The 109,423-nt window shown below is 35.7% G+C and overlaps 1 protein-coding gene across 1 annotated transcript; it reads left to right on the forward strand.

Moving 5' to 3' along the window:
• Window positions 1–40,627: 40,627 nt before the first annotated feature.
• LOC149770170 (uncharacterized) lies at window positions 40,628–99,495 on the forward strand. The gene is made up of 10 exons (XM_089949292.1): window positions 40,628–40,963; window positions 44,036–44,197; window positions 52,427–52,545; window positions 55,186–55,319; window positions 59,549–59,620; window positions 65,911–66,014; window positions 72,379–74,636; window positions 76,792–76,990; window positions 82,196–82,300; window positions 87,633–99,495. The coding sequence occupies exons 2-10, from the start codon at window positions 44,052–44,054 to the stop codon at window positions 88,099–88,101; spliced, it is 3,606 nt and encodes a 1,201-aa protein (XP_089805418.1). The 5' UTR covers window positions 40,628–40,963; window positions 44,036–44,051; the 3' UTR covers window positions 88,102–99,495.
• Window positions 99,496–109,423: the final 9,928 nt, after the last annotated feature.

A 109,423-nucleotide genomic window follows, 5' to 3' on the forward strand; every position in this document is an offset into this window, starting at 1 on the left:
TATCATGCACCAAGTCATTCATTTTAAAAAAAGCAATCACATTACAGTAAAATGGGTACTGGTCATTCATCTTTTTTCTACCAAATGAATCCACACTATCAATGAAAGAAGAAAAACGTGCACTGCTTGCTACAAGGCCAGTCCATCCAGCCATATGTCCAGTGTATGGAACTGACGTAACTATAAGAACCCCAGTTCATTACAACTACTGGTAGATAAGTCGAATTTAGCTGGATGGTCAGAGAAACAAAATCCCTCTATTCTAGACCAACTGAAAGAGTTGTTCCAAGACAGATAATTTCACATTATGACTATAATTTTCAAGAGTGTTCTAATTTTTAATTTTCAAGAGTGTTCTAATTTTTACAGCAAAAACAGACTTAAGACTTACCATGTTTCCTTACCCTGATGCTTTTGTTTATAATTTCATGGTGTTTGTTTCTGCCATTTGTTTATATGCATGTCAATACATATTAACAAATACTGTAAAGTGCTAAGAGCCTGTACAGCTTCATCTCTGTATTAAGTCCTCATTATTATTATTATTATTATTGTAATCATACACAATGACAATTTACAAGTAAACAAGCTTGTACAACAATAGATGAATCTTCTTAACATATTATGTATCAAAAGTCATTATGGTGATATACATCATATCTGAAGTGAGCTGCCAATACCCAGCCCTATTTATAATTTATAACAATGTAACTAAACGCTTTGTGATCTGGCTTGCATGACCAATCTTCAGATATGATGAATACCCCTTAACCAATGAACCACAAGTTTCCATCATCAAAAAAAACGGAAAGATAGCTATGTTTTTTCTGTGAAAACAAGGCAAATGTAACCTATTTTTCCCACTGTGATAGGTATTGGTCATTCAGATTAATACACCCAATACATTTCAGGAATCTATATTCAACAATAAAAGAAAAATGAAACTAAATGCATTAATTAACCTAATTACAGAACAAAAATAATGTGAATGACACATTAGCTGCTTGCCCTATGTTTAACAGTTCTCTGTATATGGCTAGTAGGGTATCGATGACTCCAGGGGTTAGTGACCACCGAGTCTCAATGACCATGATCTTTAAGATGTGCATTCCTAAAGTACATGTAGATTTTAAAGGGCAAAAAACATTAATTTCTTTTCAGACTTACTATGACTATGATCCCTGACTTTTAGAAACTATTGTTTTCATATCAGACTAACCATGACCATGATCGCTGACATTGGCCAAAAAAATTGTACATCTCCTACTACAATGGTTTTAAAATTAAGGTAGGTAGGTAGGCAGGTAGTTATCTTTTAATATTATATATATTATAATGATTAATATATATACTGTACTAAGATATTTAAGCACTGGCCAAAACCAGTTCAATTAGATGCACAAATCAATTTCAAATTTTTTTTCTCTTTCTGGGGCTGATGTTGGGGGTGCTAGGGTCGACAACAAAAAACAAGGATGGTTGTCCAACTAGAAACACAAACATATTGGGGGGGGTAGGGCTTTACATACACAAATCTATAGGTTTCATTATTATCTGTGTATCATGTAATTCTGCACAATGATACGTCATTTCTATAAACATTGGATCACGTTGTTTTCTGGTCAAAAATCTAATTTGTATCAAGAAAGAATGATCATCATTTAATTAGGGTAAGTGATATTCATAAAGTGTACATAATATCCCACATTTCTACTCTAAATGCATGTGAGAATGTGATTTGTTAGTGTCAATATCAAGACCCACTCTATGACCTTCTTGACGTTGTAACCCAGAAAACCAATTTAATACATATCTTTTAGAATAATAAAAAACAAATAATTATTTAAAAGATATACAAAATTTTACCTTAGAACAATAATGCATATTAATCCATGTTTCTAATTTTGCAAGTTGTCCCATACCCACTTTATCATCTGCTATCCATTCTTTCAACTTGCCATTCAAACAGATTCTCAAGAAATTGCCCTGCATATAGTCTGTTTCTAAATTCTTTAGTAATTTTGTCACACAAACGAGATGTTGTAAACATATTCATTGTTGTTTCTCTTCAACATAATAGTTTATTTTTTTAATAAAATGTTGAACATGTACTAAAATTTTTGTTAAAATCATTGGTTTAGTTTGCTTAATATCTGTTGCCATTTGTTGGCATTGTTACCTTGAATTTTGTCAAACCACAAAAGTCTGACGTTTTATAAATAAAATACAGCAAAATCTCTGACAACATGAAATCAACTGATCGGTAATATAAATGAACACAAGGAGTGCACCAGTAATCACAACCCTCCGCCAGATTCGACTTTTCTCATGCGTCTTTTATCACTTCAGAATCGCAAGGAGACATAAAAACTACATATACACATTCAAAAGACAGTGACGTACCAACGCATTGCTCTCGGACGACCATGTCATGAACCCATTCCGGCGAATTAACCTATATTTTCACCAACGTCAGACTCCTGTGGTCAAACCATCTATAAACCTGATCTATTTCCTCAGCTGAAATGCTGACAAAACGAGCCCAAAGTTATGCATTTCATTTCCATAGCCCGATGCATAAACATGACGTCCTTTAAAAGCTTTGCGCAGAATAGGCCGACATATCGCGCGTCATGAAAACACACGAGTGCTATCCCGTGTCCAAAATTAATAATAATTCGACAGAATATTCTGGTGACAATTGCCGCTTTTCAAATGATAAGCATTGCAGTACTTTATTTTCGTCAATCGGTCGAATTCAATACGCGTTTTGCGTCAACACCTGTGACAGAAACCTTACGACAGCGGTGTATAACTATCGACAGGCCGTGTGAATATACACGTTTTTATCTGTTAAAATTTAAATTATTTTACTGATGAAAGTCAGTAGAAAAAAAAGATGTTTAAATGAGGTAATATTTCGTATTGTGAAAAATGTAAACAGGCTCTAAATAAAAGTTGCCCATGTCTGCATGCGTGACTAAGAAATACTGGTACTTATTGTATAGGTCTGATCACGGAGCAAGGTTTTTACTATCGGTCGTAAACAAACTATACTCTGCCAAGTTGTTACGTTATGTTCATTAAATTTTCGAGTCTTAAGCATAAACAAGCTGCATATTAATGTAATTAAACAAAATAAATAATTTGCATTTGTCGCTTTGAGCCTTACCTAGAAAGAAGCTTCTGCGAAGATAACAAGTGGGTTTTTTTCTGCACAAATCGATTTTCGTGTATTTCCGTTACAATTGGAATCTCTTTGGACTTTTCTGTTAAAATATGTATATAAAAAAAACGCTGGGACATGCTCGATTGGTGAGTAGCGGTACGTCCAGGATCTATTCCGTGTTCCGACTTTTCCTTGCAATGGAATTTATAGGGATTCTACGCTAAGGTCTCACTGGACAGTTTATCTGGTGAATTTTCATCCGACGATGACCAATTACAGAAAAATGAGAATAATTTTACACTCAAGATACAAATAAAAACAAACTAATGATTTTTGTAGAAAGCATACATGTGAGATTTTGACTGCAGTAATCAGGTTAATTCCTGATGCAACTGGTGGTTTTTATACTGAACCAATACTGCCACCAACCCCTAAATTTTACATTTATTTTTGACAAGAAATAGCTATTTTGAATATTTTTCTGTGACAAGGCAGTTAAAAGAATCAGTATGTGCCTTATGCATGAATAAAGTTCACTAGTACTATAACAAATTAGCATACTTTTCATCACCCCTCAACCATCTAGATTTTTAGATATTTACCTCTGTAGCAGACACACATAAATACGTAAGCCAAGTCGACAGCTCATTTGCAGCCCAAGTTATGCATTTGATCTCCAATGCAAATCTAACTGTGACAGGCAGTCACCAACAAGCCAACCTATTTCCAAGCCTAACTCAAAGTAAATCTGAACCACATTATAGATTTAGCTTATGTGTGAATTTATAAATGCTAGGCTTGTGATAATTAGGTTCATGCCTTCTTCCTTAAAAATTAGGGGGGTGTCAAAATACGAAACTATCCAGTGAGACCTAACGTGAGATATTGGCCCATAATGGAGTCTGATACTCCTTCTTGAGAAGTAAGTACAGTCTGTTCGGCAATGGCAAGTACAAAGCAAACCAGGAGATAGCAGCTAGTTGGAGATTGGAATTCAACTGTATGGAAGCACCTCTTACCTGGATTATGGACGTTTCGTCCCATGGACGTTTCGGCCCAGGACATTTCACCACACTTCAATGGACATTTCGCCCCATTTCAATGGACATTTTGCCCCACATGGTATATGGACGTTTCAGCCCAGGACATTTCGCCCCACATCAATGGAAATGTCGGACATTTATAGAAATTCACAAGCATTACACCATTGTCTTCATTTTACTTTAGGGGCCTACCGTTAAGATTTAATTTCATGCCCCAAAATCCCATCACTCTATTGATTTACGTGATTTTAAAACAACTAGTACAAAGAAAAGGAAAGACTGCACTTTATCGAGCCACTGATAAATTTCCATGCAAACACGTGCACGAGCTTCTATACCAAACGATCTGTCGGACAATGCACTTGAAGAATCATAATTTTTATCCTAAAACTCAGATTTTGATATACTAAGATCAAACGTTGTTTCTTTATATGTCATTGTTTTTGTTATTAGTGAACGCCATAACATCTGTGCTAAATTGTAATTTCCTTTTCATAAAAGCTTACACGACTTACTCAAAACCCTGGCTGCAGCTTAATTACCTTGATACCACATTTAGTAGATTATTTAAATATGAAGATCAAAGAAGTTACCTGGCTGTAATTAAGTCCTATTAACACTTGCTGGGAGCAATAGTGAACGCCAGAACATTTTTTTTCTTTATGGCACCAGACAGATGCACCCCTACTTATAAAAAAATAAAGTTGTTTTATATGTGTATGTTTTCCCCACAGGTATGTCGTTTGTTTACTTTAAAAAAGATTTTAGAACAAAAAATTTCAAAATTTTGTCGGGCTATTTATGTATTTCCCTAGTGTAATCTATAGGGTTGTTCATCCTAGTCCGGTTTTTGTCACCTTACTCGAAATCCCTCCCCATAATTTCAAGTTGACCTTGGCTAGAGGAAGAGACAGCCACTAAATCAAATTATCCATGTTTTATTACTATATTTTCTTATTGGATACAATCCATCCAATGATAATTTGTCATTGTTTTATTATTTTAAATTTAATTAGGGATTTTTATTTTAAATTTAAATTTGGAATTTGGGCGAATAAACGGTGTATTATATGTAAACGACAAATAAACCATATTGTTTTGTATAATTGATGATGTGTGTCGTTTCTCGCATTACCATTATACTGAGACAGGCTGTACTCGAGTGAGGGTCCATACTTTATTTAATTGTACTTCTCCCGACTGGAGCAGGCCGTCTCTTTAACTATTTAGAATAATGCCAAAGAATTCAGATCACAAGGGACACTTAATTATATTTTTGATCATTTTAAAGTAAAATGAAGAACGTGGTGTAATGCTGATGAATTTCTATAAATGTCCGATATTTCCATTAATGTGGGGCGAAATGTCCTGGGCCGAAACGTCCATGGGGCGAAACGTCCATGTACCAGGTGGGGCGAAATGTCCATTGAAGTGGGGCGAAATGTCTTGGGCCGAAACGTCCATGGGGCGAAACGTCCAGGTACCCCTCTTACCTACACTTTTTTTTTCCTTTTTTCCTTTTGATTTCCTTTTTTTGCAATTTTTCCTTGTTTATAATTTACCTTACGCCAGAAGGCAGATCGCTCCGCCCACCGAACAAGTGACCTGACAACCTCTTAACCTCCGACAAACGTTCTGTGAAAATGGCGAGCGTGATAACATTAAAAGATATACCACACGATATTGGTGAGCAATATTTGCCATATGAAACAACATTGAGACAGAGACAGAAAGCGAGAGCATTTATCCATCGCTTGCACATCTCTAAGTTACGTCGGTATGCGGAGAACTCGCCCCATGGAGAACTAGCCCCCACGTATCTGGAGAAGTCGCCCCAGAGTGGTTGGAGAAGTCGCCCCAATTAGTTGGAGAAGTCACCCCAAAACTTGTCACCCAAATAACCTTTTTATAACAGAATTAAGTAATCTTTCACGTGATTCATATATATATATATATATATATATATATATATATATATATATATATATATATATATATATATACGCGATCACAAAAGAGATATTAACTAAATTAAAGAAATATCATATTAATATTTATAAGGACGAAATTATTTCTGTATATAATCTAATGAATGACGACAGTATAGTGATTTAAAAGGATGATAAGTCAAACACTATTATTATTGTGAATCAAGATGATTATGTTAAAGAAGTTGAACGTCAATTAGAAGTGAAACAAAAAATTTCAACATGCATTAATGAGATCGCTAAAAATAATAATTCCGTATGTGAGGAATTTGATACTTTCCCTCTTAACATACGTACACCTCAATTCTACATATTACCCAAAACTCATACTAATCTTAACCATAATTTACCTTTAAATTTTCCAGGACGACCCATTATATCAGCTTGTAATTCATATTCTGAAAACCTATCCAAATTTATTGATAGTGTTTTACAACCTTTAATGAAATCACTTCCTTCATACATTAAAGATACAACTACTTTCATTAAAAAGTCGAAGTCTACTCCACATCTATCTGATATTTTCAATCCTGGTATCATTAGATGTAACATCACTGTATATCAACATTTCGCATGCAGATGGTATTGAAGCGTGCAAATATTTTCTTAATAACAATCCTAATAATAGCACACTATCTAGCGAAGATATTTGTAAAATAATAAAAACTTATCTTGGAAAATAATTATTTTCAATTTAATAATACGAATTGCATACAGATAATGGGTATTAATATGGCTCCTACATATTCTTCCCTTTCATGGGTGAATTAGGAAAGGATTTTATTCAAAACGAAAAGTTTAATCCATCTCTTTGGTTCAGATTTTTAGATGACATATTTATGATCTGGAAGCATTCAACTGAAGAACTGAAAAAAATGTATTGATATACAATAGCCGATACATTACATTAGTTCTTAGTATTACCTGTACATGTATAGGGGAGTAACCGTCTTCTAAAGTAAACAGATTGCTTTCAAGGCTGAGGGAATCAAAATAGTGGTGTGCGACCTGCGGAGTGAAGAAAACTCGGCCTAAGAGATTTTCATGGAACAAGAACTAGAGATAACTCACAGCTAGCCCATGGGAATAAAATTAAGTACCTACTTTAGAACGCAAGTTATCGACGAGATTAGAAAGACAACTACAGATAAGACACAAAATCTGCTATACTTGGACGGGAATTTTGACAAAAAGACTTCACAGTGACGGATTACATAGCGGACACAATGTGGACAAATAATAAAAATTGGGAAAGACTAACGGACGCTCCCCTGCCAGAACACTCTTTCCATTAAAAAAAAAATAATAATAATTTTCCTATTCTAATTTTAAATACTTACTATTCTTCTACCTTGCTTTGCTTCCTTCCATTCTTTCATCACAAATGTCTCGGAAAATTTTGGCTAATAAATAAATACAAGATAGCCTGCTCGAGATGAGAGAAATACGCCAAATAAATAAAGTATGGACCCCATCTCGAGCACAGTTACTTATCTCTGACATACGAGAGCGGTATTATATAACACACACCCAAACCACTAAGGTTTTAAACTTATAGAGTAACACACCACATTCTCGACAAAATTCAAAAACAAAACAAAAATCCCATCAAGGGAGAAATAGAACAACTGGGTTATAAAGCTGATTTAGAGCTAAGTCCCAACGAGTAAACAAATATAGCAAACAAAACAAATAGCACCAACATATAGCACTCATGGGACATAGGGGACCTGTAGCAAGGTCACTTAAAAAGAATTAAGGGAGGAAATCCGGAAAAGGTGACAGAAACATTATTCGGACGTACAACCTTATAGATACACTAGGGCCAATTTTAGAAATACCCCGATCAAAATTTCTAAATTCAAACTTAGATTTGAAATTTTAAATTCCTTTAAAAACAATAACAGATACAACACATCTATGGGGGAAAACACAAACACATAAACAATTTCCTCTTTGGTTAAGGGGGGGGGGGCATCTGTCTGGCCCCCCCCCAAAAAAAAAGCAAGTTATCGACAAGCAGTTGATGGCATATTACCCCAAAGGATGCCAGATACTAGATTTTGGTGCAGCGCCAAACGTCCCCAGGCAGGGTGAAATGCTGTCGATCTTGAACGCTAGTGGGATAGACATAGGGAAGATTGAGGGTTTACAGAATGCGGGGTACAATAAGTTTTGCTTATACTCTCGACAGCATGACACACCTCTACTAACAATGGATAATATTGAATTCAAAGAAGTGAAGGACCAAATTAGGGAGCCCCCCCCCCCTCCCTTTCACCAGGTCAATAGAGGATAAATTACTTGAGGTACATATCATGGCACTCCCTTTAGAGATAGAGACAAAAGAAATTATCAGAAAAGTGGAACCGGAGTTAAAAGCAAAAATAAATACGCATAAAATGGTCACGGTTCGGGCTTTTGTCCCTTTAAAGTCAGGTGTACGTATTTTATTAATGACAAGAGAAGAGGCAAAAAAGATACCCATCTTCTTCTATGTCATGGGATTCCGACTGAAAAGTTGGTACAAGGGGAGCGAACAGGACAGAAAATGCCCGACATGCAATCAGATAGGGCACGCCCCCAAAGATTGCACAAATCAGCCTATACAACAACAACAACAAATAATTAAAGATACAGAAACATATGCTAGCATGGCTACACCCACAAATTCTGTACCATCCCAAGCTGATATTGAAAACTTACTTGCGCAAGTAAGAGTGAAACAAACACAGACAATACCAGCAATAACAACACAACAGGATCATAATGAGACTCCTGTAGAAGAACAACAAACAGCTCAGAGGAGAGGTAAATTCTTAAGCCGTAACAGAACAGGGAAAATGAAGACACCAGGCAAAGAGGTGGTGACAATAAACAATAAATAAGCCCCCCCCCCCTTCAAGAAAAAGGAGAATCCTTACAAGAAGAGGAGGGGGAAAAGACAGATATTTCTGGTCTAGCCCCACTTATGTGCTCCACACCCCTCCCACACAAACAACTGAAAAAAAAAGGAAAGCGGTATCTGGATCCCCCTCTTCGTGTGAGGGTACCCTCAATGAAACCAATGAGGACACTCCATATACAGAACATGAGAAAAATGTAGGTGACAGTAGGGAACTTAAAATGAAAAAAAAAAAAGGATGGATCAGAAAGAAGAAACTGACAGTTTAAGTTTAGACGGAAACGAAACGGATGGAAGTGACGTTAACAGTGACAATGACAACGAAAGATTCGAAACAGGGACAGAATACGATAGCGCGACTGATGACACGAAAAGGACAATGGGAAAAGGACTAGAATCGGAGATTGAAACAGATATGGAAACTGAGCACTCAAACGACCCAACAGACAAAACAGACGAAGATAGCTTAAGAACACAAACTGAAAGTCTAGTAGGGGGAGACCCAGATTCCCCACCCTCAAATAACTCTAACTAAAATATGATTACTTTAATACATTAGATCTCTCAAATTAAATAAGAATTTATACAACCAAAAAGCGACAACCTGGAGAAATGGCAAAAAATGGAAGGAATAAACTTCCGTCTTCTGTCAATAAATGTTAACGGATTTAATAAGGAGAAAATTTTATCCTTAAGTAATATAACTAAATATGATATAATTTTTATACAAGAGACAGATAATGGTTTTACAAAGGAATTACTAGCTCTATGCAAATAAAAAAAAATAATGGGATTGTTCTTTTAAATAACTATGTAGGGAAAGATACAAGGGGGGGGGGGGGTAGCGATAGTGATAAACAATAAAAAAGGGTGTAAATGGGAAAGCAGAGAGGAGGGAGAATTTTTTAAAGGAAGACTAATGCATATAATTATTGAAGGTATACATTTTACAAACGTTTATGTACCAGCCAATAAATATAAAATACAACAATTCCTAGAAAAACTATCTAAATATCTAGCAAAATACACTATGGAGGATCTTGTTTTAGGGGGTGATTTCAACAGGGTGGGAGATTATATTGATAGGACAGGGCCTTTAACAACAAATTATATGAGATTCAAACCGGAGATGGAATTTTTTTTTTAAATAATCATAAACTTACTGATATATATATATATATATATATATATATATATATATATATATATATATATATATATATATATATATATGAATCTAAACTTACTCAGAAGAGAATTTGCTTACGAATATAAAATAGGGAGTGGAAGCAGGTTGGATAAATTTTATGGTACAAATTTTGGTAAAAATATACATAAAGAGGCAGGTATTCCTAATGCTAAAATATCAGCTCATAAATTTATTTATTTAGAATTAGAGACCCAAAGTAGGAACAAATGGGGTAGTGGGGTGTGGAAATGTAACAGTAAAATATTAGATATAGTCTGAATTTGTTAAGGAAATTAAAGAGGAAATAAAAGATTTCATACTTAAGGGAAACCAGGATATAATTGATGAATGGGATAATTTAAAAAAGACATTTAAAATGAAAGCGATAATTTACTCCAAAATGAGGATAGATAGAATCAAAATGGAAAAAGAAGCTACTGAACATTCTTTAAATTTGAATCACACGCCAGAAAGAGAAAAGATTTTAAAAGGTAAACTAAATAAGATACTGGAGGATGAAAGGAAAGGGAAAGAAATAAATACGGGGAAATTTACTCAAATCTATAATAAAAGAAGGGGGATGGATTGTATAAAAGAGAAGAATTGAGGAGGGGAGGGGAAAAAACTCTAGACAGTTTAAAATTAGAAAACAATGAGAAAACTTATGACAAAAAGAAACTCTTAAGCCATATTAAGGATTATACACTAAATTATATAAATCCCAAGAAAGAAATAATAAAACAGCAGATAAATACTTAGAAGGAATTAAATGCGAGATGATATCATCAGAACATAAAAATTATGTGTTGATTTCATCTCGACACAGGAAATTATAAGTGCAATTAGAAAACTATCTAAAGAGAAATCTCCAGGGAGAGATAGACTTACTGCGGAATTCTATATTAAATTCTGTGGCGCGTTGTTGCCCGTACTAGAATGATTGTACAATAATATACTACTACGAAATGATAAAATGACAAACAGTATGAGGGAGGGGATAATTACTTTGATATATAAAGGGAAAGGAGATAGGGAAGATTTAAAAAACTGGAGGCCTATCTCCCTCCTAAATACAGATTATAAGATATTAAGCAAGATACTAGCAGAACGCCTTAAACTAGGTATGGAAAACATAATTAACATAAATCAGACATGCGGTGCAAAATGAAGAGACATCCAAAATAATATATTAAGTATTCGAACAATAATTGATTACATAAATATTTCTGGGCAGAAGGGTGCCATGGTACTCTTCGATCAGGAAAAAGCCGATGACAGATTAGAGCACAACTATATCAGAAGGTTTTGTAAAAAATTGGCTTCGGAAAAAATTTCCAAAAATGGATTAAAATCCTGTACAGCGGGATAACTTCAAAAGTACAGGTCAATGGGACCCACACAGGAAAATTTGATATTAAAAGATCGGTGAGGCAAGGGTGCCCCCTATCAATGCTATTATATGTAATAGCAATAGAAATTTTAAGTATAAAAATAAGACTTAACAACAAAATTGAGGGCATTAAAGTTCCTAATATAAAAGATGTGAAAATGCTACAGCATGCTGAAGATTGCACAAACTTTATCAAGGATCCTAATTCCTTCAAATATCTCGTGAAGGAATTCGAAGAATTTGGTAAGGCATCAGGATCCCAAATTAATCATGACAAAACGGAAATCCAAAAAATAGGAAACTGGCAAGGGAACCACTATGGGCTACCACCACAACAGATTCAGGAGAAGGTTAAAGCTTTAGGGATATATTTTGGGGAAAATGATGAAAAAGAAAATTGTAACCAAATGAGAATCAAAATAAATGAAAATGTGAATATCTGGGCACTAACGCCGCTATGCCTCATATAACGAGTCCAAGTGGCTAAAACATATATGTACGCCAATATTAATTATATAATAAAATCTATAGATATTAAAAATTAAATATTAAATAAAATTGACAGTTGCATCGTTGACTATATTTGGGAATTTTAAAACTCACTATGTGAATAAAGAAACAATATATAGAGCAAGGGAAAGAGGGGGTTTGGCTATACCTAGCCCATTAATGAGCAAATGCACCAATATTATTAACAGGTTTAAAAGATTACAAGATGAGCCAAACACACCGGGGGAGGGACTATACATCTACTTGTCTGGGTTCTCAATGAATCATACAAAAGAGATATATCATAATAGTCACTTAACAAAACAATTAGAAACACCCAGAAAATTTCGAAATATTAAAGACTTATTAGTTAAGTATAGGAATAAGAAAGAGTTATTGGAACTTGACTTGAAAAATATTTGTAAGCGGATAAGAGAGATCACTAGTAAAATAAAAACTAAAGTAGAGAAAGACAATGTACATATTACTGGAAAAGAGCGTGGGGGAACTGGGTTAAACTAGGTTCCCTCAAAGTACAAAGCCTCTGCTTCAAATACATGCATGATGCATAGTTGACAGGATAAGTAGCAGTGCGGCGGCATATTGTCAGAGTACCGCCTCTATGCCCACTGTGCAAAAAAAAAAAAAAAAAAAAAACACCTTTACTAAGGTCCATACTATAATTCATTGTGTTCATAAAAAAAAAACGACGACTACAAAACTACAAATAATCACTGAAATAAAAAAAGAAAGAGACATACAAACACCAAACTATTTTATATCTAGATGTAACTATCAAGAAAAAAAAACCCCTATATCAAATCACTAATTATATAGTGGACACGATGAAAGCACGCGGACAAATAATCACTATTAGACGGGACTGACGGTAAAAAAAAAAGTTTTTTCTCTTCTGAATAATTATAATGTTTCATAAATCCATGCTATCCTTTCTCTACGCCTTAACTAACACAGGGGCTTCAAGAGGGAAAGAGAGGGAATCTATATGGAGAAGTACAGGTCGATGACGTCATGGGGCTATGTCACAAGGCGCTACGCGAAGTGAACAGGCCCATTGAAGAGAATGGAAAACACACCATATACAACACTTTACACACACACACACACACACACACACACACATAAAAATAAAGTCTTAAATACTTAATATCTTCTACCCCCTTCACTCTCTTCTAATATACAGCTCCCGAACTGTATATTCATATTTATCTAATTTTTGTATAATTTGGCTGTTAAATAAATAAGAGAAGACCTGCTCGAGATGGGAGAAGTACGTGCAAATAAATAAAGTATGAACCCCACCTCGAGCACAGTTTATCTCATTAAAACATGCGAGGAAGCGACACAGATTAAGCACACACACAAACCACTAGTATCAACTAGTACACCGCTTCATTCGCCAATTCAAAATTATAAATAAATAATAAAATATACATCATTGGGAATTGTACCCAAAAATAATGATAGGCCAACTGGGTTGAATATTTGATATCTAAACGCTGTCCCTACGTGGAAACAATATATAACATACATACATATAACATACACACATAGCACACATGGGACGTAGGCGACCTCTAGCAAAGGTCACTATGAAAACTAGGGATGGAATTCCGGGTAGGTGAGAGAAACCTAGCGCGGATGAACACTAGGGAACTTTAGAAATACCCCAACTAAAATATTTCTTAAATAAAATTTTCATTCAAAATCCTTATATAAAATTAAAACAAACAACGCACCTTTGGGGGGGGGGGTACAAAACCACATAAACATCTTTATTTTCTTTGGTCAGGTGGGTGGGGGGCAACTGTCTGGTGCCCCCCCCCAAAAAAAAAAAATATAAAGGAGTCGGTCCAAAACGAAGTCAGCCCAGAACAAAGTCGGCCCATACAAATTTAATTAAGAAATTTCCCCATAACACACTCGGACCGTTACGAAGTCGGCCCTTGATCTTGTAAGGCTTTGTAAAACAATGTCGTTTTCGGACTCAGTTTTGTTTTGTTTGTGATCTTATATGGCTTCCTCAAACAATGTTAGTTTCGGACCCAGTTATGTATTGTTTGTGATCTTGTATGGCTTCATAACACTTGTTGCTGTTAAACAAGAAATATAGACCAGTCACATCTTTGCAAATGGTCAACACAGAGTTTGTAATACACGTATGCTACACTCACTTTTTGGTGCCTCTATTTCGTTCACAATGACGGTTACAATATATTTTGGTCAATTATTTTTTGTATATCGTAACTGAAAATGAAAACTATTTCAAAGATTACTTGAAATTCAGTCTTTGGTCAAATCGAATTGAAACCTTTTGACTTTTATCAATTGAATAATAACTAGTATCAATTGGTCGGGGAAATATGTACGTCTAAACACTGCACATCAGTATACCTTATATGATCTATTCATTAAAAAGTTTTGTTGATTATATTCAATATCAACATTTTTCGACTTTTTATCGGTTTTGATACGGTTATCACCTGGTGAAAGATTAATAAAGCGGAACATTTCAATACAGTAATAAATGCAATCCTCCTTGTTACAAATCAATACATTAATAAATTCAACTTTTCCTTCATAATGTTAAAAATATAACGTCTTTTCCAAAAAAATTTATCCTGGCTATTCAATCAATTGTATCATGTTAAGAAGAATTATGTAACTAAAGACTTTTTATTTCATCATAATGCTCTGCGTCCTTTACTGTTTATTCTGTCTTACTGCGCTAAGGGATCCTAGGGTTTATAGACTTCATTTTTATTTACTTATGTGGGTTTCTCAAACCGAGTAGTCATATATTGAAACAAGGCACTGCTATCTCTTTTGTCTGCAGCAAGTGCAGAGGAATTGAAGAAGAATGTAATATGTATGTTCAGTCTATTCTTCACTGGACACACTGTTCATTGTATCCTCTGTATGGAATCGTCCAGGTTGGGACGGACCTGATCCATGCAAAAATAATGTGTAACAAACCCTTGTCAACATAAGTCATCGCGTATATTCGAGATACAAATGTGATTGACGGGTCCATAAGGATAATTTCTTCATCGAAACGATATAGATTGTACTTGAAATTAAGTGCCCCTATAGTACGAAAGACAAAATAAACCTCGAAGTTTCCTGCCTTATATCGAATAGTAAGAACAGAGACGATGAACCGCAATCATACGTATTGCTATCAAATAGAAATTCATTCATTTTTGACAAACATACAATATTGTGATTTTAAAAACAAATCTTTTTGTATTATGTTCCCAAGATTGTCATCATGAAAGAGTATTTCCAGACAATGATCTTCAGGATACAATAACAGTTACGGAATTAAAATTCCATGTCATGTGTATTATGCCAGAATTTTTAAGTGCAAATACTTTTCGTGAAAATAAGAAATTGTGCCAAAAACAGCTGAAAAACTAATTTTAATTAGTACAGTCGTTCACAGACGTTTCATCTTCAGTGAAGTAAAATGAAACATGTGCCTAACGGAACATGACATCGTGTCGATTGTCAAAAACCTAGCATTCTTTAAATGCTGTTAGAAATATAAAATTATTATATAAACGATTGTTTTGTTTTTTGTGTGATTTTTTTTAAAACTTGAACGATGATTAAACTATTAATTTCAGCCCATGAAAATTGAAAAATCATTATATGTTTCTAATTGTTTGTGTATCCATATGTTTTATGCATCTGTTTATTGATGGATATATTTGTTTATGAAAGAATAAAAAAGATGGTTGAATTGCAATGTTTTATTTGAAGATGAAAAATGGGAAAAGTCATGCATTCGGTCTCCTGCGGCTGACATGCACAACATAATGTGATGTATTAGGATACCTTTACGCACAAAATGAGACATGCCTTAATAATTACTTGGGAAGAACAAAGTTATTAGGTGTCGGTATTAATTGACTAGGGAATCAAAACAGCAGGTATGGAAGTGCACACGTTTTATGACGTCACGTGAAAACAACGAATTAAGAGAAGGAATAAGACGGGGCAAAGACGGGCAAAGATACTAAATTTTATACTAGAAAAATAAATACATAATATTTGTAAACGTTTGCTTTGTTTGTGTGCTTATCTTTTTATTAAAAATAATATATATTTAAGTTCATTAACATTACGACCTTACAAGGACAAAGAGTTTTAAACTTAGAATAATGGAAAATATTTACTGATGGTTAAAATAAAATCGGTATATGAATGGGAAGTGCGACTGTTATCAGATTCAGACGTGTCAACAATGTTGACAATTACAAACAGTAGAACAGACAAATGATATCGTAAAACTCATTTAAAAATTAAAAGCGACAGGACAATGACGGTTTCAAGATGTTGATTATGCAGTATATAATTTAATTAATCTGGTATAATGATTTTTTCTACTATATTTTTATTGCGGATTAAATGACCGTTGAAAAAAAGGTACAAAGAATAATAATAAAAATGGCCTTTGAACAAATAACATTACAGTCACATTACTATCCTATAAATCTTGGTCCGAAAGGTTGAGCGAACATATAATGATCCGAGTATGTAATGGATCGAGTTCGTTATGTGGACCGAGAACGTTACGGACCGATTTGGGTAGGACGAGTTCGTTATGGGCCGACTCTGCCATCGGTCGAGTAGTCCCGTAATTGATTCTACATATTCCGATTAAACATAATATAATTGCAGTTGCAGCAGTTGATAAATGAAGGGAAGATTTCCATTGGTCAGAACATAATCATGTGATCAGACCCAAATGTGTTTATTTCTGTATAAATTGTATGGAGGACTACTTTATACTACCTTCTATAAATAGAGTCACGTGCAAAGTAGCTAACGTAAAATTTTACTGTATTGATAATTTTACATGTATAATAGATAAAAATTTTCCATGTATATTCGATAATTTTACATGTATACCTGCATGAGACTGAAACTACATTAGACACATTAAACAACATATATCGGCCTATCTCACCTATACAGTGTCCAAGTTTTTGACTTGTTCTTCTTTCACTCACTTGAATAAAATCTGCTTCTAAATAAAACATTCTTGACTTGCTTTACTAAGCAAACCAATGCTGATGCGGAGAAATTTTGAGCTATGCCTGTACTCTATTTGAATCGAATTTTCCTCATGTCAACCGGTCCAAACTAGTCATATTCCGCTAAGGGTCTTATATAAGTCAAGTACACTTTTTTAAAGAGTTGTTTTGGAAAGTTGTATCTTTAACGCTCTCAGGAATGCTATTTTTTATCTCCTTTTTTGCCGATGTCTTCAATATGTTAGTTCTAACTAAAATGTTTTGTTTAAATCTCCAAAACCAAGTTGTCTGTAAAATTTAATAAATTATATACTTTTGCTAATGGTTAAATGCTTGTATGCTTCATTTTTCCGAGGACAACATTTCCGTTTAAACAGTATTGTATTTTATGTAATAACTCAGAAAACGTTGTCAGTCTGGGACAATTCACGTTAGTAGTGAAAGGGGTGAGATTAGCTTCAATGGGAATTAGCATTAAAAACACCCCCTGGGCGAGATTAGCGTCAATGGAAATTTAACATTAACCACCCTGGGCGAGATTAGCGTCAATGGAAATTTAACATGGGCAAAAAACCCTGGGTAAGATTAGCGTCAATGGAATTTAACACTGGAGAAAGGAAAAAAAAAAAAGGAAATATTGAGATTAGCGTCAAAGGCATTCGAACAATGGAAAAAAAAAATATCGATTCTAGGGACAAAGGCAATTGAACACGGGGAATAGAGTTTGGGTCTGTCTAGGGACAAGGGGAATTGAACATGGGAATAGAGTTGGGGTTTGTCTAGGGACAAAGGGGAATTGAACATGTTAGAAAAAAAAAACTACTTTAGGGACAAGGGGAATTGAACATGGGATTTTTTTTTTTTTTAAATTTTTTTTTATAAAGGGGTAGGCAATCGAAAGGCTATCTCTTTTCGAGAAATGTGGGTGGCCCTGAAAAGGGCCTTTGGGTTTCTTCTTCTTCTTCTAACACTTCCACTTCTTCAACCATCTTCTCACTTTTGTTACTATTCCTGTCTTCTTTTTCTCCTTTTCTGGCATCCAGTCAGGATGACCTAGAGCTCTAAACTTTTCCTGAACTTTTATCCAATTCTGATTCAACCTCTCAAACTCTGCCTGTTTCTTTTTGTTTTCCACATCTTTTCTTTCTTCCCTCCATTTCTCTTTAATCTTCTCTATTTCTTCCTCCATTACTTTTCTCATCAGATCTTCCCCTTTCTTCACCTTTTCCAATCCCCATTTTACAATCCTCCACTCTGTCCAGTACAATATTTTTTCTAGGAAGCACCGGACTTTGATGACATTATCCAGTGCTTCCTTCAAACTTCCCACTCTGAAGTAAGGTGGGTTAATGAAGCCTCTTGACTTATTGACTTCTTCTTCAATCATCCCTGCTATGATATCTCTTGCTGTCTTTAGGCCTTGAACTTGACTCGTTACAAAGTCTTTCATATCTCCATGCCTCCATTCCTCTTCTATTCTTCCTACAACATATTCTACATCCATTATCCAGAAATAGTTGTCTCTCAATAGATTAAATAGAACTGATACTTGAGTCATTTTGTCTCAGTTATTCCTTAGAATGGTTCCAACATCAAACTTTGTGGATTCTTATAGTGAAAGCGCGGACGTGATGGAAAACATCCCCCTAAAAACATAAAATTGATCTTACCTAGATCATGACCTAACATCGCGCGGACGTGAAAGAAAACATCCCCTACTTTTCTCATTTCATGTAATATACTATCCACATAAGTGAAGCAACAATAAACTAACCCCAAATCTACTATTTACACACGCAAATCATTAAAACAAACCCAAATCTACTATCCACACAATCGTACGTGAGCTGTTATAAAACCCAAACTATACTCTCCACATACGCTAAGAAACAATAAACAAAATCCACACAATCGTACGTGAGCGGTTACAAAACCCAAACTATACTCTCCACATACGCTAAGAAAAAATAAACATAATCCATAATCTACTATCCACACAATCGTACGTGAGCGGTTACAAAACCCAAACTATACTCTCCACATACGCTAAGAAACAATAAAGAAACCCATAACCTACCATTCACACAAACTTACGTGAGCAGTTACAAACACAAACACACAAACACATACACTCGCACTATGAAAAAAGAGTTAGTGTTTATATTCACACTACTCTACCTACACACACACCTACACACACACACACACACACACACACACACACACACACACATTGGCAAAGTGATGGTTATTTCTTTTCTAGAGTATTGGGTAGCCCTGAAAAGGGCTGTTTTTTTTGAACTTCATGGACACCTGGTTAATGGTGGCACCTTCCAGGCCTGGCGCCACATACACATCTTGTTCCCCAGTTGCTTTTTACTTTTTTGGGGGAGAGAGCAGAGGAAGGATATGTGGCTTCAGAATCCCAATTTTCGGTTTCTGGGATTCTGAAATTTCTTCTTCTTTTCTCCTTTTCCTCCTCCTCTTCTTTGTATCTTCTCTCCTCCTCTTCTTTGTATCTTCTCTCCTCTTCTTTGTATCTTCTCTCCTCCTCTTCTTTATTTCTTCTTTCCTCCTCCTCTCTCATCCTTCCTTCTTCCACAATGGCCTCCGCGGCCAGTTCGTTCAACAGGCGCCTGGCATATTCCAGATGCACATGAAGTTCCAACAGTTTCGCCAGTCTCGTGTTCATTCTGGTGTTGATCAATCAACAAGGGTAGCTGGACTGCCGAACGAGTTTCAATTTATACTAAAACTGCGGACGTGAAGGAAAACATCCCCCTAAAAAACATAAAATTGATCTTACCTAGATCATGACCAAAAAACAACGCGCGGACCTAAAAGAAACACTCACTCACTTTTTTATACTACCCATTCCTATTCTAAAAAATTTTTTCATTAATCACTCCAATATACTATTCACATATGCAAAGCAATTCAATCAAACCCCCCAAATCTACTCTCCCCACACCTCAAACAGCCAAAAAAAAAAACATGATCTTAATCTACTATCCACACCAACGTACGTGAGATGTTACAAACACAAACACACAAACACATACCCTCACACTATAAAAAAGAGTTAGTGTTTATATTCACACTACTCTACCTACACACATTGGCAAATTGATTGTTATTTCTTTTCTAGAGTATTGGGGTAGCCCTGAAAAGGGCTTGTTTTTTTTTGTTTGCTATGGCAATCTTTTAGTTTCTAAGAATGCGATGTCCTCTGAGGATAGACTTTCTGGCGATAGGTCTGCTTCTTCGGAAAGAGAAGAAGAACTCTTTGGTGTCGATACGACAATCGACAAAGCCTCTCTCAGGTTCAGGTTCCTGCCGCTGTTGCTGCTGCTGTTGTTGTTGTTGCTGCTGTCTCTGAAGTCTGTACTTCTCTGTCCATTCTTCTTTCTCCCTGTTCACTTCTTCTCTGAAGAGTTCTTCTATCAAGTCTTCAGTGACTTTTAGCATTCTCACATTCTCTATCTCTTCTGGCTTCGGTATCAGACTGTGTCTGACCCTATGCAAATTCACGTAGGCTTCGTTTAGCTTAGCTAGTTTGGAGCACATCTTCGTAGGAGGATGAGTCGACAATGGATGGTTAGACTGGAAACAACCCGGTTCTTAAAGTCAAAGCGCGGACGTGAAGGAAAACATCCCTCCACGGTTTTCGAGCCGCAATGTTCAATGAGTGTCATGAGAGGGATAGTAAGAAGTCAAAGAGCATGAATCAAACATTCTTATAGCCAAACAAATCACAAAGGCATTTTTTTCAAAACACATCATTTTTTATTCAAAAATCACTTAACACTAACCAACAACTCTAACATTTTTTAACAATAATCCAACAATATAACATCAAACATTTTTTTCAGTTTACACTCTACTTTAAACAGGGTTGGCAAAGTTGTGAATGAAATTGTGATTTCCACTGTTGCAAGTCATTGAGTCATGGATGGACACTACGTTTCCTAGCTTAAGACAACAAAATAAGCATACTAGTAAAAAATCAACGATTTACTTTCTCATCGTTTCTAGAAAAATCACGATCAAAATAAGTCACTAAATGTTCTTTTGCTGATAATAAGTGATCTATTTCGATCTCGACTTTCTCTTTGAATTTGTCAAAGAGGGTTTTGATGTAATGGATGTCTCGAGTCGTTAATGGAGGACAGAAATGTTCACGCAAGTCTTTATACCACCAACGTAACAAGTCTTTTTTAAACAGACTCCAAGCTTCGTCCAGACATTCGTTGAATTTTTCTTCTTGACTGATGTTTTGACATCCATAGTAATCATGCTTCATCCATGTCGTAATTGTGTCTGCCAGGTATGTAGCACAGTAGGAGACCAATTGCTGTTTTTGTTCTGGCCATCTCGACTTGATCACGATGTCCTTTTCGTCTTTGTGTTGGGATTCTCCTTCCACGGTCTCCTCACATTCCATCTTCAAAGCTTCTCCACTAGGTAAAGAGGGATAACAGTCTTCCAATGGCTCCTAGTAATCTAGAATGACTTCTCTCAAACTGTTGATTTCTATGGTATTATCGAATTCTGCATACAGGATGACGTTCAACGTTACATCATCATCACCGATTCTGTTTCCGAACTGAATTTCCACACGAATCTGGCCGGATTTTATAGGGTGGAAATGTCCCTCGTCGCTGCCTTGGTCTGGAGTGAAATCAAAAGCCCACAAAGCATAGCCTCCGTCATAATCGTTGTACGTAATGCCGTGACTGGTGTTGGTTCCTAACTGTCCCGTGGCTTCGTACAAGGACAAGTACGATCTCAAGTAATTCTTCTTCTCAAAGTCAGGTTCGAAAGGTCGGGTACACAAGGTCTTGCCATCGCGACTGACTTCAATCTTGGACACGTTGAAGTGATGAAAGTTGAAAGGATTTTTAGTGATAGCTCCGTTGAAGGCTTCATTCGAGACCATACCAAGGATCAAACGTTTGGGTAGCTGTCCTTGGAACAGATGATCTTCGATCATGGATCGCTGTCCCCTAGGAATGGTGAAAGTTTTCACTTCTACGCGTCGGATCGGATACTTGGCAGTCGTTCTGCTCAACGTCTGACTGATGTCGTTACCTACTTTAGGTAACACTTCCACACGACGTACGTAGAGTCTGGCTTCTTGGATTTTGGTTTTGTACTCGCCAGCATCAGCCAATAAATGGAAAGCGGTACTGCTCCGATTCAGTCTCAGGCGGACATCCACCCCGTTCAGCAAATATTTTTCTTGCAACCACATGTCCAAATGCAAACGATCCATCAGTTCTAAACTTTGGTTGGGTCCTATGATTCTCTTTCTTCGTTCTACAAATCCCTCATTGGTGGTTGTTTTTGATTTGGGGTCAGCTTCAAGACCTGTTTTATCAAATTCGCCCGCTTCGTCAGGTTCCCATAGCACGCAGGCATTGAGATGAGTGTTCTTGGCGTCTATTCCGTACGTCAAGAGATTTTCCAGGTAGGCACGGTAAGGGTAAGTATCCATGCTGCTGCTAACCAGTTTGTTGTTCAAGTACAAGTCCACTGAGCTGAACAAGGAATGCATGAAATTGTTGACGGGAGCTACTGGCTCAGTGTCTATAGCATTTCCATCCTTATCTAGAACTTTGACTTTCAGGTACAAGTAACTGCTATTCAGATCGATGTAATCTTCGGGCTGTCCCTTGATTTCAAACTCGATGGGAGCGGAATCGGTCAATGAGGAGACGGGATGAAATTCCACTCATTGGGATTCTTACATGGTCATCATGGTGGGGGGCATGGCAAACAGATCCAGTTCCGTCTTGGAACAGGCGCAAGACTCTCGGTGCATCATTTTTTTGTTGCAGTGTCTCAATAATCGAAAACGTCTAAGTCTCGAACGGTTCTTCTTTTCTTGGCCTTTCTAGCTTGAAGTCTGGTGAAAGGGTGTTTTCTTCGTCGTCTCTTTCTGCCTTGTCCTTGCTGAATGCTTGACTCGGTAGCGTGCAGGGCATTTATAGGTGTGTCTTGTCGGCCCAAAAGGTCTTTACCCGTTTGCAGCAAGACATTTTTTCCTGCCCTCATGAAGGCTTCTTTAGGGCTTTGTTTGTCGATGATGACATTTTGGAGAAATTCTTTGCCTTGTGTCAGTGCCGCATCTTTCAAGGCGTGCAAGCCGCGTGTCACCATCGGTTTCAACACCGGGGCCACCGAACGAAAGGCCGATTTTAACATATCTCCTAAACCGTGTCCTCGCTGTCGTGCAACCCCTCGATACACTGGATACATGACGTACGAGTCGTGCGAGAACCGTTTTCGAAAATGGAGTTTCACCGTGACTTTTCCTTTGGTGAATGGAATATTTTGTCCCAAATCTCCTTTTATAGCAATGTTGACCGTGTCCAAATACGACTTGCCGACAGGCAAATAATGAGGATGCACAAATTCCCGGTGGACGTGATAGGTGTTTCCACCTTCCTGGTCACTGGTCGTGGTACTATCCACTTTGAAAGGAATGACACGCAGTAACGGTACAGAGGTGTGTCCCACCACGGTTTACTCCACCACATCGGAGTACACGAACATCAAATTCAGTCCTTGGTTCAGTTCTACAGGGAATCGAAAAAACTTGTAAAATTCCGTATTGCTGTTGATCTTCGGTTTAAAATTTGGAGCCATTTTTGTGTCTCCACCTAAAATATCAAACAAGTCACGATTAAAACTGATGGACAACGTTTGGGTATCCTGAAATTTCATCAGTAAGCGACGAGCCACTTTATGGTACTCCAGGGTGACACTTTTTTTGACTCTGTTCAGGGCTTTGCCAAAGGCGAACTCGAACCTGGAAGTAATGGTGTCCACCAAATGTTGGCCACTAAAATAAAACCCTGCCGGAATTTTCAAGGTGTAGATATTGAAGGGTGAATTGTTGGATGGTCTTGTGTCCCCTGAAAACCCGATGTCATTCATGGCTTCTTGTAATTGTTGGTTCAGGATTTCGACCTCAAAAGTGTTTTGCTTTTCGGTGATGTTTTGGATTTGTGTAGGGTGAATCATTTCTACTAAAGCCACTTCCCAATGGGCTTCGTGATCTAACTGGATGGCTTGAGGTAATTTAGCCGTGTAACAGCACAACGTGTTGTGCGGAAACACCTCCATGGAACTGTCACTGGGTAAGGTTAAGTAAAATTGGTTTTCGTGACTCATAATTCCAGAGTTCTGTGGCTGTCCGAGGGGTTAGTGGATGTCAGAGGCGTGTCTCCGCCCAAAGTGGGGTTCTGGTTGTGGTTGTTGTTGGAGTGGTGACTGGCACTGGCACTGGACACAAGGTTCCCGTGGTTCCCGTTCGAGAAGAATTTCAGGGAGGGATTGGGAAGAAGGTAACCGATGCAACTGCTCAATAAAATGGTCCACAATTGTTTGTCTCCTTGTTGCAAACTCAAATTGGCAATGGCTGCCCCGATAACACAATGCACCACGAAGATTTGGCAGAAAAAGACGATTTGCGTTTTAGGCACACGTTCTCCACACCACACCCACAAGGGTTGTTTTTGTAAATCTTGCACAGAAGAACTAGGTGAAGGAGGAGTGGTCGACGTAGCTGCGTCTGTGTGAAAAGGCATGATGGTCACTTCTTTTTATAGTCGATGACTTGCGAAGCGTCGATCCAAGAATCAAAACTGGGTGGATATCCTTTCCAACGTACTTTGACTTCTTTGACACGTCGTTTGCCCACTTTACGGGTTCTGCGTTCGAGAATGCTTTCGTTGTCGTACACGTCGTCTTCTTTTTTGGTCACACGTTGTAACTCGGGCAAATAAAACGTTCCTTTGAGCACTTCTCCGTTCATGTCTTCCAATTTATAGACGGCAGGATGACGGCCATGCACTCGTCCAGTGACACGAAACAATTCGGTCGTCCAGTTAGGTAAGTAACCTTTGTCGAAAGTGCGTTTGGTTTTGCCAATGCGCACCCAATCTCCTACGGCCAACTCTCCACTTTTCTTGGGGACAGCCCTCGTCGGGGACGTACCGAACAGGCGCTCAAACACCAAGACTTCGTTGTCGAGAGTCACGTCTTGCGGGGCACGTCCGATGCTTCGATGGTAAGATTGGTTGTACGCTTGCACCAGGTGAGGTAAGATGTCGATGTACTTCAGAGTGTGGTGATGCGTAAAATATTTCCACATGCGTTCTTTCAAAGTGCGTTGAAAACGTTCCACGATGCTGGCTTTGGTTTCGGGATTCTCGGTGTTAAAAAAATGAATGTCACGTTTCTTTAATTCTTTTTGGAAACCTTGGTTCAGAAATTCGGTGCCTTTGTCCGTTTGCCATCGAAGAGGGTGACGACCGCTTTGTTTCAACACCCGTTGCAGGGCTCGCACTAACTCGCTGCTCGATTTGGAAGTCAAGGGCACTACCCAGGCAAATTTGGAAAAGACGTCGATGACACAAAACAAATATTTGTAGCCACGATTGTAGCTGGCCAAATGAGAGACATCGGCTAAATCGGCTTGCCATTGATGATCGATGCCTTCCACTCGGGTGCGACTTCTGGCAAACTTACGTCGAATGGGTTTGTGTAAAGTGTAGGTAGCTTGTTCTTGTAACACTTGAGGTAAACGGAGACTTTTCAGTCGCGTTTTGGCAGCACGATACAATTTTTGAACTCCTGCGTAACCTGCAGGATGAGAGGGATCGTAGTAAATGCTGGCTAAGACTTTTTCCATTTTTTTTGTGTGTTTGTGTGTTAATAAGACACCCACTCTTGGAGGATGCTACTCTTTTTCTCTTGGGGTACTTTCTTGGATTGCAATGCTTTGCGTGTGCGACCGGCAAGAGGTGTTGAAGAGGAGGATATCTGAGCGGGGGATATCGGATCTTGTTTCACTTCTGTCTTCACTTCTGTCTTCACTTTCTTTTTCTCTTGTGATGAAGAAGGGGTGGCCATCATCTTTTTAATCCATCCAATTCTGGAGGTAGGTGGTGTTGTTAACTTGCGTATTTTTTCTGGTGGAGTTTGAAACCCTTCTTCTTCTTCTCCTTTTTCTGTCTTGGTCACTGGTAGTGGTGAGACTGGTACTGGTACTGGTGATGGTGCTGAACTTTTCATCAAGGTCTTAAAATCTTTCAGAGTGGGTAGAGCTGTTTCGTCTAAAGCTTTCTGGTGAAAGAGTTGAGTCGTTGCAAGAGTTGACCGTAATTTTGCGATTTTTCTGTTTCGGACAAATCTTGGCGATCCATTAAGGACTGCAATTCGTGTTTTAACTGGGACATCTCGCTCAAATTGGGATTGGGAGGTAAATGCGGGGTGCGTTGTTCTTGCCACCGATGGTATTCCATCCATCATTTGTAAGGCACTAAAGCTAGTTTTCGTCCTTCCATAGGGTTGTCAGGGGTCGATTCTGAGATCTTGGGACTTCCGAGGGCCTTTTTATCTTGCTCCCACCAGTCCTTCCAACATGGTTCCCAAGACTCCTTTCAGTATGGGGCCTAACAAGAGAGGCAAAATGCCTCCACGTTGGACTAACATCTTCTTCTTTTGACGAATGGGAATTTTCTTTTGAACCATTTGGCGAAGAACGTGACGATGTTTGCTTAAGCATTGTTTCTGGTGTTTGGACAAAGGGATCGTGCCTTTCAAGACGTTCAAACAACATTCGCACACGGTATCGATGACCTCTTTGGAGGCCGATTGAATGAGTTTTTTTCGTAGAGGTGGAGAAGCTTTGGACAGGACAGATAACATGTCCCCATGTTTGACTAAACGTGGTGGTAGTCCTTTTCTTTTCTTTCCTTGGGGTTTTCTGGAGGGTGACATCTTTGAGTCTTCAGGAGCACCAAAAAAACACTGATACCCCCGACTTGGTCACAGGTCTTTTTTATACTGGAACGCGTTGCCACTGATTGTCTTTACGGCGTATCAGTTTGAGGACAGGCATGACACGTCGTGGAGGGGTACACAACGGACTAAATCGAGCCAGTTCTTGCTTGGACAAATCCAGTAAACTTTGTAACATACCCGATCTTTCATGGACTTTAATTTTGGGAGAAGGTACTTTGTGAGCAGCAGCCACTGCCACTAAATTGGAGGGTCCTGCCACTGGGGAAGTTCTTTTTGGGGTCATCAACGGAGAAGTTCTTGGTGTGATCAACGTCTCCAAGTACTCTTCAGTTCTTTGTGTCATCAACGGAGAAGTGGATGAACGTGAGGCTGCCGGAGATGCGGTCACCGCCGTGGCAGGTCGTGGTTTGCGAGTGTAAGGTTGCGTCCTGGCCGAAGTGCCTCTCTTGCGACTAGTTTTCTTCTGTGGACTTTTCTTTTTCTGGGGGCTTCTTTTCTTTTCCCGGGGTGGTGTCTGGTAAGAGGAGGGTCCCGCCACTGGAGAAGTTCTTCTTGGGGACCTGGTCTTTTTCTTTTTCTTCTTGGGGCTTCGTTGGACTTTTTTCTTGGGGATAACTTTGGGGGCATTAGGATCCCATCTTAAGAGTGAGCGAATGATGACCCCTCCTAGAGTACCACTCCCTCCAGGTTTCAAAATGATTTGTTTTTTGGTTTGAGTGTCGATGCGGGGATCGGCCAGTTGGACCAAAGCGACTTTGTTTCGGTCGAAAAAGCGTTTGGTTTGATGAGGAATCTGAATGATTCCTTGGAGTATTTGACGTGCCGTCACCGTGAACCATCGTAAGACTTCTTTGAGACTAGCTTCTAAGACACGAGCTCGTATTTGTGGATTTTTTTCTCGACTGATGCCATACAAGGCACGAATCAATTTGACGGGAAGATGCGACTGAAGGGACGTCATGTTCACACTGTGAGTGAGACAGACGAAAAAGGGTCTGAGGTTTTTATAGATTTTTTTATGTGGAGTGAAATGAAGTCGAGGATGGAGACGTGTACAGGACAGGCCCTCCGTCTTGGCACCAGTGGTGAAACAAGTGGGTACGAAATCGCAAATCCTCGGGGGTCGTAGGTTTCAAATCGACGAGTAAATAGGCGTGTGGAATTTGAGTGGCATCGTCGTACGCCTGAGTCAGCCAAGGCGTTCCTAACTGTTTGGCTAAGACTTGCACTTGCGATTTATCTCGAGGGCTTTTAAACAAGACCACGTAATGCGCATTGAGACTGATGGTGCGATGGGCTTTACTTTGTTGAAACAAATTTTGGGTGATGTAAACGACACTGGCATTACGGTGATGCCCTTTGCGCGTAAACCACAGTTTAATTTCTTCTTCGTCTTCTCCTAACATGTCGTCGAAAATGACCAAATGGGTTTGACGGGAGTCAGAGACGATACCGTCGTCTTCTTTAGGAATGCCGTCCACAAACACGATGCAATTGCCTTGACTTTCTCGCAAGAGGCTGTACGCCGATTGCCACTCTTTGTAACACCACACGATCCGTTGAGGTGGTCGATCGATCAAATGATGCTTATGTTCGATCAAACGTTTGACGAATTCGGTTTTGCCTGAACCGCTAGGTCCAGCAATGAGCATGTTAAAGGGATGGCGAAGATACAAAGCCTCCCAAGTGGCACGATCTAAGTGTTCGTCGATGACTTTGACAGTGGAGGAAGAGGGAGCAGAGACAGCAGAGGTAGCCATAGTGTGAGAAGTGTCACTTGTGACACGAAAACAAACAAGACAAGAGTTTATATACTTTTTTCAGAACACGTTTATTGAATGTTTCAAACATGAATACGAAAGACAAAAATACATAAAAGCCAAAGGCTTAAGTATAAGGATAAAAGGCACATGATAACCATTAACGTGGAATAAACACAAGTGTCTGTACAACATGTTTTGGGTAATGTTCTAACCAGTTCTATAGTAGGGGGTAAGGTCACACAAGTGTCCTCCCGAAAGGGTTTTTCAGGCCTGTCCACGACAGTCCCGTCCTGGGTGACGGGTTCTTCTGGCACCGTCACTAACACAGGTTGAAAAGTCGCAAGGCTCACAATCGCATTCCACTTCAGAAGCCCCACACTTGAGTTGTGCCTGTCTAAACTTGTTTTGTGTTTCTCTGAAAGTATTCATCTTGTTCGCTCGGTCTTGGTAGTCACAATGAACTATCGATCTTGCCTAGGGTTCCTTTTTATATACAGACCAATACCGACGTGTCCATACGGTAAGGTGAAATGATTGGGAAGTCGCACTCGCTTCTGGTACACGATTTGATAGACTTTTTCCAAGGGTCGACTGACGATGTGGTGAGTGGGTAAACGTACAATTTTGTTCGGTTGATAGGTGGTCACTTTAAAGTTTGCATCCTCTCCCGATTGCAAGGCTTCTTTCAATACTCCAAAGTTCACCACACGACTGGTACGATAATTCAGAGTGAATCCTTTCACTTTACACGTCGTGTGCAATTCTCCTTGTGGGTCCCGGTATTCGTAGCCGTAATTTTTGGGACCACCACTGACGAAACTTAGAATCTTGTCGTCGGGATGTTCGTCTGTCCAGGCTCCTAAACGGTCTCCTTCGATGTCAGGGTGCTGTTGACTCGGGTGATGGATGTAAATGCAACTGTCCCTGTCAAAGTACAGGACGCGTTCCCCTAACAGTTCTAAAGCTTCGTACAATTTTAAGCGAGCATGAGATGTCACTTAAGCCGCAATGATGACATTTCCAAAGGGGTCGTCTTGTACAAAGTCCAGATCTTCTTCGTAATTGACCAAGATCAAATCCTCGCAAACGACATCCACGTGTTTCATGTATTTGGTTTTGTCGTGAATCATCTGAAAGTAGCGGGAAGGTTCTGTCAAATATTCCGTCTTGGGTAAACACGGTCGTTGTGCCATTTTACCCCACAAGCAATTTAACATCACTTTGGCAAACGACCGCCTGCCTTCGTTTTTCTCGATGTGGTCTAAAGAGATGCCTTCTTGTTCATAGTATTTCTCTTTGAGTGTCTTTTCGTCTTCGGAAGTGTGACACCAGGAAGGATAGCCGCTGGCTTCTTGCTTCAGTTTCAAAAAGGCATCCACGTAGTCGGCGAAAATGCCTTTCTGACTGGGGTCACCCTTGTGGTATTGTTGTGTCTTGGGAAAGTGGCAAATTTCGTACACTTCTAACAGTTGGTATCCCATGTCCAGAGCTTTGAACAATTCTACGCTGACCCAGGTTCCCGTCAAGGCCCGTTCTTCCTGGGATGCTGACAAGGTTGGTCTTGGTTGCACGTTTCGGCACAAGTACGGCACAATGGAAACATCAGTTTGCCTTGACAATGGTGAGGTAAGACGGGATGGTATAGGTTCGTGAGAGGCAAAACTTTACACTTGCTCAAGCCTTCGTATTGTCGAATGTTTTTCAGGTCGATGTGTTCCGTGAACAATTGTGGGTGCCCTGCAGGAAAGGGACAATATTTGCACACGTAAGGATACAACGAACACACGTCCAAGTATTTGATTTCTTCTCCTTTCACTTCGTCGGCTTGGTACAGCAAACAGGTGGCATTGGTCCTTCCTCCGTACAAACTATCCCTCGGGTTTAGGGGGTCCATCAGCTTGTAACTTTCCACGGCACGTTTAAACTCGGGATCGGTTTTCATACGGTGATCGTACTCGTGTTCCCACATTTCCACCACTTGGTATCCTTGCTGTTCTAACTTTAGGCGTCGCTGACAAGTGTCCTGGTACAAGTCTTCCATGGTTCGTTGTAAAAACTGATTTTTAGTGCTACGATCAGGGTAACAGACGGGACATCCGTGAAATAAGCAACCGTTAAACTCGTACACGATCTTGGGGTTTTCTAAGTCCCAGCCATCGACCGAATACGTTCCGATGGTCTTTTCACCTCCTCCGTTGCGGGCATGCTGAATCCATTTGTCTTCCTTGTCGCACAAGTAATGTAACCAACGTAGGGCTTTGACCGAGTATTGACGTTTGACATAGTGGGTCGTTTGAGGACTGATGACAGCCACGGTGTTTTCAGGCATGAATCGTTATCGATACACTAAGGAACACGCTTTGGCAATGGTGCAAGCTTCTTTCAAAGGATCGACCCCTCCGTGTTCCATGAACAGTTCTCGAAATTTTCCACAGCAACGTCGTAAAATGTCCACGTCAGAACGACAATACTTTAGCATTTCTTCCTGAAAGTCGAAAGGGTCGGAGGCGTGAGTCTGGTACCAAGCGTAGAAAGCTTCTCGTTGTTCGGTACGCATGTTGTCGGGGTCGTAATAGTGAGCCTCAGGCAAATGGGGTAGAACGGCGTGTTGATTGGCTTCCGTATTGAAAAAGTGTGGAAAGTACCCTTTAGCCATTTCTGTCATTCCAAACGTTTTAGGCATTCGACTCAAAGGCATGGCCAAATAGCTCATCGAATCTTTAAACTGCACTTGTCCCACTTGCATGAAAATGATTTTGGCTCCGTTCAAAGTGACTTTAGGACGTTCGGTGCCTTGTTCCGTATAGTATCTGAGAAGAAACTGTCCATCGTATCCGGAGAAATTGTAAGCCATCACTGTGGCATGACGATGACAATCTCCATAACGTTCGATGTCCTCTTGGCTCCACGTCTTGTGGATGGGATCTAAGACCCATTGGGCAAAATCGGCTAACGTGTTCGGTCCTCGAAAGATTTTTTCACGCCCTCCGGGAATCTTGCTGCAGTGAGGGCAATGACTGAAGATAGGTTCTTAAATGCACTTCTCGCACGCTCGATGAGCCACGCAGAAATTAGGAATGTGAATGCCAGTCTCTTGCATGCATTCGAAATCGAAAAAGATGAAATTGCCTTTCTTCTTGTGACCGTCCTCTTTCTCTGGTGGGGGTTGGTATTTTTGCACGTAGCATTCGTGTTTCAAGTCCACGATGTGGTGACAAATGTGACATTTTTTCTTTCCTGAACATACGTGTGCCTTGGCATTATTGGTACGTAGGCCTTGTTGACACGTAGGGCACAGTCTCAGCAGTTGACAAGCACATTTCTGCTGTGAACCTTGCGTCTTCAGATGTTGTTGGTAACAGGCAGGGCTGACAAACGTGCGCAGACAAGCAGGACAATGTACTCTTTCTTGTCCTTCGCTCAGACAGGGTTGAGAGGCCAAACATCCTGGGCATTACCATCCGCAATGTTTGTGTTGCTCTCGATTGTTATAGCCATAGTCACATTTCTCACAGTAATAACTGTATCCCAGGAATCCAGTGATAGTGGTAATGGTATCGAAATGGTCATCGTGATGATAGACATGAATGTATTTTCCGTCCTTAAAGTCTTTCCCTCGAAACAACAGAGGCCCACGCACTTCTTGAGGGTGCACTTTCAAGGTGTAGCGTGGAGCTAGGACATCTTGCAATTTTTGCATTTCAGGAATGCCACAGGGTGTGTCTTTGGACAGGCCAGCTTGTTTCAACAGGAGTTCTGCTTCGTTTCGTTGTTTGGCTCGGTCCGATTGTTGAATAGTTTTCCAGGTTCTTTTCCATTCTGCCGTGTCGTTCTTGTTGGCATAGGTTCGTCCCACCACGATGGCTCGGGCTAAGCACATCTGGTCTTGAGGGTTGTTAATTTGGACGAGACTCTTTTTGGTGCTGCGAAGGTCGTTCACCAATAACACCTTATTGCGTTGTCCGGTCCCTTGAGGAGGAGAGACGTGGGCCATTTTCAGTGTGGCTTTACCATCGGTGATGTCAAACTGGTCATTAGATTGTTGTACGTGTTGAATCTTGTCCATGACTTTGGAAGGGGTTAGTTCTGCGGGTCTGCTAAACTCGATCCAAACAGGGGATTTCAAGCTGTCGTGATCTATGGATAGTGTCAAGCGATCGTCTTCTTTGGGTTGACATTGTCGCTTGAGTGCGGTGAGCAAAGAATCCCACATCTCGGTGATAAACGCTTCTGCTTTCTCCAATGGTACGTCGGACTTGAAATCTTTAAACTTCACTGTGTAGGTGTAAGCCGTGGTTCTAAATTTTCTAGAGGAGCGCTTTTCCGTCTCTCGAATGGAATAGTACTTTTCAGGGTTGACTAAGGGTGGTGAACTTTGTTTAGAGGGTTCGGATTCTGGTTCACTCATGTCCTCTTCAAAATCACTGGCATGAATTTGTGCCAAGACTTCAGCTCTGGTACGAGGCGATAGATCACGTTTCTGCCTCTTACTTTCTTCTTCTTCTTTCTTCTCGAATGAATAGGATCGTTTCATCTTGAGTGCAAAACGTCAAGTGACTCAAGTTTAAACACCATAGACTAATTTATAGTCATGACAAACCAGCGTATATAAAAAGGGTGTGTGTCTTGTCCTTTCACTATTCATTTCACTCTCAAACCGAACACAACGATGGAAGAGACTACCCAGATGGAACGTTTCATCAGAGCTTTGCGAGGGGTCATTAGAAAATTCTCTTCGGACCAGCCGACGGACTACTCTCCTTCCTTTCGAGATAAAAGTCAAGATACTTGCTATATCTGTCAGAAGAAAGGGCATTGGTCTTCAGAGTGTCCAGACCGTCAAAAAAGACCAAAAACCGGCGCTAGAAAAGACAAAAGTCAAGATACCTGTTATTATTGTCAAGAAAAAGGACATTGGTCTCCAGATTGCCCAAAAAAGAAACAAGAGGAGTCGGAAGAAAAGAGGGATTCTTCAGAAGAAGAGAGAGATTCTTCAGAGGAAGAAAACAGCCAGGTGAAGAAAAAGAAACAGGAGAAGAAAAGAAGAAGGGAAGAAAGTGAGGAGGAAGAGGAGGAAAAGACTGTGACGGTGAAGAAATTGATAAAAAAGAGAGAGTAAAAAAAAGAAACAGAAGAAGTGAATGTAATTTATAAAGTGTTCTGTTGTGAATTGTGAATTGGATTGTAACTATGGAGAAAAGAATACATTAATTATATAAGGTAAGTGTCTTTGAGTTTTGATTTTAAAATAAGAAGCTACACTCACGCACTCATACACAGACATGTACTATAAGGGTAAAATGTTTTTTTTTTTTGTTGATTTTTGAGTTATTGGCAAATTGAAAAGCTATCTCTTTTCGAGAGAAGTGGGTGGCCCTGAAAAGGGCCTTTTTTGGTGTAGGGGTGAGTTTAAGCAATCAACTTTAACTGCCTTAAGCCTTTGCCACGGCCGAGGCCTACTTCTGATGATTGGGTTGAAATCACTAAGGGTGGTACGATAGGCTTAGTCACAGGGTTGGCGTGTTTAGCTCGGGAAAGTCGTATTCTCTTCGGTCGTGATAAAGAAGTCTGATACATTTGTTTCAGACTTCTTAACTCCGCTAAAATGTCCAACAGTACCGTAGCCGTTTGATTTTCACCCTCTTGTTTCTTTGCTGTTACTTCTTCTTGTTGTTGTTTTTTTCTTACCTCTTCTTGTTGCTGTTGCTGTTGCTGTAGGAGAAAAGCTTGTTCCGCTTCCTTTTGTTGTTGCATAAATTTCTCCAATTCTTCTTTCTGTCTCTGTCTAAAATTCTCCACTTGCGGTAATGAAGAATGAGACGAAGGTTCCGGAACAAATTCTTGCGAGGTAAGAAAATCCACAAAATCCCAATGTACCTCTTCTGAAAGTAAGTCCGGGTTCCCTTGGGTGGTCTCCACTGCTGGTGCACCCCAATGGATCGTTTTCTGAGTTTCCGTCATGTCGAATCACTGTCGCATAGATTGACAGCACACAGGCGCTAGCGAATCTATATAGACCACATGACGTCACAGACTGCTCTCTTCGGATTGGATGCGGACTGACTGAATTTTGTTACGCGTGTTCGGATTGGTGAATGAACTCAATCCGTTTCAATCCTTCCCCTACCTATAAATAAGCGCAGTTCACTGCATTGATTCACCTGTTCTCGTCGCCTCACGATGTGGACCACAGTTGAATCATCCACCCTTGTGTCTTCCATGATGTTTAGGACGGACATGCTCATGTATGTTCGGTCCAAGTGGACTGTTGTTGATAGGACAGATACTAGTCTATGGATGAGAAGAGTTTACATAGAAAGACAAGGATGCCTCAAGAGGGTACTTGTGTATGGACCTGCAGTTAGAAGGAGTTTAAGAAGAAGAAGATGTGACAGATGCCGTCTATGTTAATATTAATATTAACATAAACCCAAAGGCCCTTTTCAGGGCCACCCACATTTCTCGAAAAGAGATAGCCTTTCAATTGCCTACCCCTTTATAAAAATTTTAAAAAAAAAAAATCCCATGTTCAATTCCCCTTGTCCCTAAAGTAGTTTTTTTTTCTAACATGTTCAATTGCCCTTTGTCCCTAGACAGACCCAAACTCTATTCCCCATGTTCAATTGCCTTTGTCCCTAGAATCGATATTTTTTTCCATTGTTCGAATGCCTTTGACGCTAATCTCAATATTTCCTTTTTTTTCCTTTCTCCAATGTTAAATTCCATTGACGCTAATCTTACCCAGGGTTTTTTGCCCATGTTAAATTTCCATTGACGCTAATCTCGCCCAGGGTGGTTAATGTTAAATTTCCATTGACGCTAATCTCGCCCAGGGGGTGTTTTTAATGCTAATTCCCATTGACGCTAATCTCATCCCTTTCATTACTCACGTTTGCATTATGAATCATTTTCTTTTTGTACTTATTCGCTTACAAGTCGAGTCCAACTGAAAACACCATTAACCCTGATCTGCCGTCGCATAATACACACAGATCAGGGTTTATGTTATTTATTTGATTGATTTACTCCTTAAAAGCTGCAAAGATCCAGATCTGCCGGTAAAATATGTGAAGGCAGATCAGGGTCTATGTTGCTTGCAATTTGATCTGATTTATAAACAAGCATATAAGTTCCTTCTATACTAGAAAAAAATTGTAAAAGGTAAATCAGGAAACACAACACAATAAAAATCAGAACCGTAACGAAGGATGTGTTGCAAAAATGTTGCAGAACAGTTTGCAGTGTATATTTAGCCTCGAAGACGCTAGTGTTGCATGACTCCTGTTATGTATATTTAATTTAATTGTTTGTTTGTTAGTTAAATTTTTCTATTACAGTACATGTTATTGTAATGTAACATTGTATGCTCGACTTGACCTTGTCCAAAACTGAGTTAATTTCTACTTGAACGGATTTTCCTTTTTGTTCTTTTTTATTTTATTTTATGTATTTCATTTATGTAAACAACTAATAATAGCTTCATTATTCTCTATTTGTATGAGCTTATTATCAGGATTATTATTCATGTAAACAAATAAGGAGTGAATATGTTCATCAGGGTCAGGGTTTTGGAGATTCCTAAGTGAATTTTGTAGGCTAATGAGTTGTAAATAAACAAAGCTTATTAGATAATTCTAGAAGGTTATTTTCCATTTGGTAATGGTTGTTTTTAGAAAATGCTAATTGTGACCTGAGGTCAAAGAGAGAACTATATTATCTTGTGAATGAGGATTTTACCAGTCGTACTTTAACATCTAGCATTTAAAGTTGTATTATGTAATGACCAGTTTGGGATGATTTTTATTTTCTTCAAATTATTGAATTCAAGTGATTGTTTTCTCTGGAAATACAGAAGTGATCTGAAAAAATTCTTGGATAAAGATATTAATTGGAATTTAAAGTTGTATTATGTAATGACCAGTTTGGGATGATTCTTATTTTCTTCAAATTATTGAATTCAAGTGATTGTTTTCTCTGGAAATACAGAAGTGCTCTGATAAAATTCTTGGATAAAGACATTAATTGGAATTTATACTGAATTCAAACCTGGAATAATATTTCTGTGATTCGAAAGACACTGTTGACACATCAGTAATGTGTAGGGCATAACAGACACGTCATCGCTTTCAAATTTGGATCTCTTCGGGATTTGAACTGAGTTTTATTCAGGACATTTTATTACTAGGACTTGTGTCTTTAATTTTTGGAATATTTTTGGATTTAGTTTGCAATACCGTAAGTTCTTATTTATCTCACATTTTTCACTTTGTAATCTAGGGACATAAATTATTTGTCAAATTTTACAAAGCTTGTTGTCTTCAGTCTTTTCTGTTGCTTATTTTAAGTGCATATACTCATAACAATAAAATTTTGAGATGTGTTTACACAGTGCTCGATGAGATTACTCCATTTAAAGAAGCTAGCTCAGAGCAAAGAACAGAACTCTGAATAACTTCTGAAATTTTGTGAAAATATTAAATTTTGTGATTTTAAACTAAGTAGCAGAAAAAAGCAAAACCAACAAGTTTTCCAAAACTTAAATAATTTGATTTTCTGAGTTAATTCCAGGTCCTCAAATGTATTGATGTGCCAACAGCATCGATGTATCACAGTGCCATTGTCCAGAACTCCTTTGAATAAATTCACAATAAGCCTAGAAAAATATTTTAGTCCAAACAGTAATATGAGCACTTTGAAAATACAATGAACAATACAAACAAAAATTTGCTCTTAAATTATATCGAAAAACAACATTAAACACATCTGCAGACTGATATTAAAACAAAAACATAGGAAATAAACATTAATTGATCAACCGTCATCCTCACCCTCATATACACATATATATATATCTACATCACAATATTTCCCTACTCGATCCAAGTCGTAATACTGCTTAAGTGACATTTTTCACAACATTTGAGTCAATCATCCAATGGGAATTCACCCCAAACATGTACACATGTTCACTATTACGATTAATTTCAAACTTGAAGATCATGTGCAATCTACAGAGACGTGCCAAGAGGGATACAATATATACATAACATAATACTTCAAACATCCTCTAGACTACAATCATCGTTAACGGAGGGGTTCTTAAACGCACAAATAACACAAATCAGTTTATCTAATTAACTCATAACTACAACATTGCGCAACACTAACTGCATACTCGTATGTTTTTCTATCGCTTCACATTCGTATGACACATCATCATGCCTTTGACGTACCACGACCCAAGCTAGAAACCAGATTCTCTTGAATTTTTGTAATGCTTATCTTTTCCACCTCTTTGAATGGGGTGTTTCATAACTGTGATCGCTTGTGTATAACGTGCCTTTTCTAGAACACAATTGCCGAACGATCTTCTTTACGGATTTATACTATACAATAAAAAAAGATAGTCTTTATTGTTGCTGCGGTAAAATCTACGCGATTACCGCCTTTCTTAAATGAATCTCCGTCAGTTTTGGTTGCGACTCTCTGTCCATTTATCACCCATAATTCTTTTCCATTTGAAAAATTAATAAAGGCAGTTGTACTTTTTTCAATTACCGGTGTATTTATGTGGATTTGTTCAAAATAGAAATATAAAAATATAAATGTAAAATTACGTAATATATGACAAACAACAGTTGCATTTTAAGTATACTTTACAATTTTGCAAGAAATAGCATAGTCTCTGTTTTACAAGTTGTGATCTACGTCTAATTTTCGAGAACTGTTGTGTAGTATGCAAGTTTAAATCACGATAACCTCATTTTCTTTAACGCTGCAGCACAAATGAAATCTGGTAAGAAAATTCACCCCAATGAGACTGAACTGCAGTCCTTTCGGTCTGTATTCCCGCGAGATATAACGAGATAACAGCTATTCACTCTGTAAAGACTAAATTGTATAACATTATCCTGTCCAGCAGACGATACTTGGTGTTCACTGTGCCCTTATCTTAAGTCAACGAATTATAGCCCTTTTGTCATTGTTAATGATATGTTAAATGTTTTATAATATCACTTTGATTTCACCAATTGTCTTCAGAGTCTGACTGATCTCGTAAAGTCTGTTTTTGTGAACTATGAATGGTCCACTACATTTTTGAAGCAATCAATGGATCAAAAGAACTGGGACGGAATTTATGGAGATTTCTGGATGCATTTATTTATTTATGTATACATTGGCAGTATATGCCTCCCACCCGACAACCGCACAAAAACCCAACAAAATCCCCACCCCATCTCCACACCACTCCAATAACAAAGATATGTACTAGTTTAATTTTGAATATTACCCATTTTTGTCACTGTATCAACTATTGATATAACACATAATCGTTTATCTTTTTTGCTGCATATATTATGATGTTATCAAATTTATATGAGTAAACTTGGGATGGTTGGTTCTGTTAAATCAAAAGTCTCAGTGGGGATGACACCAATTTGTTGAAAAAACAACGCTGACAATTCCTTTTTCCTCTTACGATGACTTATCAGTGACTTATAATATTTATAATACACCCCCCACCAAGTATTCTAAATGTATACAGCATATTAGTCGCAAGAACATATACATCTCTCTCTCTCTCTCTCTCTCTCTCTCTATATATATATATATATATATATATATATATATATATATATATATATATATATATATATATATATATATATAATAAATGCTACATACTCAGCATTAGGAACAAATCTTCGAAATGTTACCAAATAAACAACACCGTTCTACTACAGGTACTGACTAGTTCATACCTAAGGGTTTTCGCCTTAGACGATCTCCGATTGGGCATACATATCAACAACATCTGCCGTGAAGCAAACTCTACATAAAGATTCTTAAAACATAGTTTAAAGAATTGCCCTCAAGAGAGCGGAAGATGCACGATTTTTTTCTCGAAGGAATTGTAGATCTCATGATGAAGATTGATGCTACAAGTTCTGGAACTCCATAGCTTTCAACAACAGCGTGAGTTCAATAGGCTCACTTACCTATTAAAAAGAGTGAAGGGCATGGTACCGGCACTTGGCACCCCTAATTGATTAGTCACACTTAAACCAAAAAGACGCATAAAATGTAAATCACATAAAGACTTTGAAACCAAACCTTTCTAGACAATCAGGTCACTAATAACTCTACACGTGTTCTTGTTATAAGTTCGAATATGAACAATATAGTAACTCTTTATTTATAAAAAACCGTTGTGCTGTGGAACCAGGTGGACGAGATTATTGTGAGCGCCAGTTCAAGGGAAGCTTTCAAGTCAATATTCTTCAAAAACTACTAAGTTGTTTCCCCACCCCCGTTAGTTAAATACCACATTTGGTTTTTCCTACGTACATGTACAGATATAGATTAATTTGATTGGTCCATTTTTTGACTCATTCAAAACGATCATTTTGAGTGACAAAGTGAAATTTTATTAATAGTTTCGTTATTGTCGAACTGAAACGTATACCTCGGAAATTTACAGTTTTATGTAACCTAAAATATCGGAGAAACATGTATTTTTTTCTGTCACATGACTGTATCCGCTACGAAGATTTTCGCATAAGATTGTAATATTATTGATGACTATAACCAGCCATAAATACGCATTTACTGTTCATCGTGGAATATCCATGATAATGTATATATAATATATCTCGTGCTATGAACCTAATGCATAAACAATTTTAAGCATATCATGAAGTAGAGTTGCAGATTATATTCGAGACTTTTACTTTTAAGAACTTAATTGTTATTACGAAACCAAACCAAGCTAGATTACCACGCATGCTAGCTTCGTGTGTTCTTCAGCCGCCAGAATCTAAATTGGGTCGATTATCACATTCAAATGCTGTAAATAATGTTAAGAGGTCTTTCGTGTTTAAATAACAGGTGTCATTATTTATAACTGTACTTAATCGACACATTAATTGGAGCCATTCACGAGATTCGTTTCTTGCTAAATGAGAACGAATAAGGTTATACGATGTTTTAACTGCAAACTCGTGCGACCCGTCTTTGTGTCTCATCACAAAGTTTGTGAACAGAACGTTTGCTGACGAGAGGTGCGGGGAAATGAATGACATCTAGTTCAGAGTAATTCTTTCATTTTGTGGCATTGCTTCAAAAGGACGAAAGTTTGCTTGTTTAGGTAAAAGTTCCTTACCTCTGTTCCTTCTTTTTTGCTCAAACAACAGTTGTCTCCCCTGTGAATCCAATGAACTGCGTATTTGCTCCTTCAAACTCAAAACGAGTGTCCGCGTCGAAATGGTGTGATAATGTTATCACATTTTCGTATTATAAGATCAGTAGTAATACTTAAATTCTTTTCTCACGAAACTAACAGTTCTTATCGAAAATGGTGAATATGCAAGAGTTGACCATTGAAGCTCGTAATGTTGTAGTCCTACAATGTAAGACAGAACATGTTTTTGTTTTAGTGCTATGTCTTACTATCCAAATAACGGCCTTGTATAGCGTGTTCCGATGTCGGTTGACTTCGGAATGAGTAGTCAAAGTTTCAGGAACATCTCACACTTGGTAGCTTATATCAACACTCTTGCACTAATTTATGTGTAATTAATATACTTACTGTGCTGTATATATCCTGGCGGAATGAAAATATGATACAAGCAAATGGATGCATTTTTCATCTTCCGTTGACATACATTTGAATTTGGTGCAGTGCAACTGGTCGAGGTATGCCAGAGTATAAGTAGGTTCATGTGGGGGATATTTTTTTTGAACAAAATGAAACATTGCTTACAGTTCCAATAGGCATAATATATATTTATTTGTTTCATTAAAGAATAATATTTCAACTGAACCCAATTTCTGCATTCCCAGCTTTCATCGCTTTCCAGCCAACTGAAATGTAGGCCATCGAAACCTGAAAACAGGTCCATTTCTTTTGTGAGAATTTGAATTTATTAGAGAAAAGACGTCGGGGTAAATAAAGTCTGACTAAAGCATTATAATTTTACTTTGTAGAAAAGCGTCGTTATTGGTTGCCTGTTGTGTGTGATATTCCTAAAAATTTGACTTTCGTAACAGTTAGTTGACATAAAAAAAATACTACACAGTGCCGTTAATTAGGCAGTAAGACCCATCACCCCCCCCCCCCCGAAAAAAAATATTGGGTGATCATCATTTAAAAGTTTATTTTTGTATCAGACGGATGTCATATAAATAGTAAGTGAGGTATACATATACTATAAATATGTTCAATAGCTTGTGTTCCTATAGTCAGTATTTCATAATGTAGTTTTCTGCAGAAATTATTTGGCCGAATGGTCGCTCTCGAGTAATTACTAAATGTATTTTGACTGACCTTTGCAGATGGTAGCATTAAATCATTCAGAACACGAACATTTTTAGTATTAACCCCTATGATATCAGAGCACTTGTTTATCCATCACCTGTTAACCTTTTTAAATTGCTGGCACGTTAGAAGGCAGCACCAAGCTTATAAAAATTTGCAACTTATTTTGCATTTAATAATTTAGAAAAGTAATGCTAATGTACCGACACCTTTAGAAGTAAGTTATTTAACAGTTCCAGTTGTGATTAAAATTTCTTGTTCTTTTTTCCCAGAAAATGAATTAAGTTTGATTTTTACATTAATAAAAACAACTCAAAAGAGTACCATTGCCTCCATTTTTTTGGTGCAAGTCAGGAATCCCATTCGTCAATCCTTCTCATGGTCAATATTGCTAGTATAAATTGTTACCACTTATTTGTCATACATATCACAGCAGATGTGTTTGATCAGTTTTCATTCTTATCATTAAGAAATTGCTAACTCTGATACCCACTTGCTAATAAAGTCCTTATATTTATTTTGTATGTGCACCTGATTCCAGTTCTTTATGTGAACTGTACAAATCATTCTAATGTTTTGTACATGCCACGTGATGTTAATATGTGATTCATGTGCATGTGGTCGTTCATAATACAGCTATGCTTATTTTTTCTTTACTGATGCTGTTTAAACATACCGACATATTGAATGTAGCTGAGAATATTTTCTGAGGAAAATTTTATTTCTATAATTGTGGACTTGGAAGTAAATTTCTGATAGATCTGAATGTAATACCATAAATGTAATGCGTATAGACATTTTTGTTTTAGTTGTATAATTTTTATATTTAGACAAATGCATACATTAGCTGATAAAAGTTTTGGTCAAGAATATATATATTATTTTAAACCTGGAAAAGAACGGACTAAGATAAGTGATTATTTTTCCCGTAGTTTTGTGTAATAACTCAAATTGAAAGCACTAGGGATATACCTGTTTAAGACAGTTAGACTCGGACAGGTGGATGCCCTTAATTGACACCAATTATGTAATGCAACTTTTCCGATATATTTTAATTTCACAGCAGTTTTGCTATAGAAACTTCTGTGCATCACTTTACCTCTTACTGCTAAGCACCTGTTTACAGCTCAGAATACATGTCTTTTGCTATCAGCAGAAGAACATCCAAGTTGACAATATCCCAGTGCTGCTGGCGGGAAAAGTCTGGGCATTGATATAGGCATCTTTACATTTTTCCAGTTTATTATTTAGTGTGTTTTGTTTCATTCTAAAGTATAAATTGATAAACGGCAGTAATCTTTCTTTTCACTCAAGTGTTGGGCTTTACAATCAGCAATAACTTATTACGATACCTGCAGAAGTTATTCTTATGTTTAATCTTCAAAAATCAATACAGTTTGGATTGGCAATTCTACCTGCAAGGATTGAGGCAACCATTTGTATTTCTTTTGGTGGGGGTGGGGTGGAATTTCTGATGCAGCCTGTTGGTGAATGGCCATTTAGGATATATCTAATACAGTAGCACATATTGTGATGTAATGTAAACTTCCAAAATGCCTATTTTATTATTGAGGAATTTCCCAAAAGGTGACACTTTAAACTGACCATGTAAATGGCAATTTGTTTACTTAAGACATTTAGACAAGCCTGCATGGAGATATGTCAAGGGTGTCCAAATGCACTTACATTGAAATGTGGTAGTTATTTTAAAAAATGTACTTGCATTGAAATGGAGGAGGAGCATCCAAATGTGCTTGTATGTTGGAAAGGGTTAATTTCATATGTCACATATTGTGCTGTTATGTGACAATTGTTTTTCATGGAGTTTAATGGCAGATATATACATGAAAGATTATATCCTGTTGAGGCTATATGAGTAACGGGTTCTGTATTTCTTTCCAGATTTTAAAATTTCATAATGGTGATAGCAGAAGCTGATAGTGATGCAGTCAAGAAAAGACCACGATTGTCACTAAAGGCATATCGACAGCCAGAAAAGTCTCCTGCTGTTGGTACAAGTAAAACATCTGTGGCACATGCTGTCAAAAGTCCTGTTAAGCAAAGGTAATTGGATTGTCTGAATTTCCTGTTGATTGTTATTTTTCACCATTGTGAGAGGTGAGTACTTCTTGCCAGATGTGCCACCTTTTTTATCACCAGCATTTATGCTAATACTGTTACTTCTGATTCCAGTACTTATAGTTTTGCAACAGCTGTTACTATTACCTCTACTACTGCCACTGCATCTGTACCACCATTGTCACCATTACTACTAGTACACTTCATACTTCACAGTGACATATCAAGATCCAAAGTTACAGACCGTGTCAAAAGTGAGTTACTTAGTGACCTATGAAGATTAAGAAAGGATGGAAATCAACAATGAGAAGGAATATGGGGGTTAGGTTGTTGAATACTCATTAATAATTGTATTGTCAAGAAATAATTGTTTTTCTAATGAAGTTCTTTGCAGGGAAAACTTTTCTATATAAGTTAGGGATGCCAGGTAGCCCCTTCTTCTGTTGGTGGCTCCGGAATTTCTAATTTTTAAATATTTCAATTAAACATCAGTAAATCTACATATTTTTTAGTGGAATATAGTTTAAATAGTGAAGAATATTTTTGTTTGTTCACTTGGTATGCTTTATAAATATGTTGCAAATATTCCTGTTCTTTAAAACTCAGAAAGCCACGTAGCTTCTATTTCCTTGGTATGGTATAGCTAGTAATGTGTTAAATATGCTGTTAAAACAAATAGAAACTAAAAACAACACAGTAGTTTAATTTGATGCGTGGAAACAAACTGATGGTGCCATCTGATCATAGGGCACCTTTATTCCAGTAGCACCTATAAGTATCAAATATAATTTTAATAATGTAGCACAAATTTTTATCATGTTACATGCTAAATTTGCTTTATATTAACATACTAGTCCTACATGTAAGACATAGCACATGTTGATTTTGTTTAGGTGCTAAGGCTTACTATCCAAATAATGGCCTTGTATAGTGTGTTCCGGTGTCATTGACATCGGAACGAGTAGTCAAAGTTTCAGGAATATCTCACACATCTGGCAGCATATATCGACACTCTTCCACTAATTTATGTAAATTAATATACTTACTGTGCTGTCTTTATCCTGGTGGAATGAAAATATGATCCTAGCAAATAGACGCCTTTTCACGTTCTGTTGACATATATTTGAGTTTGTTGCAATGTGATGGTAGTCGAGGTATGCCGAAGTATGTTTAAGTAGGTTCATGTGGCGGATATGTTTCTTGAATGAAACGAAACGTTGCTTTACAGTTCCAGTGGGAATATTATAGTTTTATTCGTTTCGTTAAAGAATAATATTTCCACTTAACACGATTTCTGCATTCCTGGCTTTCATTGCTTTCCATTCAACTGATGTTGTTATAGGGTTTAACGCCATTTTTCAGCACAAGATAGGCTATACATGGCGGCCAGTATTAATGGTGGAGGAAGAACCCGGGAAAATCCCGGAAAGAACCACCGACCCACGAGAAGCTACCGGCAAGCTTTCTCACATATCCACATTGGCCGAGCCCGAGACTCGAACCCACGCAGATAGAGGTGAGATGGCAGTGATCCGTGACGGAGAGCGCTTTAGACCACTCGGCCACTCGGGGCACCTCCATTCAACTGAAATGTAGGCCATTGAAACTTGAAAACAGGTCCATTTCTTTTGTGAGAATTTTTTTTATTTATTAGAGAAAAGACATCAGGGTAAGTAAAGTCTGACTAAAAACATTATTACATTACTTTGTAGAAAAGCGCCGTTATTTTAGTTGCCTGTTGTGTGAGATATTCCTGAAAATTTGACTTTCGTTACGATTTTACTCGACATAAAAACACACTACACAGCGCTGTTAGTTAGGCAGTAAGACCCTGACGCCCACAGCATAAATATCAGGATTAGGTCTTACATGTAGAACTAATTAACATACATGACAACCATTATGCTTTTTTTCACTAAATTATACCTTACGCATAACTGTATTTGAATTACATGTTTTTGGTATATCCCCCTCCCCCAAAAATTAATAATTTGTTTTCTCATTTCATTAATAACTCATTAATCCCACAGACTGTATTCTAGAACAGGCGGCTTCTATGTAACTACAACATTAGAGTACGCTTGTCCGAAGACTTGCATGCACTTTCCTAACAGTATTATGTTCTATTTATAGCAGTTGCCCTATTTCCAAGAAACATGCTGTTTTCTACTTTCAACTTTTGACCTCGTTTTCTATTTATAGCAGCTGTATGGCTTAGTTAGGAGAAAATAAACTGGTTTTCTAACTTGTTTTTGCACGCAGATTCTTTGTTCTAATTCATATCTGGTACAGAACCAGTCTTGGTATTTGGTGCTAAGAGTCAAGTCAGATTTATTCTAGTCGATGCATGTGTTAGAGCAAAAATATTTTTAAAATAATTTCACAGATGGATGAATACATGAGTTACTCAATACATTGTTCCATTCTAGGGCAGCTTCACGCCCCTTGCAGGCTATGTGGAAAGGATTTTAATATTGGTCATGGTGGTAAAACAAAGAAACCTTGAATTAGGTAGTTTTACTAACTCCAGTACTAATGAAGTTTCTTTTTTACAGCAGAACTAAACTGTGGACACAAATTTTTATTAATGCATAGGCATTATCTACAGAGTTCTTAATAGAACATGGACTACCCCTAGTGGTAGAAGACTACATTGGTCCTTTGTTCATATGGATGTTTCCTGATTCCAAAATTGCAGAAAATATGCATGTGCAAGAACAAAATCATCTAATAATGTTAGGTTTTTTAGGAGAAGATACTTTACTTAAAATTGCAGAAGCCATGAAAATTGGGCCTTTTATTATTGCAACAGACAGGAGTAGTGATTATGACAAAACGTTGTACCTAGTCTGTGTAAGAGACTTTGACAACAAAAAGGGCAAAGTCAGAGTGCTATTTTTTCATTACCAGAATTAACAGTAGAGAAAATGGTTTTTTTTTTTTTGCTTGATAATGCTCAAAATAAATATAAGTTGGCAGTACTATATGGGGGTTTTCAGCTGATACTGCATCAGTGATGACTGGAATTCATAATGGAGTTGCGTTCTATATTTTGAAAAATGTCTTCATCATTGTACATATCAGGTTGTGTCTGTCATATGATGCACCATGCTGCAGGAAAGGCGGCTGATAAATTAGAAGAACTCCTGAAGTATCAAGTTTGCACTTTACCTGACAATGTTCTTCATGCAGACAGTTGATTTTTTTCCATCTCATTTGCCAGCTAAAAGACCCAATAACTGTAAGATATCAATTTCCTCTTCTTTGTCAGGTTAGGAAAAGAATAATGTTCTATACCATTTAAATGTTGACTGAGAGATTGTTCAGTATTGTTAGCAAAACTAAAACTGATTTCAGATCCAGGCTCTGTAACCCAGCACTTAGTGCTCTGTTGGTGTGAAAAACATTCATAGTCGCAGCTGGTACAAAGTTTTTTGAAATGCATTATGAGAGTCTGTTACTTTTTAAATTCAAAGTGTTATAAACGAAAACTTGAAGCACTAATTGATGTTAAAAGTCCTGAGGGATAAATAAATAATTTTGTACATATGCTCATTGAATTTTTATCATGTCATATGTGGATTACTCTTTTCTGCTTGGATTACTCTTTTGTCCACTTGGATTACGCTATTTCCTTGTCAAGGGTTGGCACTTATGTATTAAGGACTTGTGATAAAAAGACTATTTTATTACAAAGATTAAAACAACAAGAACACAACAACAGCAGCAGTTATGGTGCTACTTATATTTAAAAATGCAGCTTCTCAAAAACTGAGAAAAAAAATTGTAATTAATTTTGGTTTATATTAATTTTTAATCTGCTATGAAGGGACATGAAAATAAATTGCAGCAAAAGTTTTGAGAGATAATATTTAGGAGGTAGAGGAAGCATACACATAAAAAAATTCCCCAGAATGCCTAATTTTTTTTGGGGCAATGATAATCTTCCAATTCTAGAGATGGGGGCTCTAAAATTGTATTGTTGGAATCATCCCTGCCAGTTGATTTCAACACAGATCAAGTGTACCAGTGAAAAACGTTGTGAATGTGTCCCTGCTTTTTGCATGTGACTGGATACATTCCAGTGTTCCAATACATTCAGAATGAAAGAATATTCTTTATTTTTTTTTAAAAAGACATTTATTTGGAGAAACAACAGGGTAAAAACTACTTTATTTAAAGAAAATTGTTATATTAGTAAAATAATGATGCTGATTTCATCGCATGTTTTAGAAAATTTTCTGCTCATCCTTGAAATAACGTCAAGTTCACATAAACTTTGGAACTAACTACTCCATAATGAAATCTGTACATGAAACAGGTTTTCATATACCTAGTATGCCTTTCAGTTGGCTCTTTTGCGTTTCTTGATTACTTTTTTAAATGAGAATGATAAACTACTAGTTAATATTGGACACTTTAGTTATGTTGCATGTACCAATAGTGTTTGAATAGCTGATTGAAATGCATTGACTTAACTCGTATCCATGATCAATTAACTCATACTCGGGTAGGATTTGCATCTTTTTCTGTTCTCTTTACTTGATTTGATACAAAATCTAATTAAGGTGATAATACATACATATCAACTTTAAATTCATTGTAATAATGCAGAAAATGCTTGCGCAAGTAGGATATCAAAACACTGCTTTATTGGGTTTTCACGGAAATGCTTTTGCAGCCATCACTGGCAAATGATTAACATTTTTCACTTTTTAATACAAGAGGACATATTGCAATCGACTTATAGCCAATTGTCATTGATGATGTTCGATTCACCAATCAGTAAGTGTACATTGGACACACCTCCATGTATTGTTGATGTCCACCATATTCCCCTGACAAGGTGACTGTCATGATAATTGGTAATTGCAAATATGTAAATATTTTACATTGGTTCATCAATTTTTGATTGATAATGGTGAAAAGGACTCATTAAGGGGTTTGAAATTCTAACAGTCGATATTCAGATTGAATGGATGCGTTATATTGTTCCTTGACTGAAACCAAACGAAACTTGAATGGATACAGACTTAAGGTTGCCTGCATGAACAAGGACACTGTTGAAGAAGTTACCATGGTTTTTTGTTTGCAAGGAAAGTATGTAGAAAAGCAGGTCTTTAATATGAAGAAGATAAAAAGAAAATAGAAAGTTTAAAAGAAATTTAAAAATGCACGTCTAGAACATGGGTCTAGAAACCCAAACTTAAGGGTTTTTTTTTTTTTTCTTTAAGAAGCACTTGATTTCAGATTGCATTTTATTTCATTGTTTGAAAGTGTACTCTTTTACTGTTGGTTTGTGCTATAATAATACTTTGTCTTGATCCTTTTAACATTTGAGCCATTTTACTGAAGGGGGTGGGTTGAAATGTGAATAATGAAAACCACGCATGACAGTTATTGCTCTTAAAATAAGTAACAGAAAAGAATGAAGACAACAAACTTTGTACAATTTAACAAAGAATTTATTTCCCTAGAAGACAAAGTAAAAAATGAGAAAACAGAATTGTGAATTAAATCCAAATTATAATCCAAGAATTAAAACACAAGTGCTATCAATAAAGATTTCTACGTGAATCAGTTCAAATCCTGATGAAATTCAGGATGGAAGGCAATGATATCTGTAATAAATTATGAAGGGCAGATGTGTCAACAGTCTCTTGTTGTATCACAGAAAATATTATTCCAGTTTTGAATTCATTATAAATTCCAATGAATGTCTTTGTCCAAGAATTATCAGAGCACTTTTGTATTTCCAGGGAAAATAATCACTTGAATTCAGTAATATGAAGAAAAATAAAATTCAGCCCAAACTGATTACAACATAATACAACTTAACGTGTCAAGTGTTTTAAGCCCAACTGAAATCTTTTATTGAAATATCAGTTATACGACTAAGACGCAAAACAGATTCCTGTATGAGGGGCAAAAGTTCATATATCTGAAGAAGAAGAAAAGAAATTTGTTACCAGTTGGCACATGATAAAATATCACGTAGTCCAGGTATGAACCTGGCTCAGCTTAATGATTCTTACTCTGAGAAAGTTAAAAATAATTTAAAAATAAGTTGTTGATCAAAACTGTTTAATGAAATACAATATATAATGCAGTTATAGTTGCAAAAATTCATGATGTTGATTCAGATTTGTCTGGACACTAATTGCCATGTTCATTTATACAATAAGTGATATATCAAGGATTCATTTACCAGTACTGCAATATTTCATTAGACAAAACTAATTTAAGTTGTTGTGATTTCTTAAAGTGTTGCCACCAGTAATGTTTTAACTCATTGAAATTTTGCTATATTTTTATTTATGGTGTACAGTGATGTTTTTATAAAGAAAATTTAAGTTTTTATTGAAATCCCTTTAAAATTATGAAAATTGATAATGTTGATTTATATTTTCCCAAAATTTTAATTGTGATTTTATTCATGTTCAACAAAAAGGCTTCATTTTTATTGCATTTTCTGCGAGAAAAAAGGGAATCGTTGCTTGTCTCTACTTTGTAATAGTCTGTGAGTTATCTTGGTGTGCAGTGTTAAGGGAGCAGTGTACCTTGGTTGCTACAACCACCGGTCACAACAACAACTATTTCTTTTACTTGAACGTCATTGAATGGAGTCAAGTTTTTCTTCATGTATCTCCATTTGTATAGTTCAGACTTGTAAACCAAGGGTAGTGGGTTTGATATCCACTCAGGTCATCCTGGGTCAGTTGCCTTGGTGTGTAATTGGGAAAGGCACTTCACTCCATTCCTTCTGCATATTATGGCCAATAATTTGCTGAAAGTACTGTTAAAACCAACCTATCAATTTAGATAACACGTTTTTGCTCTACCTTTCTTAAACCAGAGATAATTTAGTGTCTATACTTTTATTAGCACAAGTTACTGCTATTTCTTGAAGGATTGCCATGAAATTGTACACACACTCATTCCAGGGTCTATTTTCTAAAGGAAAATGCGGTTGCTTGGAAATCTAACATGGCTGCGACAGTGGCAATCTTGAATGTTATGTTACCACTGTTCCTCTTGAATGGTTTGACATATTGACATAGGGTTTTTTCTAGAAGACTTTATATGTTATATAGTTTGTCCTTAGTGAAAAGCATGCTGATCTGAAGTCCAGTATGCTGTATGGTCACTATGGCAGCCATCTTGAAATCCTATTACTACTTCTGATGAATGGAAAATCACATTAACATGGGATTTTCACTAAACAGTTTCTTGTGTAGCCTAGTTGGTTCTGAATGAAAACAGTGCCAAGTTGATGTCAGATTTGACAGTCAGTTGATGTCAGCAGTCTTGACAATATTTTTGCTATTCCTGCTGAATGGAAAGTTGTATCAGCAGTGGGTTGTCACAAGGAGACTTCTGATTACTAGGTCCTTAATTGGAAAGGAGCTTCTTGGATATCAAATATGGCCACCATGGAAACTATTTTGAAAATCTTGTTATTGCTATTTCTCAGAAGAAAGTCATATAGACATATTGTTTATTTTACTCGTTATGACATTTAATTGGTTCTGACATCCAGTATGGCTGCCATGATCATTATCTTGAAAAACTTGTAATTGTTACTTCTCTTGAATGGATGGTCATATTTACATGGGGTTTCACCAGAAAGATTTTCAATCAGGTCTAATTCATCATAAATGAAAATGGTGCCAATCTTTTGTGGAATATGGCTGTCATAGCAGCTGATTTGAAAATATTGTTATTGCTAAGAAATATCAGACATGGTTTGAACACTGTGGTTGAAAGGAGGAAAGGGTCTTATCTTGAATTCCTGGAAATTGTTTTTGACCAATAGAGCATCAGTCCAGTTGAGGGACTCTCATTTATTTGCATATTTGGGCAACTCCATTTGTAGTTTGTAAAACTTGCTGGCCTAATGTGCCATTATGTTTCTGAAATAGTAAACATGTTGTAAAAAAAGCACCCCAGAAGAATGTTTATAACAGTCACACATCACAGGCTTTGTCCTGCTTCTTAGTTATATAGTCACATATATTCTTGTTTAGAGTCACGATCAGATTGTCTTGATTTAGATTTCATATCATTGGTGTGACTTAGAAATTCTTGTTGGCTGCAAACTTGTTATAGAATGCTATTTTGCACATGAGATTGAATTATTGAAAACTGAGACTTGGAGATTTGTAAAATGCATTTATAGTAACAATTTCCTGTTGCCTTTTTTAATTGAATTAGGGTGGATCAGAAAGAAGACCAGGTTGTCCCCAGCAGTAAGACAAAGGAGGATAATGAGGAGGGAAGGAAAAAGGAGGAAAGAGCTAAGGTGCCACCTGTTTCTTCCCTGGAAAACTTGGGTAAATCATTGATGTTTCTGTTGTGTTGAAATAAGCTGTCAAGGGCCAAATGAGGTTATGGTCTGGCATCTCTCAGCAATTGCAATTTTGTACTTTTTCCAAAATCATAGGAGAAATTGTGACCAGATTTAGCATCCTGCAATGAAGGACTTTCAGATTTTCACAGATGATGCCATTCTTTCATCAAAGATGATAACCATTATTAAAAATACACATTTTAATGACTTCCCAAAAACTTAATTTGATGAAATTTGGTATGGAGGGCATTCAATGTTGTCAGACACATGCCTGGGGCAAGTGACTTTTAAAAAAAGCACAAACCCTGACTCAGATTCACTAGCTTTGAGTCCAATACATTGTGTCCAATAGGGCACAATGGTTTTACTGTTACTTTGAAATAAGGCCAAAAAAATGTTTCCAGTTGTCTGACTGTTCCTATTTTTCTTTGCCAACCCCAGCACTTACCCCATCCCCATAAAATCCCCCCCCCCCCCCATTTCTGAAATTGCTTTAAATTGTTTTGTGCATATGAGCTAGTTTAGCCCAGTACTTGAAGTGCATAGTATATGTACCAATCATTATAATACAAACATCACAATAGGAAACAAATTTTTTTTGGCTTATGTTGAAATTGTTGTACTTTAGAAATGACAATAAATAAACAGAAATCATGATAAATTGACTCACAAAATATTTCACATGAATCATTGTTTTCCTGCAGGTCCTTATGTCAACCACTGTTCAAGTGCTGTGGTGCTTATCCCAGTTTTTAGACACATGCCAAGGGCAAGTCCCATTAAATGAGAAAAAAAATGTTATTTGTCCTGACATAAAATCTGCTTGCCAAGAAGACCATAATTTTACTATTATTTCTTCCAGGTAAATTAGATAACACTTTCATTGGACATGCCTGATGGCAACTCATTTATAATATGAAAGAGGTCCCATCCTGATTTTGAGGGGCAAAGTCATATGTAATGGTTGCATATTATAATAGCCCAGTGAGATCAATTTTGCTGCTTCATTGAATAACCCAGGGTGTTGCAGAAATGCCTGCCCTGTTGGAAATGACTGTTTGAGTTTGATAATCAGATTGATGCAGACATTAGGGTGGCATACATTATTGAGCTTGGTTATAACTTCTATACTCAGGTGAACAAAATCTTGAGATGGGTACTGGTCAAATTTTTCCCCAATTCATGAGAAAACCGAGATGATTGAAAAGGGACAGTAGAGAATAGAACTTGTATATGTTTTGGAGATCGCATTGGTAGATAATTTGGGAAAGACTTAGGTGTTTATATTTAGACTGAATATGGAACTTGAAATGGGTAAACTTGTTGGATTAAACAAACCAAACTTTTCTGAAGCTGGGTGAATAGGGACATGAAAGTAGGCATCTGTGAGATTGATCCTGTTGGCGTATTTGTCTTTATCTTGAACCTCATCAGAAAAATGAATTCATTGAGGTGATTGAGTTCTGATTGACACACTCATTATCAAAATGGTGAGCTGCTGTTAATAACCTGAGCAATTTAGGCTGTTGACTCCAAGGCATGTTTGTTGACCGAGTCCCCCCCCCCCCCCCCCCCACAATGACTTCCCTCTGGTACATAGCCATACTTTTGATGTCAAACTTACTAAGTATCCCTTTTAGGTCAATTGCTTCCACTGTTTTCAGCTGATGTACAATGCACAATGGTTAGTTGGTGTAACATACTAAGGGAGGCAACACATGAAATCCAATAGATGTTGCTAGGACAAAGAACCAGTATAGCTGTTCAATCTGCCAAGGTGTAGATAGGGTTATTGGAACCTTGGTTAAAAGAAAACAGGATAAAACTTATATATTCGTTTCTTTTCAAAACACCATTATTTAACAAATTTGGATAGTGCCCACTCTACCTCTGTTCTATATACTGTGCTAAAGTAGAAGTCACTTCCCCCTAATTGTAAAATTGACCGTGACCTGTGTTGGACAAATTTTTAGTACTTATTGTTCCTATACTTTATTGGAGGTGATATTGTGATGCCTTCCATGTGTCTGTCTGACTATAACCACATTTAACTGCAGGGTGGAAATTTACCAGAACTTGGTAAATACATTGTCCACGTGGTGGCCATCTACAAAAGTGTGGTTTTTAAGTCCCTGCTCTGGGTTCCTAGGAGGTGATCTGTGGTCCAGTATACAAAAATTGCCATTATAGAGACATTATGAATAAAAAAAAATTACCAGACTTGTTATGGTCGAGGAGGGTGAAATATTTGTAACAGATTTTGGGATTACTACTCTGTGTCTTATTCCATATTGTGTGTGTGTTTGTGTAGTAGCAGTAGTTGCTTTTGGAACGGAGCCCAATACAAAGCATGGGTAGTCATGACAGTTGTTCTTTTTGCTATATAGTGTGAAATACTTTCCTCAGATATTTGTAAGAAATGGTCAATGAGAGGCAGGAAACCAACACACCATGAGGATCCCCCCCCATGTAATAGCAGTTCCTTATCCTTGCATGAGCAAGAATAGAGGATTGGATCCAGAACCTTAAGTGCAAAACTACTGAGACCAGGTACCAATCTTCAGAAACAAAAGGCTCAAAAACCAAATCCAGCTCAACTAATATGTATATATTTTCTTCCCAGGTAATACCTGCTTCCTGAATAGCATTCTGCAAGTGTTGCGATACACACCAGGCTTTGTCAGTTCTCTCAGTAGATTGTACCACTACATCCTCCTGGTAGAGAAAAGGAAGAAAGTTGAGAATGCTGAAAGAGAAGTTAGTATTGATTTGAAATGTATTTGCCTGTTAGCTCTCTTGGCATAAAATTAATAGATGTAAATTTGTCAGCTGTGAGCAGCATTGATACTAAAAATATATGATTCTATGGTTTGTTATAGACAAGATTAATTCTGTTCATGGATGATTCATTTGTTGGATTGTTATGTCTACCGTAAAGTAGAGCATACTATGCTGTGACATTCAGCATGTGATCATCTGTCTCTCCAATTTTTGCACAATAACAATATTTCAAGACCACATATGACAAAGTTGGGAAGGCAAAAAATCTGTTTATGGCCATAAAAGTCAGGGTCATAGTCATTGACTTGGAGAATTATTGGGAAAAAGTCTGAAGAAATGATAATTTTTTCCCGACCGTAAAAAGTCCTTGAATTTTGCCAATATTTGTGAAAGTCAGGTAAAAGCTAGGAATTTGCCACCTGAAACAATCACGTAATTGAGTCATAACTAAACTGATTGTGAGTTACATTTATCTAGTTCTGACTAGAATTTTCGGAGGGTGCTGTATGGATCATTTAGTTGCTTGCAATAAACATATATGCTGAGTCAACAAGGTATGAAAACCACTCTAGCATCACAAGAGGCCAGCATGGTGGTGGCAAAGCATAGCCACTTACTGGATGGTCTTGCGAAATCGATATGAAAATTACTTATTTTCTCAGAAATTGTTTGTATAAAAATCGTTATGTCTTTAATCTGCTGAAAGACAAGATAAAATTATATTGTCGATGAAATGTGACCTGGTACTTGTGATTTGCATTGCTAGTCACATGAGTACACAAATCTAACAACCCACAATTTCAGATGTTGTAGAGAAAAACATTTTATACGGGTTGTAACAAAAATGAAAGGACACAAAATTCTCCATATTTATATATTCTGAGAACAACTTATGGAGTTCTTTTGTTGACGTGCTCTCTGCTTGATAAATCAGGCTGGCCATATTGCTGGTTTTTACAAAAGGTATCTGACTTTCATTTAATATAATTGAATTTCTGTACAACAACATTATAAAGGAATTTGTTGTTGATATCACGTGACTATGGGACTTTCATTGTCATTTGAGATTTGTCAAGTCATGTGACTAGTAATCCAAATGGCAAGTACTGGGTCAGGTTTCATCAATGCTGTAGCTTCGTCTTGTCTTGCAGCAGATTAACAACATAACAGTTATAACACTTGCCTTTTCTGAGAAAATAAATCATTTTCCTGTTGATTTCACGCAGGTATTAGTTGATATAACATAAGTTTAAATTTCTAGGCCCACTGGTAAGCAACTACCATACGTTGCGGCCACACGGTGGTGGCAAATTCCAAATTTTCGATATGCAGTTGCAATGACCCCAAACCCCAACCTAAATGTCCAAATATGAAATCTGGGGTGGGAATATGCGGAGGAAACTCGGTTAGAAAACGGACTGTTATTCATTTTAAGCCAGATTTGTAGTCAAACTTGTTGAATCTCAGAGCTGAAATGAAAATTGTTGTCCATTGTATTATACAGTGCTGTCTGGCATTTCTGGGCACCTAATGTTTCTGTCTCCAATATTGAAGCAAAACACTGACCAACTTTGACCGATTGACAAAAATAAAAATACTGCAATGAAAGAGGCAGTTGTCACCAGTATATTCTGTTCAAAATAATATTAATTTTTGGACACACGGGATACCACCTCTGTGTTTTCATGATTCTTGATATGTTGGCCAATTCTGCGCACAGCTTTGAAAAGATGTAATGTTTATCCATCGGGCTATAGAAATGAAATATGTTACTTTGGACTGTTTCTGTCAGCAGTTCAGATGATTAATTAGGTCAGGTTTATAGCTAGTTTTACAAAATTCAATGTAACAATGCCAATAAATGGAAAGTGATATTAAGCCAACTAAACCGATCTTGTGAAAAATTGAGTAAAGTTCAACGTTTTATAAAAAAAATAAGCTTATATGTGGAAGAGAAACAACAATGAATAGGGTGTATTGTGTTTAAAACGTCTTGTTTATGGGGAAAAATTACTAAAGAATATAAAAACAGACTATACACTGGAAAATTTCATGAGAATCCCATTCTAGTGGCAAGCTGACGTGTTGGGTAGCAGACGTTTTTGTATGTGTGGGACAGCTTCTTGCAAAATTGGAAACTTGGATTTAGATGGAGAATTTTTTTAAAGTATACATTTCCATCTTTTATATAATGTATTTGTATGATTCTAACAGTAGTAGATAGGATTTTCTGGGTTACAGGTTCAAGATGGTCATGGAGTGGGTCTTCATGTTGACATTTAGAAATCACTTTTTCATATGCATTTCAATTCAAAATGTGGGTTATTTTTGTACACTTTTTATGAATATCACTTTTCGTAATTAAAGTACGATTGTTCTTTCTTGATACAAAATGGATTTTTGACCAAAAAATAACACGTGATCCAATGTTCACAGAAATGTATTGTTTCGCAGAATTACCTGATACACAGAATTGGACAACATGGTGGTATATTAAAAAACTTTACAATCCCCTGTATCAGTACAGGTTTGGGGACTTGTTTAACGAATTACATGAAGACCAGTTGATTTTACAGAAAGCTCAGTCCTTGTTTATACAACAGTATATAATTTTGAAGGTCATTGTCAAAATTTAGATCAACCATTTTGAAAATGTTTTCTAAATGTGGATTTTTAACCATATCGTCTAAAGGAGATTAGGTTGTTTGAAAAATCTTGTTGGGGATTTTAATGGCACAGGTAAATTCAGTGTTAAACTCTTTTTGTTACAAGACAAGATTATAATTATTTGCATTTAATGTTTTTTTTTAATATACTATAATGGGAAATGTTACTTTCTATGAGATGCATATATATATATATATATATATATATATATATATATATATATATAGATAGATAATTCTTTAGAATTAAAGGTTTGAAAGGAAACAAAAACATAAATTATTATGCTGTTCCCACTTAAAAACAATGCAGCAAAATGAAGTTAGAATTTTTATTCTGTACAATGAAATGACTTTACATGCCAATGTATAGGAATATAATCAAACTTTTTTTGTGTGATACATTTTGTGGTTTTGTACATGATTATCTTTTCTGACTTCGATGTTTTTGGAGGGTCTTGAAAAATAAACAACTTTAGATTTAGAAAATGCATGTTTTATAATCTAAAATGTTCTTAATTCCATTCAGTAATGGTCATATGTGAATCTTGAAAAAAGTAATTTCATCCTGGAAATGACCTGGAAATTTATCTTTAGAAAGCATGGGAACCATGTTCTAGAGGGCTGCCTTGATTCAGAAAAATTGAAGCTTTGATATGTGAAAAGCATTCTGTTGTGTTGACATATCTGTAACTTAGATGCGATTAAAGGATAAAGATCCATGGCAGAGAAGGGGGCATAACTCTATAATATTTCGCTTAAAAATCATTAAAAAGCAAACTTTTATTTGAACTAGGTTTTCTTAATGTAAAGTCTCCTATACAGTTTCCTTTTAATTTATGAATTCCTTCAGATGTTATTGAGGAAGGTACCACTTGAATACATGAAACAAAGTAAATACAACACCAATGGACCTGTCTAAAATGTGACCTGGACAAAAGTAGGTTTGGTAATAAAGACAAAATAAAAAGCCAAGATTTGCTCATAGAATAATATCCACTGTAAACTATCAACCAATTTATTTGGTCCCTTGTTGAGCAGTAAGTTGCACATTGATTGTAAAGTTGCTATTTTGTTTTAGTTTATGTTGGAGAACTCGGAAAATGTACATATTCAAAATAATATAAATATGTCCATAATAGTTTATAAATTTTTTTACTTTGTAATTAAACAGGAGGTGGTTACTCCTGTGTAACATTTTGATGATCTTACCAATTGTGCCTTGAGCAAGTTTTCTGTCTGCAAGTGTGAGATCATCAAAAAGGTTATATTTTATACATGCATGCCTTGGAACATGAAAAATAATAATTATTTGTTCCTGTCTTAATATTTAGAGTCATGTATATACACTTGTCCATCACAAGGAGTTTATAAGCATGATTGGAAGCAAATGTTTTCTAGCCTATTTTAATCCATATGGAGATGACAGGAATAGATTTTCAAGCCATTGCAGGAAGAAGAAAAAATTCTTCTTTATTCGGGTATATGTGTTTTACAAGCATAGATTTAGTAACTTTATGTTTTTGTGGCATTTCATTTTAGGAATCTGAGGACGTCTCAGTAAAAGAAACTTCAGGTTCAGAAGTCTGGGAAGTGGTCAAAAACCTTTTCAGGGTATGTCTTGCACAAGATCGTTCGTTTACATTATTGAACTAAAAATGGGTCAGTTATGCAACATGTTCCTTTGAGCATATGATTATTTCATCCATTTCCCATGTGTGGGAAAATCCCAAATCGAGGAATGAATAGTTGGATCACAAGGGCTCAGTAATCTTGAGTTTCTTTATGAACAGTCTGAAAACCTATAGAATGTGCTTGCCCATAAAAGAGTCATTAGTAGTGATTTCTCAAAAATTTCGACATTGGGGGATTGCCCTTTTTGTAATTCTCATGTGTGATTTTGTTTTTTAGGTGGTGGGGCAGAAAGGCAGTTTTTAAATGAAACAATATTAATGAATAGACCCATTATATTAAGTTTCAACTAACATTTTATATGATAATTAAGAATTTAATATTGTTTTTTCCGAGTTTATCGTGGCATAAACTGTCAGTTGTTGACTTGCACAGCAAATGACGCCCAATTCTTTAAATCAATTTTCATGTTCATTAACAGTTTATGCTACATTCAGGGGCTACTTACAGATGAAATTAAGACTACTGGTAAATGCTATAGGGATGAGGGTCCAACAATCTGACAGTGCAAGACATCAACCATGACAGTTACAATGACGGAGTAGCGGGATTTTTACCTCCCCTCACCACATCATAACTGTCAAGTTGGGCATATTACATTGTAAGACTGTGAATCCAATTGTTATAATATTAGTCTTTGAACCTCTCCACCCAATCCTCTTATCCATTTGCCTATAGTTTTCAATTCATTTATAAAGAGCTGTATAGCATGGCCTCAAAGTTCTTGGCAGATTTAGAGTTTACCTGCTTTTTTTCAAATCTAATCAAAGAAAGAATTTTTTATCTTCAGAAAATTACAAGGATTTATTATTTGATTCTGTCAAATCAATTTATTACATTTTCTAAATCGAATATAAACTGACTGTTTTTATTTCATTTTAAGCACTTGTATGATCGGATTGAATCTTGGTAATATTAATGAATGTTACAGGTTTCATTATGCCCAAGGTGGATTGACTGTGCATAATTTCTGTGTGCTGTCACTTTTGGAAGTGGGTGGGGGTGGGGTTATTAAATTAGCAGGTTTGCATAATTAACATGGTTAAAATGCAAAATTCTTCAATTTGTGGGCTTTCATTGCAAACTTCTTGGATTTCAAAAGAGTGAGTTTTATCAATTTTACTATCTCCATAAGGTTATATGAGGTAATACAAGAGCATTAAAACTGAATAAAGTATATCACTTTTTGAATTAAGAATTTGTAATGTGTATGAATTGTATCCAATAAAAAGAATAAAATTGCATAAAATTTAATTAAATGACTACAGCTTGGTAACAACAAAATATAAAAGCAATTTGTATCATGGTATGATGTAGGGGTGAAACATTGCATCAATACTTTTGCTGAAACGATACACATATTGATACAAGAGATGGAGAATTGATACAAAATGATAGTTCCTGTATGCATTTTTTTTATAGTCTTAAGCTGTCATGAATACTTATTGTTAGTTGCCTTGTTATTCTTTATAGTTATAATCCATCTGAAACATCATTTGCAGTCACAGGCACTCATGTTTATTATTAAAAACAAAAAAGGATTACTTAAGAAATATCACTCGCTGTGTTAACACAAAGTGACATGGTACATAATCTCCCCCCCCCCACTTCCATGTTAATTATTTTAACCCAGAAGTATGTTCAGCATATACTAAACATTCCAAACGTGTTTAATGAAATACTTTACTCATCATTCAATAACCACTTTCATGTGAAGTTTTTACTTTGAATTGTCTCTTGACTCCTTTCGTTGATTCGAAACATATGCTTCTGGTGTGTTGCACAATGAAATATGTTACATTGAATTCTCATTTGTGATTATTGCTCTTTTCACTCCGGGTTAAACAATAACCACCAATCAGAAATCAATGTAGCTTATTCTCTGTGTGACAAACAGGAAGTATTGGCAAAGAAACAAAGAGACATCGCGGGAAAGTCATTAGATATCTCAGGTATGCTGTCAGGGAGTGCCATTGTGTGAATCTTGCAAAATTTGTACTAATTCTTGTGCTGGTAGGACAGTGAAACTAAATTTGATTAGAACAACATGCCCAGGAATAAAAATTATGGTGTAGTTTGCACCATTCATGAAGAAAGACTTAACAAATGTGTGTTTAAAATACAGGCTACCAAGAAAACCCAAAACGTCTGATTCCTGGTGTGGTTCATTATGATTTTGTTCGGCAAATACTTGCTGATGATAGTGATGATGACAATACTTTTGAAAGTTATGAAGCATGTCAGATTATTGTAGTTGGGGAAAGTGTTAATGGAGACACCAGTGAGTGATTTTGAGCCCGAAATGGTGTTAAACACGAGTCAGATGTACATGCTGGATGGACAAAAAAATAGATGGCATGACCCTTTCGGTGGTATTTAGAAATTAAATGTACAAGCAGCAGAATACTGAGCCTAATTAAAATACAGACAATTTAAAAGTCTAATGCAGTTTTCATTCTTTTAAGTAATCATATTTGTACAGCAGATCATATGCTACAAAAGCATATGTATCCGTATAAGGATTCAGATAAATTGAATAAAATCAGGGTTAAAAAATGCAATTAAGAAGTAAAGATATTTAATAAAATACCTCTGTTTGCACAATCATTGATGAACTAAATACCCTTATACAGGATGATGGAACAGATAAGAAATTTGGCATAGTTGTCAGTAAGCTACTGATTTAACAAAGGAAGTTAATGTTAGTGAAAAATCCTATTTTGGAGCAGATATCCAAAAGATAATATCTGTGATCTATGGAAAATTGTACATAAGTCAGAAAGATCAGATTCCCAACATATTCAAGCTGACAAAGCTTGCTATGTATATGCCCCTTCAGAAAGAAGCACAGAACAATATTGATACAAAGAAAAGGAGCAAAGTATGCTCAGAATTAATTAACAGATTAATGCTTATACAGCTAAAAGTGACACCTGTCAAAGATGTTGATTTCAGTAGAGCTATAAGAAAGAGAGGCAGATATTGAAATTTAGATAAGTATTGACCTATGGCCATTTCTTCCTACCTTTTTTTTTTTTGATAAAGGTCGAGGTCTCACTTAATATAAAATCATGGCAGGATTTCTCCTGAAATTGTACAGGGGAAACAAATTTGGAATTTCTCTTTGTATGCAGAGATATTTAATCTGTGAATGAAGGTGCTGATGGAATAAACGAAATTAGCTTAGAATGCGGGATGGGGCAGATTTCAAACTGCTCAAGTTTATAATCTTGTGTAAGTTAAAAGAAAATTGTACAATAGGACTGGGTGTAGTCAGTAGTTTTCCTGCTTCACTAACAAATACAAGTACCTGTGGCTGCAGCCGTCTTTTGCAACAGCAGGAAATAAAATGTAATAGATTTTATTGGTATTCAACCTTATTCCCATGCCCATATTTGTTCATAATGAGATTTTCTTTGCAAGAGGAAATTGCATTATTTCTTCTGCTTTGAAGATAACATCATAATGTCTTCCAACTGTAACTGAGACACGAAATTGGTAGTAATATATTTTCAAATCATTCATGTTGTACAAAATGAGTTTAATGGAGATACCATTAAACGGTCTAAACCGTTGGATAAAACTCACTGCAACCAACAGGTAGTCTGTTTGGAAGTATTGTTATCTTCTCATCAATGAGAATTGCATATAAATATATGATAACTATATGTCTCTAAGACATGAAAGGGCACCACCTACCTTCCAAAGATGGAATGACCATCAGGTTCAAATGTGTATTGATATGTATCATATCAAAGGCTGCGTATCGTGAATCATATTGATACACAGCACAGGTATATCGTTTCACCCCTACTATACTGCAGTTTAATGTTTTAGTAATTTCTGTCTGTGTGTAACTGGAAAAAATATCTTGCTCTGATTTATAGCAAAATAAAACCATATTCTATCCATTAAAGAAAATGAAAGAGCTCAAAGGGAAATAGTAAAATCACAGCTGGCCTTCCCCCCACCCAAACCTGAAAATTAAATGGTCAATACCCTATAGTACATCAGTTTGTGTATAAGTTGTAATATAAAAGCTGTAGCTAAAGTGAGATGAGTAAGCAGAAATTGAAGCAGACACCCTGTGAAAGACATGCTGACATTATAGAGGTAGTTGATAAAAATGGAAAATGTTGATACTGAAGCCTACATCTACACTATTGCTACAGCAGGCAGGGAAACTTCGATTGGGATGCCAATATGCAGGTACTTGAACATACTGGGCTGAACTGAGGAGGGAAATCTTGCTTATTCTTACCACTCCATTAACGAATGGATGGACTTTTAACTTTGGCCTTTTTTTTCTGGATTTGTGAAAAAAAAACCTCACTTTTCCTTAAGGCTTCATCCATTTATAGATCTGTTCTAATCATAACCCGTATTTGACATGTGATTGGAAGCTACTTCTCATACCTTGGGAGACCAGAGCTAAGACACAATTTTGGGGCATGGGGAGTTTATCCACTTCGTAATTATGCAAGTAATGTATTATGAGCATGTAATATATTTGAAGAAGATACCAAAGTTTTGGAGCCAAGCATATTTCTTTGATAACATTAACCTGATCGTTTATATATATATATATATATATATATTTTTATAGATTATATATATATATATATATATATATATATATATATATATATATATATATATATATATATATATATAAATAAAATCTATAATCCCTCCCAAATCCACTCATCAATCCTGTATAAGATGATAAATGATTGCATTTGGTGGCCATCTTTCAACTGACAAATGATGGAATTTAGTGACCTTCTTTGATTCCAAGGAGACTATTCACCTCTGACTTCCTTCTGGGTGAGCAGATAACATTTTAAAACTTCTAATGCTAAAACACAGCAAAAATCATGGTTATTGTCATTTTTAACTTGTTTGGACTGGATTTGAGATGGTGGATGCATTAGATGTTAGTATTATCAGAGAAATATTTTATTCTAGAAATGTGATAGTTGAAGTACAATGAAATCTCAAGTGAAAGGCCTCTAGACCAAATTAAAATTTCGGATTGTGATGATTTTGCAGTCACCGAGTTAAACTTATTTCAGGAATGGAATTTTGACTTGAAAAACTCTTTATTAGTTTGAAGTAGCTTCAGTTTTACTAAGTTTCTATCTTGAGTAGATATATTTCAAAAGCTTCAATACATTCTGCAACATTATTGTTTTACTTTCACAGAGTTTAAAAGACTACTTAAAATGTAGACAAGTCTATTAGTTTGAATTTTACTATTTTATTAAAATCAATATATCTTTAGCTTGCATTTTTGTCTAGCTTGGAATAGGACAAACATGAAATAGGATCACTCCATTTGTATTGCCAATGCAGCCAGGTTATAGTTCGTATTAACTTAGATTAAATTTTCTTACAAGCTCTTTAATGCTTTGATTTTCTTATGCCACCCTCACCCCCAAACCAAATCAATTGATGTCTGCTTGTCCATAAACATTTTAAGATTATGACACTCACACCTACCAAGCTATTTCAGTCAGACTTTGTACACATATCATGGAAGCTGCATTGAGGTATCTTTTGGTAACTCAAATTTCTGCTTTCAAATTTTCTGTGATGCCATTGAGTCAGATTGACACCATTTTAAAGTGTTGGTACAAAGAATGGCACAAATAGTGACACAATTCAGAGTTCTCGATCGAAGTGTGACATAGTGGACTGCTCCGGTGGCCTAATGGTTAGAGCATCTGCCTCGGATGTGTGAGGTTGCAGGTTCGAACCACGGCCGAGTCATACCAAAGACTTACAAAAATGCTACTAACAGCTGCTTCGCTTGGCACTCAGTATTAAGAGGTTAGTGACAGGACTGGTCTCCCTGGTGTCAGGATAATGTGACTGGGTGGGACATCATGCTACATGTCTGCGGCATGATGCCCCAGTGCTAGACATGACTTTAAACTGTCACACTGCAGACATCGTAGCGATATGACTGATTTTTGTTTAAAGCTATGTTAAAAATCTAAATCACACACACATAAATAGTGACACAATTTAGTGTTCTGGAACACAGTGTGGCATAAAAAGGACTAAATTGGTTCAATACCATAGTATGCTAGCATTAGTGGTTAGCTGGCAGATATGTCATGTGTATAACATTTATCTTAAAAACAGGTTAATTTCAAATATTTTTTTACCTACGGTAGGAAATAAATATTGTCAACTTTTTCTTTCAGTTGTACAGAAACATGAACCGGAAAGAGTTGAGTTATGAAGAGATTGCATCTGATGATGTTATGTCCATGGCTTTGAGGCCAAATAAAGTCCTTCGGTCCATCAGGTACTATCCATTAGAATTTCATCAGTGTGAAACTTCGAATGCATTGTTAGGTCATTATTATCTGATCCATTACATTGTTGCATTGGGCACCATTTGTAAAATACTAAAATTGTCAATAAAAATTGGCCATACAAGATTTATTTTTTGCATTATACAGACATGATTTTTAAAGCGGAGTCTGCTCAGATTTTTCTTGATAGAGTCCGTTTTTTATATTATCTCCAACCCGGTTTTTTAAAGACTGTCTGTCTGGTCCCATTCTGCAACGACCCTTGTAAATTATTTGTTCCATATGTTAGCACATGACTCTCGTAAAGAGTATTCTGATTGGTCAAAGGTTTAAATTCGTGTAATGGAAATTGATGGCAATGGAAAGAAGAAGCATTCTTGCAAAACAATGCATCCCATGTTGCTGAGAGAGACCATGACATGAAAAGTTAAGTTAAAGATTTAAAAAATATATGGAAATGGGAATGGCTGGAGTGAAAAGTTGATGGAAATTTAGGTGGTCAGTTTATAAGAAAACTGAATGCTAGAGGACTGGCATTTTGTGACCTTTGCAAGAAAGATCTGAATTACAGTAATCGCATTTGGAAGAGTTTGGAACAGCACCTACAAAAGAAGCTGCATACAGAAAAATTGAAGCTCAGAAGCATCTGGAAAAAGTGCAGTTAATTACTGTAAGAAGAAAGATTTCTTGTATGAGAGAACAAATGTAGCCCTCTGTCAGAATATGCATACTGCATGTTGCCAATACAAGCACCTGCTGGAAAGGAAAAAGCCTTTCATTGAGAAGGAAGAGAAACTATTGCACATTGAGTCAAAAAGTCAGTGGTGACAAAAAGGAAGGCTAAGAAATCTTTGCCAGATCTGCAAAAAGAGCTCAACTGTCATATCAGCAGGTTGTGTCCATTGGAAAAAAATACAAGTGAATGTATGGGATTATTTGTATATAGTTGATGTAACTTCAGCATCAATAGTATTGGAGAACAAATTCATGTTACAATAAATATTGTGAAATTATTTAAGTCAAGTTGAATATTTTTGGTAAGTTTGTTAGTTTTTCAAATGATTATTTTCGCTTATTTTATGATCATAAGTTGCACCAGGAGCAGTTTTTTATGTGTAATATGTGTTTTTGGCCGGGGGTCTGAACCCTTGAATTGAGGGCACCCTGTTGGGTGAGGATCCCCAAACCCCCCATTTCAGCTTTTTTTTTAATGGAAGACCATAATCGTGTCTAATTAAAGGGCTTGCCATGTCAGTTTGTTGCAAGTAATTAGAGGAGAAACTCTGCACATTATGTACCAAAGCATTGATCTTGTTTTCATTTAGCAGCCAACTTAATAACCTTCTTTTGCCTCTCCCCCAATTTCACAAAACAGTAAGGAGACATTCTATTTGTTTTTCTGTTTGTCTTCTGTCCATTTTTCCATCCATCCATCCCACTTTCCTTTCTGCTTTTTAACTTTTAACCCATGTGTGATATATAGATGAAGTTTTATATACTTGTACCCCAGTGTTAGAAGGTACTTCACACACTACACTGGGCTACAATATTGTCTGGGTAACTGTCATATTTTAAGTTTTCCACTACAGTTTTTTTGATCAGCTCTATAACTTTAAATATATTTTAAATTAGGGGATGAATTTTTGGATGCATGTGCATCATCATTATAAAGGTGTTTTGCTTATCATGTATGGGGTCTGATCTCAAAGGTGAAGGTTACTGGCCCATATTGTTTCACACTTCCTAATTTCTGGTTGGTTTTAAGTGAAATGTTGATCTGGCCTCTAGGGTTTTAAATGAAATGATGTTGATCTGGCCTCTAGTATAGACCCAAGTTGAGAATCTTGTTATCACTACTGCTATGATAGGAAGGAAGTATTGACTATAAGGCTCCTTATGATGTCTGCTTGATCTTAAAATTATTTGATCTCTGCTTGGTCTTATATTAAAATTGTGCCAATTGAACATCCAATATTGATACCATGGCAGCCATCTTGAAAATCTGACTGATACTCCTCCATGTTGGATGGTGATGTCAGTGTCATGTTTTCACCAAAAGACTTTTTATCATATCTGCTTAGTCCTAAATGAAAATAATGATATGGCACCCATTATGACCATCATTGGAACCATCTTGAAAATCTTGTTGCTACTCCCTCAGTAGGAAGTCATATTGATGTGTGCTTTTTCACAAGAAGTTTGTCTACAATGTTTGGTTTTGGTCCTAAATGAAGTTGGTATCAGTCTGATCTTTAATACGACCATAATGGAAATCTTGTTAAAGCTATTCTTAACAATAAGATGAACTGATGACCACATCAATGAGATTTTCACCATAAATATATCATATAATATCTAGTTGGACCTAAATAAAAATGGTGCCAATCGTACATATACTACTGCTGTCACAATTGCCATCTTGAGATTTTTATCACAGTTCTTCCTGAATGGATAGTCACATTGACATAAGGTTTTCACTCAAAAATTTCTGATGATGTCTAGTTGGTCCTGAATGGAAATGGTGATCTTAGATCTTGTATGGATGGCAGAATGGCCAATTTCAAAGTCTTGTTATCACTGATGAATATCAGAGATGGTTTCAACAGTTTGGCAGTTCAAAATAGAAAATGGTTCTTTCTTTGGTTCCTGTAAATTCTTTTCTTTTTTTTGTTTTGGCCAGGAGAGTGTCAGCCTTGTTTGATATAGCTCAGTTTCTCTGACCTACTTTATATACAGTTATACAGTTACGAAACTTGTAGGATTTTTACGGGTAATACCATGGGCAAAAATTATATCAGTGACTTAATTTTCGGCTTTTTTCTTTGAGGGTATTATGTTTACAGTTATTAAACCAAATGAGTATTGTGAACAATTCAGGTTTATTTTTTCAGTCATTAATTAGATAGAGGCAATCATTTTTAGGACAAAAACGTGCACTTCTAAAACAGGTCACTGGGCTATTGTTCTTGCTCTAGTGGCTTTGCTAGGTATTTGGAATATGTTCTTGTTGAGCAGGCAAGACTAAGCTTTCTGTGAATTTCTTTACTGTAAGTTTTACTGTTTGATCAGGGCTATGAAGTTCCATAAAATCTTATGAGCCTGGCATTCGTCAGATCAGTATTTAGTGTTGGCACTGTTAGATATAGACCTCAGACTAAAAGTTGTGTTTAAGGTTTTGATTGCATGAAGGTAAGCTCCTTTTAAATTTCATAACAAGATAGTACTGACCTTATTTAATACTTGTTATATAACTTTCACTGTTTAGGAAAAAAGTTGGGGTATTAATAGAATCCTTCATATTCATCCCTGTAGGGTAGGAAAATTCCACCAGAGGGTCAGAAGTTTGCATCAAGTTTGAGGTTCTGCTTAGCGTCTAATACAAAATTTTGTTCCCATGGTGTGAATGTTTTATCGTATGCTGAAGCATAAAAAAGGATTCTTTTTCTCGCATATCTAAATGAAATTGGAGGGTCAAAGTCAGAAAGGCATATTGTGAATGCTGATGTGACCTTCCAACATCAAAACAATCATTGAAAAAGATAGAGCACATATAAAGTTGGGTTTTCACTGATACTTTTCATTATGTTTTAACACAATTTAGCTTTCAAACATTAGTGGTTTTTACTTGCAATGGTAATGACAATGCACAGCATCAGAATTTTGTACTACAGATACTGTAGTAGCACGTACTTTCATGGGGGACGAATTTTTGTGGTTTTTATCGTTACCCCAAATTACGAATTTAAAGACCCCCCCAATTTTTTTTCTGCACATATGATGTTAACCCACCCACCAGCCAATTTAATTTTCTTAAGTGTTTTGTTCTTAAACATACTAAAGGCTGTTCCATTAAAACCTACTTGGGACCCAGGGAAGGCACTTTCAATCTGGAATAGTCACCCATAGATGCAGTTTAGGATTCTGTATTTCATATAAATCAATACTCTGATCTGGTAATAAAATATTTGCTCTCACGTGCGTTTATTTAATTATAACTTTTTGAGAAAGAAAAGAATTATAAAGCATTTTTGTTATGTATATTTGATTTAATTATATTGGATTTAATATACATTTATTTCAGTTTAATTGTCAGTTTTTAAAAAGAAAATATTTTTCATTACATGATTTTGTAATGTAAATTTATTCACTAGAGATATTTTTTTGAGAAAATAGTTTGACCTTGACTGTTAGTTTATAAACATCAGGCGTTGATCTAAATCCTGACCTTGTTTCAAAATTTGTAGTAACCTTTGTAAACAAGTTCTATTTTATTTTAAAATGATTGGTTGTTGCCAAGGTCATGATGGGGCCTTGTCTTTTAAGATATAAACAATTTTTTTTATTTCTTAGAGTAAAAATGATTGGTTTTTTTGTGTGGGGTCACACTGGGTAAACGTGAGCTGTAACAAGTACTTGCTTCTATAAATTTGATGAAGATGATCACATGACCCTTGTTTATGTTTTAAAAAGCCCATATAACCCATCTTTTTGAGAATTAATTTCAGTAGAAGTTGGGCCGTTAAACTGTTCGTTTTATGTTGTGCTGTTTGGAGTTGTTTCAGATTACTTGGTTTGGAGTTATTTCAAATTACTTGGATTCAGAAGGATTAATTCTGGAAAATATGTGTGCTCATGTAATATTGTGGAACAAGGAAATTTTTTATAAAAATTTATTCAGCTATAAGAAACCAGAGTGATAATTCTTATTTCTACAAGAAACTTTAGACTTCAACACTACAGACTGTAGCATACGTTGTCTTCCATCTTGGAATCTTCATCGGGATTTGAACGTGAAATCAGTAGAACATTTTGTTATTAGGACTACTAAAATTTTATTCTCTGATTATTTTTGGATTTGATTCTATAAAACCGTAAGTTCATATTTTTTTCATTTGTACAGAATTTTACTGTTTATTTGAGCCTAAAAATGTGACATAAGATTTTATATTGATTCCTTGTACACATATTGATGTGGTAGCTGTAATTCCACTTGTCTTAATTTGATATATGAGATAAGTATAGGTAGAGAAAAATGATTAAAAGCATAAGGTAATGCTGAAAATGAAAGAAAGAATAATACAAATGTACTAGTAATTGAAATTACCCATTCCATTCCATCCTTCATTCAAGTATGACTTATTTTAATCTTCCTGAAAGCACATTTCTTTTTATTCGTGCATTTTATATAAAAAAGAACAGCACACCTGAAAAACACAGAAGTATTAACAACTAAACATTATGTATATACACTAATTAGAGCAGATGATTAAAGTTTGCACTTCTGATTTTCGAACAAAGCCGCTGTATCAAGATTGCACCCTCCAAATGTCATGGCATATACAAATTCTGGTCAAGTAAATATCCCCAAATTTCAGAATTAAAGAGGGAGGGGGGAGAGACGATCATCCGACCTTTGCATCATAGTATGGGAATACCTTCATGGGCACTCCAGATATTAGGTAATAATCTAGTTTGATAGATTCCCGCTGGCTCATTGACCTGGTTGACTCATTATCATAGAGGACAACTGATTCATACAGATTTGTTTCTCCAGGAACTTTCTGTTGGGTCTCTGCTCTTTGGGGTCATCCAGTGATTGACATTTCTTTTTTTTATAGGATGTACATTCTATATAAAAAATGGTTAATTAACATATAACATTGTTTTCCACATGTGTATACCTGACCACTGAACACTGGCAAATAGCACAGATCAGATTAAATAAGAAAATGTTTCAGAATTTTTAAGTAGGAAAAGGTTAATCTTGTTTATGTTCTGCAGATAATGGTGTCCAATTATATATGTTTGTTATATGTCAAGTTTCACAGAAAGGTTCAATTAAAAATGCTGTGAAATGAAATATTCTGTATTATTATGATTGTTTGTGCCTACATCCAAATATAGAGGACACCAAGTTATATGCACAATTTTTTCAGTGTGTTGTTTTTCTCATCATGTTTGAGTTTAAATATGACTCTCTCAGGTCATTGTCTTAAATATTCAGTGCATAAAAAATGTTAACGTGTATTTAATTTTTGGCATATATGTAACGCTTTTGGGACCCAAGATCTTGGCCAAGCACCTATGTAATTGTGCTTCAAAAGGCAAGCTAAATTGCCAGTATAGTTTATGAAAAACACTTAAAGAGATTGTTGCCTAGCAATCTAGGATTTTCTTAAAAACTAGAACAATTCTGTCTTGGTCAAGGTTACCAGTTTTCAGTGGTCTTTGTGTAACCTATGCTGTCTTCTAATAGTTCATGTACATTTTTCAGTTGCAGAAGTTTTAAGAAACACAAAACCTGCCAGTCATTTTGATATAGTGAAATGAACCTATTCGTTATTTACGTTTCAGTGAGTTGAATTCCATGTTTGAGGGAAATCTGCAGCATGATGCACAGGAGCTTTTACGCTGTCTACTTTGTTATCTCCAGGAAGCCGAGGGTGAAGTTTCAAAATACCAGGATCACATTAAATTGGTAGATAAAACCACAGATGGGAAACCTGTCAATCCCATTATGCAGCGCTTTCTAAAAGGCAATTTCAAAGCAGGAGGATCAGGCGAAACTGTAGAGTCAGCAAAAGACAGTTCTGACTGTTGCAAAAATGTACCAGGTGATGGACCTACTATTGACTCCGTGAAAATGAATCTGTTTCCAAAGACAGATATACTTGATCAGATAGACAAAATGGAGGCGATAAAATTGAATAATCCTACAATGCCACGGCATGGAGATACAGCCAGTGTTGTGGACTGGGCATCAGTGACAGCAAACGTTATTGACCAGACCTCAGCATCAGGTTTCCCAGAGCAGTTGCTGAGCTCAAATGGATCAGGTACAGCAGATTTCTCCACGTTGAATTCTGAAGAAAATGCGGCTTTTCCTGCTGTACTTAAAAATTTAAGCAAACAGAGGACTGTCATTGCACAGCCTGGCAGAGCTGTAGCTAGGAGAGGACGAGGAAGACCTAGAACTAGAAACTTGTCAACAAAAAACACTGATGTTGAAATGACAGTGAAAATGTTAAGTACTTCTGAGGGGGTCAGGAATAAACAGGATGACATGAATGAGAATGAGCTTGTCAATCCCGAAGCCATTCAGAAGAAACACAGTTCAGCAAGAAGCCATACTCATTTTCAGCCCAGCATCATAAGCATGCTCGAGCATAGCATGACGGGCCGGGGACGTAGACTTGGTCTTAGAGGGACAGTCAGGAAGCAGGAAAGTGTTTCTTTAATGAAAACTGAGGACCAGTCAAATCAGTTAGAAACCGAAAGCAGCAACCAAAGTTCTGTAAAGAGTAACCAATTTCATTCAAAAAGAAGAAACTGTGATATGGGCAATCAAGATAGCCAAGCCTGTGATGAAGCAGGCATCATAGATCAAGATGAAGTTGTTATCAATACAAAACGAACAAAATTGGAAAATCCATCCTCCACTAGAGCTGAAACATGCACCATTCCTACTGAAAAGAAGGCTGTTTACAAAGATTTGGAGGTGGAAGAGGAAGAGGTTGATTTAATACCTGAAGGTGATTTTTCACCTAGCAAAGAACAAATTGTCCAGTGTGTCAAGGAAAATAACCTCTCACCAAGTTCAGCATTGAAATATGCAGCTGACAGTTGCAAGGAATTTGTGAATTGCATTCGATCCTCACCAAGGAAACTTCTTTCTGCTATTTCCTCACTAGCAGGTAGCAACGATGGAGAGGCAAAATGTTCAAGTGATAAAAGCAAGGGTCAAAGTCATCCAGCAAAACTTTTAAAGGAAGCAAGGTCTCCTAAGAAATCTGAGCAAATAATCAGTGAAAAGTTTGAAGAGAAGAGTTTACTTTCTGAAATAAAAAGCCCCACTGGTGCTATCACACCCAGCAAAAGAGCAAGCAGTCCACAAAAATCTGCAAATACACCAAAACAACATTTAACAACTAAAATGTCGTCTACTTCTCCAGCTAAGGCCAAATTGAGGTCCCCAAATAAAAGAGAGAATTCCCCCGTTTCCCAGCTGATGTCTGAAGCATCAGTTGCATCATTAGACTACCGTATTCAGTCCCCAAGCAACTGCTGCAGTCATAGGAATCAAGAAACGTCATCTAAAGCATTACAGAAAATGTCAGAATCAAGAAGCTTGGAACAATCAAATCACACACCACAGAAACACCTGCAGCCATATATAAAGCTAGAGAAGATTGATCACCTCTGCAGCAATGTAGTCAAGACAAAGACAAAACATGTTGCTGAGAATCAGATTCTGAGACGAAGTGTGCGATATAGTAATAGCCCATACAAACGACATGTCAATGGGAAATCAGTGTGTAAAAGGGAGATTACTGAGTTAACATCTGATGAGGAATTGGATGATTTGGAAGATATATTTTCAATGAAACCAGAGTGTATCAGTCCAGGATCCCAGGCCAATAGTCCAGGTGTGAAATGTTTATGTATACCTACACCACAGAAGCTTCACAAGGACTTTGTGGAGAGACTTTTTCAAGGTACAATGAAACTCGAGACGAGGTGTTTGGAATGTGAAGCTGCGACAGAGAAGCGTGAAGAATTCCATGACATTAGTGTGCCAGTCAAACTGGAGGAATTAGACAGTGACACTGAAGGTATGTACAGTGTAAGCATTGTTTGGTACAGACATTCTTATTTACAATATTATCCAGAATCAACTCTGGATTCACTGTTAGTTGTATGTACCAATTTTCTTTGATTTTATATATTTTATGATTGCTGTAAACCACACATTTAAAGACATAATTAACCCTAATTCTTTTCTCAAATTGATTAATATAGCTACCATTAAAATGGTACTTTTGCTGTCTTGTAAAGATCAGTACAGATGAAAGTAAATGCAGTATGTTTCCTATATCTGATTTAATTCATATTTATTTTAATTTAATTGTTTGTTTTTTATTCTATTATAATGTAAATTTATTCACTAGAGATGATACTTTTTCAGAAATTTGTTTGACCTTGATTGTTAGTTTATGAACACCAGGTGTTGAGCTAAATTCTGACCTTAAATTCAAAATTAGTAAACAAAGTTTTATTTTATTTTAAAATGATTGCTTGTTTCCAAGGTCATGGTGCTTTTTTTCTTCTTTTTTTTGCTTAGAGAAAATTATTGGTCTAATCAAGGTCATATTCTGTGTACATGATATAAAAATGTTCACGTGACCTACCCCCTCTTCTGATTTCGCAACTTGGGGGAATTTTGAAACTGCATTTTATAATACAATATAACCTTTGTTTTAGAGAGAGATCTCTCAGTTTGGGGCTTTTCACTGATGTCAGGTTAGTTTGTTGTAGCCAGATTTTGAGCTATAATTTTCTTCAGATCAGTTGGATTTCAAAAGGATTAATTCTTTTTTCTCTGGAAATATTTTGAGGAGTGCTCACACAGAAATTTTGGAAAGACATTGCTTACAAATTTACTTTGGATTTCCAACACCAGAGTGCCATTAGTTGTATTTCTACAAGGAACTGTAGATATGCACAGTACTGACTACAGAATACGTCATTGTCATCCATCTTGGATTTTCCATCACGATTTGAACTTGAAATTATTAGAACATTTGTTACTAGGACTTTTGCAAAATAATTTGTGGATTATTCTTAGATTATTTTTTGATTGGATTCTTGAAACCAACAGTTCTTCTCTTTTTTTCATTTTTACAGAATATTTCCAGGAAAATAAATTATTTGTTAAATTTTAAAAAACTAATTGTTTTCGCTCTTTCTGTGTTACTGTTTATTCGAGCCTAAACACGTAGCAAATAACAATAGTTATATCCTGTGAATTCACTACTTTTTTTTATTGTACCCTAGCTAGTTTTTTGTATCGCATGGCCAAACCATGAATGTAATGACCCAACACAACAATCTTACCCTAGGATCAGTAAGATACATCCAAATTCTACCAATTTAAACATGACCGCCCCAATGAGAAATTTATACCCATGAAAATAAATGAATTAACAGTATTCATAAAATGTGTCGAATTATTCTTCAATTTCCAAGAACTTTAGGTTCATTATCATTAGTTAGTTTGTTTAGTTGTTTTAAGTTTTCCAAGACCGTGTATGATTTTTGGCTACAAAGCATTATAATTTCACCAGGCATGGAAGGATTATGATTCCACCAGGGTTGGAGGAATTTTATTGATAAAAATCTTTATTATATTGAACTCTTCCAACCATTAAACGTTGAAAGACAGATTTATGAAGGGAGATAACTAAACTTAGTTCTGACAGGGAGAGGAAATGTTTAGCTAGAGTGGTTACCTACCCTTGATATGGTTTGATAAAATCGGTCTGACACATCAAACAATAAATATTGAATTATATCCACAGAAAATGCTTGTCAAAGGTAAATTGCTTAAGTATATTTCTTAATATGCTTTTTGTATTTTGTCCATTCTTTAAAGAAATAAAGAGAAGAACAGGCTTTAATATTGATAATTAAGATTACATGAATTTAGAGGAATATTGTTCTTTGATTATCAGTATCTTTCAGATTATGTTATTCGTGCTGAATAATACAGCATTATATAAGTCCTCCCAGCCATCAGTATTCTCAATATTTTGATTTCTGATTAAATCTGAGTGTATCTTGCTAGTGATGCTAATTATTTTAGGGATTTTATTTTTAACTGTCATTGTTTGACTCTATTAATAGTTGCAATTTCACTTGTTGCTTATCTGGAGGATTTTCACACATTTTGATGAGTGACACTCTTTTGTTTATACAATAACTTTTTAGACCAAACGGATGGCAGTCCTCCTAGTCCCTGTATGACACAGTTGATCAAAGCGTCCATTAAAGTGGAGAAACTAGCTGGGGACAACAAGTATTATTGTGAGAGTTGTCTTCATAAAGTCGAGGCTCAGCGATCCATCCAGTACGAGATTCTGCCTGACATACTCACACTTCATCTTAAGAGATTCTCTGCTGGATCAGGGTAAGAGTACCTTTTTTTTTGGCTTGGTGACACATAGGAATCACTTTGTGGCTGTTGTTGTTAGCATCAAGATTTTTTGTTAAAGGTTTTGAAAAGGAGTGGGGGTGGACATACCTTAGCGCATTTTGTGGTCCCAAAATGTATGATGAAAATTAATTCTCAAAATTCATTGCCTTGCAAACATTGGATCTGAAGGTGCTATGATATTACCCACCAAAATTGAAAAAACAGTTTTGGGGATGAATTAGCTACAAATAATTACTATGCAGTACCTTGGAATTTCTTTGCAGCTATCAGATATAGAAACTTGTTGATCAGACATCTAGTGCATACTTGTATTTTCCATAGTGAAGATAAAGAAGAAATTTAATGCATAAAAACCAGAGAAAATATGTAAGATAGTGTTACTTAGAGAAATGCTTATTATTAGTTTATTCTGGCAAGTGTATGCACACACGTTTAGCTGTTGGGGATGAAATGGACATCATAGTCTTGGAACAATTTGTACAGCAATTTGTACAGCAATTTGGTCCACTGTACATGGAATGCTAAAAGCAATCAGTCACCAGTAATGTACAATATTAGGTGTACTAGAATAAAACTGTTTTTATTATTATTTTGAAATATCTAGTTGTCATTTTGTACCACAACTGTTTTTAGCATTTGTTTGAAAAAGATGCCCCAATTACTTATTGTCATGACTATTTACTATCTAGGTAAATGACACAAATAAAACAGGTGCTATTTTTAATTACTTGTAGTTATTTTGCATGGTAAAAATGACATTAAAATCTCTTGAAGATGTCATATTTTCTTGCCTGCAATTGATCTTTTTAATTAGCTTTGTTTCTAGTAGTTTCTCATCTGTACATACAATATACAATTTGATACCAGCATCCTGTTTAAGAAGCACACTCTTCCAGCAAACAAGGTTATTATTTTTTCTTGTTTCAATTTATTAGGTTATGTCATGTTGGCTTGTCTACTTTGTAATCATTGCGTTTAATTATGATGAGCCCTTACATTTAATATATTGTGATCCAAGTTTGTATGTTTGAGTGGCACTCATGCTAATGTGTATGTTTGAGTGGCATTCATGCTGATTTGTATGTATGAGTGGCATTTATGCTAATTTGTTTGAATGGCATTCATTCAGATGTGTATGTTGGAGTGGCATTAATGCTTATGTGTATGTTGGAGTGGTATTCATGCTGGTTTGTATGTGTTAGTGGCATTCATGCTAATGTGTATGTTGGAGTGGCATTCATGCTGGTTTGTATGTGTTAGTGGCATTCATGCTAATGTGTATGTTGGAGTGGCATTAATGCTTATGTGTATGTTGGAGTGGTATTCATGCTGGTTGGTATGTTTGAGTGGCATTCATGATTGTTTGAGTGGCATTCATGTTGGTTTGTATGTTTGAGTGGCATTCATTCTGATATGCATGTTTGAGTGGCATTCATGCTAATTTGTATTTTTGAATGACATTCATACTAGTTTCTATGTTTGAATGGCATTCATGCTAGTTTCTATGTTTGAATGACATTAATGGTAGTTTCTATGTTTGAATGACATTCGTGTTAGTTTCTATGTTTGAGTGGCATTCATGCTAGTTTCTATGTTTGAGTGGCATTCATGCTAGTTTCTATGTTTGAATGACATTAATGGTAGTTTCTATGTTTGAATGACAATAATGGTAGTTTCTATGTTTGAATGACATTCATGTTAGTTTCTCTTTGAATGACATTAATGGTAGTTTCTATGTTTGAATGACATTAATGGTAGTTTCTGTTTGAATGACATTAATGGTAGTTTCTATGTTTGAATGACATGGTAGTTTCTATGTTTGAATGACATTAATGGTAGTTTCTATGTTTGAATGACATTAATGGTAGTTTTTATGCTTGAATGACATTAGTGTTAGTTTCTATGTTTGAATGACATTAATGGTAGTTTCTATGTTTGAATGACATGGTAGTTTCTATGTTTGAATGACATTAATGGTAGTTTCTATGTTTGAATGACATTAATGTTAGTTTCTATGTTTGAATGACATTAATGGTAGTTTCTATGTTTGAATGACATTAATGTTAGTTTCTATTATTTGAATGACATTAATGGTAGTTTCTATGTTTAAATGACATTAATGTTAGTTTCTGTGTTTGAATGACATTAATGGTAGTTTGTATGTTTGAATGACATTAATGGTAGTTTCTATGTTTGAATGACATTAATGGTAGTTTCTATGTTTGGATGACATTAATGTTAGTTTCTATGTTTGAATGACATGGTAGTTTCTATGTTTGAATGACATTAATGGCAGTTTCTGTGTTTGAATGACATTAACGTTAGTTTCTATTTTTGAATGACATTAATGGTAGTTTCTATGTTTGAATGACATGGTAGTTTCTATGTTTGAGTGACAGTAATGGTAGTTTTTATGTTTGAATGACATTAATGGTAGTTTCTTTGTTTGAATGACATTAATGGTAGTTTCTATGTTTGAATGACATTAATGGTAGTTTCTATGTTTGAATGACATTAATGATAGTTTCTATGTTTGAATGACATTAATGGTAGTTTCTATGTTTGAATTACATGGTAGTTTCTATGTTTGAATGACATGGTAGTTTCTGTGTTTGAATGACATTAATGGTAGTTTCTATGTTTGAATGACAATAATGGTAGTTTTTATGTTTGAATGACATTAATGGTAGTTTCTATGTTTGAATGACATTAATGGTAGTTTCTATGTTTGAATGACATTAATGGTAGTTTCTATGTTTGAATGACATCAATGGTAGTTTCTATGTTTGAATGACATGGTAGTTTCTATGTTTGAATGACAATAATGGTAGTTTTTATGTTTGAATGACATTAATGGTAGTTTCTATGTTTGAATGACATTAATGGTAGTTTCTATGTTTGAATGACATTCATGTTAGTTTCTCTTTGAATGACATTAATGGTAGCTTCTATGTTTGAATGACATTAATGGTAGTTTCTGTGTTTGAATGACATTAATGGTAGTTTCTATGTTTGAATGACGTTAATGGTAGTTTCTGTTTGAATGACATTAACGGTAGTTTCTATGTTTGAATGACATTCCTGTTAGTTTCTGTGTTTGAATGACAATAATGGTAGTTTTCATGTTTGAATGACATTAATGGTAGTTTCTATGTTTGAATGACATTAATGGTAGTTTCTGTTTGAATGACATTAATGGTAGTTTCTATGTTTGAATGACATTCATGTTAGTTTCTATGTTTGAGTGACATTCATGCTAGTTTTTATGTTTGAATGACAATAATGGTAGTTTTTATGTTTGAATGACATTAATGGTAGTTTCTATGTTTGAATGACATTCATGCTAGTTTCTATGTTTGAATGACATTCATGCTAGTTTTTATGTTTGAATGACAATAATGGTAGTTTTTATGTTTGAATGACATTAATGGTAGTTTCTGTGTTTGAATGACATTAATGGTAGTTTCTATGTTTGAATGACATTCATGTTAGTTTCTCTTTGAATGACATTAATGGTAGCTTCTATGTTTGAATGACGTTAATGGTAGTTTCTGTTTGAATGACATTAACGGTAGTTTCTATGTTTGAATGACATTCCTGTTAGTTTCTGTGTTTGAATGACAATAATGGTAGTTTTCATGTTTGAATGACATTAATGGTAGTTTCTATGTTTGAATGACATTAATGGTAGTTTCTGTTTGAATGACATTAATGGTAGTTTCTATGTTTGAATGACATTCATGTTAGTTTCTATGTTTGAGTGACAATAATGGTAGTTTTTGTTTGAATGACATTAATGGTAGTTTCTATGTTTGAATGACATTCATGCTAGTTTCTATGTTTGAATGACAATAATGGTAGTTTTTATGTTTGAATGACATTAATGGTAGTTTCTATGTTTGAATGACATTAATGTTAGTTTCTCTTTGAATGACATTAATGGTAGTTTCTGTGTTTGAATGACATTAATGGTAGTTTCTATGTTTGAATGACATTAATGGTAGTTTCTGTGTTTGAATGACATTGATGCTAGTTTCTGTTTGAATGACATTCATGTTAGTTTCTATGTTTGAATGACATTAATGGTAGTTTCTATGTTTAAATGACATTAATGGTAGTTTCTATGTTTGAATGACATTAATGTTAGTTTCTATGTTTGAATGACATTAATGGTAGTTTCTATGTTTGAATGACATTCATGTTAGTTTCTATGTTTGAATTACATTCGTGCTATTGACTTTTTAAGTCACCATAATAAGGTGGAGTAGAGCTAATGAACTACCCACCGCATTAGCATTTGGACACTGTATGCTTTTACACACAACACTGCATTCATGTTTTGTTTTGACCTGGCAGAAGGAACAAATTTTATATGGTGTATAGATATATCAAGGCCATTAAACCAAGGTGTATTTATAAGCTATATGTAAGTTCTTTCCCTGTTCATGGAACAAAACTGTGTTTGTATTTATGTACCCCCACTATTGTGCTTTCTAAATATCTGTAGCTTTATTGTTTTCATGAAATTTAACAAATTGGGAATGTACAAGTTTGATTCCCTGCATCTAAAAATATTATCATGCTGATATCAGAGAAGACACCTTGTTAGTTTGAATCTGGATATGTGATGTGGAAATTTTTGGATTGAACAGCTGTTTTGAATGCCAGTATGTATATTTATATGGGTATGTAACATGTTGGAATAAAATTATTTTACTTGTGACAAAAAATTCAGAAGTTAAAATTCTAAACTGGTCACCCTCTGACAGTCTTCAAAATCAAAATGTGGCTTCATGAAATTACATGAATAATTTCTGTTTTAAGCTAAAAGCATTAAGAAAATGCTGTTTAATTGTTTGCATAATCTCATTTTGATTGTGAGACTGTTCCCATGTCAAATTTGCCATATTTACATGTGATTATTATGGATTGACAGTCTATAAATGACCAGATTGAAGCATGACTTTTGCAATCAACCTCTTTTAATGGCACACCATATATACTTGCTTTTAAGATGAATTCAGTGGCAAATTGCACAGACCCAGATCTTCCACTGCATAATGTAGAACTGCATCGGTGCAGTTTGTTAGGAATAATCAGTAGTGTGAATTCAGTAGTTGTACTTTTTTGAATATTTTGACATGAATTTTTATGTAACTGCTGTCTCTCTGATTTCAGGAGTTTTGGTTACATATCCAAAATCAATGACCACATCAACATTCCTATGTCACTACCATGCATTAAATCTCGATGTTCAACCTCTTGCAGACGAGTGGACCATAGGTACAGTATTATACAGTTTAATGGTTTTTGTAGCTCCTTCAGACATTATATCTTGCCGTATAGTCTTGTAGACAATTGAACCAATGGTACAGTATTATATCAGGCATGATGACCTTTTGTTTGGCTTGGTCCTTACCCACTTTCTAGCATGGTCAAGTTTCAGATATATCTTGCTGTCTAGACTTGTGGTCAGGTACAGTATTATGTCACAATTGATGGCTCTTTTGGTTCCTTACACATTTTCTAGTAAGGTAGTACTTAAAAGTATTGGATTCCATTTGAGAGTAAAGTCTGTCATTGTATCATAACCCATCATATTTCATGGGTATAGTCAAGGAATTGTATCAGTTTTGTTTAAAATCATTTCTTTAGTTCACTTGATTGTTGCTCTGATTGATAATTACCAGTACAGCACCCATCTGACTGTAAGGCTTTTTGTTGTAACACCATGGTTGATAATTACCGGTACAGCACTGTAAGGCTTTTTGTTATAACACAATGGTTGATAATTAACAGTACAGCACCCCTCTGACTGTAAAGATTTTTGTTGTAACACCATGGTTGATAATTACCAGTACAGCACTGTAAGACTCTTTGTTATAACACAGTGGTTGATAATTAACAGAACGGCACCCCTCTGACTGTAAAGCTGTTTGTTATAACACCATGATTGTTTTGAGAAAATGTGGCCATGGAGCACTTTTCATTAGGTGAAAGTGAAATTATATGCATCATGTACTTAAGTATATAGCAGTCTCACTATAAGACCCTATAAGAAAGGTCATAATGAGGGAGTACTGTCCTATTATTCCATTACAAGGTCATCTACTTTTGAGGCAATATACTTGTTGGCTACTGGGAACGGTACCATAATGATAGATTACTGTACTGTTACCCAGGCCTGTCACTTATCCTGATTTACAGACAGTTATGATTTCCTGTATTTTTTGTGTCCAAAATTCCAATTTTAAAAAGTGAAAAATGTTTAAAAAAGTACCTTTTGATTGTTGGTGGCTGGTGCAAATACAGCAAAAGTGATTCAAGAATTTCTCAAGGAATACATTAACATCATACCGTAAAAATGTATCATTTTTCCATTTTCATCTTTTTTGCTAATAGTATGCTTATTGAATAAACACTAATATCAGCATAAAAGATGTAAATGGAAAAATGATACATTTTCACAGTATGACTAAGTTACATTTTTATTTTACATAAATAGCAGCGTCAGTTCCTATATAAAGCTTTTGTAAATATATGGCTGCAAACTATGATACTGATTTTTTGTCTCCATAACTCACTTTTTTTAACTGTGGCATCCTGATTTTCATTCCATTCAAAGTGGCAGGCCTGTATTGGTCTTACTATACAGCAGTATAATCTGTGGTTCCCATTAACAGTGTTATAATGAGGGATTATTATTATCCCATTATACGGAGGTCTTTATATAAGGTGGTATTTTCTGTGACTGCAATGGACAGTATTATAATGAGGGAGTACTGTCATTGTACAGAAGCATTACCTTATTTTTCTGTTTTTATGCGCTGTTATGTCAGAGCTTTGTGTAGACTTACTATCAGTATGGGTCACTTTGATGGATCTCATGAAATGTTTTTTCACATTGGGGTACTCTGCTGTACAGAACTCTTTGTTGACAAAATCAGCAGATAATACACCATTGGTCAATATTTAGTTTATAACAGTTTACAACATCTGCTATTTATCAGATACTCTCTTTACTTGCTTATAAGTCAGGGCCATTAGCATAATGCACAAATCCAGATCTGCTGGCTCATAATGCACCAGCATATGTAGACCTATGCAGTTTGTTGGGAATAATCAGCAGAACAAACAATATAGATTTTGATCTGCCAACTTTATGCGACAGATCAGGGTCTGTGCTGTTTTCAGTTGAATCTGACTTACAAGTGAGTATATATGGTGTTTTACTTTTGCTTTACTTGTGCCATTTGAAGAAATTAATTGTGAATTCTGAGGAGTTGTATCCAAGCACAAGGTTATTAAATTCTTTTTATGTTTGTAATAAAAGGTGGTTGTTGTTAAATAAAAATGTACATGAAAGATCTCCAGAAAGACATGACAAGAGCGAAACCTTTTTATATATATAGGCTTTGTAAGATATGTAGTTTCAAACTGTGGAGTTGTGTCAGATATCTTCAGTTTGGTAATGTGAGAGGGATGTATTCTGAAATATTTGAGATAATTTGTTGCACTGGTGGGTAGTTGGTGCTGTGGGTAGAAAATATTCATGAAAAACAATTTAGTTGATTGGGTGTTTTGGTACACATTCTGATCATTTTTTCATTAAGTTTGCTCCTAATCCAATAATTCCCAGAGCTAATGGTTAGCAAACCAGACTTGTGAATAAAAGATTGTGGGTTTAGATAATTCCATTTGATCAGTCCAGGTTGAGTACTGTGGTGTGTCCCAAGGCAATTCACTTTACTCCAATTGACTTCATACTAGGTAACCTTCATGTGTTGCTGTGCTGTAAGACACCATGACAAACATAATTATGCATAATTTGACAGTGCTTTATCAATTAATCTGTTTGGTTAAGCTTTATGTCTAGGTCAGTTTGGTAGGGCCTTCATGTCACATTTATGCATGTGAATAGAAAGGACTGATGGAACATGTCTCATAAGTGTGCTTGAAATTGTGCTGAGAGCTAATGTTTCTGAACACTACCTCAGTCAATTTCAACATGTTATGCTCATCATTGTAGGTCATTGGGCAAAAACATTGTTACTCAATCCGGTCTTCCTTCAGATGCGTAAGACAATTTAGAAATAGACATCCTGTACAAGAAAGCTGGTCCCATTTAGCTCTTAACATGTTCTTTTACAAAACTTATAAAAATCTACATATTTTAAGGTTAGGAGCCTTGCATGGCTCATTGGTTCAAGATGCTTGCTTTGACACAGAACACATATCTCATCTCAGTTTTCGTGGGTTCAGGCCTTGGTTCAGCCAATGAGGATGTAAAAGAAGGCAGCCAGTAGCTTCCTGGGGATGGTGATTCTTCCCAGAAAATATATATTGGTTTAGATTATCTTGTGGCAAAAAAATGATATTAAAAACAGATATTTCTTTCCTCCTGATGTATTTTAAAGGGATATAACTTTTGCATATGCTGATGGAAAGTTTTGATAGGTCATCTGGTCATCTGCCTTTTATAAGCCCATTGAAAGTTGGCTGCAACATGTCATAGCATTGTCCTGTCAATCATTTCATCCAGTTACATATGTATGGTCCATAACTTTGCAAGCCATATAAAGATTTTATCGAAACTGTGCAGATAATGTATCATGATTATATATTAATTCGCATACTCTAAACAGGTCCCAAGCTCAAAGGTTAGACAGATCAAGGCAAATTCAGGTCCCTAGTTAAAAGGTTAAAGTCACATCAATGGACAACGAAACTTTCTGATCTTGTTCCTTATCTCGATTATTACACTGAAGATATTTCTATACAAAATCTTAACGTGCTTATAGTTCATGATTTGAAAGTATTTTATCTACCCTGTTGCAGTCCTTACCTTAAGGTTACAGCAAAGGAAAATTTGCCTTTGTGACCTGTTTTTTTTCTTGTCTTCACTGTTTCTTTTGAACCATTGAAGATATTTTCATGAAGTTTTACCAGATATCCATCCGGACCACACATTGTGTCATGTGTTAAAGTTGTGCCTTAAAGTCTAGGTAGCAGCAAAGGAAAATAACTATAACCTGTTCTCTTATCCAAGCACTAATTTTGGAACCACAGAAAATGTTTGTAATTAGCACACTATCAAGTCGTTGTATTGATCATTGTAGAGTTTTAAAAATAATCTTTTAAGCCATTGCAAGTTCTGTGTTTACACAGACATAAATCACAAGTCAGTGTATTGCATACCACAGCCAGTCTCTTCATAGTCAAGTTCAAATCAAGGAATAACTTAGAGACCTGTTTTTTTGTACAGGGTGTTACTTTGGACACGTGCAGTATACACTTATGGATGTTACCCACATATTCATAAAGGGTAGCATTGTGTCTTTTGCCACAAATGTCAAGGGAAAATTTAATTCATTTGGCTTTAACTTTGTACCTTTGAACACATTTTAACTCATCATGACCAGGCATCATGCACCAAAGCTATAGCCAATGCTTCACAGATCAGGGTTGGGGCCCCAGGTTACTGAGTGTCACAGATCAGGATTGGGGCCCAGGTTACTGTGTGTCACAGATCAGGGTTGGGGCCCAGGTTACTGAGTGTCACAGATCATGGTTGGGGCCCAGGTTACTGTCACAGATCATGGTTGGGGTCCAGGTTACCAAGTGTCAGATCATGGTTGGGGCCCAGGTTACCGAGTGTCACAGATCAGGGTTGGGGTCCAGGTTACCGAGTGACAGATCAGGGTCGGGGCCCCAGGTTACCGAGTGTCATGGATCAGGGTTGGGGCCCATGTTACCGAGTGTCATAGATCAGGGCTGGGGTCCCAGGTTACCAAGCAGTCTAAAGTGCTTGCGTTTATAAATCACTGATGTCTCACCTGTCGGTGTGGATTTGAGTCTTGGGCTCGGTTAATGCGAGTATGGGAGAATGTTTGCCAGTAGCTTCTTGAGGGTTGGTGGTTCTTGCCAGAATTTTCCATAGTTTTTCCTTCACCAAATATACTGGCTGCCATGTATGGCCTGTCATGTGCTGGAAAATGGTGTAAAACCAAATCTTCTACCCAACCAAATCAGTGATCAAGGTTAATGAATTAGGTGTGTGACTAATTAGACAAGTATCTAGTTCAGAGGTTAAAGATTGCAGCAGAATGTTGCAGAGCAGGATTAGGAAGCATTGTCAACGAATCTTATAATTCCATTGTTTGTTGCTGAAGTTATTTCCTTCTCTTTTGGATGGGATGCCATTTCTGTGCTGAGTTAGAAATTTGATAATTTGGTAAATTTATTAACATAAGCTACCATAACAAATGGGTGGCTACATTATGAAAAGTCTGCAAATTATTGGAAATATTTGAACAAATAGAGAAATACAGGCCAGATATAGTGTTTCAAACATTTGGCCACTTTTTAGAAAGACTATGAACGAAAGAGCTTTGCCCTAGGATTAAAATCTTGCCAGTATTAAAGGATTATCAGAGACATTTCGTACAATGACACAGATCGTTCAAAATAAACTTTTAAAATCTGTTGGACTTCAAAAAGAAACTATTGCAGTAAATAGCAAAATCTTTAAGAATGTTTCTTGTCTGCTATGGTACATTGGAAGTTTCAACAATGTTAAAAAGTGACTTGACTGGACTTAATTCTTTATTTACAGGTATATTTTATATGGTATTGTGACTCATGCAGGCTTTTCCCTTGGGTCTGGACATTACTTGGCCTATGTCCGTGCTCTACCACCACAAGCTACCAAGGACAAAAGTGTTACTTCTATGTTTTTGTCTCAAATTAAGAATGAGACAACAGGTGCCAATGAATCGTTGGCAGAAGGCACAGGTCATGCAACACGGTACAAGACTGGCGCACATATTAAACTGCCTTCACGGTTTGAGAACAGTGTCTCTCTGGACAGGAAAATTAGACCCCTAGCAGGTTCAGTGATGAAGGAAGAGAATTTCAAAGACAACAAGAAAAACTTGACCGCCAGCAACAAATGGTATGAAGTGGATGATGAAACAGTTCGTATATTTCAGGAGGATGAATTTCAGGACTTGCTGATGGGAAAAACTGGTTCTTTGATTGGGACTCCATATTTATTGTTCTATCACAAAGGTAGCATATTATGAAATTTGGTCTCAATCGCCTAGTTGAAAATTAGAATCTTGTCTTATGTCATTGAAAAATAATTGATGTGTCAAGGAAAACAAGTTAAACCTGTTTTGACTTCACTTTTACTTAGAAGTGTGGAATGGTGTTTTTAAAATTTATAAAAAATAAAATATTGAAAACATGTCTACGGACCTCTCCATATCAGGAGATCTGACAGGCACCCATCTAGTGTCATGTTCTAGTGGCTAATTTGTTTGCACCCATCTAGTGTCATGTTCTAGTGGCTAATCTGTTTGCACCCATCTAGTGTCATGTTCTAGTGGCTAATCTGTTTGCACACTCTGGATTCTAAATGTTAGTCATTTATGCCAAAACAGTGACGGCCTTTAGAGACGACCATTAAATTTATCAGTCAATTTAAACATGATGGATGATCAAAGGAACACAACCCCTGAAGGGATAGATACCTGTCAGATCTCCAGATTGCATAAGCCTGTGGCAATCTGATTTTATTCATATATTATGAATAAATAAAACTAACACAGTTTAGAGGAATTCACATTTATTGAACATGATAATGGCTGGACATAGCTATTACTTTCATCATGTCCAACAGTGCATCTGTCCACAACCATTAGTACATCTGTCCATACACATCAGTACATCTGTCCATTCCCATCAGTATGTCTGTTCATACCCTTGATTAAGATCAGTATATAAGTTTCTTTGATTAAACTAAACAGTATTTTGCTTCAAGCTAAGTACAGGTATGTTCAGAAAAAGGAAGTGTCTTGCTTTATGTTAAATGCAGTCTGATACAAAATCTTAGACTGGTTTTTTTTTTAACCATTGATTCACTTCATCAAATCTGTATCCACATACTGATGGCATGAAAAGTAGACTCCTATTTCACTTCTTTTAATGGGTCATGTAGAGTAAAATAAATATTTCCGCTTATGGCATCAGTTGTTATCAGAGAAGAAAAAAGAAAAATGTGTAATTACTCATTTATTGATTTTTGATTTTGTATTGTGATTTATAACTGTAATGAAGCTGCAGAATCTGTTCTCAAATGGAAAATATTGGAGACAATTTGACTCCTGCACACCCCCACTCCATTTTCAAAAAGATAAATAAATGGATAATTTGTACAATTCTAAATGATTTAATGAAGAAATAAAAGTAGGGCTTACAATTCTGATGCGTGGCTTTTGCACATTCAGTTAATTTTATTTGCATGCTGTTGTAAATATTTTTCATGAAATCTTCACACATTCCAGAATTTCCAGAATAGCCCTTGCAATCAAGGAAACAATTTTTTTATACTAAATAAGGTTGTACTATTTCATAAATAAACCAGTTAATTGTTTTATTCATTTTAATGTATGTTTGTTATTTTGTTTCTGTTTTTAATTAGCATAATTAGTCTTTAACAACACCAAACACAGTACAGTGCAAATGAACTTTATATGAGTCACAGTGTAGTTTCATTAGTTTGGACAGTCTCCATTTATATGGACATCTCTGTATTCAAAATGCATTTTCTGGGAACATATTTATTTGATACTTTTTAGCAAATTGTTACATTGAAGTTGTCATTAATCCAGACAAAAGATTTTGAACAAGTTAGCTGGATTAATGGACTCAAACTTTATATCAGTAATTAAGAGTATTAATCAGAGATTACTGCTCATCTCATGGCTGTTCAAACATAAATAGGAACAACAGATTTTTGAAAATAAATATATGCCAGGTTATTCTGTTTACTCAGAGAATTATGTGAAATGGTTCAAAATTCTAAACTACATCTATGAGTGACTACTCCATATTTATTGTGCCCTCCCTGGGTCCCTAGTAGGTTGTACTGGAAGAGCCATCAGAATATATTTTGGATATACCTGGAACTTCTAATGTCTAATGGAAACTATGTTTATATTTGGACATACCTGAAACATCTAATCTGGCTAATGGAATTGAAGTGTATAGTTGGACATACTTGGAATTTCTAATCTATCTAATGGAAATGATGTTTATATTTGGACTTACCTGGAACATCTAATCTGGCTAATGGAATTGAAGTGTATATTTGGCCATACTTGGAATTTCTGTTCTATCTAATGGAAGTGATGTTTATATGTGGACATACCTGAAACACCTAATCTGGCTAATGGAATTGAAGTGTATATTTGGCCATACTTGGAATTTCTAATCTATCTAATGGAACTGAAGTTATATTTGGACATACTGAAACATCAAATCTGGCTAATGGAATTGAAGTGTATATTTGGCCATACTTGGAATTTCTAATCTATCTAATGGAACTGAAGTTATATTTGGACATACCTGGAACATCTAATCTGGCTAGTGGAATTGAAGCTATGAAGTTGGATATTCTCTCTCACAAGCACATATTTATATAGAAATTTTTATCATAAATAAATTGTTTAGTTCCATGAGATAGGATCAGTTGAAAAGAAACTTCTGCAATTAGTAGACATGTTGCGCTTGGCTATGGTAATTTATTCATTTAAGTTGGTTGACAATTCTTACTCACGAAACTGTTTCTTTACATGTTGCAAGACTTGCAAATCTTGGTAGTAATAATTGGCCAGTTTTGACGGGACGATGGTGCTATCCAGATTTAATGCAGTATGATTTCCATTTATGCTAATGTTTTATGCCATTTATGTTAATGTTTTATGCCATTTATGTTTTATGTTACTTAACATGGTGTGAATTGTATTCAGCCTTCCTTAGCAATAAGCTGTGTTGTACAGTATGGACATGTGTTTTCTAGTCTTGATGGCTTTATTTTGTCATGAATATATGCTAGAAGCTGCTTTGATGGAATGGACTGATTATGTACTTTTCAATGTAATTATAGCAGGTTATTTAAATGGTGTAAAATTAACGGACTGAATATGTACTTTTCAATGTAATTATTACAGGTTGTTTAAATGGGATTTAATTAAGGGACTTGGTATGTAATATTTAGTGTACCTTGGAGCTGGTTGTTTAAATAGTGTAAAATTAAGGGACTGACTAGGTACTTTTCAGTGTGCCTTACAGTGGCTTATTCCATGGGTGTAAAATTATATGGACTGAATATGTACTTTTCAGTGTATATTATCGCAGGTTATTTTAGTAGTGTAGAAAATTTAGTAATTACGCAGTCTCAGATTGAAAGCACCAAAACAAATCTGATAAAATAACATAACAACTGTAAGGTAGTATTCAAATAAACCTTTCTTTTTCCATTGGTCTGCTGTATAAATATATTGATTGCTGTTATTGATGACATAAATAAGGGTCCTAGGGTTCATGTTAGCCTATTTTATGTTAATAACATTGTTATGGACTGTGACAGCTGCATCATAGTAAGCACAATTTCTGTTAATTTGTCCATCCAGCTGTCTGTCCATTTATATTTCTTATGACCATCACAGATCTGCAATTCTTATAACGGGTTGCTGTTTGGTGGATGTCGGCTAAAAAACAATTTCAGTCCAATTTTTAATGCCTTGCTTCCATCATTATTACATCTTCAAAACAGCAGGTCTTTGTAACCAGCATAACTCAGGAGCCATACAACATATGTTGATGCAGTTTAGTGTGCACATTGCATTTTGGCCCTACATTTGCATTTTTATTGGTTTTATCTTGTCAGCTAGGGGCACTGAGTGGCCAAGTTGTCTAAGGTGCTTGCTTTTACAAATCACTGCAATCTCACCTCTGTCCATGTGGGATGGACTCGAGGACTTTGCCAACATTGTTATGAGAGAAAGCTTGCCAGTAGCTTTGTGTGCATTGAATCTTGAATCTGTCTGATTGAGCTTGGTAACTTTTGTGACACAAATATTTTTGGTTCAATTTTGATCAAACTTGTAATGTAGTCTGATAGGGCCAACATCTCTCACAAGAGCAGCAATGAGCGAGAATCACTTATATAATAAGTTGATTTTGCATCTGAACTTAATAAAATTCTAGAGACTGTGGTCCAAATTTGAGTAATTGTGGTAAATATACTTTAATCTTCAGCATCTTAGATAGGCACAGTTACGAGTCAGAGCCTCCGATATTCAAAGATATCCCAGGGCGCATGACGGTGTGATTTGCGCAATTTTTTTATGGGAAAGTGTTGATGTGTGAAAACTCCTGCAAATTAGTTTCAAGTCGAGCATTTTAAAATGAACTCAGCATAGTGGACAATTTTTTTCAGCCATTGACCCTTAAAGTGCTTGTCTCGATGAAAGTCGAGCCATTAGAAATATTGTGGTGCTTGTCTCTACATATATTTTTAAAAAACTGTTTACACGTCTGGTTTCTTTGGCTTGATTTGAAAGGTTGTTAAGAAAAATTTGATTGTCACAACTGGCCACATAGCAAGCATATGTCTTAGTTTGAACCTTGTGTTAAGGAAGTTTTACAAATGCACGTTTACAATATGGACTCTCTACAAGACCAAGAATAGCTGATTCACGGTGTGGTTCGTCTTTTAGATGATCATTTCATTTGGGAGATACTGGCTACTCATACTGATGAAGGCAATTTATTTTTAAATTTAGGAAGTATTTCAAATTATTGTAGTTGTGAAAGTGTTCGTGGAGATACTAGTGAGTAAATTTGAACCCAAAATGGTGTTGAGTACAAATATGTTATACATGTTGGATAGTCAAAAACTGGTATTTTGAAATTAAATGTTGAACAGCCAGACAAACAAGCCAAATTAAAATACAGACATTTTAAAAGTAGAGGACACTTTTTGTTTCTTTCTTGTTACAATTTAGCCCTGGGTTATTCTGAGTACAGAACAGTATTCATACATAGGTAAGGAAGAGATTAATTTTAGAAACAATCAAAAGATTAATGATTATATAACTAGAGGCAACATCTTTTAAAAAAGTTTTATTTCAGTAGGGGTCTTACAGAGTGGAGCAGGAAGAAAGAGATGAATATTGAAGTGTTATGTAAATATTGACATAGGGCTGCTTCCTCCTCCCCCTCATTTTTATTCTACTCCCCCCTTACTTTTGTGACATGGGGAGAGAGATATGGCCCTTTTAAAATCTTGGGAGCATCTCTGCATGTTAAGGTGGTGTTTTTTTATTTTATCAGATTGGCTTACTTTTTTTACCACTGTTAATGGTTTTTACAACTTTAAATTTTTTTTAATTTGATGGATTGCATTGAAAAATGATTATATTTGGAAAAAGTTGGTTTTATCAATGGATAGTCATGGAATTTATTGAAAAGCATCTTGAATGTTTCCCCAAACTTCTTGAATTCATATGATGGAATATGAAACATTAAACCTGAATAAAATGTATATCTTATTTGAAATTCAAATGTTCTTTATGTATTCTCCAAAAGCAGTGTACAAGTAAAATGAGATTGCTTGGATTAAAAGACACAAAATGAATGGTTACTAAATGGAATAACATATTTTTCCAGTAATTAACACTTTTTACGTTTTTTCTTCTACTTTGCAGTGATAATGAAAGAGACATTTAGCATACACTTAAATTTCAAAAGAAAGAATACTCCTTGAAACATTTTGGAATTCATTTTAAACTCTTAGAAAAAAGAGTAATTGAAAATCAGCTGTCTGGGACTGGATGTACCATGGAGTCCGATTATGAACAAACTACACATATTGATGACATAACCTTGTATCTGATTAGTTGACCTTATTACCACTGTAATGACTGAATTTCGGCTGGTTTTGTTCAGGCCTGATAATAAGATCATATCATTATTGTAGTTGGTTGTATGATAAGTGAGATCTGTACATTTTCATGCATCCATGCATGTGAAAATTATTTGTCATCCAATTTCAGTACAACTGTAAATTGCTTAATATCATGAGGGTTGTGGCTGAGTTTGATTATGAGCAAAAGACTTTGCATGTTAAAGCAGCCTTTATTGGGGGAAAAATTCATGTAAGACTATAGTAAAATGAACAAATTCTGGGAGATAACATGCGTAGGAATTTTACAATACTGCATAAAACTGGTTAATGAAATGATCTTCATGTCAAGTTATGTAAGTTGGTGAGAAATATCAAGTCCTTTTGGGTTTGTTTTGGTTTTTTTCTAGTGCAGCAGAATAAAGTGTTCATTAAATTGCATAGTATAATTGAATGGTTTCTTTTAACTGTTGGATACTTTCTTCATTGAAAGGTAAATAAGCTATATTGACCTAAATATAGTCAAGTAGTTGGGAGCAATTCAGCGTATACTAAAACAGACTTGGTTTGCCTGGGTTTCCAACTGCAGAAATGTACTGCTATATAGCATTACATGAATTTGCCTCAGTAAAAAGATTCAGAGAGTTGATTAAGCATTTTATATCATTTCTGTTTTGTAATGCCTTGTGAATATCATTGTTTCTGTTTACATCTGGTGCCTCTCGTTCAAAGTAGAATCATTCTATTGAAATATCCAGATGTGCTTTTCTGAATTGTAATTATCTGATTTAGAGCTAATTAAGCTTTGGTTGCATTTGTCTTTTAACTTGTGCTGTCATCAGGACTAGTCCACATGAGCCTCTCAGTCCAGTTCCATTATGCGTAATGTACAGTTAAGAATTTATTGAACAGTACATCATGACGTAGCTATGGCATGATAGTTTACGGAGGTGCATTGTAGTGCAGTGAACTCTGGTAGAGACAAGATGTAAAACGATGGCATTGCAACTTCAGTACTCTATTAAATATTAAAGAAGAATTCTTGTAGATGTTAAAGGCTGTGAAAAGTATGCAAGACCTTTGGAAATCTTAATGATTTAAGACCTGCTGTACATTGACTGCAGAGACTTTCTGATGTTGAAAAACATGCCAGATCTCAATAATAATATTCTCTGGGGAGGATGCTAACTTCTTACATAAAGGGTTCCCCCGCTGCGGGATATTGGGAAAAATTCTGGAGAAAAGATAATTTTTATCCCAACCGTGAAAAGTCCTTGAATTTTGCAAATATTGAAAAAAGTCAGGAAAAACCTGGGAAGTTTTCCTCCACAACATTACGCCCGAAACAATTACGTAATTGAGTCATAAGTGAACTGATCGTGAGTTAAATTTATTGAGTTCTAACCAGAATATTAAGAGGTTACAGTATGGATCATTTGGGTGCTTGCCATAAATATATTTGTTGAGACAATCCAAGCACTCAGTGGAGTAGATTCACTTAGTAGACTGTTTGTTTCACAGACAGCTCGCTATCTGTATTCTTTTTTTGTGGAACGGATGGAAACCAGTCTAGCATTACAAGAGGCCAACATGGTGGCATTAAAGCATAGCTGCTTAGTGGATGGGCTAGCACACTTTAATGTTGTTAAATGAGACTTATACCTGCATGAAATCGATATGAAGATTATTTTCTCGGAAATTGCGAGAGTGTTAAAGTCATTATGTTTTTAATCTGCTGAAAGACAATGAAACTAATGCATTGATGCAACTTGAGCTGGTACTAGCGATTTCGATAGCATGTCGCATGAGCACACATCTCACAACAGTCATTTTCAAACATTGTGGAAAAAATATTAAATGAAAGTCATATACTGGTTGTAATAAAATTATAAATTCCGAGACTAACTTCAGAGTTTTTTGTATCACATGACTACCATGTTGGCATGTGCTCTCTCATGCAGGGAGAATACAAGGCAGTGAACCAGACTGTTCTGCTTGATGAATCAGACTGGCCATGTTTCTTGTAGTTGTTCTCGAAATAAATATGTTGAGAATTATGTTCTTTCTGGTTTTTACAAAAGGTATTAGACTTTCATTAAATATAATTTAAATTTTGTACAGCAACATTAAAAAGGAGTTTGTTGGGTTGTCGTTGTTTGAGATGTGTGAAATATGTGACTATTAACGCAAATGGTGAGTACCGGGTCAGGTTTCATCTATGCTGAGTTTCATCTAGTCTGCCAGTGGATTAAAGACAAAACAATTATAATCCTTGCCATTTTTGAGAAAATAAATAATTTTCCTATTGATTTCATGCAGGTATAAGTCAATATGACCTAGTTTAAATTTGCTAGGCCCGCTGGTAATCTATCTTACAGTGACAGCAGATTCCAAATTTTTTTATATGTAATTGCACCGAACCCACACTCCATCCAGAATTGTCAGATGTGAAAAATGGGGTTGGAATATTTGATGGAAACCCGGATTAGAAAAATTTCGAATTTCTGAACTGAACTTTGGTGCAGAACTGTTACACAGTGACATGTAGCTTGAAGCGTTGGTTTCAGATCTTAAATGAAATGTAGGAGAAATTGGAAATTGTCGTCCCTTTTATTATATATTAAGAAACGATAAGAGCCTATGTATCAATAAAGGTTTGGGGACTGGTTTATTGAACTACAAGAAGACCAGTTGATTTTACAGAAAATTCAGTTCTTGTTTGTACAACAATATATAATTTTTAAGTTTTTTTTGTCAAAATTTAAATCAACCCTTTTGTAAATGTCTTTAAATGATGGAATTTTTTAACCAAATCGTCTTAAGGAGTTTAGGTTGGTTGAAAAATTTTGTTTGAGATTTTATTGGCACACATAATTTCAGGGTTAAACTTTTTTTTTGTTACAAGATAAGATTCTAATACTTTGCATTTATTGTTTTTTTTTCATACTGTGATGGAAAATGTTTACTTTGTATAACATGCACACATATTACTCTAGAATTCTTTAGAATTAAAGGTTTGAAAGGAAACAAAATAATTTATGCTCATTATGTTGTTTCCATGTAGCAACAAATTGCAGGTCAGCAAAGTAAAGTTAGAATTTGTATTCTGTACATTGAAATGGCTTTAAATACCAATTTATGGGGATATAGTCAAATTGTTTCGTGTTGCTCATTTTGTGGTTTTCTACATGATCATCTTTTCTGACATGTTTTGGAGAGTCTTGAAAGAGAAACATCTTCAGATGCAGAAAATGGATGTTTTATAATCCAAAATGTTCTTTAATTCCATTCAATAGTGGTCATTTGTTAACCATGAAAAAATTAATTTTGTCCTGGAAAAGACCTGGAAATTTATATTTAGAAAAGTGTGGGAACCATGTACATGTAAAGATATTTTTGGTTAAGTTTTTGCAATTAACTTGCGTTTTTGCTCACTGTATAAATCATGTTATACATGGAATAGTGAAACATGGTGAGGGGATGAGTACCACACATTATTTCAAATCTAGGTTACTGTGAGCCATATTCCATTCTTTATCTTGATTAGCTTGTGTTAAATTTATTTCTCAAGCTCTGTTCTTGCTAGTCATCAAAGTAGATGATTGAGTGTATCTCTTTTTGTACCTTACCATTACAGCAAAGGTCACTGATCTATGTGACACTGACTTTGTTAAGATTTTTCATTTATGTCAAAGCTTGCACCATCAGTGCATCCTTTTATTTCTAGAATCATGAAGCGTTTTGGAAGGATATATCTTGATTAATAGTACATTATAATCACAACCATATGTCACTTTAACTCATATTTTATACTTCATTGACTTGGGTTCATTTACAAGTACTGTTCATGCCATAATCATCAAAACTGGATGTTTATTGCAACACTGTTATTACCACACCCTTAAAACAGAAGTGCACTTGACCTACATTTCAGATGCAATTGATGCAATTTAATATTTTTCATTTAGCTACTGTTCAGGCTGGTTTTTGCATGCTGGACACATATCTTATCTAAAATCATGAAATTTGATGTGGGGGATACAAGTCGTTAAGCACTACTTATTTCAGTAGTAGGTTATTGAGGCCTGTATGTTATTGACTTTGATTAAATGTTGTGGTTTTTATGTTCATTACTCAGGCGATTTTTATACTGGTGTCATGAAATTAATAATGGTATGCAATTCTGTAACTACCACACCCTTACAAAACAATGGAGTTCATAGTAACCTATATTTCGTTTTTACTGACTTTGGTTGAGTTCTTGTTGTGTTTAGCTCTTGACCACAGGTCTTTGGCATGATATAAGAGACTTTTTAAAAATCACTTGGTCTACAGAATTCATCACTTGTTCATGGATTTGAGTAACACAGAAAATACAGACAGTTGCTCTTGTGATTAACTTTGTTTTATCATATTTAAATGCTTTTAAATTTAAATAACATGATTTTTGAATTTACAGAAAAATTCCATTAAAGATTTCTGCATTTAGTAGTAACATTTGGAAGCTGCTTTTATAAATGGCAAATTAGTATTTGAAGTTTTTAATATTTCACAAAAATATGTGATTTTATAGCTAGTATAAACATAACCATTTTTTAATTGTTAATAAATATGTAGTGAATGCATACTACTTGTAAAATAGATATTGTATTTTTAATCACTGCATAGTGAAAAGAAACATGCATTGAATGCATCTGTTGATCCATTGTCAGAAAAACTTGGTAATAAATTCTCCAACTATTCAAGACCTTAGAGGCTGTCATATAAATCTTATATTGTTGTATTAATATAAGCACAAACTACACAGATCTGTATGACGTGCCTTTGGTATCTTCTTTAACCTTATAGATGTTCAAGTTTATAATGTTGTATTATCAGGTAAAACAGTATTATCACAATTTTTGAATCTGCTGCTTGTCATATTTGCTTGATATATTTACTTATAAGTTGAGTCCAACTGCAAACTGAACAGACCCAGATCTGCCATTGTATAATACACTCACAGATCTGGGTCTATGACAACATTGTGTGATGTCATTAATATTATATACACTCACTTGTTAAGTCCAACTGCACAAAAAAACCACAGACCCTGATCTGCTGGTGCATAATGCACTGGCAGATTGTGTCTTTGTTGTTTGTTCCACTGATTACTCCATGCAAACTGCAATGATCTAGATCTGCTTGCACATTATATGACAGCAATTAGTGTCTTTGCAGTTTGTAGTTGGGTGTGACAACTTCTCTTATATGATAGTAGTTGATGATGTTACCTGAAATGTTCATCTTTCAAAAATGAAATACATCCCAGAGCTGTTGGTAGCATTATCAGAGTTAAATTTCAGCTCTTTTTTTTGCCAAAAAGAGGCCGTCCAGTAAAGAGACCACAGAAAACTCAGTTTAGAGAACAAGGACTTTAAACTAAAAAATCCTGAAGTAGTGACTTGAACCACAGATAATGCATTCTAGGTTTGTATGTTTGTAAATTCCAAATAACAGCACTTGTAATATCAGACTTAATCAGGGCTGTTATTCATAACTGTATATTGTAAGTTACCTTTCATGTATGCTAGACATTTGTGTAACAGGGTAAAAGCCCCAGTACGTAGGCTTAGATTTTAATGTTTTATACATTGTATGTAATGTTTTGTCGGTAGATCTTCCTTCCTGACAATAAAAGTCCCAAACATATCTGCCGACATTAAATAAAGTTTCATTTATCTTATTTTGTTTTGTTTTACATCCACCATGCTCTATAAATGTATATGAGAGCGCATACACAGGTCTCCTCTTATCATTGTATCTCTTTATGGTGCAATAGCTTCTGATGAGTAACGGCACTAATTTACAACTACATCTTTAAGGAGATGATTCAAAACTAAATTTGGATATTTTGGTAAAGTTTTGAATATTAACTTAGAAGTAAAAATGCTGCAGTTGCAGTTAATTAACTATTTATTCTTACTTGTAATTACAGTCCTACCGACTGATATTATCACTTACATCAACAGCAGTCTACATTGATGAAAATGGAAAGTCCCGGCTCCATGGTCTATTATTACTACCAGATTTTTCATGCTTATGTTGACAGAGAGATAAAAAATAACTGTACATGTTGACATAAACCTTTGGTCCCAACTTGAACAAGTTCTTTATTTTCTTATCATTTATATGACAAGCTACCAGTTCCTTCACATACTTTATAGTTATTTGATGTTGCCGCCAGGCTATAATGCTGCTGTCACATTAAGAAATGGGCATATATCTTGGTCCTTGTAAGTTGATTTTTGCGGCAACTTTAGTAGCATGTACACTCCATCAAAACAAGCTGGCAACATTCTTTTATTAAAACAATGCACCCTTCATCAAAAGAAGTCAGCACCAAACTTGTATAAAAGTGATAAAACCTGATAGATCGTTGCATTTTCTAAAGTTGGCGGTAATTGCAACAAATTTGTGGTGTTGTGCAAGTTTAATTTTTTTGCAGGTAACAGTAACTTTGTTTATGCTAATGATGGCTACCAACAGTGGCATAAAATGCAAATTGACACTGATGTGGAAGAATAACTGTCAAGGCTAACTAAACTGGAAGCTTGCATAAAATTCAGAACTATCATTATCCCTATCCCCACCCATTTTACTAGTAGCTTTTAATTCATTTTTAAATTCTTAATTCCATTTTAATTTGATGTTTTGATTATGCTAGATATATATAATCTTAATTATATGCATTACTGTGAGTATTCTGGAATTGTGAGCATTTGACAAAAGTACAAGTTTTATTTGTGATTAATTATTCAAACCTTGATGACAGGTTTTATTGCCCTGTGAGTAGCCTCTTTTCCTTCAGTAGCCTCATTTAAAAGGTGATGTTGTCTTAGTCCAAAATCTAGGCCAATTTAAGTACATGTAGCCTGTAAATAAGAACTAAACAGTCATGTGCTGCTGGCAAAAAATGCATATTATAGTTAATTGTTTAGTGACCTTTTTTGGTTAACAATTGATATACAGTACATAGTACGAGGACTACCAAGTTTTACTGTATATATTTCCTAATGGGATATGACTGATAAAATAATTTCCTGACATGTATCCTATACCCAAATTCGTGGATTTTTCTTGTGTGTATTATGTACCTCGCACATTATGGATTGTGTTACACAAGTTGCACAAATGTAATTTGTTGGAATACAAGTGTATTTCAAACTGGTTTTGTCTTTATAAAAAAAAAAATCTATTGTTTTCTTTCTTCTTCTCAAATCCTACACACTGATGACAAGTTATCCATTGCAGACAAATTTCACTTGTCTGCTTAACTGATATTTGTTTTCAGACCCACCCACCTCACTTACCTCCACACCTGCTTATGTCAACAGTCCTACCTTGGCCCTGAGGATGTCGAGATAAATGGCTAGTACTGTAAGTAATATAAACTGGGTACTCCGATCAGTTAGGATTAATTACATTGTATAGTTGTGCTCATGTAAAGTCATATGGTCAAAGTACATGGTGTAGTGACCAAGAAGGAAAATTAAAACTTAGCATTTACTGTCTGTGTACTGCAATCACTCACTTTCCCTCAAGGACAAGATCGTTCTAAGAATAAATATAAGTGTGACTTGCATACTTATTTGTTTTATTTTAATTTATAAACCTAGGTTAAACAATGACAATCTCTAAAAGAGTTCAAAGTTCTTTTGAAACAACACCTACAAATGTGAATGAGAGAACATGCAAATGTGTCTTCACACCATAGCATTCATCCGTCCACAACATAGTGTCCACACAATCATGTTCATAGTATTCATCAATCCACAAGTGTTCACACAATTATGTTTATAATATTCATCTATCCACAACATAGCATTCACATAATCATGTTCATAGTATTCATATATTTACAGGTGTTCACACAATCATGTTCTTAGTATTTAATATATTTACAACAGTTTTCACACAATCATGTTCATAATATTCATATATTTACAAGTTTTCATAGCATTCATCTATTTACAACAGTGTTAACACAATCATGTTCATAGTATTTAATATATTTACAACAGTTTTCACACAATCATGTTCATAATATGTATCTATTTACAACAGTTTTCATAGCATTCATCTATTTACAACAGTGTTAACACAATCATGTTCTTAGTATTCATCAATCCACAGCATAGCATTCACACAATCATGTGCATAGTATTTAATATATTTACAACAGTGTTCACAATCATGTTCATAGTATTCATCTATTTACAACAGTTTTCACATAATCATGTTCATAATATTCATCTATTTACAACAGTGTTCACACAATCATGTTCATAATATTCATATATTTACAACAGTTTTCATAGCATTCATCTATTTACAACAGTGTTAACACAATCATGTTCTTAGTATTCATCAATCCACAGCATAGCATTCACACAATCATGTTCATAGTATTCATATATGTACAACAGTGTTCACAATCATGTTCATAGTATTCATCAATCCACAAGTGTTCACACAATTATGTTTATAATATTCATCTATCCACAACATAGCATTCACATAATCATGTTCATAATATTCATATATTTACAAGTGTTCACAATCATGTTCATAGTATTCATCTATTTACAACAGTGTTCACACAATCATGTTCATAGTATTCATCTATCCACAACATAGCATTCACACAATCATGTTCATAGTATTCATTTATTTACAACAGTGTTCACAATCATGTTCATAGTATTCATCTATTTACAACTGTTCACACAATCATGTTCATAGTATTCATCTATCCACAACATAGCATTCACACAATCATGTTCATAGTATTCATCTATTTACAACAGTGTTCACAATCATGTTCATAGTATTCATCTATTTACAACAGTGTTCACAATCATGTTCATATTATTCATCCATCCACAGCATAGCATTCAAACAATCATGTTCATAGTATTCATCTATTTACAAGTGTTCACAATCATGTTCATAGTATTCATCTATTTACAACAGTGTTCACAATCATGTTCATAGTATTCATCTATCCACAACATAGCATTCACACAATCATGTTCATCTGCTCACACTATTGTGCTCATCTATTCAAACTAATGCTGTCTGTTAACAGCAGTGTTCATCTATTCAGATTATTATAATTACCCACTGATGTTATGAATTACAAATTTTAACTGACCATGTCGTGTTTAGGTCAGTACAGACTGGAGTATGAAACTTTTGGACTATTGATCAAGTTTTGAAGAAACAAAAACAATTGCTTGTTCTTTTGATAATTAGTACAGTTATTGTACCTATTTGTAATTTAAAATAATGTAATCTAGGTACTCATAGAATTAATTAACACGGTATAGTTTCTGCAATGCTTATTTGACGCTCTATGGCTGGAATACATTGTAAAATGACCAACATGGACACGTGAACCTTAATAAAATTTGGCGAAGCTTACGACTTGGCAGTATGTCCTTTACAGCAGCCATACACCCTGCCTCAAAGGACAACACTACAAAGTGGGATGTGTATTTTCTCAGCCATTGTGAAGTGAGGCAAGAACTTAAATATATAAATCTGCTGTGTTCTTTTATGTGTGTTTGTGTGAGAGAGAGAGAGAGAGGGAGAGAGAATGAATATGCTTGTTATACTTTAAATGTTGTAAGATATTCTACAGTTTGATAACATATTCATTGTGGTTTCCATACATGCAGATACTGTTATGAAATAAAGATGCAGACATAAATTACAGTTAGATTTTAGTTTGGTATGTTACTGTACAAATAAATGTCAGTTTCCATCTCATTTAACAAATAAACAGACACATGTAGATAGGCCACATTGCATCCATTCAGACTGACTTTAGTATGAATCTTGTATGAATGGGCCACATTGCATTATTCATACTGACTTGAGTATGAATCTTGTATGAATGGGCCACATTGCATCATTCAGACTGACTTTAGTATGAATCTTGTAGGAATGGGCCACATTGCATCCATTCAGACTGACTTTAGTATGAATCTTGTAGGAATGGGCCACATTGCATCATTCAGACTGACTTTAGTATGAATCTTGTATGAATGGGCCAGATTGCATCCATTCAGACTGACTTTAGTATGAATCTTGTATGAATGGGCCAAATTGTATCATTCAGACTGACTTTAGTATGAATCTTGTACGAATGGGTCACATTGCATCATTCAGACCGACTTTAGTATGAATCTTGTAGGAATGGGCCACATTGCATCCATTCAGACTGACTTTAGTATGAATCTTGAATGAATTTTTTTGGGGGGGGGGCACCAGATAGACCCCACCACTTAACCCAAAAATAAAAGGAGTTGTAGATGTTTTCCCCATACATGTTTTTTTTTTAATAAAAAGAATTCCGATCAAAAATTTATTTAGATATACATTTTGACGGGGTATTTATTTGAAACCCTAGTGTTATCTACAGGGTAGTTCTTCCGAGTCGGTTTCTATCACCGTACTCAAAATCTCATCCCTGGTCCTCTGTTAGACCTTGGCTAGAGGTCACCTATATCCCATGTGTGCTATATGTGTGTAATGCTATACTGTATGTATGCTATATATAGTTTCTTTGTAGGGATAGCCAGGTATTCCAAATCATGCCCAGCTTTCTTACGATACTTTTAAGATTGAAACTTTACATTATTATTTTTCATCATTTAAATTTTGAATTTTGGCGAAGTAACGGTGTGATAATGATACTTGATTTTTAAAATAAAGCCTATTGTTTTTTGTGTGTGCTAATCTGTGTCGTTCTTCGCTTAAATGAGTTTTATATATTAGGTCGGCTGGGCTCGAGTTGGGGTCCATACTTTCTTTATATTCCTGTATTCTCCCCGCTCGAGTTTGGCCGCCTTATTTATTTATAGTTAAAATGCCAAAGGAATCCAAAAATTGTTTATTTGTTTCCACTACGTGGAAAATTGTACAGTACGGGAGCTGTACAAGGAGAACAAAGAGGGATAGATTAGAGTGATAACGAAAATTTGTGTTTATGTTGGGTATGTCAAGATTTTCCACCTGGGGTGCTTCTCCAAGACTCTTTCATAGGCCTGTTCACTTCGCGTGGCGCCGTGTGACATAGCCCTATGACGTCATTATCTCGTACTTCCCCCATTGGGCTCACTGTCCCTCCCCATATATAGTCTATTAAAACCATTAAGAAGAGAAAGAGACCAAGCAATATAAGAAAGGTAAAGTTAAAAGGGGAGATGTGTATTTCAATTCTATTTCCCTGTAACTATTATCTGCCCACAGGCTTTCATGGTGTCTACTACATATTCAGTTGTTGCATATAGTGTTTTTTTTTTTTTTGTGGTCAAAATTACCATCTAAATAGAGTATATTCTGTTGTTTGTATTTCTCCCTTTTGCATATTTTCCTTATTAGTTTTATTCTAGGGATTTTCCTAGCTTCACACTGCACCATTGTGTGTTTTTTGCTAAATATCGCATTTTTACACAGTGGACATTTTGGCGGTGCTCTGACCATATGCCGTCTCACTGCTACCTCTCCTGTCAACCATGCATCATGCATGTATTTGAAGCAGAGGATTTGTATTTTAAGTGATCCCAATTTGATCCAGTGACCCCACGCTCTTAACCAAATAACATATATAAATTTTCTTGTTCTACTTTGTTTTTATATTTATTCGTGATATTATCCCTTAGCCACTTATACGTTAGTTTTTCATCTATTTCCCATAAATCCTTATTATTCCTATATTTTTGTATTAATTCTGTTATTTTCCTAAATTTTATCGAGACTTCTAATTTTTTAACTAATTTATTATTCTGATAGATGTATTTATTTCGGTTCTGCCTGTATTTTTTAAAAATCTATTTAGAGCATTTGCACATTTAATTATTATTGGGTTTGGTATTGCTAACCCACCCCTTTCCATTGGTTTGTATCGTGTTTCTTTTTTTTATATGATGCGTTTTAAAGCCCCAAATATAATTTACAATTGAATTATAAATTGTATTTAATTTTTTATTTTCAATATCAATGGATTTTAAAATATAATTTATATTTGCATACATGTATGGTTTGGCCACTTGGGCCCCTTCCATGAGGCAATGTGGCGTGAATGCCCAGATATTCACATTTTCGTTTAGTTTTCTTCTCATTTCCTTACAGTCTTCTTTTCCCAAAATAGATCCCTAATGCTTTAACTCTTTCCTTGATCAGCTGCGTGGGTAAACCAAATTGTTTGCCCTGCCAGTTTCCTATTTTCAGAATATCTGTTTTTCCATGATTGATTTTCGACCCTGAAGCCTTACCAAATTCTTCAAATTCCTTTTCTAAGTGTTTAAAGGAATCTAGGTCTTTTATAAAGTTGGTGCAATCGTCAGCATGCTGTAGCATTTTTATGAATGGGCCACATTGCATCCATTCAGACTGACTTTAGTATGAATTTTGTATGAATGAGCGTGGAAAAACAAGTTTGCAAACCGTTTTTTAAATTCCATTATGTATCACGAATCGACACATATTAACATGTCATTAATTTGTAACACAGTGAATTTATTCAACCGAAATCATGAATAGAAATGTACTGCAAATAATATCTCACCATTGTTAAAACATTTAACAACAGAAGATAAGTACCTGACAGTGTTGTGCACCCCTAGTCACATCAGGTAGTTGCACGTAGATAAGAATTCCTTATTGGTCATTAGCCTCATTACAGGGTGGATAAACACCTGGCCCGCGATTTCAAGACTTGCTTGTGGCGTTATCGTCGTAACATTTGGTAACAGACTGCATTGCGTGGGGCAGTGTCATTTTAACACTGTTAAGCGGATTGCAGGATTTGAGGAAAACTCGTTGTCAAAGTCTATGTACGTATTACAATTCAATAATGACCGATTTGTTTGACGTGAAATGGTTGTTTTACCGTTTTACGTTATAACAATACATACCATTGGTAACGAGGGTTGACTGTAATTAGCGGGCCGGTCATGAGAAATCAGCGGGTAGAGAATGGAGAAAGGAGCCAAGAAAGTCAGGTGCGCTCCATATTACGCAGAGTCCACACAACACTTTAAAGTCGGATTTTTTTTATGGCCATAAATTGCACAGACTTAAATTAAAAAAATACCCCCCCCTCCGGCTGCTAAGTATGCAAGAATTAATCTATTAACAAACACCAAAAAAGAATGTATTATTGATCAAGAAGATAAGATAATGGGTTTTATAAAATACACAAATATGCTGAAGTATAGTAAAGATAAAATAAATATTTTGAAAGGCCACAACAGTGTATAAAACAACAAATAAAATTACATTTTCCGACAAAAATGAATGCCTGATATGCACAGCATAAACGTTTTATTGTTGTTACATTAAAATATTTCGCATGCATGACAAAATTCTAGCTTTAGTATTACGGAACATAACCAGTAAAATAAATACATAAAGGGAGAAGAAAGAAAGAAAGACTTTTTTTTATAATTTTCAAAACGTAACTTATAACGACAATGCTTCTAGAATGGACCGAAAAGAGGCGATAACAATTTTATTTTCGTTTTGTGTGTGGCGTTTCTTTATATGCACCAATGCATTAACGTATGTTTTAAAATTGCTAATCATCAAGAGAATTTATGCTGGTCTGCTGAAAGAATGAGCGGATGGGAGCTCTTTAATCTTTTCATCCTGCGGTTGGGTTTTTAAGGCTGCTGGTTGCTCTCCAGTACTCCCCTCTGCTACGTTCACTTCGTGGATGAAGTTCCTGAATTGGATTTTTTATGTATCCCCGAGTGTCACATTTTCGGTGCTTTATCATTAGGAGAAAACGTGTGGGGCTTTCTTTGAATATTCCTAAAAGAAACCTCCATTAAACATCTTGAACAATGCAATAACGATTAAACAATACAAAACCTCCAAATACTCTCATGTTTCCGCCAAAGTAAGTTTTGGGTCGCTTGCTCCTTTTATTTTACCTCCGTCAAAAGTAGACCAGTATTTGCAGAAAGACTCGAAAGCAATCACAGAACAGCTTGGATCCTTTTATTACATAAAACACATCATAATGCGTGTCGCATTTGGTTTTAAACTCTACAGATAACAAAATGAGGTAATCAAGTAACAGCTTTTTCAGCCACATATTGTACTGGCATAACCTTTTCCAGTCTCCAGTGATTGGTTCCCTCTGATTTCTGCGATCTGGACATTTTATTTGTCAAACAGCCGTAGATTTAAAATATAAAACGATATGTTCGATAATGGTCCTAAAAATGGCATTTCTTTTACTACCGCTGAGAACGACATGTATGCTCCGTCACCTTTACTATCATTATATCACGGTGATGCGCATATATTTTCTTATTAGGTCTCCTCCGCCACTTTTGGTGCTGCTAATGGCGCACATATAGGTGGGAGAGATAGGTGGGAGATTGTATCTTTAATTGAGAGAAAGTTTGAATTCCATTACTGTTCAGTAATGGTATAGCGAAACAAGCATCTATATTTTTTTTTTTAGTTTGAATTTCTTTTCTCTTGATTTTAGCGGCACTTTTGACACATTATTGCCATTATTACGCAAAGAAAATACTACACAAACGCAAATGATATGTGCGCGTTTATGGCACCGGCGTCTCTTGGGTTCTGATGTGAACCACATGTGCAAATGAAGATGTTATCTAGTTTATTGCGGTGGTATGTAATGAATGCCGTCTGACAGAGGACATTCAGTAATTTTCGTTCAATATAATGTGTATATGCAGTTGCTGAGGTTTATGAGAAAAAATATTTATGTCGATATTTTTTGTCTATACAGAGTTGGATAAGATTGTACTTTAGTGTGAGTTTCAGAGCTTGCCATATCTCAACTACACTTGAGGCTACTTTTCCGATGGTAAAAGGAGAACTTGTGTACTCGTCTTGTGCATCAAACAAATCGAAACATTACATAACCACTCATGGATGGAACAATGTGAATTACCTTCACTGTGCGTATGTCTTCGAATTGGACCAGGACTCGTCGATCACTGTTTACATACGTCACGACTTTATCGACCCCAAGTGAACTTTGATCTTCAAACAATTCCACACACAATCTTACTACAAACGGCAAAGTTTGTCCCCGACTGGTGGTTGGAATATGCAGGCTTTAAGGAAGTGTTTTTATATTTGGAAGAACTATTTGTATTTGCTGTTACAGTAATTCCCAAATAAACGTCGCCCATCTTGTGGCCGGTGTTCGTACACAGGTACTGCTTCACCTTGAATCGTATCCTTTATACGAAAAACCAGTGATGCGTTTTCCTTGCAGCAATAAACATCAAACCATGCTTTATGTACCAAAAGCAGCACATGACGATGATGTAAGTGTATCGGTCGTGCTCATATCCTGAGTGACCTTTACTGTCCCAGACTGTTTTCAATGTTGAGTTTCCAATAATGGCAAATTAGACTAAAGTCAGCAGATCATTTAGTTGTTTCTAAGGCATAACTTTTCATTGTCATGTATATATATATATATATATATATATATATATATATATATATATATATATATATATATATATATATATATATATATATATATATATATAATTTGAACAATTTGTTAGAAAGTGAAGATGGACGCCAAAGCTTACAATTGATAT

The sequence above is a fragment of the Sinohyriopsis cumingii genome, unplaced genomic scaffold (genome assembly GCF_028554795.1).
Source record: "Sinohyriopsis cumingii isolate HCF-2022 unplaced genomic scaffold, ASM2855479v2 utg002558l, whole genome shotgun sequence".
Taxonomy (NCBI): domain Eukaryota; kingdom Metazoa; phylum Mollusca; class Bivalvia; order Unionida; family Unionidae; genus Sinohyriopsis; species Sinohyriopsis cumingii.

Excerpts from the sequence above, each read along its gene's own strand:
- LOC149770170 (XM_089949292.1), top strand. The coding sequence starts at position 44,052 with ATGGTGATAGCAGAAGCTGATAGTGATGCAGTCAAGAAAAGACCACGA. Across the intron at positions 55,320-59,548 it reads TTGAGAATGCTGAAAGAGAA|GAATCTGAGGACGTCTCAGT; the intron begins GTTAGTATTGAT and ends ATTTCATTTTAG. Across the intron at positions 76,991-82,195 it reads AGATTCTCTGCTGGATCAGG|GAGTTTTGGTTACATATCCA; the intron begins GTAAGAGTACCT and ends CTCTGATTTCAG.